The following is a 144179-nucleotide window of genomic DNA, read 5'->3' as shown; positions in this document are numbered from 1 at the left end:
CACATGGGGGTCCAGCTGGGGGGTCTCGGTATCTTCTCCGCCTGATCCCCCGCCAGCCCATGTCACCCCCAGTGCCCAGACCCCTCAAGGTATGACAAGAGGGTGGAGCGCCGTCAGGACAGCACCACACCGAGCCTCAGCCTGACTGTCCTCCCCTCCCCCGGTACCAACACCACTTCCACTATCCTGAGCATACAGCTTTGAGCTGGGAAACTGGAAGCACCATCCACCGTCCTCAGGTCCCGGCCAATAAAACAATATGAAAGGACTGGCCAGACAAATGGAAGTAAGTGAGGAGTGTTCAGGGCTCATTCGCTTGCACCCTTACCACTCCCTAAAAAACTGGCAAATTGGCTTCCCAGCCTGCAATCAGCTCCCCATAGCTTCCCATAGACCGTCACATGTCCGCCGCCTGGTCACTCTTAAAGTGACCATTTATTTGAGGGAGGAGAGTGGCGCCCGATCACCCCCTATGGACGGGCCGCCACTGCCATTAAGCCAAGTTGAAACACCCTCTCCCTGATAAATGGGTCTTTGTTTTGTTTTTTGCATTAGCACATGACCCCCATGGCAGTGCACAGCTGCATGTGCCCTTTTAAAAAAAAAATTGCAAATTGACCTTGAAAATGGCAAGAAAAAAACAATTTGACTAATTTCCCAAAGGCTTAAATGGAGTATGATGCTATGCTCAAATTTAGAAGATTTTTTTCTTGGTTTGCAAACCTCTTGCAAATCAAATTGTTCGCTCATCCCTTTCCCTAGTGACTGGCTTAACAAAATCATGCAATCACTGAAGTCAGAACTTCTATCTCTGCATACACTGTGATTAAGAAAGAATTTAAAGTGATTGTAAAGGTTTTTTTTTTTTTAAATAACAAACATGTTATACTTACCTGTTTTGTGCAAGGCTTTTGCACAGAGTAACCCCAATCCTCCTCTTCTGGGGTGCCCTGGCAGTGCTTCTGGCTTCCTCCTCTTCATCAATTGCCCCCACGGAGAGTCGCTTTCTATGGGGGCACCCATGCAGGCGTGCTCCCGAGTCCCGCTGCTATGTCCATTGACACAGACTAAAGACTCGGCCCCCCTCCAGCGGTTGGAGTTGCTTTTCTCCTGCACATCGCTGGAAAGGAAGGGCTCAGGTAAGAAAAGGGGGGGGGGGCTCTGGGGGAAGCTGCAGCACAGAAAGTTTTTCACCGTAATGCATACAATGTATTAAGGAGAAAAACCTGGAGGCTTTACAACCCCTTCAAAGTTGCTGGATCTACAATACAACCAGGCCAGCAATGGTACGTTCTGTATTTCTCTCACAGGTTTTCCATTAAAGGCTAAGTTCACCATTCATTATATATCATAAAAATAAAAAATACACATCTTTTTGCAAGTAAAAATTGTGCCTTTATTACTTTTTAAAACAGAATTGTGCACATTTTTGTAATACCGATCAGCAGATCACAGCTCTGTTGCTTGTTCCTCTTTTTGACAGCTGTAAGAAGGGTTGAAAAGAGGTCCAGATACAACTTTATTCCATTAAAGGTCCATTAAAGGTCAGGGGTACAATTTAAATTTGGCTGCCAAACAAGCTGCGGATTAGCCCTGAGCTTTCAACTCACACTGGAATAAATACCATTGTAGGTCCAGTTCACTACTGGTTTGTTCACTTGGTTGCCAGTCGAGCCCTGATGAAAGGGGCACATAGACTCCCAAAACGTATTGGATATTTCTTGAATTGTACCCCTGGCCTTTAATGGATTAAAGTTGTATCTGGACCTCTTAGCAGTAATGTGGCGCTTAAACTTCAACCCTTCTTCCATTACACTACAAGCCAAGGAGACTGTGAAGATACTCTGGGGTGTAGAAGCTGCCTGCCCAGGAACCAGATAATTTACACCAACATTAATATCTTACGATAACAATACCAGTAAAAAAAAAACTACGGGTCCAGCACTATCTTTACAATTTTTGCAGCTGTAGGCAATGTGAATGAACTATGGGCATGCTGATCAGCACGTCCACAGGTCATTCAAACCACAAGTCCACCTGCCGTACTGGTAGTTTTTTCATTCGCAGATTCCTGTGAATAAATGACACTGTGTGCACGGAGACCTGACAGTGGGTATGGGGAGAAGAACCCCTGCTGTCACACTGAGGGAAGGCAGAAGAGAGGAGCAGAACAAATACTATTGTAACATGTAACCTATTCTAAAAGCTGAACTTACCCTTTTAAGCTGAAATGAAGCAAAAAAAATAACACGACAAAAATGAAAAACCCATTACAAGATAAAATAACAAATCCAGCATTTTCTGCACTATTTAGCTTCAATACAGAAATTGTCACTGCAGTGCCGTTATATTTTCTGATGCTAGATGTCCTCAATATATTGACCAATATCATTCAACCCATTTCCTGAGTCCAGGTCAAATCACATGTCAAATCGAAGCCTATTGCCGGCAATGGCACTGTCCGCAAACTCAGCATCACACCAATTCCCAAAATTAGTTCCTGCACTACTTTTGGAGACTTTGGGGGGGGGGGGCAATAGAACCCGCACAGATGTCGCTAAAACCGCCCCCCCGAAGTCGGACTGAAATGCCGGTTTGAAGTCCTGCGAGCTCACGGAACTTTCACAATTTCACTGATCTCACACGATTTCAGACCCGCATTCAGTGTGAACCTAGGCTGTGTGTTGCTTCTTCCTCTCACACTCCAGCTCTGCTAAACAGGGTCTGCAAAAGGCTGATTCCAGGTCAAATCGGACACTTAAACTGTTTGCATTTAATAAATAAATTTAATGATGTATTAATGACAAAAAATTTGCATACTTTTCGTATTGTATATTAATTCAGCATATGACTGCATCTTTAAAAAAAAATGTGTAGCATAAGTTAGAAATTGTATATTAGCAAATAAGAACAGTTTGCTAAGGATATTCCTAATACAAAAGAAAAATGCATGCATTCATGATCATCTATTTTTTTTATCCCAAATTTTAATTAAACATGTTCATTGTCTTTTTACCTCTTCCCACCATGCAAGCCCATTGCTGGGGAAATGTTTATAATGTCCTCCCTTCGATAGCCACCAGCAGAAACCTTGTGTGACTAGTGGCTCTGATGATTGGAAACCAGTTGGAGTGGTTTCCAATTATGTGAGCACTATCTTATCTACAGTGGTATATTTAATACCTGCATTTGTCAGCCCATAATAAAAACAAACAGAGCTGGATTTTTTATTGAAACAGTGAACTAAATATAAACCATATATGTCCTTAAAATATGCAAGAAATATTTAGGTATGCAAATTAGACATAAAAGCATTGTCACTTTAATGCAGAGCTCCACCTAAAAGGGGAAGTTCAGTTTTAAGACCTCCTCCCCGGCTGTTTGTGAAATGGAGCTTTTGGGGAGCAGGGGTGAAGTTGGTAACCAATTTTGACAGGTACCTGCTCCCAATTCAGCTTCGATCCCCATAGGGCAATCTGAAGCAGAAGTTCTCCCACCCCCCCCCCCCCCCCCCCCGAAGTCTTCAGGGACACAAGACAGGTTCCAGAAGATTTCAGGACCAGTCACAGAGCGCAGCACTGCTTGCGCATGATACAGTGCCTTGCGAAAGTATTCGGCCCCCTTGAACTTTTCAACCTTTTGCCACATTTCAGGCTTCAAACATAAAGATATAAAATTTTTATTTTTTGTGTAGAATCACCAACAAGTGGGACACAATTGTGAAGTGGAATGAAATCTATTGGATTTTTTAAACTTTTTTAACTAATAAAAAAATGAAAAGTGGGGCGTGCAAAATTATTCGGCCCCCTTGCGTTAATACTTTGTAGAGCCACCTTTTGCTGCGATTACAGCTGCAAGTCGCTTGGGGTATGTCTCTATCAGTTTTGCACATCGAGAGACTGAAATTCTTGCCCATTCTTCCTTGCAAAACAGCTCAGTGAGGTTGGATGGAGAGCGTGTGTGAACAGCAGTTTTCAGCTCTTTCCACAGATTTTCGATTGGATTCAGGTCTGGACTTTGACTTGGCCATTCTAACACCTGGATACGTTTATTTGTGAACCATTCCTTTGTAGATTTTTCTGTATGTTTGGGATCATTGTCTTGTTGGAAGAAAAATCTCTGTCCCAGTTTCAGGTCTTTTGCAGACTCCAACATGTTTTCATCCAGAATGGTCCTGTATTTGGCTGCATCCATCTTCCCCTCAATTTTAACCATCTTCCCTGTCCCTGCTGAAGAAAAGCAGGCCCAAACCATGATGTTGCCACCACCATGTTTGACAGTGGGGATGGTGTGTTGAGGGTGATGAGCTGTGTTGCTTTTACGCCAAACATATCGTTTTGCATTGTGGGCAAAAAGTTCGATTTTGGTTTCATCTGACCAGAGCACCTTCTTCCACATGTTTGGTGTGTCTCCCAGGTGGCTTGTGGCAAACTTTAGATGAAACTTTTTATGGATATCTTTGAGAAATGGCTTTCTTCTTGCCACTCTTCCATAAAGGCCAGATTTGTGCAGTGTATGACTGATTGTTGTCCTATGGACAGACTCTCCCACCTCAGCTGTAGTTCTCTGCAGTTCATCCAGAGTGATCATGGGCCTCTTGGCTGCATCTCTGATCAGTCTTCTCCTTGTCTGAGCTGAAAGTTTAGAAGGACGGCCAGGTCTTGGTAGATTTGCAGTGGTCTGCAGTACTCCTTCCATTTCAAAATGATCGCTTGCACAGTGCTCCTTGGGATGTTTAAAGCTTGGGAAATATTTTTGTATCCAAATCCGGCTTTAAACTTCTCCACAACAGTATTACGGACCTGCCTGGTGTGTTCCTTGGTCTTCATGATGCTCTCTGCGGTTTCAACAGAACCCTGAGACTATCACAGAGCAGGTGCATTTATACAGAGACTTGATTACACACAGGTGGATTCTATTTATCACCATCAGTCATTTAGGACAACATTGGATCATTCAGAGATCCTCGCTGAACTTCTGGAGTGAGTTTGTTGCACTGAAAGTAAAGGGGCCAAATAATTTTGCATGCACCACTTTTCAGTTTTTTATTTGCTAAAAAAGTTTAAAATATCCAATAGATTTTGTTCCACTTTACAATTGTGTCCCACTTGTTGGTGATTCTTCACAAAAAATTAAAATTTTATATCTTTATGTTTGAAGCCTGAAATGTGGCAAAAGGTTGAAAAGTTCAAGGGGGCCGAATACTTTCGCAAGGCACTGTAAGTGGGCACCTGGCGGTAAAGCTGCAAGCTGTCACGGCCGTGTGCCCGTAGTAAAGATGCCAGCGAGAGAGGACACAGGGAGAACACAACTGGGGTGAGAACATTGCTGGACCATGGGACAGGTGAGTGTCTGTTTATTAAAAGTCAGCAGCTACAGTTTTGGTAGCTGCTGACTTTTATTTTTCACTGAAGAGACTGGAGCTCCACTTTAATATTTACATAATGAAGCTGCTAAACTATCCCTGGGCATCTGGGCATCAGTGAACTCTGATCTGGGTTTATGCCGCTCTGCAACTATATAAAAGCCTAGAGAATATCAAGTGTCTAAAAAAAATCAATGCCTAAAATAAGAAAAATACAAGGAATGCAACGTGTGCAAATTATTCAGTACTGAAAGCCAGGGACCTGTCTCTAAACTCAGATTAGCAGTCTTACAGTATAATAACTAGAGACAGAACATATTTGGTTTGAAGATTTCCCAGTGAGCACCAACATACAAAAATGTTACAATGTTTATGGCTAATAAAGAAGGACATCTAGTGGTATATTCTTGATACTGTTGCACACAAAGCTAGTTGTTACATTTTGCAATTAGCATGCCATATGCATCATTCCAATCAGAATGCTTTACCACATAAGGTAGCAATGGCTAAACAATAAAATTATTTTAAAGAGGTATTGGGTACATTTCTTGCAACTAGATATTTCCAAAATGATAAATACTAAAACTATAAAGCCCCATACATACTATCAAATTTTCTGCTGATTTTTGTCTTCAGATTTACCAAAACCATGTAGTGCAAGGGCCTGCCCTATTGCATACACATTGAAACTCCTAAGGTTTGACCTCATATTATATGGTTTTGGTAAATCTGAAGGAAAAAGATCTGCAGAAAATCTGACAGCGTGTATGGGGCTTTAGAGCAGTATTTAGATCTTGACAGTCCTTGGCAGGTCAGGAAAGACTTTTCCTTTATGCTGTGTGGAAAATCTGGCCCCAGTTGCCCAAGAGAATTTTGTCTTCCTCTCAAACAAAGCTGAAGGGTTGTGGAAAGTTGAACTTGGTGGACATCTGCCTTTTTCAATCTTATTAACTATGTAACCCTGGGAGGATTATAGATGGGGCTCAGGTAAGTATTCGGGGGCTGAGGGGGATGCTGCAAACAGAAGTTTTTTTTTTTATCTTAATGTATTAGGATAAAAAAAAACCTTCTGCCTTTAGAACCACTTTAATGGAACAAGCTGAAGTTAGAAGCTGAGTGGCGACCATTCTCAGCTGCAACAGATTTTCCACTCTTCAGTTTTAGTAAATCAACCCCTGTATATCATGTTTATTTTATACATAATTTTTTCTTCTTGTCATGTAATAAAATTAACATATGATCTCAAATGTCCGCTTATGCTATGCCGTCTCTGATTTTAGTGCATTAAGGAAATTGAGTTGGATTGCAGGCGGTACTTATACAGGGGAGGCATTAGATCTTGCCAAGAAAACACTGGAAGAGTCCATACCTACTCATAAAGTGGTGGTGGTGCTTACAGATGGAAGATTTGACTCTCAAGATTGCAAATCTTTGACTTCATTATGTACAATACCCAACTTGAATGTAAGTAATCACAGGGTCACACATACAATCAAAAATACAGTAATGCAAAGAGTTTAAAGGAACTGTACACATACTAAACTGGATCCCTGTATAGAAGAGATATCACAGTTTGCTATTTTTTGTTTGATAAAAAACACACAGAGTGATCAGTAGTCCAAGCAGCTCTCCTCCTCACCGCACATCCGGTATAATGAAACACCGGAAGTGACGTCACTGGCTCCTCCCAAGGCATTGCGTCACAGGTCATGTGACTTTCTCAAAGGGTATTTAAGTGCCAATATTGCCTTTATCCTAGCATTTACATTTTTAAACAAATGTAGAAATGATTGACTCCTTTGCCTGTGTTGGCTTTTGAACTTAACATAGTAATATCTATTTGTGTCACATGTAGGCGATTGGCATTGGTGATGGAGACAAACTTATGAAGCCATAATGAAAGTTTTGCAGGAGATTTCCTGCACTAGGAATGAAGGAATGCATATAAGGGTTACAGAGTACTACAAGCTGCTGGAAGACTCAGTATTACATAATATAACAAAATATATATGTAGAGGTTCGTTTTTTTTATATTTTTTGTTTGTTTTGGATCAAGTTTCATAACACTTTTTGAAATATATTGCATCCACTTGCTCTTCTAGGTTTGGTCTGTGCTGATTTCACATGTCATGGTAGGTCCACTTTATCTTTTTTTTTATTTATTTAGAAATTATTATTTTAATTTCTTGTTGTGGCAGATACACCTTCTTGAGAAAACTGCTATTTTATATATATGTATGTACAGTATTTTTCTACTATGTTATTTTTTTGATCTAACCAGTATGTCTTGCTGACATGCTTTTAAGAGATGGCGCTATGTTTTAAAGGTATATAATAAATATTTTTTTTATGGAGTTTTGTTTTTAATGCTTGTTTTCCCATTGTTTTGGCATTATAAAATCCCACCCCATTGGGGGAGGAGAATGGGGAGTGTGGAGGATTGCAGCCTTTTCCCTTCTTTCTTCCCTTTTTTCCTTTGTAGACAACAGTTTATGTTAGTTTTAAGTATTAGTCCACAAACCATCCAAAAAAAAAAATTTTTTTAACTGCTAAATACCTTTTCTCATCAGCAGTATATAGCAGTCTTGTGACTTTTATCAGTATCAGGCCAAAACATAATGCAGTGCCGTATCGCAAAAAATGGCCTGGTCATGATGGGGGTTAAACCTTCCAGGCCTGAACTGGTTAACCACTTCAGGCCTGGAAGGTTTACCCCCCATCATGACCAGGCCATTTTTTGCGATACGGCACTGCATTATGTTTTGTCCTTTTTTTCCCACAAATAGTGCTTTATTTTGGTGGTATTTGATCACCTCTGCGTTTTTTCATTTTTTGCTCTATAAACAAAAAAAGACAGACAATTTAAAACAAAACTATATATATATTTTATTTTCTGCTATAAAAAATGTAAAAAAAATCAATATTCTTCATCAATTTAGGCCGATATGTATTCTGCTACATATTTTTGTTAAAAACGAAATTCCAATACTCTATCAATGGCTGTCTACAGAGTGGATGCCAATGTCTGTATTTTCGTCAGGACAACTGGTTGCCTACCTTTATGATACTTTTCTCGAGTAGGGCACTCTGAACCTCAGTTGGCTATAGTCGACACTAGGGATGAGCTTCGAGTTCGAGTTGAACTCATGTTCGACTCGAACATTGCCTGTTCGCCTGTTCAGCGAACAGTGAACAATTTGGGCTGTTCGCAGCAAATTCGAAAAGCCGGAACACCCTATACAAGTCTATGGGAGAAATCTAAAGTGCTCATTTTAAAGGGTAATATGCAAGTTACTGTCCTAAAAATTTTTGGGGACCTGGGTCCTGCCCCAGGGGACATGGATCAATGCAAAAAAAAGTTTTAAAAACAGACGTTTTTTCAGGAGCAGTGATTTTAATAATGATTAAAGTGAAACAATAAAAGTGTAATATTCCTTTAAATTTCGTAGCTGGGGGGTATCTATAGTATGCCTGTGAAGGGGCGCATGTTTCTGGTGCTTAGAACTGTCCCTGCACAAAGTGTCATTTGTGCAGGAAAAAAAGTCTTTTAAAATCACTTGCGGCTAAATTGTCGGCTCCCCGTAATACAGAGAACACTCAATGAGTGTTCTCTGTATTAGCCGACAATTCATTCATTCATTGATAATAAAAATAAAAAAAAAGCGTGGGGGTTCCCCTAAATTCAATTACCAGGCCCTTCAGGTCTGACATGGATATTAAGGGGAACCCCGTGTCAAATTTAAAAAATAAATTGACGTGGGGGTCCCCCTAAATATCCATACCAGACCCTTCAGGTCTGATATGGATATTAAGGGGAACCCCGCATCAAATTTAAAAAAAAATTGACGTGGGGGTCCCCCTAAAAATCCATACCAGACCCTTTATCCGAGCACGCAACCTGGCAGGCAGCAGGAAAAGAGGGGGGGACGAGAGAGCGCCCCCCCCCCTCCCTCCTGAACCGTACCAGGCCACATACCCTCAACATTGGGAGGATGCTTTGGGGGTCTGTGACCCCTCAAAGCACCTTGTCCCCATGTTGATGAGGACAAGGGCCTCATCCTCACAACCCTGGCCGGTGGTTGTGAGGGTCTGCGGGCGGGGGGCTTATCAGAATCTGGAAGCCCCCTTTAACAAGGGGACCCCCAGATCCCCAGATCCCTCCCCCCCTATAATTTCACAAAGGAAGTGTAAAAAAAAATTAAAAAACACACACACTGTTGGGAAAAGTCCTTTATTAAAAATAAATACCTGTTTGAAATGGTAAGGGGGTACAAAAGTACCCCTACCATTTCACAAAGAAAGTGTCAAAATGGTTAAATAAGACCAACACACTTTTGAAAAATTCCTTTATTAAAAAAAAAAAAAAAAAGAAAAAAAAAAAAAAGATTCCAGCGGTGCTAATCCACTCTTGCTATCCAGCGACGAATCTCCGGTGTCCAGCGATGGATGATCATATCCAGCACGGGGGATCTCTCAGTCCAGCGCTGTCCATACATCCGTCTTCTGTCTCCACTCCGGAGACACTGCAGAGAGCCCAGCGCTGACGTTTCTTATATTAGGAGGGCGGGGCCACCCGTCACCTGACCCCGCCCCCTCTGACGCTGGTGAAGGGAGCCAGGGGTTCCCAAGTGACGTATGGGTGACCCCGCCCCCTCTGATGTAACAGAAACCTGCGTTACATCAGAGGGGGCGGGGTCACCCACACGTCACTGGGGAACCCCTGGCTTCCCTCTCCAGCGTCAGAGGGGCGGGGTCAGGTGACGGGTGGCCCCGTCCTCCTAATATAATAAACGTCAGCGCTGGGCTCTCTGCAGTGTCTCCGGAGTGGAGACAGAAGATGGATGTATGGACAGCGCTGGACTGAGAGATCCCCCGTCGCTGGATATGATCATCCATCGCTGGACCCCGGAGATCCGTCGCTGGATAGCAAGAGTGGATTAGCACCGCTGGAATCTTTTTTTTATTTTTTTTATTTTTAATAAAGGAATTTTTCAAAAGTGTGTTTGTCTTATTTAACCATTTTTACACTTTCTTTGTGAAATGGTAGGGGTACTTTTGTACCCCCTTACCATTTCAAACAGGGGGGGCGGGATCTAGGGGTCCCCTTGTTAAAGGGGGCTTCCAGATTCTGATAAGCCCCCCACCCGCAGACCCTCACAACCACCGGCCAGGGTTGTGAGGATGAGGCTCTTGTCCTCATCAACATGGGGACAAGGTGCTTTGAGGGGTCACAGACCCCCAAAGCATCCTCCCAATGTTGAGGGTATGTGGCCTGGTACAGTTCAGGAGGGAGGGGGGCCGCTCTCTCGTCCCCCCCTCTTTTCCTGCGGCCTGCCAGGTTGCGTGCTCGGATAAAGGGTCTGGTATGGATTTTTAGGGGGACCCCACGTCAATTTTTTTTTTTATTTGACAGGGGTTCCCCTTAAAGCGGGAGTCCACCGGGACTCCGCGTTTTTTTTTTTTTTTTAAAAGCCAGCAGCTACAAATACTGCAGCTGCTGACTTTTAAATAGTGACACTTACCTGTCCAGCACGCCCGCGATGTCGGCACCCGAAGCCGATCGCTCGCTCGTGCCGCCGCCATCTTGGGTATGGGAATCAGGAAATGGAGCCTTTCGGCTTCATTTCCCGGTTCCCTACTGCGCATGCGCGAGCCGCGCGGCGCAATCCGGACGGTCCCCGCTGCCTCTGGGAGCTGTGTGTTTCCCAGCAGGCAGCGGGGCACTTGCTGAAGGGGGCGGGCGCTTGCGGAAAGGGGCGTAACGTACGCCCCTTTCCGCAGAGAGCTAGCCCGGAAGTGGGTGCAGTTACCTGGATTATCCAGGTAACTGCACCCCCCTCCCCCCTGAAAGGTGCCGATTGTGGCGCCGGAGGGGGGGGGATTCCGATGAGCGGAGGTCCATTTTAGGGTGGACCTCCGCTTTAATATCCATGTCAGACCTGAAGGGCCTGGTAATTGAATTTAGGGGAACCCCCACGCTTTTTTTTTTTTTTTTATCAATGAATGAATGAATTGTCGGCTAATACAGAGAACACTCATTGAGTGTTCTCTGTATTACGGGGAGCCGACAATTTAGCCGCAAGTGATTTTAAAAGACTTTTTTTCCTGCACAAATGACACTTTGTGCAGGGACAGTTCTAAGCACCAGAAACATGCGCCCCTTCACAGGCATACTATAGATACCCCCCAGCTACGAAATTTAAAGGAATATTACACTTTTATTGTTTCACTTTAATCATTATTAAAATCACTGCTCCTGAAAAAACGGGCGGTTTTAAAACTTTTTTTTGCATTGATCCATGTCCCCTGGGGAAGGACCCAGGTTCCCAAACACTTTTTAGGATAGTAACTTGCATATTACCCTTTAAAATGAGCACTTTAGATTGTGAACGTTCGAGTCCCATAGACTTTAATAGGGTTCTAAAGTTCACACGAAGTTTAGGTCTGTTCGCAGGTTCTGGTGCGAACCGAACAGGGGGGTGTTCGGCTCATCCCTAGTCGACACGTATTGTGTCCCTTAGATATGCCCTGTTTTTACCATACATTACATATAATATAAAGGTGAATGCCCTAACTACACAAGATTACTCTGTATTGTGCACCAGTTGTTGACTGTTATATTATGTAAAGTGTTCTTCTTAATCTCCTTATTCTTAATAAGAACAAATTGAACAAAAAAATTAATACCGTAAATCCCAATAAGCGTATATTGATTGGTTTGTGCAAAAGTTATAGCATCTACAAACCATAGAATATTTTTTTTTTGTTTACTAGTAATGGTGGCGGTCAGTGACTTATAGCAGGACTGCAATATTGCGGCAGACAATCGGACACTTTACTGACACTTTTGACACTTTTTGGGGACCAGTAACACTAATACAGTGATAAATGCTAAAAATATACACTGTCACTGTACTAATGACACTGGCAGAGAAGGGGTTAACATCGGGGGCTATAAAAGGGTTTAATGTGTTCTTAGGAAGTGCTTGCTAACTGTGGGGGAGCTGCTTTGTCTGGGCGAAAGATCTGTGTTGCTGCTTAACAGAAAGACAGGATAAATACATTCCCCTCTCACAGAACAGTGGTCAGCCATGTTTACATAGGCAGACCACCATTCTGCCTGTCTCCTGAACAATCAACAGACCCACTGAATTGCTCCTGTTGTGTCCAATTACAACGGGATCAGGTCGCTAGCGGACGTGCGCGTGCACCCCAGACCCGGAAGTGTCAGATCAGGTTCTAGGAACGCAGTCTAGCACAGAGAGGCTGCACTGCAGCAGTATATGTTCATGGGGCAGTATGGAAGCAGTTAAAGCTTGTAGGAGCCGTTTTCAATTTCCTCTGACTGTCCTATGAGGCTGCATGACCCGTAAACCTCTGTCTGGACAGTGCTGATTGGCCCTGTGTTGATCACATGCACCCTGCACCAAAAAATAAAAAAATTTAAAACTCTCTAGCAATACACACAAAATCTGAGCATGTGCAGGGTGCCCCCAAGGCTCTGCACTATCAGGAGATGGATTGGGGACTGTGGAAAAAGGGGAGGATCAGAGAATAAAAGATCAAACAGCATATGCACACAATGCAGAGGAATAACCCCTTAGGTTTCACAGTGAGAATAACAAGCATGTCTTAGTGCATATACAGATTTATTTTCCTGTTGTGGGTTTAGTAACACTTTAAATTGGCCTTGGAACTTAAATGGTGAAGTCTGAAATTCCCATTTTTCTGGTTTCTGTAAAATCTGTAGGGCCATTAGCTTATTTATCGTATCTATTTATATGTATTTACACATATTTTACATTAGTCTTTGTCTTGGTGCATCTCACAGTTTAAAGAAAACCTATCACACAGAGATCCAGGACCATAATATGATTGCAGTCACATGTAGCACATTCATAGAAAAAAATCTAAAAGCTTTCTTTGTTCCCTACATACCCCCAACAGTGATGAATGTTGTAATGGTAGTCGGTGTCTCCTTACTCCTTTCTCCCTCTACGTGGGAAGTGATGCCCAAGTGTCAATATTAAAACAATTTACTTAAGCGCTGATAGAAACCTAATTGATAAATGTGAATAAATAGTTCAACTGCAGATATTTAATTGTGTTCTGATACCACATACATATGTATATAAAAATAATATAATAGTGCGCTTAAACTCAACTTGATAATAATAATGCACAGTGCATAATACTGCAAACACTTAAATACAAATAGCCGGAAGCATATAACGGTTGTGTAACTTGAATAATAAAAAATATATATTGTGTTACTCCTTCCTCGGTGAGTAGAGGTGAAAAAAGATGTGTAAACAAACAGTGATTAAATTAATTAAATATGTGACGAAAAAAATTCCAAAGAAAAAGTCACCACCACCTCAGTATAGATTTCCTGCTCACCATCAAAAAATGAAAAACCACTAGGTCAGCTATCGTTTTTCAGATCAGGGATTCTCACTGGGATCAGCTTGTATGTTTTCCCGTTTTTGATTGTGATTCAGATATTTATCTGTGTTTTCTCCAAAGATGATTGGTTCTTCCAAATAAAATCTCAACAAAGACAAAAAGACATCATTGAACAAAATTGCTGCATATTCAATTATTCCTACTTGATATAGTGTATTCACTCACATTTTGTTTGATAAAAAACGCAGATTGAACGATCAGTAGTACAAGCAGCTCTCCTCCTCACCGCACATCTGGTTTAACGAAACACCGGAAGTGACGTCACTAGCTCCTCCCAACGCGCTGCGTCACAGGTCGCGTGACTTTCTCAAGGATATTGACGTGTCAATATTGCCTTTATCCTAGCATTTACATTATTAAACAAATGTAGAAATGATTGACTCCTTTGCCTGTGTTGGCTTTTGAACTTAACATAGTAATATCTGTTTGTATCACATGTAGGTGATTGGTATTGGTGATGGAGACAAACTTATGAAGCCATCGTTGATGAAAGTTTTGCAGGAGATTTCCTGCACTAGAACAAGGGATGAAGGAATGCATATAAGGGTTACAGAGTACTACGAGCTGCTGGAAGAGTCAGTATTACATAATATAACAAAGTATATATGTAGAGGTTAGTTCTTTAGATATTTTTTGTTTGTTTTGGATCAAGTTTCATAACACTTTTTTGAAATATATTTCATCCACTTTTGCTCTTCTAGGGTTGGTCTGTCCTGATTTCACATGTCATGGTAGGTCCACTTTATCTTTATTTGTTTATTTAGAAATCATTATTTTAATTTCTTGTTGTGACAGATACACCTTCAAGAGAAAACTGATTGATATATATATATATATATATATATATATATATATATCTTCTTTTTTTTTTTTGGAGGGTTTGTGGACTAATAATTAAAACTAAAATAAACTGTTGTCTACAAAGGGAAAAAAAGGGAAGAAAGAAGGGATCCAACGCAAGGGAAGCAGCAGGTCCCCTTATTATATACCTTTAAAACATAGCGCCATCTCTTAAAAACATGTCAGCAAGATATACTGGTTAGATCAAACAAATCGCATAGTAGAAAAACACTGTACGAACAAGTTTGTCGAATCAATGCATTTTGGAAGAAATTGCTTCTTGAGGATTCACGCTTGATGGTGATCAGCTGAAATATATAGAATACACTCAGCATCAGAATGAAACTACATTTTTATGAGTAATGAGTAATGCAGTATATATGAAAAATATATAAAACGTACATTAAAATGCAAAGCATGGAAGTAAATTGGTTCTTACAGTTTGCTAAAAACATGTTTTAAAAAAAATAAAAATAAATCACAATACAATTTTTAAATCACATACAGTTTGTAATAGCAAAATGCGTGTCCTAGCTACGATTCCAACTGCCATCTAGAGTTTGCAAGAAATAACTGCATTTTCTAGTGCAATGTATCCTAGAAACCCATTTGTTCTCAGTGGGCTTCTGATGGCACCCTCGCACCTGAAAAAAGCAGAGCTCCTCTGTATTTTAGTAGCCTTGCAGCTTGTTTCATCTCATTGATGGGGATATATGAATGGGCTGGTTGCACCTAGATTTCCTACTTTTTAGCTGGAAGCAGAAAATGTCTTTAGAGCTCATTCATACCAGAAGCATCGTCTCATATTTTACTGCATTTTCCAGGCCAAAGAAAAAAACATTGTTATCCACACCGAGGTGTTGCCCTAGGGTAAAAAAAAAAATTGTTTTGCTTGGCTGACTTGTATTTTCCAACAGTATTCCTGCTTCAAGGGCTCCTTCAAAAATACATCATGTCCACAGACATGTGGCAACATGCAGTATTTCAGCGCTGTGTGCATCGTAAGCCCCATGTGATTTGATTTGAGAAATTGAGAACTTTACTCATATGATTTTATAATAAGAAACAGATATTATTTACAAAAACTGGAAAATATCTTGCATCCCTAACAGCCAGATTTTATCTCTCGAATAAGAAAAAAATTCGAGCAAATACAGATTGGTTGCTTTAATTGACATACAATATATACTTTTCTTTTCCTTTGCTAAATTTAGCAATAATTTAAATGTCACTTTGCTTTTCCTTTTGCCTTAACACGTCATTTACATTTGCCAAATTTCATCAGTAAATGAAAATGGTAAGGATTATATAAGGACTGTTAAAATTACCAAAAGCCTTAACTGAAACTTAAAGTTGAACTCCAGGTAGATATAAAATACAAACATTTTATATAGCTCTGTGTTCACTAATACATTATAAAAATATTTTTTTTTATAAAAATGCAAACAGCAAAGTAACTTCATTTGACTTGTTATCCGCATCTTACAGAGGATTAAGGGAGGGAGAAGCAGCACGAGTTGTGCTGTAACGCTTATGTGTTATCAATGTAACACAAAACTTAGTGCAGATATCTTTCCTTCCACAAGATGGCAGTGACAGTTATGTCTTGTTTAGCTTTTACTGACTTTATGTACCATTTTTGAATGGCCTTTTTTAGGGTGCTGCAGACAGTCATTTTAGTTTATGTTAAGAAGTTGTCTTAAAGACCAGAGATAAGGGCCTGGAAGTTATGCAGGTATTCATTCCAATCCATAATGGTGAGATGAAGCAATTTTTACCATACTGCTTGACTTGAAACTTTTCAGTGTTTGGGGTGAATGCTTCCACATGTAAAGTATTCTTATCTGATCATGGGCTTGTGGCATACAGATGTCGCTAAGCTGTAGTTTTTAATGTGTATATTTGTAAGAGGGGCTTTGTGGTTGTTTGGTTTTGGCACCAAAGTACAAGTCCCTACACCCGCTCCAACCATGCTAGAACACTGTACCTCGAGCTGAGAACTCTCTGCCATTTTGTGCCCTGCTCCTTGCCGCCAAGTATCGAGCACAGGCATTATTGAAAAAGAAAAATGGAATACCTAGGTGTATGGGTTGTAGTGCAATGTGTAGACACTTGTTGAGGGCCCAAAGGAGAGTGCACATACAGTAAAACACACTGCAATCATTAGCTACAACTGACTCTCTCTGCAACCTTCTAAATCCAAGCCTGCACAGTGTGTTAGCACTACTCCATGCTTCATTTTTTAATGCTTAGGGCTGATGATGGAGCTATGAGAGTGACAGCAAGTTTTCTAAAAGTAATATTTCAGCAGGAGGGAAAACATTGTGAACTATGAACCATGAACCATGTGGCATAGTAACACAACCAGCCCTCTTTCTTGTATGAGAGATTGGCACAGACAGGGACTTAATTTGCATACTTGGGGGATACCTTTAACCACTTGTCTACTAGCATCATTTAGAAACACACTCCCAGCTGCACAGCAGGTTATAGGCTTTCAGGTAGGTTATAGGCTTTCAGAGTGATATTGGTCCAGTGAATGAACACAGAAACATTATGTCACTTCCATGTTTGGCTGTCACTTTCCCCGGTTGTCCCAGTAATGAGGCCCTTTATGTGATAGCAAAAAAAGTTTGTTGTTAAAAAAAAAGAAAAAAGTTACAAAAAATAAAGTAACATAAAAAATAAAACACACTCAAAAATTCCCCTGCCCACACATACATGTACATAAAAATAAATACATGGTGCAGGTGCACCTAAACAAAACGACAATTGCGCTACACGTATTACATATTGCTGCAAACATCAGAGCAAGAGTAATAATCCTATGGCTATCATTCATGGTTAACGCTAAACTATGAACACTAAACTAGGGACAATTTTGGGTACCAAAGTTTGGGTACCAAAGTTTGTCACTGTTTCACAGGCGTGCACAATTTTTTGTTTGTAATGTTGGATGTCTATTTACTTGACACAACCTCATCATTTATATTTTACCAAAAGTTGTGTAATTACATGCCTTGGTGCACCAAAACTAACTTTAATGTATTTTTTTACAAAAATACAGAAAATACACAATACACAGAATACAATATACACAAAATAACTATCACCGTTTTATTCTCCAGGGTCTTATCTTTCAGAAAATACATGTATTGTGGGGGGGGGGGGGGGGGGGTTAACTAATCTTCAAGCCTTAAATGTGCTTTTTAATAATATGTGTGCAAAAGTGGAAAAAACTTCTCTGGTAGAAGTGGTTACATTGTATGTAGTGTTACGGAACCAAACTACTTTTAAAGATAGCATCAGCGACACTATATTTTGCCATTATATCATTTGGATGTGTTATGTATTTTTTTACTTTTACATTTAGCTTGGCTAAATTAAACACAGCAGCACCCTAATCTGATTTATTTCAACTTGAAAAACTGACCATTTAGGGGGTCCCGAGTCCTATATTTTCATCAAGCAGTAATGAGCCTGAATTGACCAGTGAAATTGGGAGCCAAAACAGATCCAAAAGCTATAGAAGGGTTTTCTCTTAAAGTGATTGCAAGGGTTTTGTATTTTTTTTGTTTTTTAAATAACAAATATATCATACTTACCTCCACTGTGCAGCTAGTTTTGCACAGAGTGGCCCCGAATCTGCTCGTCTGGGGTCCCCCGGCGGCTCTCACAGCTCCTCCCCACATCAGATAACCCCCTTAGAGAAGGGCTCTGCTGAGGGGGTTACCTTGCGGGCACGCTCCCGTGTCCAGCATTCGGTGTCCATAGCCACCGAATGTATGACTCTGCCCCCCCCCCCCCCGTGCCCGCGTCATTGGATTTGATTGACAGCAGCAGGAGCCAATGGCTGCGCTGCTATTAATCTATCCAATCAAGAGCCAAGAACCCTGGGTAGAGAGATAGCGCATCCCCATTGGGTCAAGTTTCAGGGCTCAGGTAAGTAAAACAGGGGGGCGGTCACTGGCAGGTGTTTTTTCACCTTAATGCATAGGGTGCATTAAGGTCAAAAAACACGAAGGTTTACAACCCCTTTAAGGACTGATTAACACCAGGTGCAGTCCATTGTGCTTTTATTCTGCATCAAAAACACATGCACAGTGTTTTTCATGGATTCCAAGGGCCCTAGTTCACACCAGTGCAGTGCATTCCAGTGCTGTGAACATGATGCATTTTTTTCTGAATGGAACATATCTGGAATGCAGCAAAACACATCAGAAACACACCAAAATGAAAATGTCCTGCACTGAGATGAGAAAAATAGAGGGGAAAAACGCACCGAAATGCATCAAAAACGCACCAGAATGCATTAAAAACGTGCATGTAGAAACATATCCGGAACACAGAAATTGTACAATAAACCAGCCCTAAAAAAATCAGGTTGGTGGAGCTGCCCCTTGTTGAAATCTTTCTGGGAAAAAATATCCCAGATCCACGTACTTGTAACTTCCCCATGGTTAATGTTTATCCCTGCCCTAATTATTCACTCAAAATTGTTTGGGACCCATGGATTAGATACCTCCAACTTCCTGATTGAAGTTTGGAGGGAGGAGGAGTGGGCCTTCAGACGGGCCCTCTGTTCTTTTATTCTTTCCTGTTCTTTTCTCTGTTTTCTCCTTTCTTTTCTTTGATTCTACATAGTTACTCTGATAGTACTATTATATAGAGCATCTTATAGCATTATATAGAGCAGTCAGTGGCGGAACTACCACCATAGCAGCACATGCGGGCGCTATGGGGCCCGCAGTCAAATGGGGCCCGGTGAGGACAGGCACTATGGCTCCGCTGGAGATAGCGGGCGGCTCCGCGGGTGGCCCGCGGCTCCGCGGGTGGTCCGCGGGCGGCTCCGCGGGTGAGAGCTGGCAGTCCGCGGGCGGCCCGCGGGTAGTCCGCGGCTCCGCGGGTAGTCCGCGGCTCCGCGGGTGGACCGCGGGCGGCTCCGCGGGTGAGAGCGGGCAGTCCGCGGGAGGCTCCGCGGGTCCGCGGGTGATAGTGGGAGGCAGATGAGAGTGGCCGGTCCGCTGGTGAGAGAGTGGGCGTGAGCGGGCTGGCCAATCAGGGAGCTGACGGGCGAGGGAGCATAGAGATGACATCATCTCTCGCCGCCCTCTCATCCCTGCAGTGCAGTTCCCCCCTCACTGTCCAGGCAGCCAGGAAGCAGAGAGGTGACATTATCTCTCTGCTGCCTGACTCTGTGACACAGCAGGGAAGTGGCAGAGCAAGTGACAATCCATAATGTGTGGCAGGCGACGTGGCAAGTGACAACCCAGGACATGGCAAGTGACAATCCGTAACGTGTGGCAGGTGACGTGGCAAGTGACAACCTGGATGTGGCAAGTGACAATCCGTAACATGTGGCAGGTGACGTGGCAAGTGAAAATCCGTGACGTGACAAGTGACAATCCGTAATGTGTGGCAGGTGACGTGGCAAGTGACAACCCGGGACGTGCAAGTGACAATCCATAATGTGTGGCAAGTGACAATCTAGGATGTGGTAAGTGACAATCTGTAATGTGTGGCAATCTAGGACGTGGCAAGTGACAATCCGTAATGTGTGGCAGGTGACGTGGCAAGTGACAACCTGGATGTGGCAAGTGACAATCTGTAACATGTGGCAGGTGACGTGGCAAGTGAAAATCCGTGACGTGACAATCCGTAATGTGTGGCAGGTGACATGGCAAGTGACAACCCGGGACGTGCAAGTGACAATCCATAATGTGTGGCAAGTGACAATCTAGGATGTGGTAAGTGACAATCTGTAATGTGTGGCAATCTAGGACGTGTCAAGTGACAATCCGTAATGTGTGGCAGGTGATGTGGCAAGTGACAACCTGGATGTGGCAAGTGACAATCCGTAACATGTGGCAGGTGACGTGGCAAGTGAAAATCCGTGATGTGACAAGTGACAATCCGTAATGTGTGGCAGGTGACGTGGCAAGTGACAATCCATAATGTGTGGCAGGTGATGTGGCAAGTGACAACCCGAGACGTGGCAAGTGACAATCTAGGACATGGCAAGTGACAATCCGTAATGTGTGGCAGGTAATGTGGCAAGTGACAATCCGGGACTTGGCAAGTGGACAATCCGCAACATGTGGCAGGTGACATTCTGCAACGTGTGACAAGTGACAATCTGCATCTGGTGGCAGGCGACGTGGCAAGTGGACAATCTGCAATGTGTAGCAGGTGATGTGACAAGTGACAATCCTTAATGTGTGGCAAGTGACAATCCAGGACGTGGCAAGTTACAATCCATAATGTGTGGCAAGTGACATGGCAAGTGACAATCCAGGACGTGGCATGTGACAATCCATAATGTGTGGCAAGTGACAATCCAGGACGTGGCAAGTGACAATCCATAATGTGTGGCAGGTGACTTGGCAAGTGACAATCTGGGATGTGGCAAGTGGACAATCCGCAACATGTGGTAGGTGACATTCCGCAACGTTTGACAAGTTACAATCTGCATCTGGTGGCAGGCGATGATGGCAAGTGACACGCTCAGGGATCCCACTGATTTTGCATTATGGTGAGTTGAACTATTTCATTTTATATAACAGAACAGAAATTGGTTAAAAGGCCTGGAGGTCAGCAATGTGTTCCCTTCAGGGGCTGCATAGAGTATACTGCATACTTTGTTGTTCAAAATTAATACAAGCCATTGCCTGGGTACTGTGCCACATGGGTGTGGTAGTCTGTTGTTTAACCCCCCTGACGGTATTCCCGAGTCTGACTCGGGGTGGATTTTTTATACCAAGAGCGGTATCCCCGAGTCAGACTCGGGACTGCATCGCTGGATCCAGGAGGAGGTTTACTTACCTTCTCCCTCGGATCCAGCGTTGTCTCTCCGCTGTACGAGCGAGCCGTGTCTCGCTCGATGCATTACATCACGATCTCCGTGCCCTGCGAGCGTTGCGACGCACGGGCACGGAGATCGGCGCCAAATTCAAAAAGTGAAACAAACAGTAAACATACAGTATAATGTAATCTTACAGATTACATTGCTGTATGTAAATATTTCACATCCCCGTTGTCCCTAGTGGTCTGCCCAGTGTCCTGCATGCAGTTTTATATAATAAAAACTGTTCTTTATGCCTGGAAACTGGAGATTGCCCATAGCAACCAAAACTGTCACTGTACATCAAAAATGATTTTAGACCAGCTAGAAAACAGCGATAATAAATTAGAATCACTCGCAGAATTGAGCGATAGCGATTTGTGGGGAGATCCGTCGTCAAATACTGAAAAGTAATGACAGTGACAATTCTGCAACTGAGCAAATTTCAGTGTTTTTGATTTGATTACATTATTGAATAATTTTTATTATTGTTATATTATTATTTGGTACAATTATTTATAATTATTTATTATATTATAATTTATGATTTGATTTTTCAAACTTTATCATACCCGGGATGTCTGCTAGACTCTGGTTTGGACAGATTTAAGAGAGTTATTCCTAAGAATTGCAGGACTACAATATAAAACGCCAAATTTTCATGCAAAATAATGGTACCGCTTTTAGCACCTAAAATCCGAAATAATCGTACCGCCAGGGAGGTTAATGGCATTAGTTCATTTTTTTTAGTGGGGGGGGGCCCATACAACATTTTGCTATGGGGCCCTGTGATTTCTAGTTACGCCCCTGGGAGCAGTGGTCATCAAACCTGTCCTCAGGACCCACTAACAGGCCAGGTTGTATGTATTACTTTGGGGAGATGCAGACTAGAATAGTGCAACCACTGAACAGCAAATTATGTCACCTGTGATGTATTTCAGTTATCTTGCAACTTAGCCTGTTAGTGGGCCCCGAGGACAGGATTGATGACTACTGATACAGAGCATTATATAGAGCATCATGACCTACGTCAGCTGGCCTGTGGGTTGTGGAAAAGTTGAGATACTATTTGTTTCCTGAGTCTAGAGCTGTTATATATACTCTGACAGAGTGACTTTTTGTTATGTTGAGTTTATATTCTTCTAGTTTTGATCCTTGGTGAATGTTGATGATGTCTTGGCATCAAACCTTGATCTCTCCACTTTTTGTAATTAGCATTTTGATATATTCCACCTGCGTTGTGGGCCTCTTACTATGTCTTTGATATAACAGTTTGTTTAATTTCGTGTTTTTCTTGGAAAGGCTCCATGCACACTGAAGCTTATAAACTGCCATTTTTTGGGAGTTTGGGTGTTTTTTTTAAAAGCCCATAAACTCCCCTCTATGTTATTCTATATGTCCATTCACACAAGGACGTTTTTGGATGTTTATCAGCAATGGAGTTTATGGGCTGTTTTCTGAATGCCATAAAATCGCACTCAGGAGTTGTTCTTCTGACATAAGCGTACATCACCAGCGGTTTTTAACATTTTTGATCCATTGGAAAAAAAATGCTAAAAACCGCTAACACTGAAAAACGCTAATAAACACTATTGCAAAAATGTTAAAAACCATTGAAAGACTCACTGCAAAGCTACTGGCATTTTTATAATGTTATTTTAACATCCAGTGCGCATGGAGCCTTAATAAACATATTGAAACAGTTTTATCAAATGTCAAAACAGAGGGCACGAAAGCACAAATTGACACTCCCTATATACTCTCTTATCATGTATACCTAATGTTCCCAAAACATTCAAAATATAGGTTTTAGGTACACTTTTGGTAGAAATTAGCCAGCATCAGGACAGTAAGCGAGCACTTGAATAGGAAGCAAATAGAGAGAAATAATGCAGCTTTTACCTTGCTGTAAAAATTAGAGTGTGATATCTGGGCTACAATACCCACAAATTTTCTATAGTGGCTGAACAGTACATAAGCAGCTTGGTTAGGCTGCAATATAAGCGGGAAAAACAAGGCAGGTTTTATCTTGAAATTAAAATGAGAGCACAGTATCTGAGAGACAACAACCACAAATATTATACAGTGGCTGGGCAGTATGCAAGTGGCTTGATTAGACCAAAATTAAAGTGGGAGAGGCAAGGTTGTTTTATTTTTTTATTTTTTATTTAACTAGAAAACAGAGTGTATTATCTGTGAGACAATAGCCAAAATATATTTGAGTGGCAGGATAGAACCAAATCACCAGAATTGGCTACAAACTTTGAGGCACAACACAGGATTAGAAACTTTGCAGCTGATGTTAGGTTATGAAAACACTGTGTAACACCTGTACAGGTGGTAATAGAGACAGGTATCTTTTTTTATTTCAAAAACTTAAAGCCTTAGTCTGTAGCAACAGCAGCATGTGTCTTGTAGACATTGCAAATGTATGACTAGTTCATTTTAATGAAAGTGAGGCAATCCATACTCTCAGAGGACAGGTAGATTTGCCTCCCAAAAACAAAAGCTCCAGCCCATAATGTGCAAGCTCCAAGGTCTACTGGTCTACTCTGAACACCTAATAGTGCATGGGGTGCTCACTTTTAAGAGTGTCAGCACCAGCCCTAGACTCAAATGAATCAGTAATCTTATGGTGCAGGCGTTGCATGACTGCTGAATCTGATGGTTGTGGTTAAAAAAAGGTGAAAATTATGGTGGCAGCAGAATGGCCATTTACCCTTGTATCCAGGCTCTCATAGGGTGGCCACCCAATAGTGGGCTCTCTTTTTGATAACCCAAACCCTGGGTTTTTTCCCTCAAGCATTTGAGCATGAAAAAAATTTGCCACTGGTTGCCTGCAGCAGAGGACCCCCAAGTCCTCAGATTGTACTAAGGACAAGACTGTCCTCAACAATCTAATTTCACCCAAGTACAACGCCCAGGGGTTGGGAGGAAAAATTTTCATTCATCGAAACCTGCCCCATTTGCCCCTGCTCCTTGGTGTCAGCACCCCAACCCTCTTCTTCCATTTATTCCTCCTATGCCTACTGCTGCCTTTACCTCATAGAGATTGTCAAAGTTTCCAACTGTCTCTGAGAAAGCAGGAAGTCCTCCTCTTCCTCCTGCCACCGTGCCTGCAGTGCCCTGTCTATTAGGCATTGTATCAATCCATCAGGGCCTACCATTTTGGTTGAAACTTCAGAACGTCCCAAAATTCTACACACACATAACATACCGGCAGAGGTACTCAAGGCGCTGATAAAATGCTGCAACATTAGATTTTTCCCAGATGAAGGATGGCTAGCAGGTTACGCAAAATCCTGCCTGACTGAAGATGTTGTGGATTTAGCCAACTCCTGGCCTGGGCCTGGAGAGCTTCCAGCAGCTCTGTCTCAGTGTGGCTCATCTCCCTGGCATACCAGCTTCATCAGCATGACAGCATTTAGTCTGGAAAGTTGCCTATGCTTTGGTGCTTTTGTGGGAGACCAATTTTACAAGCCAGAATGAAAGCATTTGCAAGGCCAGCATTTTTGTCCAGCTAATATTAGGAAATTGGGCATGTAGGTTATTTGGGGATTTTTTTTTGGGAAGAGCTATCTGCCTTGAGAAGAATTCTGCTGAAGATGGTATGGTGAGTTTGGGAGATGCTGTATATGTTCAAGCATTTGCTTTTTAGCTTTACCCTTCTCAGTGTGGCCCTGAAATCCTCTCCCCAACTCAGCCTGGCATTTCCTAAGCCTCTGCCCCCTGCAAGACTTAACACTGGTGACTGCAGATGTTACAGCAGATAAATGTTGTGGAGGGGGGAGAAGTGATGCAGAAAGTGAAGAACGAGGAGTAGTGCAGGCCTTTTGCTGCCAACTTGTCTCATTGAGGTGCTGCTCCCACTGAGCTTTGTGGTGCAGAGTCATTTGATTCCTCATACACGTAGCAAAAAGTAAGAAATAAAAAATAAAAAATGTAATAAAAATAAAAAGATGTGGGTCCAATGTTAAACTGCTTATAAACTGTATGTTACATGTATACTGTATGTGCAAGGTCTGTGTAATCTTCAATAAATTTACCATGCTTGAGGGCCAATGCAAAATATTCCAATTTATATCCATTCAAGTAGTCTCTGGCACTACATAGATGTTTTTAGGGCTGTTACTGATTAAAATTTTTGTGTTCGATTAATCGATTTTTTTAAATCGACTAATTTCGATTAATTATAACGCACATAAAGATCCAACTACTTTTAGCTGATCACCTTGCATTGCAACTCTGCATTAGTCAGTGGTAAATGTGGTATAGACTATATACAATCACCCGACACTAGTTTCCACAATCCATGACTTAAGTTCACAGTTCATACAAATACAAATTAAATTGAAATTGTAGCACTGACGTAAGTAATTTTGTTTTCCACAGTAGCGTGACAATCCCTCCACCTCCGGTCTAACTAATCGCTCTCACCTTATGGCATGGACCCCTGTGCAAACAGGTGGTCATGCAAGTGGGTATCAAAAGGGTTAACATGGACCATAAACTTCTCTCATGTTTCCATAGATCTCTGCAAGGACACCAGGTCATGAGTAGAAAGAAAACATCTAAGTGCTCACCGCTTAAGGATAAGATTTAATTTTTGTGTTCAAACACAAACTACTCACATAAAGATGATAAAAACACAGCATGTAAAGCCGACAATCATGTTAGTTCGGTAGGGCAGCAGCGGGGGATGTCATGTTTAGCTCCTCCCCGTACGCATTAAGTTCAATCAGAACTTCAACGTCACTGGACTCCTCCCCCCTTCCCTTCGTTAGCAGGTGGAGGCACTTGGGGAAGGGGGGAGGAGTCCAGTGACGTTGATGTCCGTGACGTCACCAGATCTCTGGCGGAACTCCCTGAAGACCCTGAAGCCAGCGGAGAGGTGAGTACCGATCAAAAGAATTTTGATCAATCAAAAAAATGAATCGATTAATTGAGGAATTAATCTTTAATTTCCACAGTCCTAATGTTTTTCCATTCAAAAGATATCACACTGCACTTATGTGTGGGCAGCAATCTACCTAAAGATGAACTCTTGGCAGATATATAAGGCACAATTATTGTTGCTCTGCATTTATTTTACATTATTTTTTAACGCAAGCAGTGTGCATATGAATTTTACTTGGTATCCGCCTCTTATAGTTGCTGTACAGCAGAGCTCAGATTGGGAAAGGGATAAGCAGCACAAGGAGCCAATCAGAAAAAGTGTTAGAGGAATAGACAACACAGCTTCTTCCTCCAACAAACTGTCACAGTGGGGGAAGGTGCAGGCAACACCATCTGCAGCATTGTCATAGCCAGCATTGCCCCTACTCAATGTTGACTGCCCCTCCTCATGGGCAGAAGTGGCTCCAAGTCATGTAAAGCAGAAAAGGTTGCTACCGCGCTGCTGGATGGACGTCTGCTAGCACAGCTCAGCTCCAGCAACGGGAACCGAGCGACATATACTCACCACTGCTGACTTGTAGACACCTTACCGATCACCTGAAGACCCGGGCACCCGGGTGGAATGTCCAGGAAGCGGAGAGGAGCGGTGGCTCCGAAGAAACTGGATGATTTCTTCTGACAGGCAGGCCGCGACCCGCGGCAAGATGGCGCCGGCCCATGCTCACGCGCGGCCTCCGCCTCAGACGACTCTGCAGCAACCAGCCCGGAGAATGGAGAGGCAGATTACCGCCGTTCCCCGGAGGTCTCCACGCCGCTGTCTCGTAGCCCGGCCAAATCCAAGCCACGAATGGCTTCGGACACCATACAGGTGAGCAAGGGCCGGGATCCATTAGAGGACACGAGGGAACTCATTGACCCTTTCACTGCCTTCCCCACCACGGATGGGCCTATTTCTGACACAACCCTGAAAGAGATGTTTCTCTCACTTCGCACCTCTATGCACAATGATATGCTTCATTGCCTTAATAACTTTAAAACTGAGGTAGGAGAACTGGGCTCAAGAGTTGATCATATCGAATCTAAAATGGGAGACTTTGCCACCTCACACAATACCCTGATTGACGCTCACAGCGACCAAGCCGAAGAAGTCGCATGGCTCAAAGCTAAAGTCGCAGACTTAGAAGACAGGTCCCGCAGAAATAATATTAAGGTGCGGGGGGTCCCGAAGGATGTCCTCCCTGCACAACTTCAGCAGTATGCCCAGGACCTAATGAAGGCATTCCTCCCCTCCCTGCCCCAAACAGAGTTGCAAATAGACCGTATTCACCGGTTACCCAAACCTGCTTTTCTCCCTGACAATATACCTCGTGATTTCTTAATGAGAGTTCACTTTTTTCAAACAAAGGAGCAACTCATGTCTGCTTTCCGCAAACAACAGAACCCCCCTGCAGAATACGCTCGCATCCAATTGTTTGCCGACCTCTCACAGTTTACTATGCAGAAGCGCAAATCCCTTCTGTCTGTAACTAAGGCCCTGCGTAACCACAATATTCAGTACAGGTGGGGCTACCCAGTTAAACTGACGGTCACCCACGAGGGCAAAGCTACTGTGGTCACCTCCATTGATGAGGGCCTCGCATTGTTGCGATCATTGGACATTCTCCCTGCCCCGTCTTCAGATGGCGCTTCCCCCTCCTCCAACGACCATTTACAGATGGACTGGCAAAAGGTGGTGCGCAAGAAGAAAAATAAATGAAGTCAGCCTTGGATACACGTCTGTGGATGTGTTTATGTTCTTTTCTCAACGATAGTGTTCCTGTTGCACTGAGTCCCCCAACTCAGTGTGTTTATTCTCCCCCCCCCTTGAATATGGGCAGCTGTTATGCCTCTACGTGCAGGTTTGCACCTACTTTTTTACAGAACTTTGTTTGCTTGTTTTTATTTTCATTTTTTTTCTCTTCCCCCCCCTTTAATCCCTTCCTAAAGGGTCTGGTCGGTCTACCTGTCTTTCCATTCACCACTCTCCCAGCAAGTCTCCTTGGAGTATCAGAAGAAGACCTTTGGGACACTCTGGAATCATGCCTGCGGTACCCTCATTATCTTTTTATTCATCTTTGATGATTAATGATGGCTATTAATATAGTTTCGTTTAATGTTAATGGTCTCAACCACCCTGCCAAGAGGTCTTGTCTTTGGAAAGAAGCGGTTAATTTAGATGCCGATGTTCTCTGCATCCAGGAGACCCACTTTGCTGCCGACTGTATGCCCCAATTTCGCCACAAAAACTTTCCGCACATTTTCATGGCATCTTGCGCCAAGAAGCAAAAAGGAGTCCTAATCGCTATCAAGGATTCAGTCGCATTCACCATGAAGGACCTTCTAGCTGACCCGGAGGGTCGTTATCTTATCCTGGTCTGCGAACTCAACAACAAACCCTACACTGTAGTAAACCTGTACGCACCCAACTCTCACCAACTACGATTTCTGAAACGCCTTCACAAGAAAATTTATTCCAACAAGAAGGGATCGGTAGTGATATGTGGAGATCATAACCTGACGCCGGATCGCAATATGGACACTACCTCCACAGCTAGACGACAACCACCTTCACTTCAATCTCTCCTGCATGCGGAGGACTTGTTTGATGTCTGGAGGTGTCAGCAAGCAAACGAGCGTGATTATTCTTATCACTCTTTAAGGCACAATTCATATTCTAGAATTGATTTAATTTTAGTTGATAAACATCTCTTGCAGGCAGTGTCCTCCTCCACCATACATGACATCACATGGTCTGATCATGCTCCTGTTTCTGTCGTGGTGGTGGAGGGGCACACTCCAGGCCCTGCGTATCTATGGAGGGCTAACCCTCGTATTTTTCAAAAACCGGAACACTCTGCGAGTGTGGCCGCTAACCTCTCTGAATTTTTCTCCTTAAATGACCAGTCGGTTTCAGATCCAATGTTGCTATGGTGTGCACACAAAGCATATATAAGAGGTGTAATGTTACAAATATGTGCAAGAGAAAAGAGGCAGAGGACACAAAAACTTGACCAAATTATCCATAAGATTAGATCGTTAGAATCACTTAATAAGACATGTGCGACTTTGCAACTTGCGCAAAGTCTTGCCCAATATCGCTCTGATCTCAGACTTCTTTTGATAGAACAATATGACAAACATGTCAGATATTTCAAACTGTCCCACTATTCCTCCGGGAATCGGGCAGGTAAGTTTCTTGCCCAAAGGCTTAGAGCAGCAAGAATTAAGTCAAAAATTTCGTACCTTATACATCCTCCAACTAAACGGAAAATCTATAACCCCAAGGAAATAGCAAACTCCTTTGCTGAGTACTATGCCTCACTCTATAATCGAAAAAACGACCCCAACACCCCTCAACCGAATGAACATACTATAAAGGAGTTCTTAGCGAAAATTAATTTGCCCTCCCTTACCCCTGATAAACTTAACTCCTTGAACTCCCCTATTACGGAGCCTGAGATTAGAAAAATCGTTAGAACCCTCCCTCTGGGGAAGTCTCCAGGCCCAGATGGGCTCCCCAATGACTATTATAGGTCTTTTCAAGACAACCTTATCCCAACACTTATGAATGTTTATTCAACAGCAATGTCCTCTGCCTCGTTTCCTGCAGAAATGCTTAAAGCATATGTAGTTACCATCCCGAAACCGGGAAAAGAACCCACTTCACCTGCCAACTTTAGGCCGATCTCTTTGCTTAACTCTGATGTTAAGTTATATGCGAAAATCCTCGCACACAGACTAGTCACGATCCTGCCTGGACTGGTAGGTGCTGACCAGGCGGGCTTCACTCCGGGCAGGCAAGCTTCTGATGCCACGAGAAGAGTTATTAACATTATGCAATACGCCGGGACCTGTCGGGTGCCTTCTCTGCTCCTCTCTTTGGATGCGGAGAAAGCATTCGACAGGATTCATTGGGGTTATATGAGACTCACATTACAAAAATATGGATTTACAGGCCCTATCCTATCGGCCATAATGGCCCTCTACTCGTCCCCCTGTGCGCAAGTGTATACATCTAATATGCTGTCGACCACGTTTACCATTTCTAATGGTACCAGACAGGGGTGCCCCCTATCCCCTTCTATCTTTAACTTACTCATAGAGCCCCTAGCGGAAAGGATTAGAACTCACCCTAATATTGCCGGCTTTGACCTTCCGCATGGTTCCCATGTTATCAATTTATTCGCGGGCGATATCATTCTGTTTCTAACCTCACCACGAACCTTCCCATTAGGACTTCCCTCCCCCCTTTGTGAATCTTTACAGAACGCTTTCCCCTACACCTGGAACAAAGATGGTATAACATACCTTGGCCTAAAAATTACTGATATCAAGACGATAGCAGACGCTAATTACGGGCCCCTCATAGACAAACTTACTAAAGAAGCCAAACGCTTGGCTAATACTGAACTGACCTGCTACAGACTTGCTACATTTAAAATGCTACTTCTCCCTCAAGTGCTGTATGTCTTCCGGACCCTGCCTATCCCGGTAAAATCGAAGCATATCAAAGCTCTCAATTCTCTACTTAAACATTTCATTTGGAAAGATTCGAGACCCAGATGCGCAAAACCTTTACTGACCAAACACAGATCGGCCGGGGGGATGGGTCTGGTTGACATACAGGACTACTACAGAGCTTCTATCCTTACTCAACTGCGGAAGTGGTTCCACCAACCGTCGGACACCCCTTGGTGCAGTGTCGAACGTGCCTTGAGCCCGACTAAAGATCTTAAACAGCTTCTGTTGGTCGACGCCCTACATCCAACTCCCACACATAGTTTACCTCCCACTCTCCGTGCCTCCCTGGATGCCTGGAGGACCTTTTTAAAACTTCCTCTGCCATCTGACAGACTGACTACCATCCCAATACCCTTATCGACCCTACAACAGGCCATACCCAACTTGTCACTCACGAGCTGGCAGGAGAAGGGACTTCAACTTATCTCTGACCTATATGATGGGAACTCCCTTATCCCGTTCGACACTCTCCAACTTCGTTTTAACTTATCATCATCTGATAAATATAAATATAACCAAATCCATCACTTTTGCAGATCCATCGCTACACCCACCATTCGCCTTTCAAAAGAGGCCTGGCAATTTTATAATACTACCCCTATATCTGTTAAAGGTATCTCCTTATTTTATAATCTATTCCAATGTAAAATGGACTTTATTAAATCACCCCCCTATCTCAAATGGGAAGCCGACCTGCAGACGACCTTTACTATTCCACAGTGGAAGGAGGCTTTCAAGTGGCTATACAGGGCCTCTAAGTGTGTGAACCATTGGGAACTGTCACAAAAGATTGCCCTGAGGTGGTATCTTACCCCATACAGGATTACCCAATTTAGTGGGGATGGCTCACCGTTATGCTGGAGAGGTTGTGGGGAGGTAGGCAACTTACTCCACATGTTTTGGACTTGTAAACATCTCACTAGCTACTGGAATTCCATATTCCGCTCGCTCTCCAGCATCACGGGAATTATCACTCCCCCCAGCCCGACCCTGGCCATACTAAATTTGGGAATAGATTCTTTTCCACCAGAGTTTAGAGTAGTGGTTACCCACGTATTGATAATTGCCAGGTCTCTAATCACAAGACATTGGAAGCGCAACAAAGCCCCGGATGTAGCCGAGGTTTTTACTACTATGCAGACCCATTATACCTATGAGTCACTAATAGCAGCAGCAGGGGGAAACAAAAAATATTTTGATAACAAATGGAAATGTTGGACAACTTGGTATAAATGTAAGAACTGATTGGTACCCCCAGCCGGGTAGACTGGACCAGACCGACTACACCCTCCCCATCCCCTCTCTGACTCCCTTCCTTACGCCCCCTATTACAATTTCTTGTGTACATAATATTCGGTAGAATAATGTTATAGCTGAATACTGGTATGACTGTGCTTCCGCAGCCCAGGGATGTCGGATGGTTAGCTTTACGTATGGGTTAATATACATATGATTCACATCCTGATATTCCCTGGTCTGCGCATCTGTTGCAATTTGCATCTGTTGGTTTACTCACATCACTGTACCGATATCCTATAACTGGGGTTTCTGTTTTGTGTTTTTTTTTTTGTCTTCTCCTGCTGTTTTTTTCTTTTTTCTTTTCTTTCCCTTTCTTGCCAGTATGCCTAATACAATGTGGAGATCGGCATCTGTTAATTGCTGGGCAATGTATTTTCTTTTCGCCCTATGTATCCTGTATTTCTGTACACTAAAAATTTTAATAAAGACTATTTACAAAAAGCAGAAAAGGTTGATATCTAGTGGTGTATCAGTGTCAATACTCCTCACCCAAAATCCCTGTTGTAAAACCCAGAAAGGATATCGGAAGCATTCCTGTGACTTCAAAAAGAATTCCCAACAACAAAGTGCCAAATGCGCCATTTAAATAATTTCTCTGAGATGTTGGTGCACTTTATAGATTTTTTTTTTTTAACCCTGAAAGCTACTTTAAGAAGTTATCCTGAAAAATATTTTGAAAGGATATTAAAAAAAAGTGCAAAGTGGGAGAATATAGTGCAACTGGTCCCAAAGTCAACAAACCTTTATAAGAAAATACTAGTTAAAAACTCATACCTGGTAAATAAGCCTAACCACCACACAGTTTTGCATACCTTCATTGTTTTCACTTTATGTTGCTCTTAAAAAATGTTTAGACAGAAGATTGTAGTAACAAGCTAAATATGCCACAAAAAATTTACTTGACATTGTAAAGAAAACAAAAGAATAGTCTTTATTACATTTGATCTGTAATAAACAATATAATTATACGCATTACAGTATAATAAAACTGATCAGCTGACCTTAGAAACCACCTTACTTAGGTTGTGTACACACTATAAGAAAATTGAGAAAATAATAGTCTTGTTTTACTCGATGTTTCACAGCAAGTTGGAATCAAGGATGGAAATAATGTATGAAAATTCTCGTATGACAAAGGCTTTTTTGTTGTTGTTGTTGTTGAATCTTTCTGATCGTGCGCAATCTTTCGTATCTGATTTTTCTCATACGAAAACAGTACACATTAAACAAAAATCTTTTGTTCAGTTCACGTATGAGAAAAGTTTGTCCCTTTGGAAATTGTCATTTGGAAAGTCTGAATCTGATGTCAAAATTTGTGTAAACACTATATGAAAATTGATAAATTGTACAGAATTTTCCTTCTGATTTTCTCATAGTGTGTACTCAGCTTTACAGATTGATTTACTAAAAACTAGAGAGTGCAAAATCTGGTGCAGGTGTGCATGGTAGCCAATCAGCTTCTAACTTTAGCTTATTCAATTAGAGAGGTGTTCCCCTTAAAAAAAAAAAAAAAAGTCAGCAGCTACAAATACTGCAGATGCTGACTTTTAATAATCGGACACTTACCTGTCCCAGGGTCCACTGATGCGGGGGTACGAAGCCCCGCTCATTCCCCCCTCCGCTTGGCAGTGCCGGCATACTAACTGTGGGCACCTGACTGCGGCTTCACATCCGGGCACCCAATGTGCATGCGCGAGCGGTGCCGCGCGCCGTGATTGGCCGTGCAGTCATCTGGGACCTGTTACGTGTCCCAGATGACTGACAGGAGGGAGGAGGCAGAGCTGAGCCCTTCCAGCCCCGATGGGAAATTGATGTCACCAGCCCAGGCACTGGAGGAGGCAGACTACGAGGAACCCCCTAGCAACAGGCATTTAGAGGTGAGTTAAAAAAAAATCCAAATGTTTTTTATTTGTTTTTTTAGGAATTTTAATGATTTTTTTTTTTCTGTGGAACACCACTTTAAGCTTTTACAAAAACAAAAACTATAAGCTAATTGTTTTCTATGCAACCAGATTTTGCACTCCCCAGTTTTAGCAAATCAGCCCCTCCCTTGTTTTAAATAAAATTGCACATTTTCATGGAGTTTTAGTCATCATACACAAAGGTTCCCAAGTCTCTGTTATTGTCCATAAAACAATCCCTGAGGTGTCCATACAATGAAACCTAGCCATAACATGCCATCTTTTGACACAGTACATTGATAACATGACTATTAATATTGAACATCTTTCCAAGACAAATGATTGTCAAAATGTCCATGGGTAATAACTGAACAAACTCCTGTTCTTATAGTCCTTGGAGAAAACATTGCTAGTATCCTCAGCATGCCCGGATTAGCAGTACCACAAGAAATATCAGACAAAGTAAAGATATTGCTGCAAACAGGAAAAGAAGTCCAGCAAAGACGGTGGGCCTCAATGGGAGAAGAATCAAGGGTCTCTCTGCAGGGATCATATTGGTGAGGTTCAGCATGTAACCCAAGGACCAGGCAATGCTGCTGTTCCCAACCTGTTAAACAAAAAGATGTATCATTTATTTTAAAAACATAAAATGAAAATATAGTTTAACTAAATCAACTATGTTTTAAAGTAAAACTAAAAATATTATTTTATCTTCTTTTGGTATAAAGTAAGAAAGGGATATAACCCCTGTCTGGAACTCTCAGGTCAAAATTTCCAACATCTGTAAAGGCCCCTTTCACACGGGACGGATCCGTAATGATCCACCCCGTGAACATCCACTTGCTCAGCGAGGATCGTTCTGTTTATCCCTACTGAGCCGGCAGATGACAGGGTGGTCCCTGCACACTGTGAAGGGACCACCCTGTCAGATCTCCACTGTCTGTCCGTGTTCATCCGATCCGCTCTGCAGAAAGATAGAAAAATAGGATTTTCCTCTGTCTGCAGAATCGGACCATAGCGGAGACTGATGATATCGGGTGTCAGCGGATGTTCATCCGCTGACACCCGCTATCCCATAGGGATGTATGTATGTACGTATATCTTTTCCGAAAACGGATGGATGAAATACGGGCATACGGTCTGCACGTTTGAAAGGGGCCTTAGTGAGACATATAGTCTTGCTCACATAAAAAAAAAAAAAGATCTGTATGGTATGTGATTGCTCTTTAAAGTAGAGCTTCACTCTCTCGATCAACATTGCCTATTTTTAATCCTTATGCTGCTAGAATTTGTAAATAGATAGGATATATGTACAGGAGCATTGTTTAGTGGGATTTTTAACAGTGCCAGAGACAATATCCATGAAGAAGTTGTCTTTAAAATTTAACAAATTTTATTTATACATATTAAAATTTGTTTAACATAAAAGTTATCAGATAATCATTTTATGACATCATGGGAGACATGTTTAAGTTAGGGAATGATACAATATTTTTAACCCGACATGTTTCTCCCTTAAGGGCTTCCTCAGGGCATTCATTTGATGATTCACCAGACAGAAACTCCCAAAAAATGCCAGCTCAGAGCCACTGGAAAGCCGCAGAGGGCACAGGGTAAGCCGTGCGGCCACAGAGGGTACACCAAGACCTGCTAAAATAGAGTTGAATGAGAGTATTAAGATGAAGTATAGATTATCACAACCAACCAGGGGTAAACCTGGTGGTGTTTGTATGGTATAGTGGTCACCCTTAGGACTTCCCACCAAATAGATAGAAATGTATATTATAATTACTTGTTTTAAACTTTTTTTAATTTCTTCAGTTACTTCCTGCTGTCTATGCCTAGGCAAATTATGCCATACATCATAGTAGTCTTCAGGAGGTGAGGATGGCTTTTCTCAGCTAAGCACAACCTCCTGCATGCATACCTGAGCTAAGGGCATGGGGATTCCAGGAAGTAAATACCACGTGAATCATCTGCTCTTACTCAAAATGGCCACTGCCAAAATGGCCACTGCCAGAAATGCTAGGGGGTGTTTTTTCAAAGTGAATTCTCAGCAAAACAAAGCATAGATTTATGAATAGATGGGGAGTTTGCTATTACAGTAAGATATATGTAACAAATGCTTCAGACTCCAAGTATGGGGCACACATCATTAAAGTTCACGTATTTTACTGTGTAAATTACAAAAAAATCATGTTTGTCCATAGTTCACTTTTAAGCAATTTCAGTATGAAGTCATTTGTAAATTTACCTCTTTCTGAAACTGAATCTGTGGCCAAGACTCGCTGTCAAATTTATATCCGTGAACCAGTAGATAGTAAATATAATTAGCTGAAAAGCAGTAGGACCTTGCATATTTTTCATCAAACTTTAGAAGCAGTTGTGGAAGCTGTAAAAAAATATATGTTATTCATTATCAGCATCTTCTGAGCTCCTCATTTTGCTATAATTCAGATTTCATTACAGAAGAATTTCCGGTATGGATGTTTTTACACCCACGCTGGACCCGTTTAACTATGCATATACCATATCTGTGATTTCCCCTTGGAAGTTGGAAATCCCTGTGCTAGACACTCTAGTGCTACTACAATGATCTCCGCTAGTTTCTGTGTCCTGTGCCAAGAGGCTGCCCTGCTGCTTTGTGAGCACAGGCGGTCATGGTGGCCCAGGCAACATTCAGAGAATTCTTTGCATTTTCTCAATGAATGCATAGCATTCTCTGATTGGACAAGGTGGATAACCTGATGTCATTCTCCACTTCTTCTAATTAGAAAATCCTAGGAAACACTACTCCTTTAGTAAATTAACCCCTATGGCAATGCACAAAGCAAAAAAACAAAACAAATTTTTATCATTCACAACATGGCATCATTAGTCAGATCGTGCTGTGATCCAAGAGAAAAATACAGACCTTGCTCCAATCTTGAGAACAGAAAGATGACATACTTGAGTTAAATTCCTCTAATGAGAAATGTCCAGTAAGATTTAAAGCATTTGCCGTATAGTAAAATCCTGAAAATGCCTGTAAAATAGAATAAAAAAACAAATGAATAGTATAAATTCATTAATGCGTTAATATGTTGGTTTTATTGTATGGTGATAAAGCCTTTTTCAGGTCAAGTTACAGTTTTCGTTTTCTTTGCAAGGTTCCACTTAGAAAAGTAGGCTTGCGTTTCAAGGATTTTTTGGGGGGGGGGCAGGGTTCTTGATTTTTATTATATGTTGATAGAAGTTTTTTTTAAGTTTAAGGTGCTGAAAGCAGCATCACTTGTTGCTGATCATGCTGTTCTTGGAGATGCCTTTTGTTCATAGCAGGTCAGACGTAATTTGAAAGAAAAGTACAGAAGTGCTAAAACAGTGTGCATCTAAACTACATCACATTAATCACCCACATTTAATACACTCTCCTATCCCCATGGATAAAATAAAGTTATGCATATATCATTTTTTTCTGATTAAAATTATCCTGCTGCTAGCCAATTTTACACTGTAGTAAATTTTACACTTATTTCTTCTAGTTTCATTATTTTATTAAACTTCAGTGGGCCTCCTTTAATGCTACTATATACATTTTTCTAGATGATATAATTTTACAATTCAATGGCCAACCTGCTATAATCGAATTGAATGAAATTACCATTTGAAAGAGACTAAACATGATGATATACACTGGATGTATATATCCTTTAGGGCATTTAATGTCACCACTTAGCCTTCTGTACATGACAGCACAGCCATATTTGTTCTTAACTGACTGGTATTTTCTTATATATCTAAAAGCTTGTTACTAGCTTAGTGCAGTCATAGCCTTAATTATGGAAATGGTATTAAATATAACTCTAGGCAGCTCATCTGTAGGTTTATATAGGTCATTAACCCCAGTCTAACAGACATGTATTATGGAATTATATACCAGGCAGTTATTTTACAGACCCTGGATTAAAAGACATTCTGCATTCAATTAGCTATTTACAACTGGGATCATTGACAAGCTGTGTAAAATCTAGCTAAGAAGGATTTATGTTTAACCAGTTTTTATTGTATTTTAGCATACCAAAGAAATATATACAGAAGATAACCAGTTCAGCATAAAAAGAAACACAAAAAACAGCATACGTTGCCATACAAGGCAAAATGAGCAAGAGTTTAGAGTATACCCTAGGAGGTAGCAGAATAGGCAACCTATATACTGAGCACATGGAAACACCACTTGGACATTCAAAACTGAGACAACTAGATATAGCAAACAGGATGTAGTGGGATCAAATATAAGGGCCTCCATGTGCTAGTATGAAAATAGCCTCTAGGGAGCCTTTCTTATACATATTCCATATTAAAGCGGAGTTCCACCCTAAAGTGGAACCTCCTCTCATCGGAACCCTCCCCCCCTCCGGTGCCACAATTGGCACCTTTCGGGGGGGGGGGGGTGCAGATACCTGTATAATACAGGTATCTTCACCCACTTCCGGGCATAGATAGCTGTAGATTCTGCGGCTATTATGCCACTTTCTGTTCCCCCCTCCCCCACTGTCTGCTGGGAAACATATGGGTCCCAGAGACAGCAGGGACCATCCGACTCGCGCATGCGCATTAGGGAACCGGGAAGTCACTTCCTGATTCCCATACTGAAGATGGCGGCGGCAACTTCGGGTGCTGACATCACGGGAGCGCTGTCCTTATTTTAAAAGTCAGTAGATGCAGTATTTGTAGCTGCTGACTTTAAAAAAATAAATAAATTTCGTCGGAACTCCCGCTTTAAGCTCACTGGCACTCCCTAGGTCTATGGGATCAAACGTATCCCTGTGTATCAAGATAAGCAGTTTTGTTTATTCAAATTGTCTTCTTAACCACTTCAGCCCTGAAAGGATTTACCCCCTTAATGACCAAGCCATTTTTTGCAATATGGCACTGCATCGCTTTAACTGACAATTGTGTGGTCGTGCAACAATGTACCCAAACAAAATTGATGTTCTTTTTTTCCTACAAATAGAGTTTTCTTTTGGTGGTATTTGATCACCTCTGCAGTTTTTATTGTTTGCGTTATAAACAAAAAATACTGACAATTTAAAAAAAAATATATTTTTTACTTTCTGCTATAATACATATTAAAAAAACATATAAAAACACAAATGTATTCATCAGTTTAGGCCAATATGTATTCTTCTACATATTTTTGGTAAAAAAAATTGCAATAAGAGTATATGGATTGGTTTGCACAAAAGTTATAGCATCTACAATCTATGGGATAGATTTATGGACTTCCGCCCTGCCGCAGTATATGTGCAGTGGGCGGTCTGGAAGTGGTTAACCTAGTTAATTTAGTGGAGATTAGAGATAATGGGGGTTATTTACAAAAGGCAAATCCACTTTGCGCTACAAGTGCAAAGTGCACTTGAAATTGCACGGAAAGTGCATAAGCTGTAAATCTGAGGGGTAGATCTGAAATGAGGGGAAGCTCTGCTGATTTTATTATCCAATCATGTGCAAGCTAAAAAAAAATATTTTCCTTGCATGTGTCCTTCGGATCTAGTGAAAAGTGGATTTGCCTTTAGTAAATAACCCACAACGTGTCTGTTCTATGCCTGGCTGCTACAAATCGATAGATAAATCTGATTGTATTGTCTCTGACTTGCATAGTTTAGAAAAAAAAATGGTCACTGCTTTCACTAAACCTCATGTCCCTCACTCGGTTTGGGGTTCCTCAGACATACCATTATATTTCCCCCCATATTATTCCCATCCTCTTTTTTTGGGGCACCAAAGGTGGGGAAGGGGCCCTTATAAATCAACATTGGGAAAAGAGCACTTTGGGGCGGGGGGCTTTGTTACTCCCCCTTGCTAAGTTTCCTCCTTCCATGTTGAAAGACATGTGGTCTAGTCTACTACAGGAAGAAGGTGAGGCACAGATGCGCTGCTCTCCCTTTTCTCGCCACCCAGGCTGTATGCTTGGATAAAAGGCTTTATTGGAATATTAAAGAGAACCACATTTCATTTTTCTCCTTTGTTATTTTAGTTACTACATTCAGGGCTGGACTTACCATTGGGCTTGACTGGGCTCAAGCCCATGGGCCCCGCCCAATAGGGGGCCCTGCTGAGATACATAGCCGAGTGTACTCAGCTCGGCTCCGCTCACAGTCATGCCCAGTCCCGCCCTATGATGGATATAACACAGAGACTAGGCGTGACTGTGAGCCGAGCTGACTACACTCGGCTACTCTCGGCTCAAGACTGTGAGAGGACCCGAGAGCCGCCGAGAGGACCCAAGAGCCACTGAGAGGACCCAAGAGCCGCCGAGAGGACCCGCCGAGATACACAAGACTCTGTATCTAGGCAGCGCCATTTTTAAACTTCAAGACTGCAATGACAAGGCTGCAAATGACAAGGCTACACTGACAAGGCTGCAAATGACAAGGCTGCAAATGACAAGGCTGCAAATGACAAGGCTACACTGACAAGGCTGCAAATGACACTGACAAGGTTGCAGATGGATGGGCAAGGCTGAGATGGACACTGATAAGGCAGCATTGATAGGCATTTAAATGTAAGTTTTTTCCTTCACCACTTCAGCCCCGGACCAATTGTCAGCCTAAGGATCAGAGGTCTTTTTACAATTTCGCACTGCACTGCTTTAACTGGTAATTGCGCGGTCATGCAATGTTGTACCCAAACAAAATTTGCGTCCTTTTTTTCCCACAAATAGAGCTTTCTTTTGATGGTATTTGATGGCCTCTGCAATTTCTATTTTTTGCAATATAAACGGAAAAAGACAGGAAATTTAGGAAAAAAATATAGTTTCTACTTTTTGTTATAAGAAAAATCGAATAAACTCAATTTTAGTCATACATTTAGGCCAAAATGTATTCAGCCACACGTCTTTAGTAAAAATATGTCAATAAGCGTATATTTATTGGTTTGTGCAAAAGTTATAGCGTCTACAAACTAGAGTACATTTTCTGGAATTTACACAGCTTTTAATTTATGACTGTATTTAAAAGGGAAAACACTGCGCTATAACAAACAAATACTGAAAACTTCAAAACAGCTGCCAACACTTCAAACAAGCAAAGTTCAGTGAATATAGAGTAACAAATAGTGTAGCGCTGGATATGTGTAAAAGAACCGTACATGAATAAATTATGTGGTTACAAAAAACAAAATGTGAATATACTGAAAATACAACATAAAAACTGTGGATACTAAAAAGTGTTAATAACTAAATAGTGAGTCCCAGTGGGAAAAGTCCACATATATTAAGTAGTGCACAAATGTTGTGGTAGATATTCCTCACAAGGAAATCAGGGAGTCCACAGGTCAGGTGAAACCAAGGATAACGACTTGTCTGAAGTAATTTCAAAGAATAGGTAAAATACTCTTACCAGAGAAGATGGACTCATCTGTCATAAGACGGTTGAGTCAACAGCGCTTGGGGTCCAAACATGGAACCATTAGTGGATTGATGGTAGTCCAAATGGATACTGGGGAGGCTTCCGATGTTATAAGACTATGGTGAACGTCTCTCGAAGCGTCTCTCAAAGTGTCAGGATCGGATGAGTTGCATTTGGCACCCCACATTGCTTTTTCTTCCTTTTAACATTTATTTTCTGTGATCACATTTCATAATTCTGTTTATTTTTATGACCTTTTTTAAATAAAATCCAATGGTTATCCTCTGACCTGCACCATTTGGAGCTTTCTTTTTCCTTTATATTTTTTGTGGACCTCCTTCCACATTTGGGGCCGGTACCCCAAATGCGACTCATCCGATCCTGACACTTTGAGAGACGCTTCGAGAGACGTTCACCATAGTCTTATAACATCGGAAGCCTCCCCAGTATCCATTTGGACTACCATCAATCCACTATTGGTTCCATGTTTGGACCCCAAGCACTGTTGACTCAACCGTCGTATGACAGATGAGTCCATCTTCTCTGGTAAGAGTATTTTACCTATTCTTTGAAATTACTTCAGACAAGTTGTTATCCTTGGTTTCACCTGACCTGTGGACTCCCTGATTTCCTTGTGAGGAATATCTACCACAACATTTGTGCACTACTTAATATATGTGGACTTTTCCCACTGGGACTCACTATTTAGTTATTAACACTTTTTAGTATCCACAGTTTTTATGTTGTATTTTCAGTATATTCACATTTTGTTTTTTGTAACCACATAATTTATTCATGTACGGTTCTTTTACACATATTCAGCGCTACACTATTTGTTACTCTTTAATTTATGACCGCCAATCTCATTTCTTGAGGTGCTAAAATGGCAGGGCAGTACAAACCCCCCCCCCCCCAAATGACCCCATAAATGATATATTGCTCACACATGCCATGGTTATATGTGGAATTTCACCCCAAAATACATTATGCTGCTTCTCCCGAGTATGGAGATACCACATGTATGGGAATTTTTGGGAGCCTAGCCGCGTACGGGACCCCGAAAACCAATCACCGCCTTCAGGATTTCTAAGGGTGCAAATTTTTGATTTCCCTCCTCACTACCTATCACAGTTTTGAAGGCCATAAAATGCCAAGATGGCACAAAACCCCCCCAAATGACCCCATTTTGGAAAGTACACACCCCAAGCTATTTGCAGAGAAGCATGCTGAGCCCATTGAATATTTTTTTTGTCCCAAGTGATTGAATAATGACAAAAAAAAGAGAGCCCAGGCATGTAACGCACCCCAAAAATCAACCACCGCTTTCAGGTTTTCTAAGGCTGCAAATTTTTGATTTCACTCCTCACTACAGTTCACAGGCAGGGGAAGCTTCTCATTCGCCAGAAGTGATCGCGAGAGGGTGGCTAGAAATCAATGGCCGCCCCCTCATCACGGATCGCTCCTGAAGTGAAACGGACCGCCGCCGCCACACAGGGGGGTTCGATCAGACCCCCCATCCACTGGAAGGCAGGTACGTACAGGTACGTTGATGTGCCTGTCCATGCCATTGTGCCGACGTATATGTACAGGCGGCGGTCCTTAAGTGGTTAAACTTCCCTCCTAAAAGTTTTTTCTTTAAAATTTCCTCCGTGCGTGTTATATGCCGATAAATACGGTAATTTATAGAAGGGAAGGTAGGGCCCGAAAGTGACTCAAGCCCAGGGGCCCCCACCACCCTAAGTCCTGCCCTGACTATATCCCATTGAAATAAATCAGTTTGGAGTGCTGCTGCTGCATGTAAATCAGGCTATTTGTAAAAGAAAGAATATCAGTTCCACAGCCATATTTGCTGCCAATGTATAATGTCAATGTCAAATGTTTTTTTTTTGGGGGGGGGGTTGCATTGATACTTGTGCTCACTGGCATCCTATGCCCTTTGTATTTATAGTATTTTGCCTATTATCCATAAAAAACATTACCGGAACTTACTAATAAGATTTTGCTTCCTTAAACTTTATAAGGATTTACTGCTAGGTTCGGGTTTTGTGAATTTAAAATAGGATTCGCCAAAACCTCATCAACCAAACCCAGATGCACTCATCCCTAATCCTTAGTGTGGGAATGTAGTAAAGGACACAACCAAATCCTGAAAATATTTTCTCAGTACACCCTTCTATCTTTTATTCTCTTCTTTTGTTTGAAATATTACAATTTTCTCCATAAATAGCATTTAGTTCCATTCTCTTAATTGCATCCATTAATCATGAGCCGTGGCATCAGAATTCTCCTTATTACAGCTGACATCACTACAGTGCTTGCCAGTATGCTTGTTAATGCCAATGTGGATATTGGAACACACAGAAAATAGATCATATAGGAGTCTGTTGTAAGTTAAAAAATAAATATTTTCTTCATGACCTTTTAAAATGGTCGATTGTTACCCTATTTGTTAGCATTGTCCTGTTTTCCATAGTTTTCATCCTTATGCGCTGAGCAGACATAGGGGCAGGTTTAAAGCAGAACTATAGGCAATACTTTTTTTCTTTCATTTTGGATACAGTAAGGAAGGTTATAACCCCTGGGGGGTTTTTTAATTTGTGTCCCCTTTTGGTGATTTACCTTCACTTCCTGCCCCATAGCCAAACAGGAAATGAGAGGAAATCCCTGCAAATTAAGGGGACTCTTTGGGGACCCCCAGGTCACTAGAACTAGTTGTCCCTATTGGAAGATTTCCCCTCTATTAATTTTGTGGGGACAACCCAAAATTTGGGATTATCCCCCTAACGGGGGGCACAGACAGTAATAAAAACTGACAGGTGTTCTAATCTAGCTCCACACTATCCAAAATAAAAATATATATATATGTTTTGCCTTTAGTTATACGTTAATACCTATGAAAATGTGCTTTGGACTTCTATCAATGCCACCGGTTTGAGAGGTTTCTGAGATCATTCAGAATTTTTGACAGGTACATTTGACCTGCAGGTGATCTTCTTCTATCTAATGTTGAACAGTTTCAAGCTGTTTTTGCATACCTTAGATTCCTTTCACACCATTCAGGTCATCAGTTAAGTTCATCCGTTTTTCATCAGTTTAGTTCGTCTGTTTTTTTTCAGTTCAGTTCATCCTTTTTCATCATTTCAGTTCATCAGTTTTTCATCAGTTTTTTTTACATCCACTACCAATGCAAAAAAAACAGATGAAAAACTGACCATTTGTCAGTTTAAATCCATTTTTCATCCAATCCATTTTTTAGCAGATGAAAAATAGGGCTTTCATCTGTTCAAAAAAAAACGGATGTTGATGGAATTGGATGAAAACTAATGAAAATAGATGATCATCTGTTGTCATCTATTTTTCCATAGGAATGCATTGATAAAGAACAGTCTGTATGTGTGACAGGTATACTTGCATCTGACATGAAAAATACATGATTTACATAGGCTTTTATGGCTAGCGTTGATGGACTTTGTCCATGCCAGAACTGTTTCTTGTACAACAGAATACAACTTCTGGAGTGCTGTAATGTGTTGAATTCTCTTGTAATGTATTATTACATTTCCGTGCATGCGTAGTCTTCTTCTTAAGATTTTTTTCAGACGAAAGCTGTACTAATTAAATGAAAATCAGACGTTGTGTTCACTTACAATAACATTTTTCTAGCCTGCACCTTTAGGTTTTGTTGTCTGAAGAGTCGGGATTGTCCGTTGAAAGCACTATACTAATGATTAGAAAATCAACCGAACGTTCGATATACCAAAAAAATTGTCCGATCTTCATATCGTGTGTTACGGCCTTTTCAGGCCTTCTCCCCACTGAATTACAATCTATTTCAAATGAGTGACACAGAGATACAAATAGGAGCAGTACATTGTCTACAATCTGCTTAAAACTACCTTTTTTCTCATAGCTCTTTAAATCTGAAGTTGGGAATGATTAAGCAGAACTGTGTGAAACGCGTTTACAAGACTGTGTATTGGTGTCTTTTGATGTCATTAAACGGCAATTGGACTTACATCGATGTGCAGCCATTTCTTCTTTACTTTAAATCTCAAGTACACAACAAATAGTTATATAGTTATATACTATATATCACAGTTATAATATTCAGGTGGTATGGTCACACTTTCGATATTCCTCTGATTTTGACTCCTTTATCTCTTCAAAGGTAAGAAGACCCCATTGCATAATGGAACCTCCCAAAGTTCCTTTTCTTTTTATCGCTACCCTTTTTTTTCTACTTCTTCTTTTTCTCTTTCATACTTTCCTCCTTCTGTTTTCTATGTATACCTCATCAAATATATGATTTTTTCACATTGACTGCTACCTCAGATATTGTACTTCCCATCTAGTAAGTACCTTTTCCTTTCCATTTGAAATTTTTTCGAATATAGTTTATGTTTTTTGACAACCTGGTGGGTATGATACTGTACCTGATATATATGTATTGTTGACACTGGTGAAACTTACGCCATTATCTACATTGTACGCTGAATATAACGTAATACTCTAGGGTTGTATGAGTTTGTACTCATTTGTCTAGATGAGACTTGTAACTGTTCTGTCTGCAAACTCTTAATAAAAAAGTAATTGAACATAACTATGCACCTTACCGAAAATTTTCCTTTTACGTTGGGTTGGTAAATACCATCAAAAGAACAGTCTTGTTCCCCATGACATGCAGTGAAATTAAATAAAGTTGACACTTTGCGCAGGCATTGATCTGGGTCTCCTGTCCCCTTAAAACGAACAAAGTGATCCGGGTTGTAATTAGCTGGCCGTAATTTGGCTGAACACAGACTTCCAAATATGTAATTCATTGTTAGATTCACTTTGTAGTTGCGAGGATAGCATGGGTTATCAACAAAGGCTTGTCCATGTATTCCCTGAATAAAAAAACAAAGCAAAAGGTAAAACCATATGTAAAAAGTACTAAGCATTTCAGTGTCAAAATATATAAAACTAGTTACTGGAAAATATAGTTATAGTTCCTCTTTATAAAATTATACAAATACAAAAGGGAATGGAAACAATACAAATTAAAGGGATTTCCAAGAAAAATCCACTGTTTGGTTTGAAGCCCCTTTGTGTTGTACCATAGAATAGTTGCCACTTCTCAGATTTAGTAAGCTGTTTAAATAGCTGATCTTTTTTGTCACAGACAGGCTGCTTCAGGAACTGATCTTACAAAAACATGTGAACACTTCACTTTTAATTCAAATAAGGAACAATGTAGTAGCTTCACATGCTTAGCCCTGTCTCCCCTCTCTTAATACACATATAACTGCATATATAATACTACATACTCTGTTTAGATATTAAATGTATATATGATAAAGGGCCCTTGATCTTCTGGGGTGGAAATTGGATCCAGTCTTCCCCTACTATTTCTACTATTATAGATACTATTCCATATATTTTACATGTAAAAGTGTTGAACTATAGAGTAACTTATTACAGTGACCTACTTTTAAAGTTTTACTAAACTCAGGACTAGGGATAGGCAAGCCATTCGCCAAACACCCGAACACCCTGCAATGCACTGAGTGCTCCGCAGTGCGTTCTGCGCTCTGATTGAGCAAAGCTTTGCTATCAGGCTGCAGTGTAAGCTGGTTGTTAAGGAACAAAGCCAGGAAGCCGGCCGTGGCGCCAATAAAACCAATGAGTCATCAGCTGTCCAGATTCCGATAAGCCCCCCGCCTGCAGACCCCGACAACCACAACCCAGGGTTGTGGGGAAGAGGCCCTTGTTCTCTTTTTTTTAATGTTGGCCCCGAAGGGCCTGGTATGGACTGGGGGTGGGGGGGGGGGGTAATCCCATGCCTTTTTTTCTTCATTGACAAACCCATTGACACACTGCACTGACACATTATATTATATTGCAGTAAAAATGCACTGATGCACTTCAATATACTGGAGTAAAACTGCACTGATCAATACAGGCATACCCCGCTTTACGTACCCTCACTTTACGTACACTCGCGAGTACGGACACATTTGTGTCTATGGGAAATCTTGGTCAGCTTGGCATGGCACTGCTCCCAAATTATAAGTGACAGGGGAGCACCAAGAGGGGACCCAGAACTACAACATATCCGATTTTGGCTAGCTTGCCTAGGCAATCAGTTATACGGTATGCCTGTAAATGACTATTGCAATGCAGTACATGCATTGAAATGTGAAAAAGGTATTGCTTCACTTTAAGTACATTTTTGTTTTACAAACAGGCTCTGATCCCATTGTATACTTAAAAGTGGGGTATACCTGTATACTGCAGTAAAAGTGCACTAAGGCACTTCAAAATATTGCAGTAAAAGTGCACTAATGCCTTCATTATACTGCAGTAAAATAGGACTGACGCATTTCAATATACTGCAGTAAAAGTGCCATGACACACTACACCGACACACTTTAATATGCTGCAGTAAACCTGCCTGGCACACTACACTGACGCACTTCAGTATACTGCAGTAAACCTGCCCTAACACACTAAACTCAACTGACACACTTCAATATACTGCAGTGAGCCTGCCCTGACACACTAAAATGACACTAAAGTAAAAAAGGAAGGTTGTACTACACTCCCGCTGCACTATCACGATATTTACACTACACTGATACTTTACACCCACAATAGAATCACAATAGCACACTATAGCACACTAGCTCACTAGTGGCAAAGAGCAGAGCCCTGTTCTAAATATCTCCAGTCCGATATCATACTGCAAATAGCTTCTCTGGGAAGGAAGCTTTTATAGTGTGGGGTGGGTCTATGAGCAATGAGCCATGATTGGGCACAGTCATCATTACTTTCTCTAATCATGGCTCTGACAATGTTCTGTGCCCTAATTGGGCAAAGCCTTCATTGTTTCAGCCAATGGGTGAATAGCCCGAACCATTCGCCCAACACTACCCAGGACACTGCATTCAGTATATCTGGTCTCCCACAGTACACAGAACATGGAAATGCAATTATTTTAGTAAATACAAACTGTTTAATACCTTTTCTCATCATCAGTATATAGCAGTCTTGAGACTTCTATCAGTATCCAACTAAGCACTGTCCTATGAGGCTGCATGGCTCCTGATCCTCTGCATGGACAGCGCTGATTGGCCCTGTGCTGATCACATGCACTCCCCCCCCCCCAAAGAAACCTCTCTAGCAACACACGGCAAACTAAGCATGTACACAGTGCACCCAAAGATGTGTGCTATCAGGAGATCAATTGGGAACTGTGGAAGAAGGGGAGGATCAGAGAAGAGAGGCTCAAACAGCCTTTTTACACAATACGTGGGATTAACCCCTTTGGTTCCACAGTGAGTATACCAAGCATGCTTTACTGCATATACAGACTGATTTTACTGTTGTGGATTTAGTAACACTTTTATTTCTGAAAATATTTCCATGATGTCAATTTTAGCCCGGGGATTGTACAGTTTGGTCATTATCTACCTGATCTTTTACAATAAAGCTGTTTCCTAAAGCACAGGAATGCAGTGCCTATTCCTGTGTGATTCCTGTGTATTCCCCTGCAGTGCGATTTTCAGCCCATTAATTTGAATGGGCTGAAATCGCACCAGATCACACAAAAAGTAGTGTGTGCACTACTTTTGAAAAACACACCGCACCAACTGGTATGGTACTGTAGTACTATGTGATCTGGTGCCAGCAAACTCACTGCATTTGGGGTGCTGTGAACAATATATTGGCACCCGTAGCACATCACGAAGGCAGTGTTATTCTAACCAGTCCTATCAGCAGATCCATTAATCCAAAGCTCTCAACGGTCCCTTATTTGAGACAACTGTCCATCTTTTATCACTCTTTTTATTTCTGATGTCTGGGCCTCTAAAAAACAAAAAAAACTATTTACCTGTCAAGTGTTATGCCACACTAAACCTTCCATCTAGTCTCTAAATGATTGTATTTATTTTGAGACGTTGCATAAAGGAAAAAAGGAGTGGTGAAAAAAAGCACTCACGGTTTTAACCAATCGCTTTTGACATATTGATCCTTCATAGTCCGCATACCTGATGACGTAGCAGGAGTTTGTCCTTTGCCTACTTTGCTCTAAAGGTGTCCTCATTTCTCATATTAGAACATTAGAAGGAGTTTGTGCATAGTGCTTCCCTGGCAGAGCACACACACATATACCATGTCTATGTACATATCCTAATACCTGAGCCAGTGATGCCAGCAGACGTTTTTCAGATTCATCTCTACCATAGCACTGAAAGCTGTGAGTATATACATTGTATTTATAACCATATAGAGTCACTTCCAATGTGTTGTTCGGGTTCTGTTCAGACTTCTCTGGAATAAAAGATATCTGCGTTGAGGCACCACCCAAATCCAAAGCTCCTGTTGTCTCTGCACCATCAGGATGTACCCATGTACTCCAAATGTTTTTCTAAAGGAAGAAAATATGATTATATACATATTCTATGTTTTATAGAAACAGTCAATTATTAAATCAGTTTTGGTAGGTTGCTCGACAAGGTAAGCATAGGTTTCAAGGAACGAAAGCATAACTATACGTTCACAAATTAAAAAAAAAAAAAACAGAAGCAAAAAAATGGGCACATTTGGCACAGCTTTCACATAGAATAACACTATCAAACAGAAACTGCAGCCCTAGTAATGTCTGGAGGAAGACCGAGTACAGCAAATGCATAAGCCTGAACTAAGAGCACAAGAATCAGCAGGAAAATAATAATTAAATGGAGGAGAATAGGGTGTTCATTAAGGCTGATTAGAGTAAATTACAGGTTAATAAGAGGTTAAACAGGAAAATTTAATAAAAAAAATAATATTTTTACTTGCTTTAAATTGACTTCATCTGCAGATCAAAGTTCATCCCTTTGATCTGTAGATGAAGAAAAACAGAAAGATACAAAAAGAAACAATGGGAGTTATTTACGAAAGGCAAATCCACTTTGCACTGCAAGTACACTTGAAGGTGCAGTCACTCTAAATCTAAGGGGTAGATCTGAAATGAGGGGAAGCTCTGCTGATTTTATCATCCAATCATGTGCAAGCTAAAATTTAGTTTTTTATTTTCCTTGCATGTCCCCTTCAGATCTACAGTGACTTTACTTCCAAGTGCACTTGCAGTGCAAAGTGGAGTTGCCTTTAGTAAATAACCCCCAATGCTTCTTTTTATCTTTTGGCTGAGCAGCTGAGCAATGTGGTTTATAAACATTGTCCGGTTGCTTTTTTTTTTTTTTTTTTTACAGCTCCAATTGCCAGGACTTCAGTTATCCTTCAGCTGTCAACAGGGTAACCCTGTTTATTGGATTGTTAAATACGTGGCGGCTTTTTTTTTGTTAGTGGGGGAATCTCGCTGTCAGCTGAAAGAACCAAGCCTGAAAGTATCAGTTTCAGATATTGGTGCATTTTCACAAACTACTGATACTTGTGAAAATGCTTAGTATCGGTGCAACCCTAGTCAAAATAAAAACACAAAAATCAGAACAAAGGGCATAGTCTACAGTCAGTAAGATTTGTTCCTTATGCTGAAGCCTCTTCTGTTACATTAAATCCTCCTCCATCGATGCCGCCCATCCCCACCAGATGTGTGAGGGCAGTCAAAAGTTCTCATCATGAGTGCCCTCACTATGCCCGCCTTTTCCACCCAGCTCCTTCATTGATAGAAGCTAGTACTAAAGCTTCTATGAATGAAAAGCAATCTATAAATGGAGGGGGGTCCTTTCTCCCATCCGCTTGTCTTCCATTTATACATCACTTTTCATTAATAGAAGCTTTAGTACTGGCTTCTATGGCTGGTGGATCTGGGCAGAAAGTGTGGGTAAAGTTGGGTACGCTTTATGGGATTCTGTCACAGCTCCCACAGTTTTATTAATCCCTGCTACACCAGAAGATTATAATGGGGGAAGGGGGGGGGGGGACATCAATGGAGGAGGATTTTACCTAACAGAAGAGGCATCAGCACAAAGAACACATCCTACTGGCGGCAAGTTAGTCTTTTTGAGTTTTTTTTATTTCACTCACACTTTATTACATTATTACATTTGTATACTGAAATAAGATAATGTGATGTCAAATATCATGGTATAGAAAGCATTCACACACCTCCAAGAAATTTCCCAGTAAGTAGTTGACTGTGATCCATCCGTAAACACCTTCCTCCTGACCAGTTATGATGTGAGCTCCTCTAAAATCAAAAGGCTGGGTTTGGAAGTAGTTCTCAATACTGGCAAGGACTCCTTGAGCAGCACTTTCATTTTTTAACCTATGTGGTTAACAGGAGACAAAATGCTGAGAAACTAGAAATATTGATTTGCAATGGCAGCCATAAATAAAAAAAAATAAGAGCTAGAATTTTCTGTTCATAGATTGTGAATGTAAAACCAAATGTGTTGTGTGTGATTTGATATGTCTGATGCTGTTGTAGTATCATTTATGGGAGGACACCTCTTTCTATAAATGAATCACTCACCGGAGAAGCCTCATTCCCGCAGTGGCCCCCAAATATGCCGGAGTGCTGTTTTGCTGATTATGTGGTATTGTATCTTTTACTTTCTTCATACAGTTATCTATATTCTCTGCAGCTTTTTCAGGTTCAGCAGCGTAACTGGAGATGCCAAGGCCTGAAGACATAGCAAGTAAAATTATAACCCTAGCATGGTATTGTCCTTTAAGAATGTAATGTACCTTTTAACAGAACTGTTAAGTATAACCTGTCTTTAAAGTGGTTGTAAACCCTTACAACCAACTTTGAACTACAGGTAAGCCTAGATTAAGGCTTACCTGTAGGTCCAAGAAAAAGGTTTATAAATTTTACATATGCAGCAAAGGCACTTTATTACAAGCCCTTGTTCATCAATGCATCTAAAGGCATTGTGGCAAAATACATTTTTAAACTTTGCACAGAAATCTTATTTTCCTGTAAGTGTGATCTGAAATTCAGCTTTACCTTTTTATGCACGAAGCTTGGGGTTCCCAGCAAAACACATTGACGTCATCCCTTTAAACGTCAAACACCGCTCCAAGCTATCCCCCAGCATCCCCACTCCACTCCGGTCTATGGTGGGGACAGTGCCATAGGAACACGGGCTATGGGCCTCTTTGCTACTGCTAGTAGCGGCAGGTGGCTAGTATATTCAGCCGTGCCTCGTCGCTCTTCACATCTCTCAGGTGACTCGTCTCTGATGCTGAGCACAGCCACGAGGAGAGATGACGGGAGCATGGATCAGCTGCATCCGCTTTCTTCGCATACCACTGCGACTCAGTCTCCAGCTGACAGCGAGACACGTAACTACACATTGGGGTTATTGACAAAAGGCAAATCCATTTTGCAATTAAAGTGCACTTGGAAGTACAGTCGCTCTAAATCTAAGGGGTAAATCTGAAATGAGGGGAAGCTCTGCTGATTTTATCATCCAATCATGTGCAAGTTAAAATGCTGTTTTTTATTTTCCTCGCATGTCCCCCTCGGATCTGCAGCAACTTTACTTCCAAGTGCACTTGCAGTGGTGCAAAGTGGATTTTCCTTTAGTAAATAACCCCCTCTGTCTTCAGTTCATTTCCAGTTCCTTAGATTCATTATATATCAGTGGTCACAGCTTTGCAACTTCAGCTCCCCCTCCCATTCCCCAAGTACTGTTCCCAAATAGTAGTGTCCCCTCAGCCTGGACTGTCGTCCTCTGGAACCCTGACATTTTGCAATGGCTGTTGCTTTCATTTAATCCAGTTAACATGACTGCTTGGCCCGGTGGTGCTATTCCCCTCCATTTGCACTTAAATATATTTCTATATAGGATCATTTTGGATTCATTGGATGGTGTCTAGATGTTCTGTTTGTGTTTGTCTTTAGATGGTGTAAAGAGCAGGATTTGTTTATTTTTTAATGCAATTTTTGTATTTTTATTTTTCAATAAAATGTATTTTTGATATTTATTAACTCTATCTGGATATTATTTCCCTGTGCTCTCTGTGTGGCACTTGGCATTTGGCACTCTTTTTACATACCTCAGTTCAGCCTATTAGACATATGCTGTTTGTTTCATTCCAAAATTTAAATTTGCATCATTTATTGTTGTTCGGAAATTTGGATGAATCCGATATTACAAACCAAAATGCGGACGAAATTCAATTTTAATTCAAAAACAAATTTGAATAGAAATCGAATTCGAAAAAATTAGAAATCGATTTTCGAAAAAAAGAATACAATATAATGAATAGTAAAGTATAGAATATAATTTAATAGAATAGAATAAAATAAAATAGAATATGACAGTTTTCCTGAAATTCAAATAGAATACATTCAAATTCGAATAGAATAGATTTGAAATGAATTCAAAACCATGGAATCCAAAATAATAGAATAGAAAATAAGAGAAAAGAATAGAATAGCAAAACAATAGAATATAATAAAATATAAAGAATATAACCATCTTCAGAAATTAGAATTTTGAATAGAATAGAAAAACAATAGAATAGAATAAAATATAAAGAATATAACCATCTTCAGAAATTTTAATTTCGAATAGAATGAATTAGACTAGAAAAGATTTGAATAGAAAAGAATAGAAAATAATCGAAAACCAATTAATATAGAATAGAATAAAATAGAAAAAATATAACCGTTATATTGTTTTTATTTTATTTTATTCTATTCTATTGATTCTCGATTCTATTTTTTATTTTCTATTCTATTCTTTTGGAAGATGGTTATACAGTATATTCTCTTTTTTTATTCTATTCTTTTATTTTCTATTCTAATCTTTTTTATTCAAATTTAACTTTATTCTATTCGAATTTTGAAAGATGGATATATATTATATTCTTATTATTTTATTTTATTCTATTCTTTTCTATTATTTTCTACCCTATTCTAATCTTTTCTATTCAAATTCAAATTTGAAATTTGAATTTCGGAAGATGGTTATATATTTTTTAAATTTTATTCTATTTTGTTCTAATTTCAAATTGTCAGAGAGTCAGTATCAATAGTCTAATGCAAAATCTGCATTTAAATAAAAACAATTTGAATTTGAATGGGTTTTTCGAATTCGAATACCGATTCAACATTTTTTTTTTATTATTATTCGAATGTGGTCTAATTTTTCTAATTCTGTTGAATTTTTTGAATATGAAACTAACAAAATAAATTCCAAAAAGGAAATTTATTTAAATAATCAATCAAAATGAAATGAAACAAAACAAATGTTTTCATCCGGCACATGTCTACAGTCTATAGACACATGCAGGGTAGCCTCAGTGAATCCTTCCCCTCAGCCCAGAGATTTGTTCATCTGGTGATGACATTACAGGGGCTTAATAAAAAAAATAAACCCACAAACAAGGTAAGGGGAAAAAAAACACTGGATGATGGTATACATTGGAAGAGGGAGGCTTTGGATTAATGATAGCTGCTGCCCAGAGCTTTACAAAATACAGCGCACTAATGTTCATACTGTCAGATTAATTAGTTTTTTTTAGCCTGCGGAGGCAAACAGATTGCGTTTACGGGAATTATATTTCTCTTTGAATTATGTCTATGTTAATTTAATTTAGCTGATATTTCATTCCGTGTAATTTGTTACCATTAACAGTAGGATAAAGGTCAATCTATTGCCCTAAGTTTATTTTACACCATGTTGAATTCTGGAAATTAAGCAATGACACAACATCATTTATTCCTTTTTTTTTTTTTTTGGTGGAGAATGCGGGCAATGAAAAATCATCCTTACCATTAACATTACACTTGTTGGTCTGGCTCACCACTCCAGTATTGTTTTCTTTCTCTGCAGGCCACTGGTAAACGTAGACCGTTGTTCTTGATGATCCTGCATCCAACACTATGCCATACTAATTAAATATAAAAGACATAATAAGCATGTTTGGTTTATTACTGGTAATCATAACCATAAAATATTTGCAATCAAGTACTTTGGGCCTTTTTTATCAATGCCTGAAAGGAAACATTTGGTGCTGCTCTTAAAATCAAGGCAGGTTCTCTTTTAAAAGGGAATCGCAAGCACAAATATTTTCTTTTAAATGTATTCCTCAGTTGCTGGTAAACGGACATTTAGGCATTTTTTTCAACTGCCCCTGAACCCTCCTCTATGTTATATTATCAGTACATGTACACAGGTTTGTTTATAGTCGTTTCTAGGCAGTTGTGTTTAGAGGCTTTTTTTGGAATCCAAAAAAATGCGTTCAGAAGCTGTGTTTAGAGGCATTTCAAACATCAAACGTGGCTAAACGCGACTAAACGCGGCAACTCATGTTTAGCCTCATTTCATTTACAGGGGTTTTTAATTTTTGGCTATTTTGAAAAAAATAATAATTTTTCGAACACTTCTAGACGCACCTAAACGCGACTAAACGCAGCGCGTAAACGCGGCTAAACGGCCGCTTTTAGACACCGATTTCTAGCTGTCAAGTTAAATCTTTCAGGAGAGGTTGAAAAACGTCCCGTGTACATGAAGCCTTATTAAATGCCTTGTGAAAGTAACAGTGACACAATCACAGTGTTTCTCATAGCCTGTGCAGAGCTGAGAGAGGGACTCATCGGGTCTTCTCACTATAGGCTGCCTGCAGAAGACTACAGGAGAGGGCGGATACAAAACCAATCATCCTGCACAAGGAGAGAGAGCTACAGTGACCGAATATTATGTCAGGAAGCTCCTGTACAATGTGCAGAAGCTGTTTCATGATGGATTACTGTACAGATCTGGAAGAAATACAGAAATAACCAGTGGCGGCTGGTGCTTTTTTTTGAGGGGGGAACAAACAAACACCCCCCCAGCGGCACCTCAACCCCCCCAGCTTGCTGTCTGCTGCTCTGTCCAGCACTTACCCCATCTAGGCCGCGGGCAGGAGGCATCGGGCATTGGGCAGCTGGCATCATGCAGCGGGAAGCAGGCAGTGGGCAGCAGGCATCATGCAGCTGCTTCTGTGTCCTTTTCTCCATCAGCCATGCGTCTCCTCCCCCTAGGCATCCATTAGTATCGCCTGTCTTTTCAGCCAATCAGGTGACGGTCTCAGACCCTCTTCCTGATTGGCCAGGAGGAAGATGAGTGTTACAATAATGAATATTCATTCACTATTGTAACACACCTGGGTGGGCTCCGAGCGCATTCTCTGTGCCTGAGCCCACCCTATTTTGAAGCCTATTAAAGCCTCTGGTGAATGGATATGGAGGGCGGCAGCATGGATGTGGGTGCGGCACCCGTGCGCCCTTGATGGATGGGCCACTTCTGGAAATAACACTATGATTCAAGTAAGAATACACATCCCCTTGTATTTAGACAATGATTGCTTAGCTCAGAATTAAACTTTAAAAATCAACTCCAGATTCAGGTCTTTTCCCATAGGTGAAGCCCCCAACTCAAAGGAGGCGTTTCCATACCATGCTTCTATATTGTGCCTGTCCTGGCAGATGCCCTGTCCTGGGAGTGATAACGTCAGAGCTGCCTGAATATAGTGGTCCTTTGTTTTCCAGGTCCTTACCCAGCATGTTTCAACCTGGAAGACTGAGGATATCTTGTGGGTAGGAAAAGAAGTACTGTGGTGGACAGCTCTGGATTGATTGTAAGTATTGCAGGCAGGCTGAGATACTTTTAAAATTTAACTGGCTGGGGACCCATAATATGGGGGAAAAAATGTCTGGATTTGACAATGTGCTCTGAGCAACACAAAGGGGCTTATTTACAAACTGATGAACAAAGAAATCAGAAACAAAACCTGTGAAGTTTCCTGTTAGCTTTGGTTAACTGTCCCATTCTTACTCCAGCTTTCGTTGTGCCACAGTTTATGCAAGTCTGACCCTTTGTTATGTCTTATATAAATTATAAATAAGAAATTATATGGCAAAAAAGTCAAAAATGCTTATTTAAAATGCTTATGACAAAAGTAGAAGTCGGGGGGGGGGGGGGTGGTGGCTTTTTAAAGGGGTGCATTTGTCACTTAACCAAGTTGTATGCTGTATGCAGGCAGTCTATGTTAAAGGGGTTGTAAACCCTCAAGGTTTTTCACCTTAATGCGTTCTATGCATTAAAGTTAAAAACCTCCATCATTCAGCAGCCTCCCTTTTATTTACCTGAGCCCAGTAATTCCTGCAATGGGAAGTACACCAACTCCGGCCAGTGTTTCATGTCCTGACTGGATAGATTGATAGAAGCGCAGCCATTGGCTCCCACTGCTGTCAATAATATCCAATGATGGGGGCGGGGCTGAGCCCTGCTGTCTGTGTCAATAGACGTAGCAGCAGGACTGTCCCGAAAGAGAGCACTTCTCCGGCGGTGGGCACTCGACAAGAGGAGGAGCTACCGGCGCCGCTGAGGGACCCCAGAAGACGAGAATCAGGGCGACTCTGTGCAAAACCAACTGCACAGAGGAGGTAAGTATGATAGGTTTGCTATTTAAAAACAAAACAAAAAACAAGGGTTTAATAATCCTTTAAGCGATAGAGACACAGCAACTGTAAGAAAACAGCCGCGGGCCCTAATTTGACATGCATGTTGATGCACTTGTATGACCTCAAACACAGACAGTATGCATTTGGGGTCACTCCCCTGCACACCTGTCAAATTAGGACCTGCTGCTTTGTTTTTATAGCTGCTGCATCCCCATAGATTAAGGGCCAATTCACATTGCACCGCAGAGCGGCCAGAGCAAATCTTTGCATTGCTGGCTGTGCTAGGGAGCAGTGTGGTGTGCGATTAATTGTTTTATATGAGCTTTATTCGAAGTGTACAAAAAGTAGACTTCATTAACTGCAATGTATGCCAATGTGCTGCGCTGCCTGACATTGCAGTGCGATTTGGGCTGGTGTGCTGTGATAAAATGCAGCATGTATGCTGCAGTGTGAGTGGAACACATAGGAAACAATTCCCTGCAGCAGCTGGTGGGAAGGAAGAGGAGAGAAGCTGTGCAGGGAGAGAAGGGGGGTCAGGAGAGCACACAGGGGGACCCAGGCAGAAGGGGGAATCCAATGGACAGTTGGGGACAATTGGACAGGGAAAGGGGGCAAATAAAAAAACAAACAAACAATCTCCCTGTATGGATCTCCATGAAGCAGCTGAAAGCCACAAGAGGGAATGGAGGAGAAGTTGGCCTTCAGCTGCTGCGCAGAGAGCTATACAGGAAGAGTGGTTCTTGTAATTACCTCCACTGTACCCATCACCCCCGACTGTCCATTGTATTCCACCTGCCATTGGTATTTTCTGTGCGTTTTTTGGCACAGTTCACCTGTGGAGCAGTGCGGAAAAATGCAACACTGCAGTTTTCTGCACCTCTCTGCACCACAGATGACAGCTGTGGGGAAGTGTGAACAAGGCATTGCTTCCTGTGCGCCCTTGCAGAGTGCTGCTCTCTGCTATAGCATGAGCGGGCCCTAAACCGACACTAAGATATGGGGGCTGATTCACCAAAACTGGAGAATGCAAAATCTGGTGCAGCTGTGCATGGTAGCCTATAAGCTTCTAAATTCAGCTTGCTCAATTAAAGTGTTACTAAACCCAGTAAAATGAAAATGGTTAATCCACCCCCTCCCCCCACCCCGCACAGTGCCCTCAGCTTATAAATCTTATTTTTACATAAAATATTGCCACTATATACCATTTTGGATGATCTGTATAACACAGTCACATGATAAACTGCACAGTTTCTCCAAGGCTGAGAGTTCAGGTAGAAGGAGATTTCCACTACAGCCTGTATACACGCCCACATGTGTGATGTCAATGTCATGTGACCTGGCTAGCACTGAGAACAAGTAAATGTTCTCCCCAGCATAAAAAACACAACTGAGCATGTGCAGGTTCTGCTATCCTGCCTGTGTTAGCTGGCCTTCCCCAGATAGACAGTGCAGGAGGGAAGGATCTGTGCATACAGCATAAAACAGCTTTTTTACACAATGCAAAGGATTAACCCCTTAAGTCCCACCGTGAGTATAACAAGCATCCTATGCTGCATATAGGGGGTTATTTACTAAAGGAAAATCCACTTTGCACCGCAAGTGCACTTGGAAGTGCACTGAAAGTGCACCTGGAAGTAAAGTCGCTGTAGATCCGAGGGGGACATGCAAGGAAAATAAAAAACAAAATTTTAGCTTGCACATGAAAGTGTACTTGGAAGTGCAGTCGCTGCACTTGAATGACCAAAATATATTATGGAATGCAATTCCATTGGTTGATGCAATGGGGGTTATTTACTAAAGGAAAATCCACTTTGCACTGCAAGTGTACTTGGAAGTAAAGTCGCTGTAGATCCGAGGGGGACATACAAAGAAAATAAAAAACAGCATTTTAGCTTGCACGTGATTGGATGACAAAATCAGCAGAGCTTCCCCTCATTTCAGATCTACCCCTTAGATTTACAGTGACTGCACTTCCAACTGCACTTGCAGCGCAAAGTGGATTTGCCTTTCGTAAATAAACCCCATAGACTGATTTTACTATTGTGGGTTTAGTAGCATTTTAAATAAAATAAAATAAACTGGAAGTTGATTGGTTTCTATGCAGACCTACGTCAGATTTTGCACTCTCCAGTTTTAGAGAATTAACTCCATGGTGTCAGCCCGGCTATTTAGATACAATGGTGCTCATATTGCAGGTACCTGTAGTTTGGTCTGAAACATGCCTGCGGTTTACTATATCTTCAAAAAAGCTCTAGTTTTTTTACATTATATCGAACAATCACTTTAATTTCATCTTCATTAACATTTATTGACTCATATGAATAGCAAATAATGTTTCAGGTTAAGTCTGGGTTTTTTACCTTTGGACCAGGAGAAATGGCCTGTTCTTGGTGAATCTGAACATAGGCAATGGCAATAATAACAGATACACTGATTAACAGAAATAGAACAGAAATAACAAGAGATATTTTCCTTTTTAAAGCCATCCCAGCACCTGCAAGGACACAGATAAATATTAATAAACACAACAATAAAATAACAATAAAAATAATAATTGTATGACTAAATAAATTCTGATCGAAACAGTCATCAGATATTAGCTAGTAAACTATGCCTGTAGGCAGGTGCAGATTTTCCTCCATCCAGTAGGTGGCACTTTGGAGTGAAGTTGGTTAGGGGAAATTGTCCCTTTGGTGTCCCAGAGGGAGCAGCTGTCTGATTGGATGCAACCTCTGGTGACCTTCAGTGGCCGCCTTTTCTTATTTATTTAAAATCTCTTTTAAATAAGGGTTCACGTGTCATTTTGGTGTGCTTCTAGTGAGTTAATGATATGGAGAGGACCCCGCTTGTGAGGGACAGTGGCTGTGCCCTTTGCAAAGTGCAGTTGCACTCCGCAAGAGCAGTTGCTTCAGAGCTTAGTAAATGTGTAGAAGCTCTGCTGACTTCTATCATCCAATCATGTTCAAGCAAAAATACAGTTTTTCTTTTTCTTGCATGTGATTGGGTATTCTTTACAAAGTGAAGCTTTACCTGATTTAATAAGCTCTGGAGCAACTGCAAAGTGCACAGCCTATTTGCCTTTAGTAAATCAACTCCTGTGAGCGAGTACTTCTTCCCTAATACAAGACACCCAACTTAAGCCCTGTCCACATGCCCAGCGCATTTATAAAAATAATAACTTAATAAAAAAATAACTTTAATAACTTAATAATTTGTTTGTACAATAAGGACTCTTTACATTGGTGGTCAGGGAAAAGAACACCCTGTTACACAGGGGTTTAGTGAGATTACGCTGTTACATTAGGAGTCTGTAGGAAGAAATTTCCTTTACACAGGGAGTCTATGGGAAGAATGGCCCTTACATTGGTGTCTAGAGGAAAGAATAAAAAAGATAAATGAATTAATGAACACAGGAAGTTTCCCCAGGGTTTTTTTTTAGCAGCAGAGAATTTATATAAAAATGGTTGATGTATAAAAATTATTTATTTAACAGACAATAATAATTTCAAATGAACAATGATAAATCATCCATATAGGTAGTGCGACACAAAAACAAACATGGAACATCACTCATAGCAAAAATCACTCTATGTACAAGCATTGTTTGCCAATAATATTTGTAACATATGTATCCACATGAAAAACCCCAATGCATTTCGACCCTTGCGATTTCTGGTCTCTTCAGGGGGATTTATTTTCTAGGAAAATGTCAAAATATCTAATTAAAGACTTTGGACAATATAAAAAATATATATAGGTATAGCATTTCAAATTGAGCAAAATTATATCTCCATACATATGGAGGTATAGTTACCAATGGGTGGATGACGACATGAGGATGTATCGCATCAACCAACATCTTCCATTTATGGATTATGGAGGCCACTGTGCTCATTGGGGCCTTCAATGCTGCAGAAATGTTTCTGTACCTTTCCCTAGATCTGTGCCTCGATACAAGCTTGTCTCAGAGGTCTACAGACAATTGCTTGGACTTTATGGCTTGGTTTGTGCTCTGACATGCACTGTTAACTGTGGAACCTTATATAAACAGGTATGCGCCCTTCCAAATCATGTCCAATCAACCGAATTTACCACAAGTGGGCTCCAATCAAGTTGTAGAAACATCTCAAAGATGATCAGTGGAAACAGGATGCACCTGAGCTCAATTTTGAGTGTCATGGCAAAGATTATGAATACTATGTATGTTTCATTTTTTATTTTTAATAAATATGCAAAGATTTTAAACAAACTTCTTTCATGTTGTCATAATGGGATAATGTTTGTAGAATTTTGAGGAAAATAATGAATTGAATCCATTTTGGAATAAGGCTGTGTTAGGTGTGACCTCAACAAGTCACCTATTTGTCAGGTTATGTTACCGTTTCCCAATTGTTAGTTAGAGTTCTTATCTAAGCAAAGAGACACGGAGGTATTCAGTATTTCTGCTCAGAAGTCCGTGCTTAACTCTGACTCTCTCTGACTCTGAGCTCTTTATTACTTCTCTTTTATAGACAGAAAAGGGCAAACATCAACAATGTAAAAAAACAACATTTTTGCAAAGAAAAAGCAATTCTCCGGGTGCTATCAGCTGATAAGACAATCTTCTGGGCGTAGACTACTTTTTAGGGCTGATGCGGCCTCTTATGCGTACGTGACTAAAGATGACGAGTCCTTATTTTACTGAGAAGGATAGAGAGATACAAGTATTTAGTAAGACATACTGTCAACCATTTTGTTTAGACATACCTTAATCCTTACATTTCCCCCTTTGACATCACCCCTCCCTCTTGCCCTGGGTCCACCTGAACAAGTTCTAGTCGGCCTATATCCAGAGTACTCTCCCTGACCGCGAGTTGTCAGAGGGGTATACACCCATCCCCCTGGACAGTACCAACATCTAAAATTCAGGAAGAGTGGCTTTTCTGACAGATGGGTGATGTCAAGGATCTAAATCCACCTATCTTCACAAAAGTTCCATCTTTTCCGCATCATTTACCTTGGCTTTCTTGCAAAAGCACATGAGCAGTTTAAAGCATGCATAAAAGAAAAATACGAATAAGAGCACCACTATAATCGTCATTGCTGCCTTCTTAACCCAAGAGAATAACCCTGAGAAACTAAAAGTTCCACCAAACGGATCCCAGTCGCGACCAATATTTCGGGCCTTCTCTTGTAAATTCTTTACTTCCGTACGGTGTTGTGCAATGATGTCATAATAGTCAGGTACCTCAATGCTGGTGTTATGTATCCAAGTACAGCACTCATAGTCCTCAGTAGTTTCACAGAGTCCTGTCAGTGCTGCACTCATACTTTCAATTGCTAATTCATGTAATTCTAATTGTTGTCTGATGGCTCTGGTCTCCAGATTTAACTTAGTAATGTCATCAGAGTTTTTCTCCAAAACATCATTAATAATTCCTGTATAGTTATTTAGTCGTTTCATTAAGTCTATACCCCATCCTGTCCAGGACGGGAACCAAGCCCATGCCATGTCCTTCTTCAGGAATATTTCTCTTTTACTACGATACCTGAGGGGATATCTAGGGTGCATGCTAGCTTCTAATAGGTGATCACCTCGTTCATCACCTACTACTCCCATTACTGGTACTAAACTTGCGAGGTAGCACCATCCCTGAGCTCTTCTAGGTATCCAAGTATAACATTTATCCTCACAACAGATATATATATTATTTCCCAGTGCTACTGATCTATTACCGATATTATTTCTATAACGAGAGGTGTATCCATAGAGGGATAAGTTGGATACTAACCACCTAACATTATTATCCACAATGTTAGTGAGGAAGTCAGATAATGTCTGGTGTGTGCTGGAATTACTGGGATAGAAGCTTCCATTTAATACGACAATGGACAAATTAAACTTGCTGTCTTGGCATTCTCCATTTCCTCCCGTTGTGTTCCCTAAGTTGAAACACCAGGCAGGGGGAAAGGCGAGACCATTTGACTTAAACATTACTGTCTCGCTGGTATTTGTTCTAATTATGTTAATGCTACTGTTAGCAAGATCAGTATAGTTTATAGGAACTGCCATCAGTGGTATACTTGCTGTGCTGGGGTGTAATTTGCTACAAATCCAACATTTCTCATATCCTGACTTCTGGGCATAAGCATATTTAAACTTCAGTAATAACATTTTTTTAGAAAATCCTTCATCCTTGTGTATTTTATTCTGTGAGGTAACCAAACTATTAGCCAGAATTACTGAAACAATAAAAAGATACATGTTGTCATTTGCCAACTGGCTCCTTTTTACAGTGAGAAGCGTGGATCCAGGTAGGTTTCCCTTCCAATTTCACTGAGGTTGCTGTAATCAATAGCACCTGGAAAGGACCTTCAAACCTTGGTTCCAGTGTCTTTCTGGTATGTTTCTTTACATACACATAGTCTCCTGGTTGTAGATCATGAGTACCTGTGACAGAATTAGGGTCTGGAAGAGAAGAATACACACTCTTGTGGATTTTAGTCAGACGTTGTTGCAACTGTATTACATACGTAGTTAAACTATCACATTGTAATTGCATACTTTGAGGAAAATATAAACCTAATCTAGGTGCACTTCCAAACAGTATTTCATATGGGGATAACCCGGTTTTTCCTGTTGGGGTGTACCTAATAGAGAACAAAGCTAAAGCTAGGCACTCAGGCCATGGTTTGTTCAACTCCTGCATGGCCTTTTGTATTTTCAGCTTGATTGTACCATTTACTCTTTCTACTGATCCTGAACTCTGTGGGTGGTAAGGAGTATGAAAACTTTGTTGAACCCCTAACATTGCCATCACATTTTGCATTATTTCTCCCGTGAAATGTGTCCCCCTATCTGATTCTATTGTTTCTGGGAGACCAAACCTAGGTATCAGCTCAGTAATCAGTTTCTTGGCGGTGGCTTTTGCCGTAGCTGATTTCACAGGATAACTTTCGGGCCAGCCTGAAAATAGGCAGATGCACACGAGAACAAATTCAAAGGGGCCGCTCTTAGGCATTTGTATGTAGTCAATCTGCAGTCTCTGAAAGGGATATTGGGCCCGGACCTGATGTTTACGTGGGGTTTTCACTCTCTGTCCTGGGTTATTAATCAGACAGATTTGGCATGCAGCACAGTAGTTCCTTGCAGTACTACTGAATCCAGGGGCTAGCCATCCTTGGCTTACAATCCTATACATAGAATTGGAGCTGACATGAGTGGGTAAGTGGACAGCCGCTGCCATTGCGGGGTATAGAGAAGCGGGTAGACATATTTTGTCTCCTTCTCTCCATACATTGTCAAGGCCTGGTGCAGCTCCCTCCTTAACCCAACGGTCCTTCTCAATAGCCCCTGCTTGTTCCTGTAGTTCGATTAGCTGCTGCCATGTGGTTTCGGGCATACTCACCTGTACCGTGGCTAAGGTCTCAGGGCTTACTTCCCCTAGAGCTGCCTTCTTTGCAGTTAAATCTGTAAATGCGTTTCCTTTTGCCTCAGTTGTTTTTGCGCTCGTGTGTGCCGCTATCTTCATGATGGCTACTCTTTTAACCTTTTGAAGATTGTTCAGGACTCTTTTGATTCCTTCACCATGTTTAACAGGTGTGCCTGCTGCTGTAAGGTAACCTCTAGCTTTCCATATGTGGCCATAATCATGTGCCACACCGTAGGCGTATGCGGAATCAGTGTAAATGTTCCCTTCTTGTCCCTCCAAGTGTTCTAGGGCTTTCTCTAGAGCGGTTAGTTCCGCTTCTTGTGCCGACATGTGTGCTGGTAGTGACTTTGCCTCAATTACCTGTGTGTCCGTTACCACAGCATAACCTGTGTGATATTTACCTTTGTCATCGGCAAATCTACTACCATCTATGTACAGTGTGTGTTCTGCATTTGCAATGGGTATGTCTGTGACATGTGCGAACCCCGTGGTTTCTTGTTCCATAAGTTGAAAACAATCGTGTTCATCAGATGTTATGTCCTGAAACGAAAGTGTGTCAGAATCCTGAGTATCTTGTGCTGTGTCTACACCATTATCATCATTACTCCCCCCTGTCAAATCTGTCTGTAATGGTAAAAGCTGTGCTAAGTTAAAAGAAGTGCATCGCTGAAAGGTAACATTGGGGGGTAGGAGCAAGGTGCATTGTAGACGCAGCTGCCTTGCCATTGATATGTGTTTTGGCTGGACCTGTGACAAGATGGCGTGTATGTCATGTGTGGTATGTACCACTACAGGATTGTCTAAGACAATTTCTGAGGATTTGTCAATGATAATTGACACTGCTGCAACTGCTCGTACACAGGACGGTGATCCTCTAGAGACAGGATCGAGAGCCGCCGAGAAGTATGCTACCGGCCTTTGTTTGATGTGTTGTTGTGTCAACACCCCTGTTGCGTGTCCCGTGATTTCAGCAATGTACAAATGAAATGTTTTGGTATAATCAGGGATCCCGATCGCAGGTGCCGAAATTAGTAACCTTTTTAAGGTGCTAAAAGATTCATGACCTGCTTCTGTGAGTACATAGGGTACTATTTTCAAGCAATCATATAATGGCTGCATCAGAGAACTGGCATGTGGTATCCATTGTCTACAATATGACACCATTCCCAGAAACATACGAAGTTGCTTAAAGTTGCGTGGGACATTCATCTGTCTTATGGCCTGGACTCGGTCTTCAGTGAGGTGTCGAGTACCCTGGGATATACAGTGGCCCAAAAAGACAACCTTTTTCTGACATACCTGTAACTTAGTTCTATTCACCTTGCACCCTTTTTCAGCCAGGAATTGTAACAATGATAGAGTGGCTTTTAAACAAGTATCGTTATCCGGACAACATAACAATAGGTCATCTACATATTGCAACAATACACAAGTGTCAGGTGGTTGCCATTCCCCCTATTTTTACTTTTTAAGGTTTAGTCAGTGGGGCATCGGACAAAAGACCGTCATAACCACTTATGGGTATGGTGTCACGGGATGTCATGTGTGGAGGGACTACTGAATCAGATAATAAGCTGCGTGATGCTCCTGTGTCAACTAAACAAGGAATATGTTTACCTTCCACCTTCATCAACATGTGGAGCATTTTGTTCTCTGATTCAGCTAGGACTGGGGCAAGTCATGCGGTCGGATCGTCCCTATCATTGGTACGCCTCTGTCTGTAGTCCCTCGTGTCTCTGTCCGTGTTTCCTTCCTGTTCGTCTTTTATCCTTTTCCTACAGTCTCTTTTTATATGTCCCACCTTGTTGCAGTAATAACAGGTAAGAGGTTTACGGGAGGAATTCCCTCCTTCATTGACCCGGGCAACAGTGTTAACTCCCGGTGTCCTTCTGGGTTTAGTTTCTGCTAAATCAGCCTCTATGCCTTGTGCTTTCTGCAACAATGTTCCTCTGTCCCGTATGGCTCTCCATTCGGGAGTACATGCCTTCAGTTTGTCACCTATTTGGGGTACTAGTCCTTCCATAAACTGTCGATTGAAAGCCCTAATGGTGACGGGTAAGGCTAAATCTAGACCTTCGTCAGCCATCATGCTTTCCATGTTGAGGTAAAATTCTGTAACAGTCTGACCTGGGGCCTGTTTTATGGGCGCTGTCGAACCCCTTTCCTGCTGTTTCCCTTGGCAAAATTCTCGTAACTGAGCAATAAACAGGGGTCTAGAGTCTATATGACGAGGATGTATTCCTGGTGGATCTGCCGCTGGATCCCCTTGTGGTCTATGTGGAGCAATTTCATTCATAAATTGATTAAACATCGTTAGTGTCATTTTATGTCTACATATATCTTCCCCATCTTGCCAAGTTGCTTCATGTGTGTCTAGTAATTGTGTCACGAATCTACAGAATGCGGCAGGTTTTGCTACGGGATCAGGAGCATTCTGTATTAATGCCATAAGAGTGTCAGCCGACCAAGGTGTCCATGTCCTCAGAACGACTTGTCGGGTCACTGTAGGTGGCTGTCCTGCTTGACCCGCATTTGGATTATTTACTTGTATTACCCTGGTCCGACTGTGGACTGGAGCTACGGGCTCTGGTCTTTGAGCGCCGCAATGCACACATTCCTGTGCCCAGTCTGGGTTCTGGATACCGCATACTCGGCATACCCATCCTCTTCCTCTTAAGGAAGGATAAAGTTTTGGTCTTTCATTACCTGGTGTGGTGGTGTTATAAGGAGGTGGAGTATCTCCCGTATTTACCCTATCGCCGGGAGCAGAAGGAAGACTTTTGTGTCGGACCTTCATATCCCATCCACCCTTTTCCTGACAATACTCCCATCCCTCCTCTTCAGCCCTGTTGGAAACCTTAATTAAACATTGTATTTGTGATACCCATCTGTTCTGCAGGACCTCCCCCTGTCTGTCTCTCTTTATATTCTCCCAACCTTCTACACTTAGCCCATTTTCTCCATCCATTCCAAATTTCTTGAGAACCCTATTTGTGCCCTGTGCCTTATCCTTCCCATACAACATTGTAATTATGTCTTTAACAGCATAACATTTCTGAGATTCCTCCTGGGGTTTACCATGTGTCTGGCCCATTTTGACAGTCTTGCCTAGGTGGCGTTTGGATCACTTACTAAGTGTCTCGTTGCCTTCTCCTCCTAGGGTGCCAAAATACTAAAAACCTCTCCTAGATGAGATTTCTGAAATCGAATTACTTTATATGCTAGCCAACTGACAAATATTATGACCAGACTGACGGCTACAACATATACAAGCATTCCCTTTTGGTGGCCAAACACATATGACTAGGTCTCCGGGACTTTGTGGAGACCTTTATTCCCTTCCCATTACCATGGAATCTCTCAGCATTCGTTTCTTATTCCTGCTTTATCGAGGCAGTCAGGACTTATACTTTCAACCCGTTTTTAGGCTCATGAATCAAAAAGCGTATATCAAACTTAAGTGTCGGACCCCCAAAGTACTCTTACGAGTTAAGGGCGCATTCCGTTACCCATTGGGATGATATATGTTTCAATTCACACCATACAAACAGGGCTTATCTCAGTCACAACAGACAGATGACAAGTAGACAGACAAGAAACAACGGTAACATAAGCCAAAATATTAAGTTCAAGACCCGCTTACTACAGAGGTTGGTGTTTACCTGAAGAACAATTCAGACAGATCAGGTGGGCACAAATCTAAGAAGCACAGAGTTTATAAGAAAATAAAGCTTTTCTTACCTGCGCAGGATTTGTCTGTGGTTCTTGATGTGCCCGACCATTTCGTTCCGTCCTTATGTTCGTTCGCCTCTTGTAGTTTCTTTCTGCGGGTCCCTGTTCGCGGCGCCAGAAATGTTAGGTGTGACCTCAACAAGTCACCTATTTGTCAGGTTATGTTACCGTTTCCCAATTGTTAGTTAGAGTTCTTATCTAAGCAAAGAGACACGGAGGTATTCAGTATTTCTGCTCAGAAGTCCGTGCTTAACTCTGACTCTCTCTGACTCTGAGCTCTTTATTACTTCTCTTTTATAGACAGAAAAGGGCAAACATCAGCAATGTAAAAAAACAACATTTTTGCAAAGAAAAAGCAATTCTCTGGGTGTTATCAGCTGATAAGACAATCTTCTGGGCGTAGACTACTTTTTAGGGCTGATGCGGCCTCTTATGCGTACGTGACTAAAGATGACGAGTCCTTATTTTACTGAGAAGGATAGAGAGATACAAGTATTTAGTAAGACATACTGTCAACCATTTTGTTTAGACATACCTTAATCCTTACAGCTGTAACATAACAAAATGTGGAAAACGTGAAGTGCTGTGAATATTTTCCGGATTCACTGTACCTCACCCATGGGCTTTTCACTCATTATGGACTGATTATTTTTGTTATTATTGTGCTGTATCTTTGTTTATATGCACTTAGTCACATTTTCAACTATTATACACTTGGTTGTGCTTTAATGCAACATATGCTGCCTTTTTAGCTGGTGTTTTTTATACAGAAGCTTTGATCACTGCTTAATTCTTTTATATTATTCATATGTTATAGACTGTGCTGGTAAAAGTTTTTTTATATACGGTATATAAATTGAAACACTGCAGTTAATACTTAATTTAGCCTATGTACCTATGAACTTTACTTTTCATATTCAAGGGTTTGATCAGTCACTCCTGTGATCCAGCTACCTTACAGTTGCCCAATACAGCTTGCTGATTTGACAATATATTAGCAGCACTGCATTGATTTGAGTTATCGCTCTCCTTTTGTCTGTAAGTTACCAGTCATAGGATTGGATCACTTTTTTAATGCAGCAAAGCTTTATTGGCTTATGCCCTGTACACACGGTCGGACTTTCCGACTGAAAATGTGCGAGTGGATTGTGTTGTCGGAAAATCCGATCATGTGTGGGCTCCATCAGACTTTTTCCATCTGCATTTCTGACACATAAAGTTTGAGATCTGGATCTAAAATTTTCCGACAACAAAATCCGATTGTTTAAATTCTGAACGTGTGTAGACAATTCCGACGCACAAAGTGCCACGCATGCTCAGAATAGATTACGAGACAAAAGCTATTCGCTCCTGGCCTCTTTATAGTTCCGACGTACGTGTTTTACATCACCTCGTTCTGAACGATCGGATTTTCTGACAACTTTGTGCGACCGTGTGTATGTAAGACAAGTTTTGGTCAAAACCCCGCCAGAAAAAATCTGACGGATTTTGTCATCGGAATGTCCATCTGCGTGTACAGGGCATTAGAGTGTCTTGCCAGTCTGTGTAGGACATTAAAGAAAGCTATAATAAAGATAAATTCAAATACTTATAGAAGCTATATTAACCTCCCTGGCGGTACGATTATTTCGGATTTTAGGTGCTAAAAGCGGTACCATTATTTTGCATGAAAATTTGGCGTTTTATATTGTAGTCCTGCAATTCTTAGGAATAACTCTCTTAAATCTGTCCAAACCAGAGTCTAGCAGACATCCCGGGTATGATAAAGTTTGAAAAATTAAATCATAAATTATAATATAATAAATAATTATAAATAATTGTACCAAATAATAATATAACAATAATAAAAATTATTCAATAATGTAATCAAATCAAAAACACTGAAATTTGCTCAGTTGCAGAATTGTCACTGTCATTACTTTTCAGTATTTGATGACGGATCTCCCCACAAATCGCTATCGCTCAATTCTGCGAGTGATTCTAATTTATTATCGCTGTTTTCTAGCTGGTCTAAAATCATTTTTGATGTAAAATGACAGTTTTGGTTGCTATGGGCAATCTCCAGTTTCCAGGCATAAAGAACAGTTTTTATTATATAAAACTGCATGCAGGACACTGGGCAGACCACTAGGGACAACGGGGATGTGAAATATTTACATACAGCAATGTAATCTGTAAGATTACATTATACTGTATGTTTACTGTTTGTTTCACTTTTTGAATTTGGCGCCGATCTCCGTGCCCGTGCGTCGCAACGCTCGCAGGGCACGGAGATCGGCGATGTAATGCATCGAGCGAGACACGGCTCGCTCGTACAGCGGGGAGACAACGCTGGATCCGAGGGAGAAGGTAAGTAATCCTCCTCCTGGATCCAGCGATGCAGTCCCGAGTCTGACTCGGGGATACCGCTCTTGGTATATAAAATCCACCCCGAGTCAGACTCGGGAATACCGTCAGGGGGGTTAAAGGATATAGTAAGTGGATATAAAACCAGATTAAATAATAATTTATATCTGTCAAAAAAGGGTTAAATCGTGCGCTTATCCTACTCTTCTGGTGAAGGGAAGTGCAACTATTGAAATAGAGAAATCAAGCACATAAATAAATATAAAATATGCGTGTAATAGGGATTGCGCTAACTATCACCACAATTATTTAGTGTCAGATATCTCTTCCACAGTGTTTTATACAAAAACACATAAAGTGCCGTGTCTCAATTAAACTCCTCACTTTACTCTCATCCCCCTATATAAAGTGCAATTGATATAGACAATGTGGATGGAAAATACAAGCAAAAATTACACCCCAAAACACATTCTGCTACTCCTCCTGAGTATTGCGATACCACATGTGTGAGACTTTTACACAGCCTGGCCATATACAGAGGTCCAACATGGAAGTGGTACCTTCAGGCGTTCTAGGAGCATAAATTACACATCTCATTTCGTTCCTACCTATCACACTTTTGAAGGTCCTGGAGCACCAGGACAATAGAATTACCCACAAAATGACCTCATTTTGGAAAGCAAACACCCCAATGTGTATTCTATGAGGCATGGGCTGCAAATAGGTACTCGGATACTCTGACGGGCTGGTGACAGGTACTCTGTTACTCCGACGTGCTGGTGACAGGTACTCGGGTACTCCGACGGGCTGGTGACAGGTACTCGGGTACTTCGACGGGCTGGTGACAGGTACTCGAGTACTCCGACGGGCTGGTGACAGGCATCCGGGTACTCAGATGAACTGTGACAGGTACTCGGGTACTCAGATGGGCTGTGACAGGTACTCAGATGGACTGTGACAGGTACTCAGATGGACTGTGGCAGGTACTCAGATGGACTGTGGCAGGTACTCAGATGGACTGTGGCAGGTACTCAGGTACTCAGATGGGCTGTGACAGGTACTCGGTTACTCAGATGGGCTGGGACAGGTACTCAGGTGGGCTGGGACAGGTACTCAGGTACTCGGGTACTCAGATGGACTGGGACAGGTACTCGGGTACTCAGATGGGCTGGCAGGTGCTCAGGTACTCGGATACTCAGATGGACTGTGACAGGTACTCGGGTACTCAGATGGACTGTGACAGGTACTCGGGTACTCAGATGGACTGTGACAGGTACTCGGGTACTCAGGTACTCAGATGGGCTGACAGGTACTCAGGTACTCAGATGGGCTGACAGGTACTCAGGTACTCAGATGGGCTGACAGGTACTCGGGTACTCAGATGGGCTGGGACAGGTACTCAGGTACTCGGGTACTCAGATGGGCTGGTGACAGGTACTCGGGTACTCCGACGGGCTGGTGACAGGCATTCGGGTACTCAGATGAACTGTGACAGGTACTCGGGTACTCAGATGGGCTGTGACAGGTACTTGGGTACTCGGGTACTCAGATGACTGTGACAGGTACTCAGATGGACTGTGGCAGGTACTCGGGTACTCAGATGGACTGTGACAGGTACTCGGGTACTCAGATGGGCTGGGACAGGTACTCAGGTGGGCTGGGACAGGTACTCAGGTACTCGGGTACTCAGATGGGCTGGGACAGGTACTTGGGTACTCAGATGGGCTGACAGCTGCTCAGGTACTCGGATACTCAGATGGACTGTGACAGGTACTCAGGTACTCAGATGGGCTGTGACAGGTACTCGGGTACTCAGATGGACTGTGAAAGGTACTCGGGTACTCAGATGGGCTGTGACAGGTACTCGGGTACTCGGGTACTCAGATGGGCTGACAGGTACTCGGGTACTCAGATGGGCTGACAGGTACTCAGGTACTCAGATGGGCTGACAGGTACTCAGGTACTCGGGTACTCAGATGGGCTGGGACAGGTACTCAGGTATTTGGGTACTCAGATGGGCTGGGACAAGTACTCGGGTACTCAGATGGGCTCACAGATACTCAAGTACTCGGGTACACAGATGGGCTGGGACAGGTACTCGGGTACTCAGATGGGCTGGGACAGGTACTCGGGTACACAGATGGGCTGCGATGGGTGATGACAGGTACTTTGATGGGTGGTGACAGGTACTTTGATGGGTGGTGACAGGTCCTCTTTATTGGGGGGGTAATCAGTGTGTGTTGGTGTGTACACTGAGCGGTAATGAGATGTTACCGCAATCTCCTCCTCACACACTGATCGTGTGTGAGGAGGAGAACCCGGTAACATCTCGTTACCGCGGTTTGTTTACATTCTGTGACCGGCTGTGATTGGACACAGCCGGTCACGTGGTAAAGAGCCAATTTCATTGGCTCTTTACTGCGATCGGGGTTGGGCTGTGTCAGGGTGACAAGCCACATCCCCGATCGCCCTAGGCGCGTGCACAAGCCCTATAACGGCAGAGTACATGTGACCGGCTGTGATTGGACACGGCCGGTCACATGTATCGGAGGGGTCGATGGGGAGGAAAATCCCACAGATTGGGGATGGGCTGTGTCTGAGGGAGATCCCATCTGTGGCCCTCATATGACTATGGCCGGGTATTGAAGTGGTTAAAGTATTTGTGTTTTGAAGAGCACTGCAGTTCCTTTATATTTGGTTCACCCAATATCCTCGAAGAGCACAGAAATTTTCACATATTTGGTTCACTCAGTTCCCTTTTGTGTAATGTCGCGTACACATGACCAGACTTTCTAGCAGACTAGGTCCGATGGTCTTCCCGACTGACTTTTCAGCGGAGTTCAGACGGACTTCCGAATGAACGGATATGGCCACACACAAACGGACTAAGTCCGTTCGAAAGTCCGTTCTTTTAGAACATGATGAGGTAAGACGGGACTAAAAAAGTAAGTTCAATAGCCAGTAGCTTCCCTTGCATCGTATTTGGTCCGTTGGACCAGCATACAGACAAGCGGTTTTCCCGATAGCAATTGAGTCCATCGGACAGATTTGAAACATGTTCTATTTCTAGGTCCGTTGGATTTTTATAATGAAAAACGATCGGATTAGCCCACACACAATTGGATTGTCCAATGGACTGATCCCGTCGGACCTAGTCTGCCGGAAAGTCTGGTCGCGTGTATGCGGCATAATGGTTTTTCAGTTGGACATTTTTCATGCACATCTTTTTATGCACATTTTTTGGCACCTTTTATGAACTGAATCATATATTTTTCACTTTATGAGCCATTTCATCCAATGGTTTTTATTTATATTTATACACTTGTTTTTGTAGGAGTGGACTCTATGCCCTTAAATTTTTGTCATGTATATTTTTGCACTGTGAATATTCTTATAGATTAGCGCACCTTTTTCTTTTAATATTCTTTTATATCTGCCTGGAGATGTCAAAATTGGAATGTAGTTGCAGTTTATCAGATTATTAGATGAGGCTTCATTAGGTTCTTCTCCTTTTTTTCAAACTAAGGACATTTTTAAAAGAAGCTTTTTATTAATTAGCATTTACAGTATAACTATAATAAAATACTACTGCTACACTATAAACATTTACAGCATTGTGTTTCACATGTTGCTGTACGGTTATATGTTTGGATAAGAAAGCAATACAATTTAATACAAATGAGAGGACCTCTCAAGAATTCTGTATTAAATAATTGCTCTAGGACATACCGGGGATCATAGATGTAGATGCTAACCAGGCTCCCAAAATTCAGTCTTATGCCCTGTACACACGGTCGGACATTCCGACGACAAAATCCATCTGATTTTTTCAGACGGATTTTGGTCCAAACTTGTCTTGCATACACACGGCCGCACAAAGTTGTTGGAAAATCCTATTGTTCAGAACGCGGTGACGTACACCACGTATGACAGGACTATAAAGAGGGCAGTAGCCAATAGCCTTCATCTCCTAATTTATTCTGAACATGCGTGGCACTTTGTCCATCGGAATTGTCTACAGGCATTCGGAATTTAAAGGATCGGATTTTGTTGTCGGAAAATTTTAGATCCTGTTCTCAAACTTTGTGTGTTGGAAATTCCAACGGAAAAAGTCAGATGGAGCCCATACACGATCAGATTTTCCGACAACAAGTTCCGATCGCACATATTCCAGTCGGAACGTCTGATTGTGTGTACAAGGCATAACAGTTGTTAGCCACTTATTTTCACTTTCGTATATGATTCTTTATATAGGCAGGATTTGATCAGTGTTTTCCAAATTCCCATGGCTAAAGGATAGGGGTTCTTACAGGTTAGAAGGACAGCTTTTTTTGGGATCGAAAGGAAGTTTGCACAGAAGTCACTTAGTATGATGGGGCACTTGCAACTCAAGCAAACCATGGGGTTACATATGTTCAGAGCTAAGACCATCTTTAGCAAATACAGAGAAGATCTGTTGATTTTGCCAAAAATGCAATGCACTTGTCACTTTCTGTGAGATGAAGAGAAAGCCCAAAGACTGGCATACCAAAAGGAACTACATAGGAGAAAATCATTGCTAGTGTTTACATGCTTTTTAAAGTGTTGTTCCACTTTTGCAGCCAAATTGGGATAATACCTACTTCATATTTGTTACAGTATAGCACACTGAGGACAGTCCATAGCCACACTAAAAAGGAGGAAATTCCACACAGTGGGTCCTTCTTCATCTTTTTACCCACTGATCATCCCCAAAGGTCAGAAAAGCAAAAACAAGGGGATGTCACACTTTTCTTTTTTCTTTTAAATTGTTGTGTTTTGGTATACGTTATTAGGTCACCCTTTGCATTTTTTGGGGGGTTTCTGTGTCTGAGACTAAAGAGTGAGAATGTCGAGAGAGGTTCTTAAAAAATCTGACATGTGTATGTCAATCTGTTCAACAAAAGCTGACCTAACGGCTGGTTGCTGTCGGACATGCATGCTGGAAAACCAGCAGCTGACCGACTCCCAATCAGCGATCTCAGCCAATGACAGAAAGTGTTGATCGGAGTAATAACGGTGCTCGCTCTTCTCCCTCATCCCACCCCCGGCCTTTCCTGACCTGGTGGGTCGCATGCTCCGATAGGGGTCTGGTATTGTTTTTGGGCAGGACCCCACATTTTTTTTTTACATTTTGGTGTGGGGTTCCCCTTAAAATACATACCAGGCCTGAAGTACCTGGTGTGCATTGGAGACCCTATGCTGTTTTTTGTTTTTCATGTTTTTTAACACTCTGCTGTCAGGTGTGAATTTGCTGACGGCTGATGAGTCATCTGTTGTTAAGGACTCGGACGCTGGCTTTCCTCAAATAACGCATGTGAATACAGCACAACCCTGGTGATAAATATTGCATTTTTTTTACTCTCTGTTCTGTTTGTGAATTGAACTGAAGAGCTTACAAGTTTTTTTTTATAATGATATTTACTGGTACATTTTTATTTTGTGGTAAATACCGCATAATAATTTTTTTTGGTGAATTGGACTTTATTTACTGCATGCGATAATGTATGCAAATTATTCATGTGACCATGTTATCATATGCGGTAAATGTTAGCAAAGAGGAAGGTCTGCTGCACCATGTATAAAATATAGTGGAAAGCAACTGCTGTAGTTCCCTGAGGTGGTGAGTGGTCAGTGCATTGGCTTTTAGCATCCTCCTAGCACCCAAACAAACATATAGATGAAAGAAAGGTAGTAGCTTGATCTTCCACAATGAATGAGTTTATTAATCTCGGTGTAGTACAAAGTAATACAGGGCTTACATGTTTCATCATGTAGCCTTAATCATGACCATGATTAAGCCTACATTCTGAAACGCGTACGCACTGTATAACTTTGTACTACACCTGGATTAATAAACACATTCATTGCGGAAGATTGAGATGCCTGCTTTCTTTCACCTACTGTATATGCTGCATCATATAGTCCTACTGGAGCACGTGGCCCCCTCCTGGATTACCTACCATTACTTGACTTTTGTTGAATGGCTCCTCTGGAAGGTATAAGCTGAGTAGCCTGCATTAGTTAGTTAGGACTGGACTCTGTTTCATGTGTGCTGTGCTGTTGAACTGTGTTGCTATATGCCCAGTAAAGTTTAATTTACTGTTTTTAAGACTGGACAGAAGTTATTCAAGGAGGTGCACGGTGGTATATGGCATAGCAGAAGAACAAGGCCTGTAAAGCACACATGGGGTATGAAGCAAGGGCACTACTAATGCACATACACATGATCCGATTTCTGGTCGGAAAAAGATATGACGGCTTTTCTGACGGGATTCCACTCAAGTTTGCCTTGCATACACACGGTCACGTAAAAGTTTGCTGAAATTATGACCGTCAAGGACGCGGTAATGTACAACACTACGACGAGCCGAGAAAATTTACTTTGAAGTTTCCGAGCATGCGTCAAATTGTTTCCGAGTATGCGTAGGAATTTTGGACGTTGGAATTGCCACAGAAGATCGCATTTTCGGATAGGAACTTTTCCCGACCAAAAAATTGAGAGCATGTTCTCAATCTTTTGCTGGGTGGAATTCCGCCAGCAAAAAAAACGATAGAGCATACACACGGTTGCATTTTCTGACGAAAAACTTCCGATCGTGTGTACGCGGTATAAGAGTTAGCACGGCAGGAGAGTTGGAGAGTAGTTGCCACGGGTAACCATAAATTGGTGGGAAGTGTATAGCAGCCAGCCATAAAGCGTGGTACCTGGTGAAGGTGACAGGTCAGGTCCTCCTGCAGCGAGGGGGTTAGTGATCTGGCTTCCTCCCTAGTGGTTAGTTCCCCTAAAGTAGCCAGGACTGATTTCACAGTACGGAGGCACCACAAACCTAGTGGCATGGTACAGAAGAATGAAGGAGTTAAAGTGATTGCGAACGCTCACCTGGTAAAACAACCTATTCAGTTTAATATAGAAATGAAAGGCAAAACATTTTTTTATAGATATAAAAATACATAATAAATACTTTTTTTCTCTTTTTTATAAGTGATCACATTCCCTTTGTTCTCAGCTGCGTAACAGCTGTGGGTAGGAGAAGCAACAGCACACTGAGCTTCCCAGTGAGCTGCTGCGCAGTGGGGGACTAGCTAGAGAACTGATCACGGTGTGTTCTCCTGCTTAGTGTGGTCAGTTTTCAATGGGAAAGCAGAGGGACTGGCAGAAACACACATAAAGAATGCAATACAAAGAGAACAGGAGATTTTTTATTTATTTTTAAAGTACCAGGAATATGAAGTTTTGGGGTAACAAATGCTTTAACCACTTCAGCCCTGATAATTGCACACTGCACCCAAACAAAATTGACATAATTTTTTTCCCACAAATAGAACTTTCTTTTTGTGGTATTTGATCACCTCTGCGATTTTCATTTTTTGCGCTATAAACAAAAAAAGTGAAAATTTTGAAAAAAAAGCAATATTTTTCACTTTTTGCTATAATAAATATCCTCAAAAAATATATATAAAAAAAAATTCTTTCTCAGTTTAGGCTGATATGTATTCTTCTACATATTTTTGGTAAAACAAAATTGCAATAAGCGTATATTGATTGGTTTGGGCAAAAGTTATAGCATCTACAAAATAGGGGATAGATTTATGGCATTTTTATTTTTTATTTTATTTTTATTAGTAATGGCGGCGATCTGTGATTTTTATCATGACTGTGACATTATGGCGGACACGTCGGACACTTATAACATCATTTTGGGACCATTGTCATTTATACAGCGATCAGTGGTATAAAAATGCACTGATTACTGTGTAAATGACACTGGCAGGGAAAGGGTTAAACACTAGGGGTTAACTGTGTCCCAGGAAGGTGTTCTAACTGTGGGGGGGATGGGCTTCCACTGACATGACAGCGACCACTGCTCCAAATCACAGGGAGCAGTAAATCCCTGTCAGGTCACTAGGCAGAACGGGGAAATGCCTTATTTACATAGGCATCTCCCCTTTCTTCCGCTCCATGACATGTTCGTGGGCCCCCAGCGGACATCGAGTCTGCGAGACCCACAGGCATGGTCACGGAGCACGCGGCGGGCATGTGCACCCACAATGCTGCGTTTTAAAGGGGACGTACCTGTACACCCATTTGCCCAGCTGTGCCATTGTGCCAACGTATATCATTGTGTGCTGGTCGGCTAGTGACTAATTATGAACATGCATGAGGTCCGTGTTAGTGCTCGGCAGGACCCCATTCTGTCACTGGGAGTGAGGTGGCAGAGGTACACTGCCGGAGAAGGCACGGGCTCAGCAGTGTCCCTCCTATATGCAACATATATTGAGAAAAGTGTGTAGTAATACAGGACAACACTTTTTTACAGAGGGGCTCTGTACATTTAACTGCTGTACACAATGTACGGCTCATCTCTAAGCCGGGGTACCACCATACAGAGGACTTTTTTGTTGCTCATCATATGTAGTTTGTGCTATTTTTTGTAAACATTAGCTGTAGTTGCTTTTTATTTCTGTATTCTCAGTGTAGAACAATTTCACATAAACACTAAAGTCTCATTTACTGCTATTTACAATCAAAGCCATTACGCTTTTATGACTAAACTTAACACCTGCTGAGTAGCAATGAAGTTGTTAGCCTCAAGTCTGGCTATAGAAATCCACAAAGTGATAAAGAGAGCTGTTTCTGCTTGTGATCCCCCAGTAAAAGAAAAATGTCTTCTGGTTTCCAAAAAGAAAAAAAAAAGTGAGATACTGGCTGGCAGGCTGTGGACGGTGTATATGTGTCACCTAGATTTGTCAGATACTGTGGACATTGTGAGGTGCTCAAGGGCTTGGTACTGTTCTGCGTCCTGGACCCCCGGAGGCTTTGTAGTTCTTTGGATGAGAATAAGTCTCCACTCCTAGGCCCACATCTTACCAGGTCGCCAGGCTTCGTTATTAGTTTCTGGCGTATAACAGCTGACACTCACTTGCCTTCTCTACTGTGGGAGCCTGCATCTAATTGAAAAGGTGTAGTAGTGACAGAACGCTAAAAAGATACAAGCGCTAAATGGTTGGGGACAGAGCATAGTGCAAAGTCAAATAGATTAAGGCTGCAGTATGGATTATGTGTCTGGCGACCGGACCTCCTTGAATTTTAATTCATTACCCCTGCTCTAATTAAATGCTTTTGGATAAGCTACTATAGAGAGGCTGTAATCAAGGCTGTATGTGGTTCTGGCTACCACACTTGATGCCTGGCTGTAAGAAATGTGGCCCTATGCAGTTTTCCCCTGCTCAGGGAACATTTCACGCTCCTGCAGTGACATCATCTCTGCATCTAAGCCTGAATAAGCCAAGGTGTACTTCTGTCATTTGTTCTACCTCTCGTATTTTGCTTGACAAGGTCATTATGTTTTTGCAACACATTTTTTATGAATAAAATTTTGACAAGCTATTTGAAGAAGAGTTATAATGTTTGGCTTGTGTTTGGAATCCTTATCATATATTCTATAATTAGCAAAGAGGAAACTGGTGATAATATGAGAGTGACTGAGATTAATGGCAGTGAACTGGACCATTGCCCATAGGCATTTTATTCCCTGCAGAGTCTGCACTGCTGGCACGAGACTGGAAACCACAAGATCTCCGATTACAGAATTTTTTTTAGTGTGTATACCTAAGAAAGAGATCATTTATATAATTTGCAAGTGCCAAAAGACTCTTAGGGGTTAATTTAAAAATGTTTTTGCACAAGATTCACATCGATTTACATTTTTCGAATTGTATTTGGAAACAAATCCCTTCACTCTTCTTTCCTTCTCATTTGTTCCCATTTTTAGACACTGCTGAATTTGTACAGTTCAATCTGCTGACAGCCTTAAAGTGGAATTAAACCCTTGTATCTTTTACAGCCAAGGAAGCTGCTTCTATTTCATCTGCAACTGCCATGGTGTTGCATGTTTGATCAGTTATAACACCAGTCATTTGACAGTTTGACTTTGATTGGTTGAGGACTCAAGCAAATGTGACAGTTAGCAAATCCTGGCATTCCAGGAATGTAACTATTTTTTGAAACGGTTAAACTGATGGGTTTAGTTCCGTTTTATGATTTTCTGCTGTTCAGGAGCTCTGAGTTTCAGCAAAATAGCAGCCTCCAGGAGCAATGCAGGAGGCAATTTACAGCACTTTAGCAATTTAGCATGTTCTTTGCTAAAGAACATTATTTTTTATTAAATTGTTATAGGTAAAGTTCCACTTTAACTGTTACTTAAACCAGTTATATTGGCATGGTGTGAATGCTTACTGTTATGCCGCGTACACACGATCGTAATTCTCGTCGGAAAAAGCTCTGATGGTTTTCCCGATGGAATTCCGACAGAATTCAGCTCAAGCTGTCTTGCCTACACAAGGTCACATCAAATTCCGATCATTTATAACGCGGTGACGTACAACAGGTACGACGTGACTAGAAAAAGGAAGTTCAATAGCCAGTAGCCAATAGCTGCTGTCTCTGAGCATGCGTGATTTTTGGCGTGTTGGAATTGCATACACACGATCGGAATTACCGATAGAAAGTTTTTCCGTCAGGAAAATTGAGAACATGCTATCAATTTTTGGCTGGCGGAAATTCGGACAGCTAAGTTCCGATGGAGCATACACACGGTTGCATTTTCCAATGAAAAGCTCTCATCGGTCTTTTTCTGGCTGGAATTCCGATTGTGTGTATGCGGCATTACAGTTACTAGTGTGCTTATGTTAGTCTTCAGTCAAACTGTCAAGCCATCAAATGGCTGGTGTCATAACTGATCACTAATTTCCTCATGTCAAGTCAAGCTCCTCCACCCCAAACTCACTCATCCATGTCTTTATGGACCTTGCTTTGTGCACTGGTGTGCAGTCATGTTGGAACAGGAAGGGGCCATCCTCAAACTGTTCCCACAAAGTTGGGAGCATGAAATTGTCCAAAATGTCTTGGTACACTGATGCCTGAAGTGTTCCCTTCACTTGAAACTAAGGGGCAAGCCCAACCCCTGAAAAACAACCCAACACCATAATTCTTCCTCTACAAAATTATTTTTTCCAGTGCACAAAGCAAAGTCCATAAAGACATAGATGAGCGAGTTTGGGGTGGAGGAACTTGACTGGCCTGCACAAAGTCCTGACTGCAACCGGATAGAACACCTTTGGGATGAATTAGAGCGGCGACTGCGAGCCAGGCCTTCTCGTGCAACATTGGTGCCTGACCTCACAAATGCACTTCTGGAAGAATAGTCAAACATTCCCATAGACACACTCCTAAACCTTGTGGACAGCCTTCCCAAAAGAGCTGAAGCTGTTATAGCTGCAAAGGGTGGGCTAACTCAACAATATGGACTAAGACTGGGATGCCAATAAAGTTCATGTGCGTGTAAAGGCAGGCATCCCAATACTTTTGACAATACAATGTATATTTCTAAAGGTGCTCTTGACATTAAATTTTCACCACATGTCAGTAACAACCCATGCAATCCATACATAAAAAAACCTAAACAAATAAGTTCAGAAATTATGTTATGTGTAATAAAATGGAATGGGAAAAAGTATTGAACACGCTAACTGAAATTTATTTAATACTACATACAAAATCTTTTGTTGGTAATGACAGCTTCAAGATGCCTCCTGTATGGAGAAACTAATCGCATGCATTGCTCAGGTATGATTTCTGCCCATTCTTCCACACAAACAGATTTCAAATCATGAAGGTTCTGTGAGCCTCTTTTATGATTGCGGATCTTTAGTTCTTCCAATTGATTTTCTATTATATTCAAGTCAGGTGGTTGGCTGGGCCATTCTAGCAACTTTATTTTCTTTCTTTGAAACCAATTGAGAGTTTCCTTGGCTTTGTGTCTGGCATCATTGTTTTGCTGAACTGTCCACCCTTGTTTCATCTTTATCATCCTTCTAGATGGCAGCAGATTTTTATCAAGAATGTCTTGGCACATTTTTCCATTCATCCTTCCTTCAAAAAAAAATTTAGTTTGCCAGTACCATAGGGTGAAAAACAGCTCCACACCACGATGTTCCCACCTCCAAACTTTACTGTTGGTATGGTGTTATTGGTGTGATGTGCAGTGCCATTTGGCCTCCAAACATGGTGTGTATTATGGCATCCAAATGCTGCGTACACACGATCGGAATTCCGGAAAGAAAAAGACCGATGAGAGCTTTTCATCGGAAAATGCGACCGTGTGTATGCTCCATCGGAATTTAGCTGTCCAAATTTCCGCCAGCCAAAAATTGATAGCATGATCTCAATTTTCATGACGGAAAAACTTTCTATCCTTTAACTTTAACTAACTCTAACTCTCCTCTAACTTTTTATCCTTTAGAAATATACATTATATTGTCAAAAGTATTGGGATGCCTGCCTTTACACGCACATGAACTTTATTGGCATCCCAGTCTTAGTCCATATTGTTGAGTTAGCCCACCCTTTGCAGCTATAACAGCTTCAGCTCTTTTGGGAAGGCTGTCCACAAGGATTAGGAGTGTGTCTATGGGAATGTTTGACTATTCTTCCAGAAGTGCATTTGTGAGGTCAGGCACCAATGTTGCACGAGAAGGCCTGGCCCGCAGTCTCCGCTCTAATTCATCCCAAAGGTGTTAATCACGCATGCTCAGATTCAACTACGAGACAGAAGCTACTGGCTATTGAACTTCCTTTTTCTAGTCCCGTTGTACCTGTTGTATGTCACCACGTTATAAACAATCGGAATTTGATGTGACCATGTGTAGGCAAGACAGCTTGAGCCGAATTCCGTTGGGAAAACCATCAGAGCTTTTTCCGACGAGAATTCCGATCGTGTGTACATGGCAAAATAGTTCAATTTTGGTCTCATCTGACCAGACTAGATTCTTTCAGTATTTCACAGGCTTGTCTAAAGGTTGTGCAGCAAACTTTAAACAAGCTTCAACATGCTTTTTCTTCAGCAATGGAGTCTTTTGTGGTGAGTGTGCATACAGGCCATGGTGATTGAGTGCATTATTTATTGTTTTTGAAACAATTGTACCTGCTAATTCCAGAGTTTTCTAAAATCTCAACAAGTGGTCTTGGCTCTTGGACAACTCTTCTGATAATTCTTTGTATGTATGGATTGCTATTGACATGTGCTAAAATTTCATGTCAATAGCACCTTTAGAAATATATTTACCTAGAAAAATGGTGATGTGTTCAATACTTAATTTGACCCACAGTATATGTATAAATATATACAAAAATTGGGTTGTCACTAGAACAGAAATAAAGGAGAAATCTTCTGACATGGAAACTAGTTTTGGGGACCTTTGTGACTATCAGGGATTTCCTCCCTTTGAAGGAATTCCCTCCTGTTTTGGCAATGGAGCAGGAGGTAAAGGAAAATGGGGCATAGATGGCCAAAAAACTTACAAGGGCTACGACCCTCCCTTAATCTATCCAAAATGAAAAAAAAATTCCCTTCCATTCCACTTATTTATCTTAATTATCTGCTGAGTGTTTATGAATAATTATTAAACTCTTGTTTCGTATTCCTTGGCAGTTACCATTTAAGAGCATTTTAAACAATTGTATAGCCTATAAATTATCTCGTTCAAGATCTACTGAGTGCTTAATTGAAAGCTACAAAATTGCCAAAGTGCAAAACTGTGAGCAACAATAGGATACTGCTGGTCGGGATTAGGAAGGTTGGAAACTCCTAGTGTAAAGGCAAGGGATAATGCAAACATTATATTACCTATTTACCACAGGCAATATCAAAGTAGATAATGTCTGATAGTTCCTATATAGACTAAAAATCTCAGGACAAATTCAAACCTGACTGGTAGCTGTGAAATAATTCCAGTTCCTAGTAAGAGCATACTGATGCATAAAGACCAAAGCAGTAACTAGCGCATTGTGAAGTTCAGGTTCTGTTCAGGTCTACACTTTAGCTTTTCCTCTGAGTTGCCTTCTTCATACCTGGCCCCAGTGGCATAGCATGAGGGGTCAAGTGATGCCGTGGCCCCGGGCGCAACATTTAGGGGGGTGCCAGTATGTGTCCCTGGCTGCCTCCTCCTAATTTCGAATTCCTGTGTCCCCCTGCGCTCCGGCTACCATGTTAAGTGTCCAGCACCCTGTGATTAGGCGTATGGGGGTTATGTGAGGCGTAGGGCTAGCCTGTCCGAGATCGCTCCTGAAGTCCCGCCTCTGCACATGACCCCCCCATACGCCCAATCACAGCGTGCCAGCCAGACATTAAGCATGGCAGCTAGGGCACAGGGGAGACAAGCAAAATTCTGAGCAGCCGCTGTCTTCTCCTCCTCCCCTGGACAGATGCAGGCCAGGACAAGAAGGTAAGTGAGAGTCTTGTTACTAGCCCTGGGGGGGGGGGGGGTAGGGGCTGTAGGCAGGTCAGTGTAGTGTAGTATAGTGGACAGTATGGTGGTCGGTGTAGTGGACAGTGGGGTATAATGGTCAGTGTAGTGTAGTGTATTGGACAGTATAGTGTGTATTGGACAGTATAGTGGTCAGTGTAGTGGACAGTATAGTGGTCAGTGTAGTGTAGTGGACAGTGTAGTATAAGGGTCCGTTCACACAGGGGCAACACGACTTTCAACACGACTTTTGCAGGCAACTTGGACGCAACTTGGACACGACCTGAACACGACTTACAACACGACTTTAAGTCGCCCCAGGCCAGGCGACTTTTGCCGCGGCCAATCAGAGAATGAGCTCTCAAGAGGGAACTTCACGCCAAATTATGAAAAAAATTTGGCATGGTTTCCCCCCCCGAGAGCATACCAGGCCCTTAGGTCTGGTATGGATTCCAAGGGGAACTCCCTACGCCGAAAAAACGGCGTGGGGGTCCCCCCCAGATTCATACCAGACCCTTATCCGAGCACGCTACCCGGCCGGCCAGGAAAGGGGGTGGGGACGAGCGTGCGCCCCCCCCCCCTCCTGAGCCGTACCAGGCCGCGTGCCCTCAACATGGGGGGTGCCTTGGGGAAGGGGGGGCCGCGCGGCCCCCCCACCCCAAAGCACCTTGTCCCCATGTTGATGAGGACAATGGCCTCTTCCCGACAACCCTGGCCGTTGGTTGTCGGGGTCTGCGGGCGGGGGGCTTATCGGAATCCGGGAGCCCCCTTTAATAAGGGGGCCCCGGATACCGGCCCCCCCACCCTATGTGAATGAGTATGGGGTACAATGTACCCCTACCCATTCACCTGTAAAATAAAAGTACCAAAAAAAACACAACACAGGGTTAAAATATTTTATTGCACAGCTCCGGGGGTCTTCCGTCTTCGGGGGTCTTCTCGCCGGACTCCTCCGCTATCTTCTTGTAGCTCTTTTGCTAGCGGAGGAGTCCGGCTTTTTTCCTCGCCGCCGGCCTCTTCTCCCGACTTCGGGGGTCTTGTCCCCCTCTTCGGTTCTTCTGCCGGGCCACCGCGCCTTCTTATAGCTCTTTTACAGGCGGTGGCCCGGTCTTCTGTCGCCGCCGTCGCCGCCGCCTTCCGTTCTTCTTCTTCTTCTTCTTCTTCTTCTCCAGGAGATGTTGCCTCGACGGTCTCTCCGGCCAGAATGCCAGGGGCGCGCCCTGCTGCCACTTATATAGGGACAATGGGGCGGTGTCACATGGCTTTATGTCACATGGGTTGGTCACATGGGTTGATGTCACATGGGGACTATGACATCGTAAGGGGGCGGGGTCACCATGTGACCAACCCATGTGACATAAAGCCATGTGACACCGCCCCATTGTCCCTATATAAGTGGCAGCGAAGCACGTCCCTGGCATTCCGGCCGGAGAGAGCGTCGAGGCAACATCTCCTGGAGAAGAAGAAGAAGAAGAAGAAGAACGGAAGGCGGCGACGGCGGCGACAGAAGACCGGGAGGGGGACAAGACCCCCGAAGTCGGGAGAAGAGGCCGGCGGCGAGGAAAAAAGCCAGACTCCTCCGCTAGCAAAAGAGCTACAAGAAGATAGCGGAGGAGTCCGGCGAGAAGACCCCCGAAGACGGAAGACCCCCGGAGCTGTGCAATAAAATATTTTAACCCTGTGTTGTGTTTTTTTGGTACTTTTATTTTACAGGTGAATGGGTAGGGGTACATTGTACCCCATACTCATTCACATAGGGTGGGGGGGCGGTATCCGGGGGCCCCCTTATTAAAGGGGATTCCCGGATTCCGATAAGCCCCCCGCCCGCAGACCCCGACAACCAACGGCCAGGGTTGTCGGGAAGAGGCCCTTGTCCTCATCAACATGGGGACAAGGTGCTTTGGGGTGGGGGGGCCGCGCGGCCCCCCCTTCCCCAAGGCACCCCCCTATGTTGAGGGCACGCGGCCTGGTACCGCTCAGGAGGGGGGGGCGCACGCTCGTCCCCACCCCCTTTCCTGGCCGGCCGGGTAGCGTGCTCGGATAAGGGTCTGGTATGAATCTGGGGGGGACCCCCACGCCGTTTTTTCGGCGTAGGGAGTTCCCCTTGGAATTCATACCAGACCTAAGGGCCTGGTATGCTCTCGGAGGGGGACCCCACGCCAAATTTTTCTCATAAATTTGGCGTGGAGTGCCCTCTTGAGAGCTGATAATTCTGTCAGAGTCGCCTCCGCATAAACGGAGATCCGACTTGGAGGCGACCTCCATTGAAATCAATGGGTACCGGTCGCCTACAAGTCGGATTCAAGTAGTACAGGAACCTTTTCTGAAGTTGGAGCGACTTCAGTAGTGTGCATTAAGACGGCTCTCATTCACTTACATTGCTTTTTAAATGTTGTCCGACCTGAGGCGACTAGGGGCGACCTGAAGTAGGATCAGAGTTGCCCCTGTGTGAACGGACCCAAATGGTCAGTGTAGTGTAGTGGACAGTATAGTGTGTATTGGACATTATTATGGTCAGTGTAGTGAACAGTATAGTGTAGTAGATAGTATAGTGGTCAGCATAGTGTAGTTGACAGTATAGTATAGTGGTCAGTGTAGTGGACAGTGTAGTGGTCAGTGTAGCGTAGTTCTCAGTGTAGTGGACAGTATAGTATAGTATAGTGGTCAGTGTAATGGACAGTATAGTGTAGTGGTCAGTGTAGTGGACAGTATAGTGTAGTGGATAGTATAATGGTCAGTGTAGTGTAGTAGACAGTATAGTGGTCAGTATAGTATAGTGGTCAGTGTAGTTCTCATTGTAGTTGACAGTATAGTATAGTGGTCAGTATAGTGGACAGTACAGTGGTCAGTGTAGTGAACAGTATAGTGGACAGTATAGTGTAGTGGTCAGTGTAATGTAGTGGACAGTATAGTATAGTGGTCAGTGTAGTTCTCAGTGTAGTGGACAGTATAGTATAGTGGTCAGTGTAGTGGACAGTACAGTGGTCAGTGTAGTGAACAGTATAGTGGACAGTATAGTGTAGTGGTCAGTGTAATGTAGTGGTCAGTGTAGTTCTCAGTATAGTGGTCATTGTAGTGGACAGTACAGTGGTCAGTGTAGTGAACAGTATAGTGGACAGTATAGTGTAGTGGTCAGTGTAATGTAGTGGTCAGTGTAGTTCTCAGTATAGTGGTCATTGTAGTGGACAGTATAGTGGTCAGTGTAGTGGACAATATAGTGTAATGAACAGTATAGTGGTCAGTATAGTGTAGTGGACAGTATAATGTATTGGACAGTATAGTGGTCAGTATAGTGGACAGTATAGTGTAGTGGACAGTATAGTATAATGGTCAGTGTAGTGTAGTAGACAGTATAGTTATCAGTATAGTGTAGTGGACAGTATAGTATAGTGGTCAGTGTAGTGGACAGTATAGTATAGTGGACAGTGTAGTGGTCAGTGAAATGTAGTGGACAGTATAGTGGTCAGTGTCGTGGGCAGTATAGTGGTCAGTCTAGTGGACAGTATAGTATAGTGGTCAGTATAGTGTAGTGAACAGTATAGTATAGTGGTCAGTCTAGCAGACAGTATAGTGTAGTGGTCAGTATAGTGTAGTGAACAGTATAGTGTAGTGGACAGTATAGTATAGTGGCCAGTGTAGTTCTCAGTGTAGTGGACAGTATAGTATAGTGGTCAGTGTAGTTCTCAATGTAGTGGACAGTATAGTATAGTGGTCAGTGTATTGTGTAATAGTCATTATAGGAATCAGGTAGGTCAGTACTATTGTATTTGAAGGAACTTGGGGAGTGCTAAAAGTCTGAAGGTTAAGGGGCGAAAATTACTTGCCTTGCCCCGGGTGCTGACAACCCACGCTACGCCACTGCCTGGCCCACACCTCCTTCTGTGGTCAACTGTGTTAGTATTTTTTCATTGTGTAGTTTTCATTTCACTACTTCTACTATGACAAAATCTCAACTTGTTCTTCACCACTGGTCTTCAGGAGTGAAGACTGGTGATCCACCGCTGCAGTCTATCTGCACTATTGACTGATCTTCTACCCAGCACTCTTGGTGACATCATTTCACCACTGCTGTATTTTTTCAGACCTGTGACAACCATCCAGATGAACACTCTACAGTCCAGAAGATTATTATTGAACAAGATGAATATAGTTATATTACTATTATCATTATATATATCTTTTGTTACCATCTTTTATCTGTTAAACAAGCGGTTGTATACATTTGGCTTCACTGTGGAAACAGAATTACTGTTTACACTGAACCATTTATTATGGATTCAGAGACAGGAAAAAAATATTTAGATGGAATCTACTACAATATGGTATATATTGCATAGTAAAAGTGTCAGACTAAGCAGTATTACCACATGTCATCCTATCACTTGAATAGTCAAAAAGAGGAAAGTTTAATGTGTGAATGTTTAACCTGCGGTATTACACCTGATTCTCTAAGCTTTTTTGCTAAGTGAAAGTTCTAATTTTGGAGCAAAGATTGCTTTAGGCCTCATGCACATGAGACGCAGTTAAACGCGCGTTCAGATGCAGTTGGACACTTTTTTCAACTGCCCCTGAACTCATTCAATGTTATCCTATGTGTCCATGCACACAGTCTCGTTTTTTGCCGTTTTTATGCAGTTGCGTTTAACCTCGTTTTTCCAGAAGCAAAAAAATGGGTTCAGTCGCAAAAATTTCCACGTTTCAGACGCAAAACGCGGCTAAACACGGTACCCGCGTTTAGCCGCGTTTGCGTTTATAAGCGTTTTTTAAAGGAACCCAATTTTTTGGACCTGAAAACTCAGAAATATGATCTGAGAATGATATTTTGCGACCCAACTTTGGGGGCCCATATCTTGGGGCCACTTATTTACAGGGACCCCAAATTTGGTATGCAGACACTGTGGAAGCACTACAACATATCCAAATTTGAGGTTCCTATCACCAAGTGACCCCGAGATAGGGGGCCCCAAAGTCGGGTCGCAAAATGTCATGCACTTTTCTGCATCAGAGAATGACATTTTGTGATCCAAATTTGGGGGCCCATATCTTGGGGCCACTTATTGCCAGGGACCCCAAATTTGGTATGCAGACACTGTGGAACTAGCACTACAACATACCCAAATTTGAGGTTCCTATCACCAAGTGACCCCTAGATAGGGGCCCCAAAGTCGGGTCGCAAAATGTCATGCACTTTTCTGCATCAGAGAATGACATTTTGTAACCTGACTTGTCGGGGTAGGTACGCAGCTGCACATACATGTTTGTGAAATATCCAACAGACATTCGCTGTCCCATCAACGGATGGGTCCAATATCGATGAGCTCTGACTCTGGACCTCTCACTAAATTTGCGACAACGTTGCTGTCTCATCAAGAGCAACATCAGGAGCATTTCCTGACATATATTCAATATGGGATCCATTTCAAAATATATACCACAGAAAGAGAGGCAAATGCAAGTGTACAACTGCTCTCTATGCTGCTGCTGCTCACTCTGATCAAAATAGCAGAAATAGTTAAAAAAAAACATGCTTTGAGAGCTTGGGGAGGGTCTACATGATGTTATCTTTATAAACGCTTATAAACGCAAACGCGGCTAAATGCGGCTAAACACAGCTAAACGCGGCATGCAAACGCGGCAAAACGCGCGTTTCAGCTTTTTTTGAGCAGAGTTTTCACCTACGTCTCGTGTGCATGAGGCCTTAGCGTTTGCTACAAGTACAATTGGCAGAACTGTAATATTATAGGACTCGTTTGAAAATATCTAGAGAACATAATTTATTTATTTTTTATGTAAAATAAAAATGATTACATTTTATTTAAAGTCCCACTACAATCAAAACTAAAATCAAAATTTTTTTTTAGTTATGAAAAGACTTTAGAAGGGTAAATATTTCTATTCAATTTTTATTAAAAATGTTATTGTTGTTTTTGACCCTGTTGAGGAGATTTAACCTCACTCATGTCTGTATGATCACAAGACAAGAAATAAAGATGAGTTGTCACAGTGAAGAGAAGACAATGAAAGTAATAATCTTTAAATAATCCTTCTCAATTTTTATAGACTATAGGTCCTTTGTTATGATCTTTGAGTTAAAATTGCCCCAAAGTGCATGCAGCTACAGAGGACAGTGAGGGCTTTTTGTAAATAGTTTTCTCTGCTTGTTTAAGTGCATGTTAATCCTAACCATGAACATCTCTTAAACACTTAAATGTCCAAATCCAAGCCCAGGTTAGGCTCCTAAACTCTAGTAAGTGTGGCAATTCTGTGTCCTGCCACGGTGTGAAAAGTGTTAATTACCCAGGATTCTCATCCAGAGAGGCTGAGGGGCCCCAGGGAACTTGTATCATTCAGAGCAGACTGACTTTTCAGTTTCCTCATCAGTTGATAAAAGCTGGTTTGGAACCTGGAGCCTTGAAATTTATTAGAGATCTGGGTGGGATGAAATCTCCAATCCTGGGTCCATATTTTGTGAAACCACCAGCACACTAATTAGGCAGGTGTGTGCTAGGCTTTAACAAGAGACCTGACAGGGATTCTGGGCTTCACCCTTGCAGACTGAGGAGGCACGCTGAGAGTCAGAGCTGGGTGCCAGTCCAGGCATGTGGGTGGATCCCGACTTCATTGTCGCGATCTTGCCCGAGCCTGAACCGGCTCTGTGACATCAGCTAACAGCAAGCTTCAGACCGCTCTCTGCTGAAAACGGGTCATGTGAGTGCCAAATGAATTGCACTCATGTTATCCACAGAAGAAGTACAGTAGAACAAGCTTTGGCTGTACTTCACCTTTAAGCCGGTTATACATGGATGGAAATTCGGCTGGCTCAGCAGGGACCAGACAAATTGTGATCCATGTATGAACAATCTGATTGTACACAAGTCGATCTATCAATCGACTTGTGTACAACCAACCTGTCAGATTTTCCTGAACTGTTAATGCCACTGGCTACAGTCGGGAAACACTAACCACTGTGCACTGCTGGCTAAGAATGCTGCCTACCAAAAGAACACAATAGCGCTACAGGAGGGAAACCCCCATCAAGATTGACTGTGTTGATGGGGGAATCAAACAATTTTCTTTCCTTACACTTATCTATGGCCTGCCTATATATAGTAAATATACCATTCAAAGGGAGCAAATAAAAAAAGTTAACTGTTGGGGTGTACATAGCCTTGTCATTAGAACATCCAGGTAAGAACTTGTTAAGCAAACATACTGTATGTTCATCTACATGTGGTGTTCTCATCCATTACAGTTAATTACAATAGGTTTAGGAAATGTACACTTGTGTTTCAATGAGCATTCTGTAACTTCTGTAGCTCTACAAGGAAAAGTCAAACAATGGATTGGACTTTCTTGGCTGAAGGCTATTGTTCTCCTGAGATAAGGGCAGTGTCAGGGATGTTTGCTCAATACATAGAGATCAGGCTCAGATTAAACTAGGATATAATAACAGTTCTCAGAGCCAGTTCAGGCTTCTCTAAATTCTAGCAACAACCACCCCATTTGACTGACAACCTTATCCTAGCAGTACACAATTGCCAACCCGCCCATGAACATCAAAATTGAAATATTTTTTCTAATCATACTTACGTCGGTGGCTGGAGCATCAGACCGATGCTGCAGCTGTCATCCGGCGTCTCTGCACTGAGAACTGAGCCACCGGACACCACCAATGGCTCGGTTCTCACTCATCCCCATTGTCAGTGAGCGTCGCTCCTGGTCTGCTTCTCCGCGCGCATTGGATCGATGAGCTGTGGAGGAGTGGGGAGAGGCCATCTCAGCGTCTTGCTGAGACTGCCATCAATCAAGGCCGCTGGCGGATCCAGACTTGGGAAATCAGGATGACACGCTGCCTCTACTGATGGAAGTGACGTCAGCGGAGAGCGGACTTCAGACCACTCTACGCTGAAAACGGGTCACAGGAGTGCAAAGCGAATTGCACTGCTGTGACCCTCAGGAGAAGCCCAGCCTAAAAAGCCCAGGCTGGACTTCTCTTTTAATGGTATGTATAATACATAAATACTAAACAAAGGCACGGGTGTATCAAGAAATGAATCCACTCAGATAGAGTTTCCACTCACAGATCACTCACCATGTCAGGTGTTGTTACCGTAACCAAAACCATATTGCAAACAACATAACCCGGTATAGAGCACCAAGAAAAAGGGGTTACAATGGTAACAGACAGATCATGCTAGAGCGTATCTTATAAATATATATATTTATTAATAAACACAAGGTATGGCAAAATGTAATGTGGTATACCGAAATGGTAACACAGCTTCACAATGACAATGGCTAACACAATGGTGCTACAGAATCACATACATGTTGAGCACCAATGTATGTATGTGTAATACATGCATTCTAAAATGCTGTACTTGTCGTCTGTTTGTCAGTTTGATGACAGAGTCTTTTAAAACTAAAATGTAAGCAAACATCTAAATACACAGATGCTATACAGTACATACTGAGGCTTTTTTTTTTTTAACCTGTAAAAGTTTTACATTTCTGTTTCTTCTGTCCTGATATTTACAAAGCCCTATCGCAAAGTACAGCCTGGTGCATGGTATCACTTACTAGTAAAGGAATATATTGGTGTCATCCTCTCATCCTCAGCCTGCTGACTGGACAGTGAAGGAGTAGCAGCAGACTGACTAAGTCATACCTCTACTTTGGGGGTCAGCAACCTGTGGATCGCGATCTAAACGTAGAATGTGGCCAGGTGACTGGTAGATCGTAGTCTAGGCTTGCTGACCCACCATCCCAGAGCATCAAACAGAGAGAGCCGTGGTAGGGAGCAAGAGCCACATAAGCCATAGCCTCCTATGTAGTGCTGGCTCCTGTCTCATGCAGAGTGATACCAACTGCACTCCACCTCTTATCCCAGCTAGTGGTCTCCAGAGTGGTGCCAGCAGCAGGAAAGAAGAGATCTTCAGGTCAGTGTGAAGCAATGCATTGAGTATAATAGAATAGGGTTGCCTTCACACTGGCGCACTGTGGTTTAACCATGCTGCGTGTACAGTGCAGTGTACCTGCAGCTTTTCTGCAGGTTTGCCATGCTTGGCCATAGCCTTATATTAAATCCTGTGGGTTTGGAGCACTTTCTGAATTCAGGAGTTTTGGTGCACTTCAAAAATGGCACCACACCTGCAGGATATAATAGCTCAGCTAACCCAGGAAAGTTGCAGATACACTGTGCTGCACTTGCGGTGCAGGTAAACCATAGCACATCAGTGTAAAAGCAGCCTTATAGGGGGCTCAGAACCGTAAGGGTTACTTTACATTTGTAGTATGGTGGGTAGTAAAACCCCATAGACATGTTTTTATCTCCCCCGCCCAACCGCTCCCTCTTTATATGCCCTGTCATGGTTGGTGGGTGTAGCACCTGCTAAGCATAACCCCTTCAAGTGAATGAGGTCACTTTGCAAATGCCCTGCAACTAGGGTTGCCACCTCACCCCTTTAAACTCAAACACATATGAATTACAGGTTCTGAGGCTAATTTAATGCAGGTAAGGCAGCACGTGTGTTTAATTACCACTTTAATCACCCACAGAACCTGTCTAATTAATATGTGTTTAGGTTTAAAGGGATGAGGTGGCAACTCTACCTGCAACCTTGTGCAGTACAGCAAACAGGGAGTTAAAGCAGGCAGCATTGTGTTGCTTTCTCACACCTGTTTTAACCCCTTGGGCTCCGCAGAAGCACGCAGTTGCGGGCGCTTGAAGAGTGGCCCCATTTACTTGAATGGGTTGCGATTGGCAGACAGTAGCACCCACCAAAAGCAAAAGGGGTTTAATTCTTGCTGTGGCATGTGTATACTTTTGGCTGCTGCCTCAGCAGCTAAAGGGGGTAGGGATTGGGGGTGGTAAAAACCGTGACTTACCCACAGGGCTTTACCACTTCCCAACTTTAAGTGTGAATGAGCCCTAAGGATGCCAAATGCAACTAAGGGCTCATTCACAAGTGCAGCAACCACTGCTGCTCCTCTGAAAAGTGATCTGAGTGTGTTTGACAGGTGGTAATGAGGCGATATGTCGCCTCCTCACCACCTGATTTAAACTTCTCACTGCATGCGATTGTGACATGGTAATATGGCAATTAGAGGCTGCTCTACTCACTCTACTCTCTCCTCCTCAAGGCTCTCCTGACAGGCAACTAGTACATTTCACTTGACATTCACATGCTCTGGATAGCAGGGGCGGACTGACCATTTGGCCACTCGGGCACTGCCCGAGGGCCCCAGGCCACTAGGGGGCCCCAGCAGGGTTGCCAGCCTCAGTAAAACCAGGGACAGTATGTAAAAATCTGTGTTTTTTTTACATTTGTCTCTGAAATGTCCCTTACCGACATCCCTTTCGTCTAAAAATCCTGAGATTATAGCTGCCCCACCTCTCCAATACCTTCTCAGCCAATAGAAACATGTCTGTGTATACCATGTGATTGTATACTGTGTGTGTGTGTGTGTACTGTGTGGCCCCATACTGTGTGGCCCCATACTGTGTGGCCCCAGTATAGTTAATATTACTGTTCATACTTTTGTATTTTGTAATGCGGTTCCAAACCCAATGGCACTAAAGCCACAGTTTGAGCATTTTGCATACCGTTTAGCATGATTTTTTAACTGCACTATAAGTAGACAGGCCTACAGTTGAATGTCAGCCCTGCTCAAGGGCTGTAGCACTGCATCCAATTTCATTGCAATTCTCAAACGATGTGTGACATGTATTACTAAGCATTTTTATTACATTTTTGAGTAGAGAACAGTTAGAACCCCTGTCAAAATATTTTTGCTGTGTCCCAATCGGAGATTTACCTTGATTTCCTGCCATGGTGGCAAAACTGTTATAAAGACAGTAAAGCCATGTTTCTTTGTTCAACCTAGCAGACTGAACAAAAAAGAACTGAGAAATTTCCATACTAACACAAGTAATGTTAGTGCGCTCTCCCTTGCTGTGCCTTTGCATTCCCAAAGGAGCACTACCACTAGAACACACTGAACAGCGCTGGCAGCCATTGGCTGGCAGTGCTGGATCAGATGCCAGTTCAAGGTTTGGTTTTCCAGCATGCCCAAGGGACAGAAGCCTGTTGTGATACTGGCTTCTGTAGAACAGACAGCTGTTCGCACAGGCCAAAAGTCGAAAGCCAATTTCAGACATTATTTCGGTCCATCTGTACAAGACTTAAATAAAAGGAAAAACCTCCCCAACAAGCCGTGGACATCAAAAAAAATCTCACGGAGGTTACAACTGTTCTCATCTTTAGCCAAAACTACAATTAAAGGTTGGAGATACACTTTAAAGTAGGGGTAGGTAACCTTTGAGAGGTGGAGATCTACCTGGACAACATGGAGGAGATCAAATATCACCAGGGAGCGGCGCCCCTTTTAAAAAAAAAAAGAAATTAACAAGCATAAAGACAAGAAAACTTAGAAAAATACAATAAAACTAATGTTACTGTAGAGTACATACACAACACAATCATGTGCTTTCTTCTGCCTCAAGTAATCTGATGACATGATCTCAGCCTCAGCAAAGTCAGTTGACTAGAGCTCAAGGAAAGCTTTTTATTGATAAAGTGTATAGCTTTTTTGTAATATACTATTGTCAGGCATTTATTCGTGCAGGTTTATAAAGTAAGTAAAAAATCCAATGTAATGACACCTGAACCCAAGGTTTACATTAACAATGTACGGTAGATAAGTTCCTATTTAACAATTTAGATGATCCAAAATTTAATTCTGGGATCGTATGTGGGCTACCCATTCAGAGGTTGCATTTAAAATCGTTGCAAGGCTTTGCAAGGCGTTGTGCATCATAAAAAAAAACAGGAAATATTGTTACATTTGGCAGCGAAAGTGTATTTTGTTATCTACGGTATGTCGATCTATTTATACATACAATTTGACGAAGGAAAAATATAGGTTTTAACTAAGCGTGCTGCTAACCAGCTCTCTGTACTGCAGCTGTCACTATGAAGTGCATGAGAAAGGATGATTGACTTTATATTTGAAGCAAACACTAGGAAATAAACAGCTCATTTAAATTCCTATACATTAAACATAATGAAAATGCTTTACCAGCCAGCCCTTGTAACAGCAGAAACTATTCATACCAGTGATTTAAAGGGATGTCATTTTTTATCATTAACAAAAATCACTAGATAAATGAAAAGAATATATGAAAAGTACCTACAGAGACTTGTATATTCAGCTTAACAGCAGTATACATGTGAAATATCATTGGAAGGCATCTATCTATACCCTGAGTAACCCCCAAATAGGTTCATATACACACATAGAAATAAGTGTATCATGTTCTTACCAATTTCTCCAGCTCAGTGAACAATCAGACTGGACCTGACAGTTTCAAATCACAGTACGCTGCAGCTCAATTAAATTCAGCAAATACACAATCCCATTTCAGCGAGCACAAGCACAGAAGTGATGAAACAAGGATGCATCAAGCACCATGTAAACGAATGGGTGCAGGAGGTAGCATTGTGCTATACAGAGCTGGTAACCACTCCTCCAGCTGGGGAGTATCCAAGACATACAAAGACAAGAAAAGAAGGAGATCCATTCCACAGCAGGTAGTCAAAGAAGCACTGTCTGTAACAATACACATTGCTTTGTCGCCTAAAAAAAAAAAATTGGAGTCCCACTGTGCATTGTCTCCAGCACTTTTATCCTAGCGTATCCATAAACCCAATCACTAAAAATAGGATTTAAAGCTCCAATCCAGGCAAGGATAAAACACATTAATAAGTGTAGGTCTGCATTCATTCCAAAAAATAATACATGCATTTTTGAAAAAGCCTAAAGCTGGCCATAGATGCATAAAGCAGGAATCAGCTGAAATTTAAACAGTGTGTGGCCCTCCATGTTGGACATAGATTCATAGATTGACTTCTGTCGAAACAGACAAACTGGAAAACTTTCCTTGATCAGTAGCTGCAGCATCTGATCAGTGTTGTCTGACAGCAGTTGGAGCTGTTGTCAGAATACAATGTGGTGATATGGGGGATTCCACTATCCATCTCATTTGTGTGGATGGAGGAATCGGTTAATTTTTTTTTTTTTCTTTCAGCAAGCTGAATAAAAGAAATAGTAGCTCAGGATACAATACTTACCTTCAGCCTGGAGTTGTTCCTTGCAGTAACTATTCTCCCCCGTAATCCCAGTTCAAGGTTGAATGATACTAATGCCACGTACACACGATCAGAATTACGGCCAGAAAAAGACTGATGACAGCTTTTCATCGGAAAATGCGACCGTGTGTATGCTTCATCAGAATTTAGCTGTGCGAATTCCCACCAGCCAAAAATTGATAGCATGTGCTCAATTTTACAGACGGAAAAACTTTCTATCGGTAATTCCGATCGTGTGTATGCAATTCGGACATGCCAAAAAATCACGCATGCTCAGAATCCAGTAGGAGACGGAACCGATCGGCCTGGTAAAACTAGCATTCGTAATGGAGATAGCAGATTCTTCACACTGCAAATTTTTAAATTGTTCAATGCCGCGCATTCTCTTCTTTATATAATGCTAGAAGAATGAAGTTGTTTTGCTGCTCATATTCACACAGAGTCATCACAAACTTATTTTTTTATTATTTCTAGGTATCTCCTGAATAATCTTTATTTTAATTTAAGCCAGATCTACATAATATATATGTTTTTTTTTTCATTAATATAAATTTTTGGATTATTGTATTATTTTCTAGTGCTCTCCTTTTTATTTTTTTATGTCACGTTTTCACAGTACCATTATTATGTTGTATTTGTAAACCTGTTTGTTGTTGGTGTCCCTTGTTAATTTTGACATTGTATTTTTGAAATGTACCTGTCACGGTACTACTTACAGCGAACCCTCAGGCGAGCAGGTGACACGGGATCCCCCAGGGCGTGGAATCTAAGAGTCAGCCGGTGTTCCGCCAGTGACCCTCTCGTGAAGGTTTGGACTTGCGTGCTGACCCCAGGTCACGACCCCCGGGTTCACCCTGCTCGCTAGGGAAGTACCCAAAGACACTGTAGACAAGGATGGATGGATGAAGCAAGGAAAGCCAGGTAGTGAGCCAAGGTCAGGGCGGGCTGCAGACAACGTAATCAGAACAAACCGGGTCGGTACACAGAAGATCAGATCACGAGAAGACAGGTAAACAGGTTACACAGGGGAGCTAGGAACAAACGTTGCTCAAGCAACCAGAAGCAGGTTTGAAAGGGGTTTAAATAGATCAGCACATGAGGGCTGGACAGGAAGTAGCAGGAAGGAATCATATATTAGGCAACAGGTGAAGGGCGTCGACACCCATAGCTGGAGAGTGCACAGAGCTGAACACCAGACAGTGGACAACAGATGCCAGCCGACCCACTGCAGTAAAGGTGAGACACAGATCAGCTCCGCAGCTGATCTGTGACAGTACCTGCCTACTCACCCAAAAAAAATTATATTTGCTATTTGAAGAAAAACACATAGGCAAGTATTTTCTGAAAAAAAAAATCACAATTTATTTAACATCATAAAAACAAAATAAAGATGAAGGCAACGCTGGAGAAAGTGCTTGACTTTGCAAAGCCTTTGGCCCCCAAGGCACACATCAACTTTGTGGCTCAAAAACTTGGTACCTTGAGAAGTCCACATAGAAAGGAGGTCAATCTGGTCCAGGAATCCCAGAGAACAGGAACAGCAGCAGATGACATATGTACCCAGGCTGTGGTACTACAACAGGCTGTGTGTTCTGTCACACCAGACTGAAGGCAGGCAATCACTTTCTTGTCTTCTGTACAGCCTTCCCTGCAGCCTTTCCTGGAGGCTGTGGCTCTGGAGGTGGACCTGTGGCAGGAGGAGGATGGGGGAGCACACACAGGTGGTCGTCGTCAGTTAGTTCACCACTCAACCCCTTGTGGATGGTTGTAAAAAATGAGTTTCTCGAGGGGAGATTTCAGGGCATCATTAGCCTCCTTGATGAGGGCCAGTGCTGCCTCCTCTGTTTTAGTCCCCTTCCTGGGCCTTTTGTATGGAAGGACGAGGGGAGGCACCTGAGACTGGGTGTTACTGGTCCCTGCCACCTCCTGGCTGACACCTTCCCCCGCCTCCTCCTGTATGCCACTTGCCAGAGCCTCGTCCTGGCTGAGGTCTTCCTGTGTATGAAAAAGGGACATCGTTTTAGTTTTTTGTTCATCAAACACACACAATTTTCAGTTCATGACTGTTGCAAATTTAGTGTTACTAAATAGAAAGGACTATCATTCTGAGCCCAGCATTTTTCATTCTTGTACCAAACATTTTTGGCCACTACTGTCTATTGATATGTGAAACACTTTTTGTTAAATCATTCATTTCTTATCAATAATAACATATAGTTAACAACCATCATTTTCACATAAAAAATATGTATAAAAATCCTATACCTGGCTCCAACTGGGCTCCTCAATCTCCTCCTGGATGGAAGGCCCAGGTTGGTCCACGGAAGCCTCAGCTGGGGTTGAGGGAAGGCTGGATGGAAGGCTGGAGGGAAGGGGTGGCGGAAGAGTTTTAAGCGATTCCCTGCCCTCAATCTGGTCATCAAGAAAACGCATCCTGTTATACTACCACAGACTGGGTACATACACCTGATCTGCTGCTACTCCTGACCTCAGGGATTGCTGGACCTTCTGATACTCTTTCCTATAGGTGCTTCTCAAGATACTAATTTTTGTTTCCAGAGACCTCATGTCTGCCTTGGGGGCCCGGGTCTTTACAAATTCAACAGCTTCTCCAGCGTTGCCTTCCTAGCTGCTTTATTGTGATATAACATATTTTTCACCTCCCATAAATTGCGCATATCACGGTATTTATCCAGGAATTCGCCCAGGAATTCTTGGTCTTTAAATGGATACATTTTCTCTGCAAGTCCAAACAAAAGACAAAAACATTTAACTCAGGATAATCTCAAAAGCCAATGTAGGCATCAATCTAGATTCAGTATAGTCCGCTAATGTCACCAAAGTTAAAATCTTACCTTCGTTATAACGCTCGTCACTTCTGTTCCTCCTTCCTCTGCACACAGAACGTAGATTAACACACGTGTTTAAGCTTTATATACACTGCACATGCGTGAAACTCCACCCGCGTCGCCCGCCCCTGACGTTCTTTCTAGAATATTCCCCGCCCCGTCTCTTTCGTCACAGTGGGAGTGGAACATGGCCGAGACACACCAGGTACATAATAGCAGTAACGAGGAGGAGGAAAGCCCGGAACCAGGAACGTCCCGATCCCGGAGGAGCTTTAAGGCCACAAATATGTCCTTTGCTGAGATGTTGGAGATGGTCAACATCTTGAGGAGGAACGACTATGATGGGAATTATGGTCCATACCCAAACCCAAATCTGAGAAAGGCCAAGATCATGACTAAAGTTGTGAAGAGTCTGTACAGGAATTTTGGGGTACGACGATCCAAGGATCAATTGAGGAAACGCTGGTCGGACCTCAAATTAAGGGAGCAGGATCAGTATAGAAAGATCAAGAAAGTTCTTCAAAAAAGTAAGTATTTGTCATGTGTTCCTATTATTATTAATATTGCATGCTGCGCCATGTGTTTTTATTTATGGTGTTGTACATTTTAAAATGGCTACTTTCATGTTCATACGCACAGTAAGCAATCATAGTAAATATCGTTAGTTTCCTAAATAAATACGATGTTTTCCCAGATACCTGATTAAATACATTTGTTCATGTTATTTTTGAATTTAATAAGAGGTTTAGGACATTGTTGTCTAGATGTGTTTGAACCTAGAAGGAATAGCAAACTAGATTCAGTGTAATGTATGGAGATGACAGTCAGCAGCTGTTTACACATCTGGACTCAGGTGCACTAGTGTGGGACACAAGAACAAACTTTTTAGGGTGTCAAACACAGGTACTCCATTGGATACTTGGGGGCCCAAAAAAGGTAAGTATTCCAGCTTTAGTAAGGGCATAAATCATGTCTTCAGCTTGTAATTCTGCCCAAACAGACAATTGTACCCCACTTCCAAGCAATGTTTATCATTCATATTTGTTGCCTCAAATATCTGTGTGCTAAGTATACCTTTTGTTTCATTCTCATAGGGGAGCAAAGAATAGGGAAATATGAGGTCACCAGGGACCCCTCACCTCCTGAACAAGGGGAACAGAGGTCACAACTAGAGGAAGGAGAGGTGGTCGAGATTGAGACCACAACAGGTGGGTGTCTGACACCCCAGCTTCAGGTAATAAGAGATGTATGCTTGCATATTTCTAATACATGGTGTGTTTTTTTGATTTTTAGGTGATGTACAGGTTGTGGAAGAACAATCAGATGATTTCACCAGTGACAGTGCCCAAAGGCTAATCCAGGACATCTTGTGGTGCAGTCAGGATTTACACATTATCAAACAGAAAACTATGGATATTGAAGTAAAACTTAAGAACATGATTGATGTCCTTGGAAGAATTACATTTTCCAAAAAATTGGCACTATTTTGTGTTTTTTTCCAAAATGTTGACATTTTAAAAAAGCCTAATTTTGAAGATGCACACAGTATGTCAACATGTGCTATCTGCCATCAGGGGATATCAATGTACGAGTTTTGTGCCTGCAACCCATTCCTCAAAACTCAAGTAGGTGAGAGGAAGGGGTTGCACCCCCAAAATACGTGCATTTGTCCCTCATGCTAGGAGATAGCACATGTTGACATTAGGCATGGGATCAGAATGTAAATCCCCAGTTTGACTCCCAATTTGTGTGCATCTTCAAAATTTGGCTTTTACAGGGGTGACTTCACCCCATCTGTGGAAGGCAAGATCCACACATTTTCGACAATATAATGTGTGATCTTGACTTTTAAGTTTTTCAATGTTGAACTTTGTAAGTTCCAGAGTTGTGTATGTTCTGTTTTGAAACATGACTGTTTATGTAACCTTAAAACAAAAAAAATGTAGATCACTGAAAATTTTATATTTTTTTACAAAAAAATTATTTCCAACGCACATGTGAATGTGTACGGAGTAAAAGGATTTTTTACTCAACAATGTGTGGCTTTTTCTTTCAATGATCAATACCATTTTTTGTTTTAAATTGGTGTTTACAGTGTCAATGGGTTTAGATAATAATGTACAAACCACTTGGCACTACAAGTGCACTAGGAGACAGAAAAAAGAAGCACATGCAGGAATTAAAAATCCTGATTTTTGCAGATTAAATGTAAAATTTATTCAACATGTGCTGCAAAGCAACACCCCCCAACCCCCCCCCCCCCTGAAAGATATTGCACATAATTTTGTCGCACTTCACGGGCGCTTTGGGGGGCAAGCCAGGGACATCATTGTTTGTTGAAATCTGGCGTCAGGCCCATCTGTGACCCCATAATTTGGGTTGTTTTTTTTCATAAAGTTATGCAGGATGCAACAAGATAACACGATGGTATTAAGTTTGTATTCCGCCATATTAATAGCCATTTGAAACAGGCGGAACTGGCTGGCCAGAATCCCAAACACGTTCTCCACAACTCTTCTGGCTCTGGCCAGCCAGTAATTTAAACCCCTCTTCTCATGGGTGAGGGTCCTCTGGGGGAATGGCCTCATGACATGGTTTCCCAGACTGAAAGCCTCATCTGCTACGAAGACAAATGGCAGTCCTTCGACATTTTCCTCTGGGGGTGGCAATCCCAAGCCACCACTCTCGAGACGTCGGTAAAACTTGGTCGGGGTAAATACTCCTCCATCCGACATCCGGCCATTCCGCCCCATGTCCACATATAGAAACTCATATGTCGCCGACACCACCGCCAACAACACAATACTATGAAACCCCTTATAGTTAAAATAGTATGACCCCGAATGGGGTGGTGGGACAATGTGGACGTGCTTCCCGTCGATTGCAAACCCGCAGTTAGGAAAATCCCACCGCTGGGCAAACTGGGAGGCCACAGTCTGCCATTCCTGTAGAGTTGAAGGAAACTGTGGAGTCAAACAAAAAAATTGAATTCGTAATTTTGCACAGAAACATTCCAAGCAGAATATACACAAACATTGTTGGCCAACATCAGTATAACATTTCTTGTAAAGAGTATTTAAAGGCTAAAATATAAGGTCCACTTATCAGATTCATCACCCCCTCTGATAGCCCCTTGAAAATATTTTGGGGGAGAGGTATGTTTTGGACAGGTAACCACCCTCTCCACTATGTAATGGAGTAATAACAAAGTAATGTGTGTTACTTTGCCCAGCACCTCCTTAATTACACTATTGGCAGCCCACTGGAAAGGTAATAAGAAGTGGCATCAAAACAAATTAATAAATGGAAGCACATTTGTAGATTCTGCAATTACCTATCAAGATAATATGAGAAGAAAAATTTAAACAGTAGCATTTGAAAGTATTCAGGCAGGCCCTTGCACTACATGCTTAGAGAAATTCATCCATAAATGTGACAACAAAAGGGGTAGGTATAGTGTGTATTGGGTTTGGCAAAGTCAGAAGATAGAGGATTGCTATCAGGTGACTTAGCGGTTGGGGGGAGGGTGGTTCCAAGTGATTTTGGGCCCCCCAAAAAAGCCTCCTGGCACTCTGCATGAATTTAAATTGGTTGTAAACCCTTACAAACCCCTTTGACCTACATGTAAGCCTAGATTAAGGCTTACCTGTAGGTCCAAGAAATCTCCTAAACCTACACGGTTTAGGAGATATTTGCCGAAAGACAGGCATCGCTGTCTACGGCGCATGCTCCGTAGACAGCGGCGCGCAGGCGCACTGAGCGCGCCGCTGTCAACGGCGATATGCCGCGAGTGGCAGCTCCCGTGCGCATGCACGGGAGTGACGTCATCGCAACTTCGTCGAATGACAGCGGCGGAGCAGCGAGACCCACCGAGAAGATGGATGCTCCAGACTACAGGGGACAGCGGTGACATCGCTGGCTCCTGTGTCAGGTAAGTGACAAATAATGGACTACTATGCGATGATTATGCTTTACCTTTGCAGGGAATCAAAAAGGAAGTAAACTCATCAGGGTTTACTTCCTCTTTAAGGACAGCAATAACATTTGTAAACATTTTAGGGGGTCTTTAGGGTAAAGCATTACAATGGAGCTGACAAAATACATTGTTAATTGACTAGACTAGGAGTATATGGGCCTCGGATAGCATGCTGGGGGAGGTTAGTGAAGGCAAATATGCATGAAGGACAAAAAAGGAGCATACAAAAATCCAACATGCATGAGGACAAAGAGGAAATTCCCAGCTTTTTACAATTATGTTAATTATAGAATGATGAAAGAAATACAATACATTAGATACATAGAATGTGATGTTAAAGGAGAAAACTTACCCTCATATATTACAAGGCAACTTGAAGTTGCCTCCAGGACAGGGGACTTTGCCAGTGGCCAATCACATAATAATCAGCTCTGTGGGAGGGAGGGGTTTGCCTAGAAAACTATTTTTACTTCCTGGAAAGTTGATTCAGTTAAGACAGTGGATCAGACTTGGAGGCAACTTCCATTGAAATCAATGGGTACAAGTTGCCTAGAAGTCAGATTGAAGTAGTACAGGAACCTTTTCTGAAGTCGGAGTAGTAGTGTACATTAAGACGGCTCTCATTCACTTGCATTGATTTTATCATGTTGTGCGACTTGAGGCAACTTGGGACGACTTCAAGTTCGATCCAAAGTTGCCCCTGTGTGAATGGACTCAGTGTTGGGGGCAGATGCCTAAACCTGGTATCAAGCTTAAACACAATAATGTAATTTTCAGTCTTTCTAAATCAGCAGCTTTTATTCAAAAGACAACTGGTGATACTTCCATGAAAATCCTTGTTTAGACAATTATATGGTGACAATACTCTGTCGCTGTCTCTCAACTGTCCTGCATTGTTGCCCTGTCACAGTTATTACCTCCTGTAGGCTAAAGTTACTCACAGACAAGAGATTTTTCAATGGATGGCCATAGTCCTTCCTCGACAGCTGCTGTCAGGGTTGTAAAAATCTACACTGGTCACTATTAGGAAGCAGGCCTGGACTGGGACAAAAAATAGGCCCCGGCATTTTAGACTGAGCAGCCCGGGGGGGCGGCGGCGGCGGCGCTTCGTGGGGGTGGTTGATGATGGGATGTGGGGTTCCAGCACCTTACCCCCTCCCTACAGTGCAGACCCCCTCCCTACAATACAGAACCCCCCACCTACATTACAGACCCCCTCACTACAGAAGCCCCCCTAAATTACAGAACCCCCCTACATTACAGAACCCTCCTACAATACAGAACCCCCCAAAAATACAGAACCCCCTACATTACAGAAGCCCCCTAACAATACAGAACCCCCCTACATTACAGACCCCCCTACTCTACAGACCCCCTACTCTACAGACCCCCCACATTACAGATCCCCCCTACATTACAGAACCCCCTATATTACAGACCCCCTACATTACAACCCCCCTACATTACAGACTCCCTCCCACAGTACAGACCACCCCCTATATTACAGAGCCCCCCCACATTACAGACCCCCCACATTACAGACCCCCTACAATACAGAACCCCCCACATTACAGACCCCCCCCACATTACAGACCCCCCCCCCCCCCACATTACAGAACCCCCTTACATTACAGACCCCCTACATTAGAGACTCCACTACACTACAGACCCTCTACACTACAGACCCCCCTACATTACAGACCCCCCTACAATACAGAACCCCCCACATTACAGACCCCCCACATTACAGACCCCCCACATTACAGAACCCCCCACATTACAGAACCCCCCTACATTACAGTACCCCCCTACATTACAGTACCCCTACACTACAGAACCCCCCTACATTACAGAACCACCCCTAACAATACAGAACCCCCCTACATTACAGACCCCCCACATTACAGACCCCCCTACATTACAGACCCTCCTACACTACAGAACCCCCCTACATTACAGACCCCCTACATTACAACCCCCCTACATTACAGACCCCCTCCCACAGTACAGACCACCCCCTACATTACAGAGCCCCCCTACAATACAGACCCCCACATTACAGACCCCCTACAATTCAGAACCCCCCCCCACATTACAGACCCCCCCACATTACAGACCCCCCTACATTACAGAACCCCCTTACATTACAGACCCCCTACATTAGAGACCCCTCTACAATACAGACCCTCTATACTACAGACCCCCCTACATTACAGACCCCCCACATTACAGACCCCCTACATTACAGAACCCCCCACATTACAGACCCCCCTACACTACAGAACCCCCTCTACATTACAGAACCCCCCTTAACAATACAGAACCCCCCTACAATACAGAACCCCCCTACATTACAGACCCTCCTACACTACAGAACCCCCCTACATTACAGATTCCCTACATTACAACCCCCTCTACATTACAGACCCCCTCCCACAGTACAGACCACCCCCTACAAAACAGACCCCCACATTACAGAGCCCCCCATTACAGAACCCCACACATTACAGAGCCCCCTAAAATACAGAACCCCCACATTACAGACCCCCCACATTACAAAACCCCCTTACATTACAGACCCCCTACATTAGAGACCCCCCTACAATACAGACCCTCTACACTACAGACCCCCCCACATTACAGACCCCCCCACATTACAGACCCCCTGCATTACAGAACCCCCCTACATTACAGACCCCCCTACATTACAGTACCCTGCTACATTACAGACCCCCCCACATTACAGAACATCCCTACATTACAGTACCCCCGCTACATTACATACCCCCCACATTACAGAACCCCCTAAATTTGGGACCCCCTACAATACAGAAACCCCCCCCTGTCGAGTCCCCTCCCCCTGTGTAGACATAAAGGAGGAGGGAGAGGCGGCTGCTACACTTTGCCGAGCCAAGACTGATCAGAGCTGCTGCCACCGTGCCAGAGAGAAGGGGAACGTTGCGGGTCCCGGCCCCCTGATGTGCCGACAGGTGTCACTCGAGTGCACCGAGGAGGCTCGCACGCACCCACTCTCCACTGCAAAGCACAAATACAGCACTTAGTACACCACTGGCCGATCATCAGCGGTCGGTGTTAGAACACCGGTCCTGCGTGTCAGAGCCCGCGGCCAGCTCTGCATATCCCAAGGATGCAGACATGCAGCCCAGCGGCCCGGCGGCCCCCGGCCCACCGGGAAAATGCCCGGTCTGCCCTATGGCCAGTCCGGGCCTGTTAGGAAGTATATAAACTTGGGGAGCGCTAAAGTAATGTGAGGGCAAAACACTGGTTAATTTCAAGGTCCATGTCTTGAGATGCCTAATTTGACTGATGTTAAGATGTCTAAGCGGGCTGGATGATTTGGGTGATGACAGACCTTGTACTCATGATATTGGTAAATCACCTTGTTTATCAAATATATATATTGCTGATATCCTACTCTAAACCCAGCAATCAATGGATCAAAAATCAAATCAAAAAAATTATTGGTTAAAACAAATGTTTTTTAGCAATTTAGAAATTGGATAAAAGGTTTAGCACTGTAAAATAATTTTGATAGCTAAGTAGTGCATTTTTTACACAACTATATAGATCAGACCAAAATGAGGGACAAATGAGGAGGAAAGAGGGACAGAGGTACTTTTTTTCTGAATGAGAAACAGTCCCTCAAAATCAGGGACAGTTGCGAGCTATGCTTATCAATTTCACCTATATTTGCTATATTTTAGTTGATCAAGTGACCATTCTATTCATTGTCTGCACTGCCCATATGTATACCTATAAGGCTTAGTACCAGAGCCAGTAAAATTTGGCACAGGGGGACACTATGGGGGGGGTGGAGGGCACAAGGGGATACTGGGGGGGTGGAGGGCACAGGTGGACACTGGGGGGGTGGAGGGCACAGGGGGACACTGGGTGGGTAGAGGGCACAGGCGGGACACTGTGGGTGGGTGGAGGGCACAGGGGGGACACTGTGGGGGCAGTGGGTGGCATAAGGGGACACTGGGTGGAGGGCACAAGGGGACACTGCAGGTGGGTGGAGGGCACATGGGGACACTGTGGGGGGGGTGGAGGGCACAGGGGGACACTGTTTGGAGGGCACAGGGGGGACACTGTGGGTGTGTGGAGGGCACAGGGGGGACACTGTGAGTGGGTGGATGGCACAGGGAGGACAATGTGGGTGGGTGGGTTGTTGGCACAGGGGGGCACTGTGGGTGGGTGGCGGGCACAGGGGGTACACTGTGGGTGGGTGGAGGGCACACTGTTGGGAGGTGGATGGCACAGGGGGACACTGTGGGTGGGTGGAGGGCACAGGGAAAACTGTGGATGGGTGGAGGGTACAGTGGGGACACTGTGGATGGGTGGATGGCACAGGGGGGACACTGTGGTGGGTGGAGGGCACAGGGGGGACACTGTGGGGGGTGGTGGTATAAGGGGACACTGGGTGGAGGGCACAAAGGGACACTGTGGGTGGGTGTAGGGCATAGGGGGGACACTGGGTGGGTGGAGGGCACAGGGGGGACACTGTGGGGGTGGGTGGCATAAGGGGACACTGGGTGGAGGGCACAAGGGGACACTGTGGGGGGTGGAGGGCACAGGGAGACACTGTGGGGGGGTGGAGGGCACAGGGGGACAATTTGGGGGGGGGGGGGGGTGGAGGGCATAGGGGGTCACTGTGGGGGGTGGAGGGCACAGGGGGACACTATGGGGGTGGTGGACGGCACAAGGGGATACTGGGGGGGTGGAGGGCACAGGGGGACACTGTTGGGGGGGTGGAGGGCACAGGGAAAACTGTGGATGGGTGGAGGGTACAGTGGGGACACTGTGGGTGGGTGGCACAAGGGGGACACTGTGGATGGCACAGGGGGGACACTGTGGATGGGTGGATGGCACAGGGGGGACACTGTGGTGGGTGGAGGGCACAGGGGGGACACTGTGGGGGGGTTGTGGTATAAGGGGACACTGGGTGGAGGGCACAAAGGGACACTGTGGGTGGGTGGAGGGCATAGGGGGGGACACTGGGTGGGTGGAGGGCACAGGGGGGACACTGTGGGGGTGGGTGGCATAAGGGGACACTGGGTGGAGGGCACAAGGGCATACTGTGGGTGGGTGGGTGGAGAGCACAAGGGGACACTGTGGGGGGGTGGAGGGCACAGGGAGACACTGTGGGGGGGTGGAGGGCACAGGGGGACAATTTGGGGGGGGGTGGAGGGAATAGGGGGTCACTGTGGGGGGTGGAGGGCACAGGGGGACACTATGGGGGTGGTGGACGGCACAAGGGGATACTGGGGGGGTGGAGGGCACAGGGGGACACTGTGGTGGGTGGAGGGCATAGGGGGGGACACTGCGGGTGGGTGGAGGACACAGGGGGGACACTGGGGGGGGGAGTGGGTAGCATAAGGGGACACTGGGTGGAGGGCACAAGGGGATACTGCAGGTGGATGAAGGGCACATGGGGACACTGTGGGGGGGCTAGAGGGCACAGGGGGACACTGTGGGTGTGGAATGCACAGGGGGACACTATGGGGGGTGGAGGGCACAAGGGGATACTGGGGGGTGGAGTGCACAGGGTGATACTGTGGGTGGGTGGAAGGCACAGGGGAAGACTGTGGGGGTGGAGGGCACAGGGTGATACTGTGGGTGGGTGGAGGGCACAGGGGGACACTGGGTGGGTAGAGGGCACAGGGGGGACACTGTGGGTGGGTGGAGGGCACAGGGGGGATACTGTGGGGGGAGTGGGTGGCATACGGGGACACTGGGTGGAGGGCACAAGGGGACACTGCAGGTGGGTGGAGGGCACATGAGGACACGGGGGGGGGGGGGGGGAGGGGGCTGGAGGGCACAGGGGGACACTGTTTGGAGGGCACAGGGGGGACACTGTGGGTGGGTGGAGGGCACAGGGGGATACTGTGAGTGGGTGGATGGCAAAGGGAGGACACGGTGTGTGGGTGGATGGCACAGGGGGACACTGTGGGTGAGTGGAGAGCACAGGGGGAAACGGTGGGTGGGTGACACAGGGGAGACACTGTGGGTGGGTGGCACAAGGGAGACACTGTGGATGGCACAGGAGGGACACTGTGGATGGGTGGATGGCACAGGGGGGACACATTAGATGGGTGGAGGGCACAGGGGGGACACTGTGGGTGGGTAAGTCTCATAAGGGGACACTGGGTGGAGGGCACAAAGGGACACTGTGGGTGGGTGGATGGCACAGGAGGGACACTGGATGGGTGGAGGGCACAGGGGGGACACTGTGGGTGGGTAAGTCTCATAAGGGGACACTGGGTGGAGGGCACAAGGGGACACTGTGGGTGGGTGCAGGGCACAGGGGGGCAAATTGGGGGGGGGGGGGGTGGAGAGCACAGGAGGAGACCATGGGGGGGGACCGTGGGAGTTACATGGGGCCTCCTGTGGTCCTTTTGGGGCCCAGGCCGCCTACACCTGTACTGGCTGGCGTGTCACCCACTCCTGCGATGGTACTCCAATAAAAAAAAACAGCGCCTCACCCTATGTCTGTAATACTGCTCACAGCGCACTGCTCCCTGCCTGCCCCTCCTCTTCTCATCTGTCCTAGGTGATGTCATGTACAGTACAAGCACTTGGGGTGGACGGGAGGGAAGGAGGGGCCGGAAGGGAGCAGCACACTGTGCGAGGTATTACAGCCGCTTCCTGAATCCCTCGCTGCTAGACCTGTATTGCAGTTTGCGGAGCCTCTCGCGGGCCCCCAACGGCCCGGGCCCTCGTGCGGTGCATGAGTGCCCGATGGGTCAGTCCACCCCTGCCTGGGGACAGCTTGCAAAACTGGGACCACTAGAGTTTCTGGGCCATCTTCCCCATCAAGAGCTCTGGTGAAGGCCAATTGTCCCTTAGATAGTGCTTGAGTAAGCCCATGTCACGTTTAGCACTGCAGAAGCTGTGGTGCTCAACCCTCCACTGTTCCCTTTCTCGACCACATTTGGTTACTAGCATGGACTTTGGACAGACCTGTTTGTGATTTTGGATGCATTTATTCACAATCTTTTACTCTTATATAACTCACAGCTAAATAATTAGGTGCTAAAATTCGTTAACTTTTATATATATATATACATATATATATATATATATGGAAAGGCCAGTATGGTGGCCTGGAATTATGGGTGGAGCCCGGTGGTGTATATAACCAGCCCGTTCGCCTGGCTACCTCGTCGGTTCCGGTGCGCGATATCTGATACGTCAGATATCAAGGGCCGACTATCCAGATCAGACGCAGCGAGCCTGTTCGGCAGTTCCCGCTTTTTTCGTCTCAGTCTGACAATCCCGTCTCGTCCATCAGCGTCCGCAGATTCGTCGTCGTCGTCGTACCTATCGAATTGGTCGCTCGGGCCGGCTGTCGCAGGTAGGGCTTCGGCACCCTCTTTTCATTATGTTTTCGATGTACCGTCATTTCGCTTGTATGCACGAGCCGCTCGGTTTCATATCGAATGTTTCGGTGGCCTCGTACGCCTGTCACTGTATGCTACTTTCGATGTAGGCGTTGTCATCATTCGACACGTTCGATTACGCCACGCCAGGCGATTCATTCGCAGCTACGGCATTCGAAACCGTTCGTCTGCCCGTGCATTTCTATTGTAGCGGTCGAATCGTTCGACCCACAGCCGACTGCTCGTTACGACAAGGCAATCAGTCTGCATGTTTCGCTTGCTCTGCTCCAGTTCGAATATGTCTCTTCATTTCATGCAAATATGTTATGTGTTTCATTTTCACCTTCTTCAAACATTTCAGTCCCAGTCATTTCTGCTGCTCCAATATCATTTCTGTCACTAGTCGCGCTCCGTCGCGAATCCTGTCGCACCGCTGGGGCACCGATTCGCTTTGAAGTGCCCCAGGGTTCGGCCTCATTTCTGTACATGCTCCAGAGACTGAATCACTTGCAGGTTCATGCTCGGTCCCTGATTCTTGTCTTTGTCATGGCATACCATTTCTGTCACTTATTACGCTCCAATTCGAATCCTGTCGCATTCCTTTATGCACCGATTCGTCCTGGTACGCCCAGCTGCTACGCCTCATTTCAGTACATGCTCCAAAGACGGGATTCATTTGTTAGGTGCATGGGCTTGTCCTCTGATTCCAGTCTTTGTCATGGGTTTCATTTTTCATTTCACCTATCACGTTCCGGTACGAATAGTCATGTTCATGGACCAATTCGTCCCGGCGTGCCCCAGGGATGGCCTCATTTCAGTAGATTCACTCATTTCACGGTCACGTATCACTTCCCGCTTCTAGTCCAGTTGATTCTTCAATGTTGGATCCCCCCTGCCTGAGCTCCACGTGGCGGGGTTCACCCCTCGCCTGAGCTCCACGTGGCGGGGTCCCCTCCCCCCCCCCTCTGCCTGAGCTCCACGTGGCGGGCTCCACCTCCGCCTGAGCTCCACGCGGCAGCCCCCCCCCCCCCTCCCCCCCTGCCTGAGCTCCACGTGGCGGGGTTCACCCCCCGCCTGAGCTCCACGTGGCGGGGTCCCCCCCCCCCCTCTGCCTGAGCTCCACGTGGCGGGCTCCACCCCCGCTTGAGCTCCACGCGGCAGGCCCCCCCCCCCCTCCCCCCCTGCCTGAGCTCCACGTGGCGGGGTTCACCCCCCGCCTGAGCTCCACGTGGCGGGGTCCCCCCCCCTCTGCCTGAGCTCCACGTGGCGGGCTCCACCCCCGCTTGAGCTCCACGCGGCAGGCCCCCCCCCCCCTCCCCCCCCTGCCTGAGCTCCACGTGGCGGGGTTTACCCCCCGCCTGAGCTCCACGTGGCGGGGTCCACCTCCGCTTGAGCCCCAAGGACTATGGGCATTCACGTTGGAAAAAAAAAAAAACGGGGAAAGGGAAGGAAAAGGAGATTTCCGACGCAACCAAGTCACATCTCTGTCGCCGTATGCACGTGATTCTAAATTCGGTTGTCTGCTCGTTCATTTATGTAGCTCGTTTCAGTTATGTCTTTTTCACATTTTCCAGTCTTACCTCCACAATTTAGCTAGACATCTCTCTGCAGGTATAGGAGTCTCATACAAACTTACCTTCATTTCCTCAGATCAGTCGAGTTTCGGTAGGTCCAACCTGCACCGGGTCGGACGGTACCTCCTTAGGTAAGAGTATCTTCGGGGAGGGAGATGCCCACAAGCGGTAGTATCCTTCTCTAAAAAAAAAAAAAAAAAAAAAAATGTTTGCTTAGGAGTCTCCTACGAGTCTTGTAATCCATGTCACCCTCTTAGGTTCCGTATAGGAGAAAAACCCGGACCCTAGGATTAATAGGCTCACCAAGCCTGGATTTTGCCACCATGTCCCAGGCTGGCAGCGAGGACTTCACGGCTCCGTTGTCCCCGTCTCTCGTCTCAGAGAGCGGCAGCCAAAGGTCCTTCAGATCATGGACCATTCCAAGGCTGACAGCCGAGTTGAGGCGTAGGGGTGTACCCTTCCCAGCTACAGCCAGAAAGGCCGAGCTCTTCGGGCTCCTTTTTCCTCCCCCAGCCGCGGTTGAGGATAGTGTCCAGCAGGCCTCCCTGGGCTCTATCGCTGCTTCCATCACGCAGCTTCACACGCTGGTGTCATCCCTGACGACCTCAATGTCAGACGTTCAGAATCGGGTGGCCCTCCTCGAGACCCGCCCAGTCGTTTCTCCTCCTATACCAGCTTCACAAGCAGTGGAGAACACCAGCGCAGGTACCCCCGGGTGTACACCAGTAGTGTACCCTTCTCATTTAATATCAGCCAACATCAGGAAGGACATCCTAGAGGGGAAGGACGTCAATCTGGCTTCACTCCTGATATCCATTCATGAGCTGGCAGAAAATAAAGCTTACACTTGGGGGGACGTGTCGGTGGTCCTCAAAGCCAAAGACCCCAGGCTGGACAGGAAGCTTTCGGTCACCGAATTCACCTTGGCCTTCGGCATGCTGAGGGATGTCATCTGCTCGGCCTCCCCCGGCAGGAGGGAGGAACTGGATCGTTACCTCCACGTAGTAGTTGACCTGGGGTACAAATACGGCGGTTTTGCATTTTATGACTATCACCGCTCCTTCTCCGCTAAGGCGGCCGCCAGGCTCTCCCAATTTCAGATACCTACGGATTGGAGTGTCTTGGACACCGAGTTGTTCTGTCGACACTTCGCAGGGCTGCGGTCTCCTCTTTGTGCCATTTGCCAGTCGGCTACTCACACCGCGACTTGGTGTGCCAGCTCAGTGGCAACCCCACCCGTAGACGGTCCATCGACCTCAGGCACTGCCCAGGCCCTACCGGCGCCGGTACGCCTGCCGCAGACGGATAAACTGGGGCGCCCGGTCAAGACCTTGGGGGGCGCAGCCATCTGTAACAATTACAACAGCGGGTCGTGCAATTTCAGCCAGTGCAGGCTGCTCCATGTATGCTCACGATGTAATAGAGCTCATCCCAGGCTCATGTGCGAGGTCAAGCAGGCTAGAAAATCTTGACTAAGCCGGGTCAACGTGTCGTGGCTCAGCGTCTACCTCGCCAATCATCCCACCCCCTCACTTGCCACCTACCTAGTCCAGGGCTTTACTCAGGGCTTTCATACAGGACTTATTTCCCTCCCTCACCTTACACACGAGTGCCAGAACCTGCGGTCAGCAGCCACGGACGTACAAGCCATCGACCAGCTATTACAGGCAGAGCTAGACCGGGATTTCATCATAGGCCCTTTCACGAAGCCCCCATTTAACACCTGGCGAGTCAGCCCTATTGGGCTTGTCAAGGGCAAGTTCTCCAATAAACTTAGGTTGGTCTACGATTTGTCAGCGCCTTATTCTTCCTCTGTCCCCAGTCTTAACTCTCTTATCCCCTCTGAGGAGTTCTCCCTTAAGTACGCGTCCGTAGACATGGCCATCCAGGCCATTCTCAAGTCAGGCACGGGAACATGGCTCTCCAAGGCCGACATCTCGGACGCCTTCAAGCTCCTTCCTATCCACCCATCTCTCTGGTGCTGGCATGGCATCAAATGGAGGGAGCTCTACTATTTTGCCACTAAGCTAACCTTCGGGTCCAAGAGTAGCCCCTGGCTCTTCGACTCGTTTGCGCAGGCTCTCGAATGGATCTTGCTGCACGTAGCCCAGTGCCAGGGAGTCATACACTATTTGGATGACTTCCTGCTGGTCGAGTCACCTGGCTCCCTTCCAGGGGATTTGGATAAACTAAGGGTGGTCTTCAATAACCTTGACGTCCCGATTGCTGAGCACAAGGTGGAGGGCCCTGCGCAGGCAATCACCTTCCTCGGGGTCAGCTTAAATACCAGCACTATGCAGGCCAGCCTCCCCCCGGATAAACTAAGCCGCATCAGGTCGGTCATGAGGGACTTCACCCGCACCAGAACTTGTACCAAGAGGCAGTTACAGTCCCTTCTCGGTATGCTTAATTTTGCCATGCGCATCATCCCTCAAGGTCGCGCTTTTATATCACGCCTGTTAGTCCTACTGTCTCATTCACAAGACCCGGAGCATATCCTCAGCCTGGACCCCGCGGCTATAGCTGATCTTGCCATGTGGGAGGAATTCCTGACGTCCTGGAATGGTGTGTCCCTATTCATTCCCTCCGTGTCCTCCTCGTCACCGCAGGTCGTGACCGACGCAGCGGCCTCCACAGGTTTTGCGGCAATTTTTGGCCACCTCTGGCTTGCAGCCCCTTGGCCTCCTCAGATACTGGCTATTCCGGGCTTCACCGAGACGTCCTCCCTATTCGAGTTGTACCCCATCGTAGCCGCTGCCCATACGTGGGGCCGCAGTTGGTCCGGTCAAACAGTGACCTTTTCAACGGACAATCTCGCCACTGCGGAAATCATTAACAAAGGCAGGTCCAAGTCTCTGGAGATTATGTCCTTCCTGCGGCGGCTGGTCCAGCTCTCATTATTGTTTCAATTTAATGTTCATTGTGCCTTTATCCCCGGTAAATGTAATCGGGCAGCGGACGCCCTCTCCCGCTTTAACTTAGTTTCCTTTTTCGATCAGGTGCCCGGAGCCGGACCAACGTCAGCAGTTATCCCGGACTGGTCTCAACTGACCCTGGATTAACCCCTCACCTAGTAGCCGCGACGCAACTCATCAATCACTCCCTCGCAGACAATACCCGCAAGGCCTACCAAACAGCCTGGAGGGCCTTTAACCGTTTCTTAACATCTCGCTCCACAGAGACCTCCCGGGTCAAGCAAGTTCTGGCCTTCATTGCCCACTGCCACTCGGACTTGGCGTTATCCTTCAACACGATCCGACTATACCTGGCCGGGGTACAACATTTTACGTCCCTCCAGGACCCTGCTGAACCCTCCTTGTTCACTTGTCACGCCATTCGGGCCGTCATGCGTGGCATCCAGAAACGCCAGCCTGCGGCTGCCCTCAAACACCTGCCTATCACAGGAGACGTTTTCAGAAACATGTCCGATATTCTGGCCACTGCACCTTTCGGACTCCACACTAGTATCATTATACAAGCAGCCATACACCTGGCCTTCTACGGCTTCTTGCGGCCAGGCGAGTTTACCTCCAGTAGCCCCTCAGCTCGCACGCTATGCAAGCACCACCTGGTCAGGCACGGAGACCATTTCATCCTTTATATAGCAGTATCCAAGACGCAGCAGCTCGGCCCAGGGACGGACATACATTTTTATAAAACTAACAACCGCTGGTGCCCGGTCGCCATGCTCACCCGCTTGTTGACCCTTCTGGCCGATCAACCAGGAACTAGCCCGCTTCTGCCATTCCACGGTAAGCCACTGAACGCAGCCCAGTTCATGGAGCATGTCAGGATACTCCTGGGCATCCTTCACCTCAATCCGGCTCACTACTCCGGACATTCATTTCGGATCGGAGCGGCTTCAACTGCCTCCCGCCAAGGGGTCCCGGTCCACGTTATCAAAAAGTTGGGTAGGTGGAAGTCCACCTGTTTCGCCCGTTACATACCCAATCCGCAAGTAGAGATGGCCCAGGCCTTTGTCAAGCTCACCCAGTAACAAACTTGAATCAATAAAGGCATTCCCTACCTGTATGTTTTTGCCCCCTTATTTTGGTATACCCTACGTTAGGCCAGGGCACACTTTCAGGTCCGGTTCAAGTAAGCGAGTTTGTGTTAACCTTGTTTGTCATCCTTATCCGTATCGGTCAGAGGGCTCTGGGCCATAAATGGAAAGGCCAGTATGGTGGCCTGGAATTATGGGTGGAGCCCGGTGGTGTATATAACCAGCCCGTTCGCCTGGCTACCTCGTCGGTTCCGGTGCGCGATACCCACCCACCCATCCCCTGTCAGGGCATTTCTCAAGCATTATACTCCTCGAGCGAGTACTCATTTCACTTCATTTCATTTTCATTTCATTTATTACTCATTTCTCTATCAAGGGTATGCCCCCTTATTTTGGTATACCCTACGTTAGGCCAGGGCACACTTTCAGGTCCGGTTCAAGTAAGCGAGTTTGTGTTAACCTTGTTTGTCATCCTTATCCGTATCGGTCAGAGGGCTCTGGGCCATAAATATATATATATATATAGGAAATGTCAGGACTGCATTTAGCAAAAATAAAAATGCAGTTCTAACTGACAACCTTCATCACCTTGAATTTAGCTTACGGTTTGGCTTCTTCATTGTTTGTCCTATAAAATTTTCAAAGTTTACTTGTTTCCAATCTGAGACTAGGGCTCTCCAGGTTAATATTTTTTAAAACTGTTTTCATGCACTCCCCATTTTTCTGTTACTAGCTGTCATTCTCCATAACCTTACATTTCATTTCCAACCCTTTTGTTAATGCAGGAACATTATTCTTCCTGCAGCCCTATAACAGATTCTGGCTTATAAAGCAGAAGTTCAATTCAATGCATGCTCTGTTCTCTTTGCAGATAATAGACAGCTATTCATATATACACACAGTCATTTCCCCAATACAGAAAGAAATAAAAACGACTCTCACACTTCAAAGAAGCGTTCGCATTACCTGGACATGTTCTATTCAGAAATCCAACAGCAAAGTAGAAATATAAATTCAGGGCCTCCTGGCATTAGCCAGAGTAACACGCTAACAGCCTCTGAAGCTGTCCTCATTGTGCACTGTATATTCAATAAAGACAGGGATTGAGACTTTTGTTATGAAAATTTGAATCTAATTTTTTATTTCCATTTAGCTGTGTGGACCAAATGTATGTGCATATAAACGTTCAAAAAAGCTAGTTTACAAAAATGAACTACTACATGTGAGATCAGTTGTGAGTAGAGGCTATCATCTATATCATGCAGCATTCTTAAAGGAGAACCAAATCAGTAAAATCTCTTTAATCTTTAAAGAAGAATTCCAGGTATGGATATTTTTACATAGTTACATTGGTCTAGCTTGGATCAAAATAACTGTGAATAAACCATACATTTTGGATCCTCTAGAACAGTGATTCTCAACCAGGGTTCCTCCGGAGGTTGCTAGGGGTTCCTTCATCATTGGGCAATTTCTGCCTTTCAGATGAGTTCTCACTGATACCACTGATCTTTTTAAAAATCTGAAAGGAGATAATTCTTCCCAATGACCACAAGTGTAAGGACCATTCTTCCCACTGACCATCACACTAATGTATCATGAGTTGCAGATTGCTAATTTTTAGCTGGGGTTCCCCGAGGCCAGAGAACTATTTCAAGGGTTCCTCTGTGTTGAAAAGGTTGAGAAAAGCTGCTCTAGAAGCTAGAAATCGTTGTAGTAGACACCACTATTTCAGTGATCTCCACTAGCTTCTAGCTGCTCAGCGTGAGATCAGGGCGCTAGTGGAGATCACTGTAGTAGCAGTGTTTACTATGGTGGTTTCCAGCTTCTAGAGAGATCCCACAAGTATTATATATGCAAAGTTACATTGCTACAAGGTGGACTAATGTAACTATGTTAAATTATCCATACCTGGAATTCTTCTTTTTAGTTTTAAAAGTTGTCTTCTGCCATAAGTTCCTTGTTCGGGAATTTCATATTATGGGCTGATAACTTTCTCCCAACTGTGCTACTGCATTCTCAACATGTCACAATGTAGCCTACCATGCTAGCATACATTGCTTGGGCATAGTCTAGCTCTGTAAACTGGTCCACAGCAATGATGTGCATCTGCTGATACCTTGTTCAGGGAGCCAACGCTTTGCCTCTGTCCCCCAAATGTTCAAGGCCATGTCATTTTATTTATTAAAGAAACATTAAAAATTGTTGTGAAAAAGCCATAGCAATTGAAAATTGTTAATGTTACACACAACTTCAGCAAACTAAATGTCTTCCAGTAAGGGGTTACTTAATGGTACGAATGTATTTTTATTGTGTTGTCATGTAAGAAACATAGTGACATTAATAATGTTATTGCTAGACATAAAAACAATCAGACACAAATGGCATGGCCTTGGAAGTATGCCATATTTAGGAATTCATTAGACACATATTAGACTCTGGTTGACAATAATACAATAGGGCTAGTGATGACAAACTCGTGAGCAAAGAAGATGTACCAGCATGATTAGATGATTTTCCACAGTATGAGGAAGGAAGGAAGCTGTTAAAACACTTAACACAGACAAGAAAGGAGTTTGAAGAGTAATCTGGTGAAGCATATTTGGATGTTTCAATCCCTCTTTTCCCACCAATGATAACCTCCATAGCGCGTTATCTTCTTAAAACAGTAATTGCCTGAAACAGGGACCCTAAGGCTGGATTCACACCTATGCAGTTTTAGTGCTTTTTGCATTTTGCAAATTTGCACTACAGTCCATTTAACATGGGTTCCTATGGAACACGTTCTGTAGTGCAAATCTGCAAAATGCACTAAAAATGCATAGATGTGGATCCAGCCTAATATGGTTCTAAAGCCTAAAGGTTTTTTGTACCTTAATGCAAACCTTGACACAGCTGAATTTTTAGGTTTTGGATAAAGTTCATTAATTTAAATATATTTTAGGGCCCAATGGTTCTCCTTTCATATTAGCAGATAACACATAGTTTTGTTTGGGCACGTATGCTTTTGGTTCTGCAATTTTGAGGCTAGCACCACATCTACCTATGCCTTCTCCATTAAAAAAACCTTCTGTGTCACCCAATCCCCTCCAGCCCCCCTTATACTAACCTGAGCCCATTCCTGATCCAGTGCTGTGTATGATAGCAATGGCTCTCTTGGCTCTTTCCCTCCTCACTTAGAAGATTGATAGCAGCAGGAGCCATTGCCTCTTGCTGCTGTCAATGAAATTCAGTGAAGGGAAAGGAGGTGGGGCCGAGCCACTCTATCTGTGTCAATAGACGCAGCCAGAGCAGCTCGGAAGCGAGCTTGCATGAGTGCCCCCATTTGTGTACCATTGCGGAGATTTTCCTTCACTTCCTGTCCCATAGCCAAACAGCAAGTAAGAGGAAATCCCTACAAATTAAGGGAATCCCTTGAGGACACCAGATCACCACAACTAGTGTCCTAAGTGAAAGATTTGCCTTCTATTCATTTTTTGAGGACAGCCCAAAATGTGGGTTTTCTTTTACTTTCACTTTCAATGACAATGGCAAACATGACAAATATAGAGGATGAATATCCTTAATGGGGGCACAGACCGCAATAACAAATGACAGGTGTTCTAATCCCTTTGCACTCTATGCAAAACTAAAGAAAAAGTTTTGCCTTTAGCTGCACTTTACCTTTATATAAGATTTTACTGTTTGAGTGGTTCTACATTACAGTGGTTGTAAACTCTCCCCCACAACTTTGTCCCATGTAAATCAGCATAAAAAACCCCTAATGAACATTGCTTGTAGATATCTCCTTACTTGCTTAGTATTGTCTTTAGAATGACGTCATTGAGCATGCCCAGATCTCCCCTGATTTACGGCACACTCTCTATGTGCTTGTCTATCTGTTATCAGGACTTCCTACGGCACACCACTGATATCCCAGAAGGCTACATAATCGCTCAAAGCTTCCTCCTATACCTCATGTGACCATGTGACATCACATGCAGTGTAAACCTGGCCATTACTGCAGTCTTATTAGCTGAAGCTGATAAGACTGACACAGGCAAACATTAGACAATCGGCACAAGTAAATACTATGAAATAAAACAAGTCAGCTATGAACAGGGAAGCAGGGTTGCCATAGAAACGTTGGATTGAGAAGGAGGCTTGGTTAACAGTACAGGAAGTGCTCAATGTAAGGGCGGAAATACACTCTACTGTGGACTCAAAAAACAATACTTAAGATGGCGCTGCCTAACCCATGGAAACAAGTTTTTTAAAGTTTCTTTAAACAGTAATGCAATTTGGGCTGTATTACAGTGGCTACAGTTTGATAATTACTTATTATAATGGACTAAATGAAAAGAAGCATCAGAGTGGGAGAGTTAACTTTTTCTTTAAGGAGTAATATGTTAGTCATGTTAATGATCTCTTTTTAATATTATTTATAAATATGAAATATTGCAAATCAATATTTTATATTTAACAGTTGCAGCTAGCAGTGTGCGATGAGTGAAGCAAAAACAGACCTTCCACCTCTGACTGCTAGCAATGAGATAAAAAAAGGATTCATTCTGCCAGAAAGCAAAAATATACTGCTGGGCTTGCATATTAGACTGGATAGCATGCTTTTTAAACAGTCATCAATGTATCCTGCAATTTGTCCTGTAATTCCAATATTTATATTCTCCTTGCAAGGACAGAATAAAAAGATAAATCTCTCAAAAAATACATGGTAAGCAATAAAACCCTAACAAAGATTTCTTATCCTTCCGTTCAGTATAGAAAAATAAAAATTCTTGACTGGGTTTAGGCTTTTATTAAGATACATTTATTTCAGCATGTAACAAAAAAAGTCTACGCATACTAGCCCCATACACACTATCAGATTTTCTGCTGATTTTCTCTTTCAGATTTACCAAAACCATATAATATGAGATCAAACCTTAGGAGTTTCAATGTGTATGGAATCAGGCAAGCCCTTGCACTACATGGTTTTGATAAATCCAAAGACAAAAATCAGCAGAAAATCTGATGGTGTGTATGGGGCTAGTATGCATAGACTTTTTTTGTTACACGCTGAAACGGGGCTTAGGGGCAATGTGTATGGGGCTTAAGGGCAATATTTTTTTCTTCTGAACTATGAGGCAGTCTTAGGCCATATTTGAATTGGCAAATAACCTCCATAATTACCAGCTATATATATATATATATATATATATATATATATATATATATATATATATATATATATATATATATATGTATATGTATGTATATATATACTGTTTGAGAAGCACTTAAAGCGGTTGTATAGTCTTTTTTTTTTACTTTTACCTACAGGTAAGCCTATAATAAGGCTTACCTGTAGGTAAAATGAATATCTCCTAAACCTGTATGGGTTAGGAGACAATTATATTTAATGCAGCCGCTGATGTCATGCGGCGCATGCGTGTTTAAGACCCTGCTGAAGGTCCGGCAGAACTGCCAGACCTTGCCAGGAAAAAACTCCCGCGCTCATGCCACTTACAGTGCCGGAGCCGCAATAGCCGGAAGACACGCCAAGCCAACATGTCAGCTCCCTCGGCATGGATCGGGCGAGATACCGGCGCCTCGTTCTAAGGTGAGTATTTCATAATGAACTAGTATGCGCTGCATACTAGCTCATTATGCCTTTGCCTTGCAGGGTTTTTTTTGTTTTAAAAAATAATAAAATAAAAGGTTCGGGTTTTCTCCTGCTTTAAAGTGGAGCTTGCAGTAAAAGTTCCTGTAAAAATCAATTGTTGATCGTGTGACCAACAGGTACTTGCAAACAAAAAAAGTCGATTTTATACTTACCCTACCTACATCTTTTACCCGTGGCACCTAAGTGAGAATGAAAGTGGTATTAAAACCAAAAAGGAATTATATTGCAGCTTACCAATCATTAGATGTGGTGGATGCATTCGTTTTTTTTTTCTTTGACTTTTTTCCTCTGTTTTCACTTGGTGGTCTGGCCAGTAACATACTTCTCATATTAGTGAGACACAACTCTGGAAGAATGAGAAAAAAAGGCTCAGCAGACAGCAGCATTGTCAGTCTGGGGGAAGGGGATGTGTTAAATGTAATATATATATTTTTTTATAACTTTCTCATTAATAAAATTGCTTTCTTTATTAAAACACATACAATGGAAGGGTACAGCAGAATTAAACATCCAAAGATGGAGTAGAGCAGTACAAGCACAATAACAGTACATGTCATACAGCAGTGATTCAAGAGATATGCAAAGAAAAGGCCAATGGCATTCTCACCAGAGAATTGAGCACAATGAGAAAATAAAATCACATATCATTATCAGTACAAAATCTAGGATCGAAAGAAAACCTATATAGAAAAAAAAATCAAAGCATGACTGTCACAGTAGAAATGTACGTACAAGTGGGAAAATAATTATTTGATCTCCTGCAGTTTTTGTAAGGTTGCCCACTTACAACAAATGAAGGAGCTATAATTTTTATGATAGGTGTATTTTAAATGATAGAGACAGAATATCAAACACAAATCCAGAAAAAGCACAAATGTTATAAATTGAGTTGCAGTTGAGTGAGTGATATAAGTATTTGATCCTCTACCAACCAACAATAATTCTGGCTCCCACGGACTGGCTATAGTATGTGCTCATGTGGTACACAGATTAGTCCTGTGTTGTACAGAACTGTATCTTGGATGAGAACCTTCTTCCCTCAGCCAAAACATTGAAGATAGATCATGGATGGGTTCTCTAGCATGACAATGACCCAAAACATTCTGCCAAAGCAACAAAGGAGTGGCTCAAGAAGAAGCACTTTAAAGTGGATGTAAATTGCATGAAATTTGACCTAGGCACATCTATCTGACAAGTTCTCCGACAACTGAGATAAAACTATCCTGAAATTTTTGTCTGGGATGGTGCATAGAAATAGATTAGCAGAGAGCTGGTCTATTCACAGCACAGCTCTGTACATTTCTTCCTTCCTCTGCCTACAGTGGATATAAAAATTCTACACACCCCTGTTAAAATGTCAGGTTTCTGTGATATAAAAAAATTAGACAAAGATAAATCATTTCAAATCGTTCCAAATACCAGTCAATATTGGCACAAAACCTTCAGGCGCCTGCTAGAAAGCTGAACATGACGAGGAACTTCATCTTTCAGCATCACAACGACCCAAAGCATGCATCCAAATCTACAAAGGAATAGCTTCACCAAAAGAAGATTACAATTTTGGAATGGCCCAGCCAGAGTCCAGACCTGAATTTGATTGAAAATCTGTGAGGTGATCTGAAGAGGGCTGTGCACAGGAGATGCCCTCGCAATCTGACAGATTTGGAGTGTTTTTGTAAAGAAGAGTGGCCATGCTGATAGACTCATACCCAAATGACTGAGTGCTGTAATAAAATTAAAAGGTGCTTTAACTAAGTATTAGTTTAAGGGTGTGCACACTTATGCAACCATATTATTTTATTTTTTTATTTTTACTTCCCTCCACCTAAAAGATTTCAGTTATTTAATTGAGTTGTACAGTTTATAGGTCACATTAAAGGTTGAAAATGTTCTGCAATGATTTATTATATATCTACGCTAGATCACATTAAATCTAGAAATCTTGTTTTTTGAGGCGAGCCATTAGGTATTCCATATTGTAAATGTCTTGGATACGCTTATAAAGATCAATTTGAGAAGGTGGTAATAGTTTCTACTATTTCAATGCTATCAGACATCTAGCAGCTTTCAAAACATGATTATTCAAATTGATGTCTGAATTAGCCATATTTGGTAAGGGGAGCCCTAATAAGAAATAAACTGGATCCAAAGGAATGGAGGAGCCGAGAAGAGATTCCAAAAGGGATCCAGTAATTTCCCAAAAAAGGCTTATTTTTGGGCATTCCCAATAAATGTTATATCTTGTCTTTGTAGATTTGTTGCACCTCCAACAAACAGAGAGCCATTGGCAGATTTAAATACACTAGCAAGAGGGGCGTGACCGGAAGCCGAGCTGGAAGGACGCTGTGAGTGAGAGCTCTCCTCCAGCCCAGCGCTACAACGGCCTATTTCGGGGGATATATAACACAGCACGATGGGGAGATCGCGAGCCACCAGGTCCTCGTCTGCCCGGGGATCATCCCAGCCACCCCCGGGCCCGTCATCCTCCCTGAAATCGTATTTCCAGCCGCCCGTGCTCCAGCCGGGCGAAGGCCGCAAGATGGCGCCGGACGACCCGACCACGATGCCGCGGGACCTCCCACCGCCGCCGCCGCTGATGGGCGAACGCCGAGCGGCGCACTTGCACCCGCCTGCCGTGGATCCCCCATGGGAGATGGAAGACCTGGGACACCCCCCGTGTGATTCCGGCCGTAGCCGGGCCGCGGGTGTGAGCGGGCCGCGATCCGGCCTAGGCCGAGCGGACGGCGTGGAGCCTGCAAGCCTGGAGGCCCAGCGCAGGCACACAGAGCCTCTTTACCCTCCTGGCCACACGGGATCCTGGGATGGCCGGAGAGCCCAACAGGAGCCTCTGCTCGCTGCATCTGCACAAGGGGTGAGTCAACTGCCTTCCCCCCACGCCTCCTCCCCCACCTCTCCAGGGACTCATACTGCCATCCTGCAGCCCCACCTGCCCTTCACACAATGCTCAGAAGCATTCCCCCGCCTGTTGAGAACGGCCTCGGACCCAGAGATGAGAGGGTCCCTCACCCCAGTTTCCTCAGGAGCCACAGGAGATCCCCATGGCCTCCCCAGCCGAGCGGTAGCAGCAGCTCTCCCCCTCTCTGATGTGGGGCCCCAAGATGCCTTGAGGCTACTCGCTCCCCCCAAGGCCCAGAGACAGCCCCGCTCCCGGGAACCCAGCGCAGTCAGAGGCCAGGACACTGCCCGTCTTTCTTATGCCCAGGCAGCCCACCCCCGCTCCCCACGGTCCCAAGGGGCCTCTCCGGACCCTATGACTCTCTCTCCCCATGCTACATCCTGGCCGGACCACGGACACCCTTTGTCCCCCTGGCCCCCCTCCACGGCCTCGGGACCCCCGCAGGGAGGATCCCCCCACCGTCCCCCCCAAGGTCCTGCGAGTCCCCACTTCCCCACGGAGCGACATGGGGATGGACACCCCCCCTGGCACGCATATTTGACCGCTATCCCAACTAAGGACGACTTCAAACAACTGGTGGCAGACGTGAAAGCCACCTGCCGAGCTGAAATCCAGACTCTGCATGCTGGCCTTAAACACCTAGCTGAAAGGGTCGAGATGGCGGAGGAAGAGATTCAGGAGACTAAAATGGCTGTACACCGCACCCAACTGGAGAACTCGGATCACCGCCTCCTCCTGCGGGACATGCAGCGCCATGTAGAGGACCTAGATAATAGAGGGCGCAGGAACAACATTCGAGTTCGGGGACTCCCGGAGACGGATGGACCCGAGGACCTACAGACTTCCCTGCAAACGCTATTTAACGAAATGCTGGGAGAGGACCCGGCCAAACATATTGAGATGGACAGAGCACACCGGGCCCTACGTCCTAAAGGCCCTGCTTCCAAACCAAGAGATGTTGTCTGCAGGATACACTCCTTCCCCCTCAAGGAAGACATTATGTCCAAATCCCGATCAATTCGCAACCTCATGTTTGACAACGCCCCGATCCAGGTGTACCCGGACCTCTCCTGGATAACCCTCCAAAAACGTTGGATGCTGCAGCCTCTCCTCCGCACCTTGCAAGACAGGAACATGCCATACAGATGGGGTTTCCCCTTCTGCCTAACGGCCAGACATCAAGGGAAATCGGCCTCCCTTCGCTACCCGGAGGACCTCGACTCCTTTTGTGACACCCTGGGCATACCGGTCCCTAAACTCCCGGCCTGGGACTTGATAGCCTCCCCGCCACCCCCGCCAGTGCTCTGGCAGAAGGTACCCTCGGCCAAGAGACACAGAGGACCGGACCCGGATCGCAGATCGCCTACGCACAAATGACATGGATTCCCCCGCCGGGGGAACTCCCTGCAGTTCATTTTTGACCCGCTTTCCTCCTTTTTTCTTTTTTGTCCTCCCCCCCGGAGTGCTCTCTCTCACTTTTTTCTCCCCACATAGGGTCTGCACCCCATTCCCTCCCCCGAGGGCCTGAGCTTTACAAGGTTTCTACTTGGAACTGTCTTTTACCTAGGGCTGGACTAGGAAGAGTCCGAGACCAGTTCGACTCCCAGGTTACTGATCCCCCCCGTGGTTCATTCCACCCTTTGGTTCCTCCAAAGACTATTAACTGTTGGTGTCTACCTGCCCGGACCCCCCCCTCCCCCCTTTTTCTCTTGGTGTTTCCGGGCCAGGAGACCTATTGGAACCGCTTAGGCTCGGTGTCCCTGTAGGGCACCCGGACCTAGCATATGTTACAGCCAATGCTGGTTATGTTCTTTGTCTGTGTTTCTCTCTTTTCTTTCTTTTCTAGGTCTTCTCTCTACCCCGCCCTCTGTGTGGATATCGCTCAGAAGTCGTCTTGGTCGCCAGTCCTTCCCCGACGGTCGCCTCTCTCCCCGGGACATTCGTCGCTTCATCGGTATCAGCTAAGTATGACTACCCCCGACCACCCCCCTGACTATGGCTAAGATACTGTCACTCAATGTCCATGGGCTAAACTCCAACAAAAAACGCCATCTTGCGCTTCGGGAATTCCGGCAATCCGGGGCGGACATAGTGATGGTCCAGGAAACTCACTTTAACCAGGGCGATTCCTTTAAATTTGCCTCTAGACATTTCCCCCAGGTCTTTTAGGCCTTCAGTACACGCAAGCGAGCGGGGGTGGCTATACTTGTCCGGAAGGGTTCCCCCTTTACGTGCACGTCGACATACCTAGACCCAAAGGGCCACTATGTCATACTCCGGGGTACCTGGCACACGCAGGCCCTCACCCTGTGTGCCCTTTATGCCCCTAACGCACGCCAGCACCGTTTTCTGTCCGGAGTTTTGTCCCGCCTTTTTAAAGCACACTCCGAGCTTCTGGTGATAGGGGGGGACTTCAATCTTGCTCAGTCAGTCCCACAGGATCGCCATGTGGGAAATCCACAAGCGCCTCAGCCCAGAGTCCTGAGGGACTCCAAGTTGTTCCGCCAGATCACCAGAAGACGAGCCTTGTTTGACGTTTGGCGAACCCTGCACCCCCAAGCCCGCCAATATACGTTCTACTCGGCCCCCCACCGTACTCACTCGCGCATTGACCACTTTTTTGTAAACAATCACACGTTGAGGGCTGTCCGCTCCGCACACATTCTACCTATTTCCTGGTCTGACCACGCCCCGATAACCATGACGCTAGACATTGGGGTCCCGCTTCGCAAGCCTTGCAACTGGCGACTGAATAATTACTTATTGCAGCATCTCCCGTCCAAAGCGGAGCTGGAGTCTTCACTCCAATTGTACTTTGCTGAAAATGACACTCCAGACGTTACCCCCCCCACCTTGTGGGCTGCCCACAAAGCTGTTATACGGGGTCGCTGCCTTGCCCTCTCCTCGGCACTGAAGAGAGACGCACAGGCCGCCAGGCTGCTGGCTGAAGGTCGATTGAAGACCCTCGAGGCTAAGCTTCAAGGAGCCCCTTCCCTGACACTGATTAAGAAAATCGTGCAGACGAGAATGACTCTAAGGGATCTTGCTCTGGGATCAGTGGAGAAGGCGCTTGTCCGTCTGCGACAGCTCTATTATGATAAGGGGAATAAAGCACAGACCCTGCTGGCTAGGAAACTGGCTGATCAAACACAAGCCTCTACGCCTTCCCAAATCAAAACCAAGAAAGGGGACCTTCTGTCTCATCCACAGGCCATCGCGGACACATTTGCGGCCTTTTACACTGATCTCTATAACAAGCAGGATATACCCCATAATCCACCCTCCCCCGCATTGACCGCCCGCATTAACAATTACCTGGAAAACATGACACTGCCCCGACTGAAGGACTCGGACCTTCACGATCTTAACGCCCAAATTACAGATGAGGAACTGCTGGAGACTGTAAAAGCGCTCCCAGCTCACAAATCCCCGGGCCCTGACGGATTCCCATACGAGTACTATAAGACATTCCTACCTATCCTGAGTCCCTACATGACCAAGTTGTTCAACTCCTTCCTAGCGCGCACCCCGGCCCCGACTGAGATGCTGGCCTCCTTTATCTCTGTCATTCCGAAGCCAGACAAGGACCCGACTCTCTGTGCCAGCTACAGGCCTATTGCCCTATTGAATTCAGATTTGAAAATTTTTACAAAAATTCTAGCGAATCGCCTTAACGCGATTCTTCTGGCTCTGATCCATAAGGATCAGGTGGGCTTCGTACCTTGCAGACAGGCGGGTGATAACACTAGGAAAGTCATCGACCTAATAGATGTAGCTAATAAGACTGCTCTCCCCTCCCTGGCCCTGAGTTTAGACGCAAAAAAGGCATTTGCCCGCCTGAGCTGGCCTTTCATGATGGCGACTTTACGCCACATGGGATTTCAGGGTCCTTTCCTGCAAGCAATACGGCACCTCTATACCACCCCCACCTCGCAAGTTAAAACGCCGTATGCTACGTCTCTGACCTTCTCTATTGCCAATGGCACCCGCCAGGGCTGCCCCCTTTCTCCTTTGCTGTTTGCTCTCTGTGTAGAGCCCCTGGCGGAGGCCATTAGAAGCAATCCAGACATCAGGGGCATTCTAGTTCGGGATAGGGAATTTAAAATATCTTTATTCGCTGACGATGTCATCCTCACCCTGACTCAGCCTAGGACATCCCTGCCCATCTTGAGTGCGGAGCTGCAGAGATACGGGGAGATCTCGGGTTACAAAATTAATGCCTCCAAATCAGTGGCCCTCCCGATTAATATGCCAGCGACGGAAGAGGCTCACCTACGAGCGGTGTTTCCCTACAGATGGGAGAAATCCTCTCTTAAATACCTGGGGGTTCTCATTACCCCCTCCTTCCGCACCCTCTACCAGGCCAACTTCCCCCCCCCTCTATAGGGAGATCAGGGCACTTCTCCATAAATGGAAGGCTCACCAAATATCGCTCCTAGGGCGGCTCGCTTCTATTAAAATGGTGATCCTCCCCAAACTTCTTTACTTATTCCAGACGCTCCCAATCCCGATCCCTTACGCGCACCTCCGTATGCTCCAGAGGGACTTATTGAAGTTCCTATGGAACTATAAAAAACATCGGGTTCCCGCCTCTGTCATGATTGCCTCGCGCTCGGATGGGGGTCTGGCGTTTCCCGACCTGGTTAGGTATTATCAAGCGATGCAATTACGGGCTATAGTCTCATGGTACACGCAGTGGTCATACAACAAATGGTCGGAGATAGAGAAGCTATGGTTAGCCCCGATGCACCCGAATAGCCTCCTCTGGGGCACGGACACGCAGGTTGATACGAATCGCCTACTGGGGCCGATGGTCCAGCTTAATCAGCTCTGGAGGAAAATCTCCCGGGAACACAGGCTCCACTCGGAGGCGTCCTTGCTAACCTCGTTTCTTTGTAACCCTAAACTCCCGGACGGCCTTACTCACCAGATGTCTTGGCCCTGGGCGTCCCGGGGTCTATTTCATCTGGGACATCTAGTGGACCCCAGATCGAGAAAACTGCTGTCTTTCTCGGACCTACAGACTAAACACGACCTCCCCCAACGGACGTTCTACAGTTATCTACAGATCAGACATTTTGCGCAAACAATAGCTCCGAGACTCCAATTTTCCCCACCCACCCCCTTTGAACTGATCACACTTGAGGGACGGAATCGTCGGGGCATCATATCAGATATATACCGCATCCTTAACGCGCACCACTTTCCCACAAAGGGCAAGCACAAGTATATGCTGAGATGGGAAAGAGAGCTGGGTGAGGAACTCCCCCTCGAAGCTTGGCAGGGGGTGTGGAGGCAGGCGGCCAAATCCTCCTTGTGCACACTTTACAAGGAAAATTTTTATAAAATTCTCTACCACTGGTATCAGACCCCAGCCGTGCTCCACAAAATCTATCCCTCTGCCTCTGATCGATGCTGGCGCTGTCTACAGGATAGAGGTACCCTACTCCATATATATTGGGCTTGCCCTTTGATAGCCCCATTCTGGACATCTACCCAACAGCTCCTCGGCCGGGTATTTGAGGTGCCTATCCCGTTTACGCCCAAGTTCTATCTCTTTGGCCTGTCCCAACCGCGGATGGCTAAGCCGTCTCGGCAGCTCCTGCGGCATATCCTTACTGCAGCTCGTTGTCTAATAGCCCTTAACTGGAAGAGTCGACTGGCCCCATTTATGGAGGCCCTCTACTCCAGGATTAAGGATGTAGAATTAATGGAGAAGATGACGGCCAGACTGAGGGACAGGCTGGAGGAATTTGACCGAATATGGGAGAGATGGCGACTGCGGGAAGACTAGGGGCGAAACGGGTGAGGTATGACGACCTGGATTTCTGGCACTTTCTCCTCTCTTTTCTTTCTTTTCTTTCCCCTTTCTTGGTTTTTCTTCCTCATCTCTCCAGTTTTTATAGCGATTCTTACTTGCTATGCATTTTATGTTTGGTTTAGGCCACTTGGCAGCACGTACTGGGTCGTGGGGGCTATGGGGTGGATGGCTGATTTTTGGTGCCTCCCACCCTGTGACACTCCATCGCCCGAAACACTGGACTCTATTGCACAGGTTTGTGCTCCGCTGTTGCCTGTCACATATCTACGTTTACTTTTGTATAGCCCTATATGTGATTGTCTTCTATTGCACTACTGTACTGTTTTTATGCCTCTGTTTTCACTGATGGTGAATAAAACGTTATTTGATAAATACACTAGCAAATGGAAGCTAAACCCCAGCTCCCACTTTGTAATCAGTTATAGCAAACAGTTTTTGTTCCTTTTGGGATAAAAGCTTTACATGAATAAGTAAAAACTGATTACTATAAGCACATGCCAGTAGTAAATGGTTTGTCTCGTAAACTCATACATTCTGCTGGAGAACTTGTGCGTTTGAAAAATAACAGACTTGCCCAGCTGTCTAACATCTTTTTGACAATTACAAGAAGTCCTTTTATGCTATGTTTTGTACTTAAAATTTTTCAATAAACATCTATTGAAAGTAAAAAATAACAGAATTGCTAGCTGGATTGCCAGATGAAGATAGAAGAAAGAAAGCCTAAAAAGAAAATGAATGCGGCGATCACATCCAAGAATTGGTAAGCTGCAATATAATAAATGTTTGATTTTGGGTTTAATACTACTTGAAATCACGCTTTTTCTTTCCACATCCTAAGAATACAGAACTTCTCACGAGTATATGCTTTTGCAATGGATTGCAGTAAGATTTAAGGTTTGCATAGTTCCCTGGAAATCTTCAGGGAAGGATAGTGACATTTCACCCAGCGATGTGGAAGATAAAAGTTAGCTAAGTAAAATATCTTTTTCTTAAAACATCTTGGAAATGCTAACAGCCAGCAATTTTTTTTTTTTACAGGGGGAGGGGACCTGGACATTGCAAGGGGACCTTACATTGTAGTGAAAGGCCCCTTTAAGCCGTTTTATGGAGCATCACCTTCACCCACGGTCTGTTTTCCCCTTCCCAGCCTGGAAACCGAGCACAGGGAGGAATTGGATTAGCTGCTACTGCAGTCTAGGACAGAGACTGGCTGCAGCCAACAAGGTGGCCTGTCCCTGGCAAACATGGCTAGGAAAATTACCATTGGATGCTACTGCAGCCTAGATTTAGGTTGCCCACCACTCTCAGAGGCAAGGAAAGTTTGGCTAGAACACGGCAGGAAAGTGGGGTGCTCAAGTATGCTGAGTAAGCTCTGAAAAGGCCTCTGTGAGCTGAGTATCGGGGTGAGAGCCTGCTTTGTGGCTGAAAGTCTAATGCCGCGTACACACGACTGGACTTTGACGGACTAGGTGCGACGGTCTTCCCAACAGACTTTCGGTGGAGGTCTGACGGACTTTCTGAACGACCGGACTTGGCCACACATGAATGGACTAAGTCAGTTCGAAAGTCCGTTAGTTTTGAATGTGATGATGCAAACGGGACTAAAAAGGAAGTTCAATAGCCAGTAGTCAATAGCGGCCCTTGCTATTTGGTCCATCATACTAGCACACAGTCGGACGGTTTTCCCGATTTTTAGTCTTAGTATTACTTGAGTCTGTTGGATAGATTTGAAACATGTTCTATTTCTAGGTCCGTCTGATTTTTTAATTTTTTTTTAATGGTCAGACTAGCCCACACACGATCGGATTGTCTGATGGACTGATCCCGTCGGACATAGTCTGCCAGAAAGTCCGGTCATGTGTACGCGGCATAAAGCCACCTGCAAAGGTACTGTTCTGTGCTGTGAATCCAAGCTGCAGGTTGTAACTACTTAGTATGCACCTAGATAGAAAGAAACAATGTGCTGTTGGATTGATTTGAGAACCATGTGCTACTATGCAGTGCTGTTTCAAAGAGTACCTGTTGCTACATGTACTGTGCTATTGTTCCAGAGTTGCTACTCTTTCAGTGCAATGCATCAGAACCTTTGTAGGTGGTGAGAGCACCTTGAAGTGTTTATTTTGCTATTCTTGCTGTTTTGGAAAGAGTTCTGCTGAGAGAGGATTGTAACTATTTACCTTGGGAAACAAGTAATCCCAGATGGGAATGACCACTCCTACAAATAATCCAATGGTTCCAGTGTTAACCAGTGGCTTAGACAAGGCTTCATGCTCATAGATAGGTCTTTCAGTTGCCATTATTGTGCCTGGTTTTCAAACTGTGCCATTCAGCATTGCCGTCTCTGAATAGTTTATTGCCGAGTCTACTGTCTAGTCAACCAATTTCTTTTTACAGAGCTTTTGCTTTGTTTAATACAGTCCATTTCAACATTTCCAGGTGCATCAGTGTCACTTGGATCCAAATACACAATGGGTTATCACTGGAGCAGACATTAGGACCAAAACAATCCAGCGGCTCTTCTAGGGGTAGTGCTTCATTCATTGTTATGTCTGCTGTTTAGGGTTTTATGCTTCAGTGGTAAAAAATAATGACATTTTATAACATCTTATGCTGCTGATAGTACACATTTCTATATGTAACAAAATATTCTCTGTCTTAAATATAACACAAGTCAGCCTCATAAAGTATATGTTTATTGAAGCAGATAATATCACTAATCGCATCTGTTGTTCTAATAAACACAAAGTATTACAGATGAAAAACTGTGTGCATTCATTTGATTTTCAGCATATCCTAAGGACATTTACAAGAAAAATTACAATATGTGACAATCTGTTCATGCATCTCGCTCTAACCATCAAGAAGCTTTTGCTGTCAACCACAAAAGAATTATAGAAAGGGTTTATAAAATTATAGCCTGGTCATTTACATGAAAATTGAATTTAGATTGCTGAGTATTTTCTGAATTTGTTACATCCTTTTAAATTATTTTGTTATTACCTTTTAAATGATGAAGTTCTTAACAGTTGTATTGCAAATGCAAAGATAATCATTTTCGTGTTTGATACTGAACTGCACTGCTTGCACCTATTGGCACAGTGCGGTTCAGTCCCAACCACCCCCACTATCTATGCTCACAGGAATGGACTGACAGCAGCTGGAGCCAATGGCTCCCGCTGCTACCAAGCCTGAAAGAGAGGGGAGAGAAGAGCAGTGATGTTGCAGACAAAAACCTTTTACCTTAACAACCACTTTAATGTGATTTAATAAAATGTCTGCTTCATGGTGCGCCTCTTGCTGCTTGTTCTTACCTTCCACATGTTTAACCACACTTTTGAGTGTCTGGGAACATGTGCTGATCACTTTCACAATGTATTGCTAGGAGCTTCAATGTCTGGACTCTAGACCTTCATGTCAAGGAAGGGGGCAACAATGCATTTTGAGGGAGTTCCCTCTTTGTCAAGTCTGCCCCGAATTGTAACCATGGCCATTTATAACAAACAGGGAAGAAAAAAGCGCCACTGCAGTACCAGCTTTTCTTTCTCCCTTGTTTGTTATAATAACCAAGATTACCGTTGCCAGGCCCTCCCTTGCCATGAGACTTTGCCACAGGGATTAACAGCGGCAGAGGACGTTGCATGAAGTGTGTCCATAGTATAGTACAATGAGTGAGTCTGCAAGCAACCAGCACCAGGACTTTCCACCTCTATTTGAAAGCCCCTGCTGATGATGCGCTAATGATAGTCCAAAGTGGTCCACATTGGCAAAGAGCAGCTTAATGTAAAGTGTGCTTTATTATATATGGAATAAAGAATGCAACTTTCACTGGATCTCACTCTCCTGTCCAATTTTGTTCTTTGTATTAGCAGCGATCTACCTGGATCAGAAATGAGAGCTGCAGGAACTAGATTGTTCACGTCATATGGACCTTTATAAAAAGGACTCTTGTCCCCTTCTTTCCCTTCCTGTTTAACCTTCATTGGGACTGTAAGAAAAATGTTCTTGGTTTATATATTGATTGTGTAACTCAGACCCAGACTTTTTTGTTGCTTTTGTTTAAATTGGGAATGGTTTAGACCCTATTTAAAGTTGTATTGCTCTCTGTTTACCATTTGAAAGATTCTCAGTTGTTAATAGGGCAGAAAATAAAAAGAAATCTGTGAAAGGTGGTATTTCCCTTCTTATTGACAAGATTTCATATTACTTCTTGGAGTGCCTCATGGACAGAAAGTGAGGGGAAATCTACTCAGCGAAGACAAAGATTGCAAGAGAAATCTGTTGCTGAACAATTATTTTGAAGACTTTTTTTTTCGCATTGGTACATGTCCCCCTATGGCTGTACCTTCTTTTAACAATACCCTGAATGTTAACGTTAAAAAAAACTAGGACTTTTCACAAACTGAAGTGTGCCTGGTTCGCTCATCCCTAGCAGTGACACATAACTGTCACAGGAAAACTAAGCCCTTGAACACACGGTCGGAGATTCCGCTTGTTAAGATCTGTAATCACAGATTCCCAAAACAAGCGGATAGCTAGGCATTACCACACCATGTGAAAAAAGGTTCCCGTAGAGGACTAACAGGGTGTACAGGTAGAGCTAAGCGGTGGGTAAATAACTGCCAACCTCTGAGGGGTATAATAAACCATATGGAGGAACTTTAACTGTATAAAGCGGTCCCTAGCCGAAATCATTGTCCCTATATAAGAGTCCACACAGTCCTCCCAGCCATCGGTAGAAAGCACCGGTATAACCGTTTTCCACCTGTCAAAAGTCTTACTAAAGGGTTGGATATATGAGTCTGTCAAATTAAGATTTAAAGAGGATAGGGGTTTGTCCATCAATCTTGACATCAACAGCTTCTCAATCCTAAATGCGAGTGATGGAAAATATCAGAAGGACATACTTAGAGGCAGAGCAAATCCATCCCTCAGTGCAAATATAGTACAAAAACAGAAAATATATATAAATATAGTTTATTACAAAACATAAAAACAATTCTCAAAACATTCACTGCAGATTAGAATCCCATATTCAACTCTCATAAATGAAAGTGTAAAAGTCTTATTGTAGATGCTACCAACGAATTTCAATTGTCCCTCTTCGCCTGGGAAATAAATATACCTGGCTTTACAAGAATGAGTAATTATAAATATAACAAAAATAAACAATAAAAGTATTTACAAATTACAAAAACATAGTACTCTAGATACTCAGATACTCTAGATACTCACAGACTCATAGAGAGGTTAGTGGCTGCAAGCCTACAGATGAGGGTTAAAAACAATAAGCCTGGCAGTGTGCTTGATCCCATGGTGATAGGGTGCCAAAAGGGAAAAGGGACAATTGCAAATTCTGAGATTCAAAGGGCAGCTTAAAGATCTGTAAATAATATTTATACATGTGCTGACCATAGAAAGAACCCCAAAAATAAATAAGAGCAAAAAATAAGAAAAAAACAAACAGACTGACCTTAACTACAGCCCAAAGTTGGTCTATTCAAGAGCATGGCCAGCCACAACACTCCAACACCGGAGGGGGGGTACAGACAACCATGCCTCCAAGGTTATTCCTTATGTTTGGCACAAACAGGAAATTGATGAAAGTGGAACTAAGAAAATCATAAAGAATACAGGAAGCAGACTAATGTGTCAAATGAAAAGTGTTAGTGAAGTAAATAGTTCCTTTGGATCAGTTAAACAAAAAGGAGAATGGAGGTCAACTTTAATACTTACCAGTCAAGCCATCCACCCTGCTGTCTTAAAGTGGACCTCTCCACCCTTCCCCACATCAACATGCAGCACTGCATGCTGATATTACTTCATCCTACAATCATTAGTTAAAAATGTTTTATTTCTACTTAAAATGATTGCTTTTCCACTTCTTGGTTGAGTGAGGCACAGGTTATGTAACCAGCGCCTCACGGATGCATCTGGCATAGCTCCCAACTGTCCCTGATTTTGAACAAAGCCCCTCTGTCCCTCTTTTCTCCTCATTTGTCCCTCATTTTGGTCTGATCTATATTATTGTATATAAAAAGCATTTTTTATCTATCAAAAAGTGTTCCATAGTGCTAAACCTTTTACCCAATTTCTGAATTGCTGGATTTGTAAATTTCAAAAGCCAATATAAAGGAATAGTAGTGGTAAAAAAAAGCACTTGTGGGTTTGACCAATCTTTTTTTGTACAATTCTTAAGGGGAGCGTGGCAGAGGGTGTGTCCTATGCCTACATACTTTTGCTGATGGGTATCCTTTGTTCCCATCTCAAAAAGTTGAGAGGTATGTTCCTGGGAGGGCTACATCGTCAGTGCCTTCTGACTCAGATGAACTGTCATCCAATAATTATTCCAATAAGCAGACCCAGAGTTCCAGGAAGTACAGTAATTGGAGACGGATTAATCTGCCCATAGTTAAAGCGGAGTTCCACCCAAAAATGGAACTTCCGCTTTAAGTGATAGTGACCTCCTGACATGCCACATTTGGCATGTCAGTTTTTTTTTGGGGGGGGGGACCAGATACCCTGTTTTAGAGGCATCCAACTCCAACTTCCTCCTGGGGCTCTGCAGCGCTGGAAAAAAGTTCACCTCTCCCCCTCCCTCCCTGCAATCTTCTGGGACACGTCACAGGTCCCAGAAGATTGCCCGGCTAATCAGAATAAGGCTCGCGCATGCGCAGTGCGTGCCCGGCCATGAAGCCACAGCCGGGCACCCCCAGTAAGAATGCCGGCACCGAGGAGAGGAGGGGGAGAGGAGTGGCTTTGTACTCCTGCATCGCTCGACCGCAGGACAGGTGAGTGTCTGATTATTATGTACATTTTATACATTTTGTAGCTGCTGATTTTGATTTTTTTTGGGCAGAACTCCAAAGAAGGAAGGAGAAAGGAGGAGGAAAGGAAAAATTAGATATGCAAAGAATAAAAAGTCCGCAATTATATGTAAGTACATGTTTGTAGATGGACATTATTAAACATTTCTAAAGGTGTTTTGTTTTAAATTTTAAGATAAGGGCAACATTCCACTTAAAGGAGATAATCTTGCTCAAGACTCTGCAACACACTTCTGGGAGTGTCAGATGCTCTACATCACTATAGGACCAAGTGTTTCTTTCGCACTGGGGCTGCCAGTGTCCTATCGCTTAAGCGCTGCTCGTTTTAGTGGCGCTTTAGTGCTGTTTAACCACTTTCATACCGGACCATTTTGCTGGCCAAAGACCAGACCCCTTTTTCCGATTCGGCACTGTGTTGCTTTAACTGACAATTGCGCCGTCACGCGATATGGCTCCCAAACAAAATTTTCCCACAAATAGAGCTTTCTTTTGGTGGTATTTGATCACCCTTGCATTTTTTTTTGCGCTATAAACAAAAATAGAGCAACAATTTTGAAAAAAACACATTATTTTTTACTTTTTGTTATAATAAATATCCCCCAAAAATATAAAAAAAAACGTTTTTTCCCTCAGTTTAGGCCGATACGTATTCTTCTACATATTTTTGGTAAAAAAAATCGCAATAAGCGATTATTGATTGGTTTGCGCAAAAGTTATAGCGTTTACAAAATAGGAGATCGTTTTATGGCCTTTTTATTAATATTGTGACTGCGACATTATGGCGGACACATCGGAAATTTTTGACACATTTTTGAGACTATTGTCATTTACACAGCAATCACTGCTATACAAATTCAGTGATTCCTGTGTAAATGACACTGGCAGTGCAGGGGTTAACCAGTGGGTGGCAGTGTAGGGGTTAAGTGTTCCTAGGGGTGTGTTACTAACTGTTGGGGGCTGGGCTTTCTTTTAGTGAACAGTGATCTCCGCTCCAATCACATGGAGCAGAGATCAGCGTCACTTGTTGCTAGGCAGAATGGGGAGATGCTGTTTACAATGTCATCTCTCAGTTCAGCAGCCCCGTGAGATGATCGCGGGTATGCCCACGGCGATCGAGTCTGCCGGACCCATGACCGGACTCATTGGGGGCCCCGACCAGCATGCGAGCGCGCCGCCGGTGGCATGCTCGCAATGGCAGGGCGGCATTTAAGATTGGACGTACCTGTACGCCAATATGCCTGCCCGTGCCATTCTGCCAATGTACATCGGCGTGCGCTGGCCGGGAAGTGGTTAAACTGCGCTTTTTGGCATCTAGCAAGGTGCTTTTAACCCCCACTAGCAGTCGAACAAGGGATTAAAACTGCCCCTGTTGCGGCGCTTCCGAAGCACTTTTCAGGTGCTTCGGAAGCGCTGCCCATTCATTGCAATGCGCAGGAGTGTTTTGGGAGTGCTATATACAGCGCTCCCAAACTGGCCAAAATATGCTGCTTGCAGTACTTTTTCTAACATCCTGCAAACGCAGGGCACCAGTGTGAAAGCACTCAAGCTTTCACATTGGGGTGGCATGGGAGGCAGTTTTCAGGCACTATTTTTAGAGCTAAAATGCCTGAAAACTCCCTCAGTGTGAAAGAGGTCTAAATCATGCTCCTCACAGCAGCTTTTATTCTCTCTTCACTCCCTTGCTGCTCTAATTACTGTAGGAGGTAAGAAAAAGAGGCCATGTACAAGATCCATGGCTTACGAGTCTTATGAGGCTTACATAGAACTGGGGACTCTATCCCAGTCCTGGTGCTTGAATGTATTTATTTATTAAAATGCTTAACCTATGCAGTCTTACCCGAAGGCCTCAATGCGTAAAACAAAAGACATTGACATTAAAAGACCTTAGGAGAACCAACATACCAACATGACAACATACAAAATCAAAACCTGGGGGTCTGTCCATCACGTTCCATTAAAATTAGGTGACTCCAAAAGCTTGTAGAAAAAGTTTGATTTTCCAGTTGCTATACGCCACTGCTATGTGGTAGAGGGGTTAGTCACATGGTCCCCATACCTGGGTGTACCATGTAGTGTGTATCACTTCGCTTTAGGTGGCAAACATGGTGGGTTCACTCTGCTTCCTCCACTGTAGGTGGTGCCCGGCTGGAGTAGCCCTGAGAGGAAGTCAGGGATAACTTGGTTTCTCTGTGGTCTCCTGATTCCTGGAGGCAGCATTTCCCCATTCACATATGAGTAGTATAGAGACAGGTTCCCCATTTGTCAGGGACAGTATTAGCAGTGGGCAGGGATGGTGGAAGGATTTTTGTCAACATAGACGAAGGTGTATTTTGGTGCATCAGATACATTAGAGTTCCTCTTTACGCAAGATTTCTCTGTTATATCAGTGTCATGCAGGCTGTAGGGCTCAGGCAGGCTGTTGGTCCTTCCTCCCGTTCCCTCACATCTTTTTTCAAACTACTAGAAATAGGCTCCGAGCACATCGACGTTACACACACCCTCCTTTACCAGCCACACTCAGCTCAGCTGTCTAATAATCAGCTGGCTCTGGAACTGAGCATACGCATAAAAGAACTAGGGAGAAGTTGGAAAATTTACGGGCACTCTTCTCCTGTCTATGAAGATTTGCGGACAGGAGAAAAGCACCTTTTTTTTTTAACAGACTGTAAATGTACAGACAGTTGGCAACCCAGACTGCAACTATCCCCATATTTCCTGCTGTAACTGCTCCCTGCCCTACCTGTCTCCAACTCTCCATGTCCCTAGCTCTGTTCCCATCTCCCTTGCCCTGTCCACATCTCGCCATGTCTTTTGTTTTTTTTTATATGTGTGTACCTCTGTGCTTAGTGCATGTGAAAACAACAAATGAAAAATAGAAATTTGAGCGCAAATACTAATCAATAGCACACAGTGCTCGAATACATCAGTATTCAAAATCTTTCTTTATATCAAAAGGTTTTCTGTCCCTTGAAAAAATTATCATCACTATCAAAGTGCATTCAAATGTGCTAAATCACAATAAAACAAAATATCTTACATAAGCAAACATAAACACAGAAAAAAACATCCATCATATAAGTGCGAACCACAATAAAGTGCAATGTGATAGATATCAAAAATTATTAATATATGTACTGTACATTCCAAAGTGTTAGTACAATAAATAATATGCATTAAAACATACATTTCATTTAAAAAGTCCAAAAAAATATCACTAGCCCTCACCGCCAACTTCTCCACAGTCCTCCCAGACTGACACTCTCTCCACAATCCTTCCAGACTGAAACTCTCTCTCCACAGTCTTCCCAGACTGACACTCTCTTTCCACAGTCCCCCCCAGACTGACACTCTCTCCACAGTCTTCCCAAACTGACACTCTCCACAGTCCCCCCAGAATGGCAATCTCTTTCCACAGTCCCCCCAGACTGACACTCTCTCTCCACAGTCCTCCCAGACTGACACTCTCTCCACAATTCTCCCAGACTGAAACTCTCTCTCCACAGTCTTCCCAGACTGACACTCTCTTTCCACAGCCCCCCCCCCCCCCAGACTGACACTCTCTCTCCACAGTCTTCCCAGACTGACACTCTCTTTCCACAGTCCCCCCAGACTGACACTCTTTCTCCACAGTCTTCCCAGACTGACACTCTCTTTCCACAGTCTTCCCAGACTGACACTCTCTTTCCACAGTCTTCCCAGACTGACACTCTCTTTCCACAGTCCCCCCAGACTGACACTCTCTCTCCACAGTCTTCCCAGACTGACACTCTCTTTCCACAGTCCCCCCAGACTGACACTCTCTCTCCACAGTCCTCCCAGACTTACATTCTCTCTCCACAGTCTTATCAGACTGACACTCTCTCTCCACAGTCCCCCCAGACTGACACTCTCTTTCCACAGTCCTCCCAGACTGACATTCTCTCTCCACAGTCTTCCCAGACTGAAAAATCCCCAGCCCACCCGACTGACTTATAAAGAGATCTCCTAGATGCGCTGACCTGCTCCCACTGTCCCCTCCATCCTCCCGTGCCTCCAGAAAGGGGTTCCTCTGTGTGTTGGGGTGGATCCTTCCAGCACCCAAACCCCAGGTCCCAAGTCCCCTATCCCCCCAGACTAGGGGGCACCCTCAAGGGCCACACAGACAGCCTCCTCAGAACTCTGTCTCTATCTTCCACCCAACTGCCCTGCTGGCATGACTCATGCTTTCTTATAAGGTGCCTACCCCCTTCCAGATTTTTTGCTGGGGA

General features: G+C 43.7%; 1 protein-coding gene across 2 annotated transcripts; it reads right to left on the bottom strand.

Moving 5' to 3' along the window:
* Window positions 1-33172: 33172 nt before the first annotated feature.
* ENTPD3 (ectonucleoside triphosphate diphosphohydrolase 3) lies at window positions 33173-98270 on the bottom strand. Of its 2 annotated transcripts, XM_077491498.1 has the most exons (11): window positions 98084-98270; window positions 97099-97143; window positions 60304-60437; window positions 55272-55389; window positions 52016-52166; window positions 51649-51808; window positions 49736-49966; window positions 46170-46442; window positions 37083-37193; window positions 36423-36560; window positions 33173-34775 (listed from the first exon to the last, which is right to left on the bottom strand). In XM_077491498.1, exons 3-11 carry the CDS (start codon window positions 60427-60429, stop codon window positions 34587-34589), a joined length of 1497 nt encoding a protein of 498 aa, XP_077347624.1. In that variant the 5' UTR covers window positions 60430-60437; window positions 97099-97143; window positions 98084-98270; the 3' UTR covers window positions 33173-34586. The 2 variants fall into 2 exon arrangements, with proteins under 2 accessions (XP_077347624.1, XP_077347625.1); XM_077491499.1 differs by lacking the exon at window positions 97099-97143.
* Between the last annotated feature and the right edge of the window lie 45909 nt (window positions 98271-144179).

Source organism: Lithobates pipiens, unplaced genomic scaffold, assembly GCF_037356315.1.
Source record: "Lithobates pipiens isolate NorthernLeopardFrog02 unplaced genomic scaffold, aLitPip1_a1.2 Scaffold_19, whole genome shotgun sequence".
In the NCBI taxonomy this organism is placed as follows: domain Eukaryota; kingdom Metazoa; phylum Chordata; class Amphibia; order Anura; family Ranidae; genus Lithobates; species Lithobates pipiens.
The sequence above is the reverse complement of the archived record's forward strand: the minus strand, read 5'-3'. Positions and strand labels throughout refer to the sequence as shown.

Bases quoted from the DNA above. Each gene is read 5' to 3' on its own strand.
- ENTPD3 (XM_077491498.1), bottom strand. From the start codon at position 60,429: ATGGCTTTAAAAAGGAAAATATCTCTTGTTATTTCTGTTCTATTTCTG. The intron at 55,390-60,303 runs GTAAAAAACCCA...ATATTTAATTAG, and splicing joins CCATTTCTCCTGGTCCAAAG to TATGGCATAGTGTTGGATGC. The intron at 52,167-55,271 runs GTAAGGATGATT...CTATGTCTTCAG, and splicing joins CAACAAGTGTAATGTTAATG to GCCTTGGCATCTCCAGTTAC.